Here is a 144,179-nt window from a genome sequence, read left to right on the forward strand (position 1 = left end):
ACATTTGAAAAAAAAATTGGGGGTCAACGGACTATTTAAAGGGCTACAGTGAATTTTCAATAGGCATGTTTTTGCCCATATATAGCCTATAAAGAGAGCTCGCACGCACACGTGCTGCAAACTTTAACGGGTGTTAATTTCGTTATTAATGGTCATAGAAGATTGATCAAGGTATCAAATTGCTCAGAATTATATCATCAATGCAATGATGTAAAAAAACTGTGTTTCTGTGATGCGTTATGGCGTTACGCGCGGAAACGCGCGCGCATACGTGCGTGCGCGCAAATTTTTTGAAATGCTTAAAATGACTTGAAACGTACCCAAAAAAATTTATAGGCCATTTGGAGAATTTTTTTGGCTTTGACGCGCGCGTACGCGCGCGTCTTGACCTTTACATGACCTTTGATGACATTGACAGATGACCTTTGACCTAAAGTTTATGTGATGTAAATATGGTTGATTATTGATGATCCATTATGTTGATATGATCAAATTGAGAATTTTACAAAATGGCGCGTAGATGACGTAATCATGACCAGATGACCTTGAAAAGCTTAGTATGCCGTCTCTATGATAGACTCCATATATGACAGAAAAATCAGCCAAATTGATTCAGCCAATTCGGAGAAAAGTTGGCGACAAACATAGGTGCTAAAAATAAATAATAAAGAAAGAAAATTCTGACGAAATTAAGAGGTGATCTGTCATAGACAGACCACCTAATAAATAGACCTTGCTCCAATGTCACTTTTTTACAGGGGAATTGATCTACCCTGTCTGGACGTAATAAAACCTTATTCAAGTTAATTATGGGCGGGTTTGCAAACGTGACATGCACAAACATAATCAAATACCACCAACTCATATCGGAATAAGAATCCGGCTCTTAATAGTATCTTGAGCTAATGATTAACGATGTAGCATTCCTCTCATATACGACACGCGCCATTTTCTACAACAACATCATGCAATAACAAAACCAAAACAGATACATTATATATACATGTATTCATCTATAACACCGCGAAAGAAGTATTAACGTTGCCAATTCATATATTTCTGATCATATTTTTGCATATGAAACCATTATTCTTGTTTGAACTACGCCCCACTTTAAAACTGTATTATGTATACGCTTATATATGTTCATAGTTTAGAATGTTGCTATTTCGTCGATTTTGTGCTGAGTTTCATATCTAATATGTACATCTGAAATCATCATCTATACTTCACATCTCTTTATTACAATGTGTGCACATAATAAAAAAGGATGCAAGTTTACAGATTTTGTACAGAATTTCATTTACGCATATAAAATCATCATTCAGACTCCATCCCTTTTCAAAATAGTTATGAGCACATAATTCGAATTGGTGCCATTCACACATAGATTCACTGCTGAGATTCACATCTGAAATCTGAGATACATCTGAAAATATCATTAATATCACACCCTCTTTTAAACAATTTACATTATGCACATAATTTAAAAGGTTATCATTTTCATAGTTTTTATAGTTTGATTTCCCTTGTAAAACGATATAAATTATGCACACATAATTCAGAACATTGCCATTTCACAGATTCTGTGCTGAAATCACATCCCAAGCCTTTGTGTAGCTGACATCATCATTTAAACTTCAGCGCTCTTTAAAGGACAAGTCCACCCCAACAAAAGTTGATTTTAATAAAAATAGAAAAATCCAACAAGCGTCACACTGAAAATTTCATCAAAATCGGATGTAAAATAAGAAAGTTATGACATTTTCAATTTTATCACAAAATACTTATATGCACATCCTGGTCGATATGCAAATGATGATCTGATGACATCACTCATTCACTATTTCTTTTGTATATGAAATATGAAATATTCAAATTTTCTCCGCATTGTCATGTAAAACAAAATTTCATTCCTCCCTGAACCATTGTTTAACATTTTATGGTTCAGTCAAGTTGGTCCTTATTGTCAAAATTGAAATATTGTATAATTCAAACAATAAAAAACCAAAGAAGTAGCGAGTGAGGGACATCGCCGATTCTCTCATTTGCATGTGACTAAATTGTACAGATAACTATTTTGTGAAAAATAATGAAATAACTTTCTCAGTTTGCATCCGATTTTGATTAAATTTTCAGCATTATGCTTGTCTGATTTTTCTCCATTGATTTAAATCAACATTTTTCTGAGGTGGAATTAACCTTTAAAACAACATGTATGTACACACGGAGGGTGTGATCCCCTCTAAAGCAATGCGCTGCAATTAGGCAAATTTGTCATTGTTTGGTTGTATTGTTTTTCCGTTATTAGCATGTGGAAGCAATCGATGCCAATTGTGTATGTTAAGAAAAAGGATTGACTTTAAATAAAGACTAATAAAAACTCATTGGACTCTTTCAAACCTAAAATCACCCCAAAACTTAGTAAGTATAAGTAACCTGCTTGCTCGGTGATCTCACGTTCATCAACAAAGTTGGCGGAGTACAGCAAGTCCGCTTATGCCGACTCAACCCAAGACAAGACAAGATTTGATGGTACATATGACTATCAAATTTATATCTGAACCTGAAACTTTTACAAATACAATTATAACTCATGTGTAAGTTGCATCGACGAAGAAGAAATCAATTTTTATATAGCACTTGACTTCAGAAAGAATATTATTTGAAATGTTCTTTCAATGATCGATTTATATTGTAATCATATCAAACTCAATATCAAACACATTTTGTTCATCGATTTATTAGCAAATACAGAAATGTGCACTCTATGTCCACTACAAACACAGATTCCCTTCCTCGTCATTCGGGCAAATTTTATCAAGACAAATTTAAGTTTGAGAGCAAATACAGAAATGTGCACTCTATGTCCACTACAAACACAGATTCCCTTCCTCGTCATTCGGGCAAATTTTATCAAGACAAATTTAAGTTTGAGAATGGCGCGTCAAGTCAAACAGATTGACACCCTACAACAAAGAACCATAAAAAGTTATGATTGGTGTGCTAAAAATATAACTTTGATCATGAAGTAGTTCGTTTTACTCAGAAGGGTCATCATTTTCTTGCTCGTACATTGTTCGACTGGTATAACAAACGTTTCAAGACGTTCTTTTTGGAATCGAATTTCTCCAACGTAAATGCATGGTTTGAATCTTTATAATTATCCAACTAGTGAGAAACGATGTATCGTTAATAATGTTAAACAATTACCATGAACTAATTATTTGCCTGGAACCAATCAAAACAAAACAATACAATACAATACAGACACAAAAAATGAACAGAAATGAAATAAATCAAAAACGATAAAGCAAAACAAAACAAAGGGAATCATAATTCTCATTCTTGAAAATGATAGTAAATTAAAAAAAATCCACTAATAATCCATGTTAATCCTACTTATCTATTTGATATGAATGGGTTATCCGGGGATGATTAAAATGACACGCCCATTTGCGTCAATTCGTCAGATACTGCACGAAAATATAAACACAGCTGCCACCTATACCCCATTTTCCCGCCAATTCTCATCACATGATGTTGATTATATCCACCAATACAGAGATGATTGAAATACATATCACGCTCGCATATGACCTCAAATCGCACTTTCCAGGACCACATAGTAGTATATATGGTCCCTTGAGCATTGCTGAGACTTGAGAAAACTATACAAATCGACTCTTCTGTCCGAAATCATCCCAAAGCAGTATCGTAAATATTGAAATTTCTACCAATACCAATACCGAATATACCAGGATTCTTAGAATCTTATCCAAGCAAAGATTGCGACTTCATGACCATGTCAATTGAGAGAACGTCAATATCATCTTGTCAATTCCTTAATTTATATGTATCCTCAAGATATCGAGAATAAATGTGTGATGATGCTGCAACGATGAATATTTTGAGACGATTGCATGATGAGAGATTGATTATGGTGCGACATTTAATTTGCCGAGATTTTGATAATGGTGACCGATGGGTTGCCCAGTTGTGTCAAGAAATGATAAGATAATGAATGATTGAAACGTTTCTCGTATGATGAGAGTGATAAGTTGGTATCAATGCTGGGGGAGGAGGAATGCATGGGTGAGTGTGTGTGTGTGTGTGTGTGTGTGTGAGGGTGTGTGTGTGGCGTATGTGCGTGTGTGCGTCGAGCTTCTGTTTAAATGTAAGTTATAAAAAAAAACTCAATGCAATATGAGAACCATTTTTTCCTAAAGTTAATTCAAATAAAACCATTCGTTTACCAGATGGAATAAGTTCACAGACTTTTAACACGATCACAACTTTATATTTGAAATTTCGTCAAACAACAATTTTGATCGCACGAATCATGTTCTATCGATAGTTAAACGCCTTTGAACGATAACATTTGGTTGGAATACAGATTTTAGTAATTAAGAAATGCGCAATTCTAGTTTCAACAAACTACTTGCTTATACAAACAATAATTCATTTTCCATAGATTTTTGCCATTTCCTTGATTTTGGTGCTCAAAAAGGGGGTGTTTTTTGTTTAATAAGAATTATATTCATTAAACCTATTGATTGTGATTGGTCATCCTGTGACACTGGATAGACTTTCACCAGTATTCTGGTTATTTAGCAGTTAATTTGTCCAACTTTAGCAATTTATGCATAAATCTAAATTAATATTACTAGTCTGAACAGAGTTATTGAAATCGTTCGACATTGTAGTTGCGATCATGATATAAGCTGTTTGGACTAAGATAACCCTGCTAGAAAGAACACATCAGTGTCATACATTGTGATCACAGTGTGTTCACATAGTTGACTATGTGAAAATATTATTCCCACTGTTTAAATGCTCAAATACAACATTGTAAAGGTAATGTTCACACGGTGGACACCTCGACAGTGTAACTGTTCACAGCGTGTTTACATGGTCTACTGTGTGGATATGTGATTTACACAGTTGGAATGTAGTTCAAATTTAACAGTGTGAAGGTGATTTCACATTGTGTTCCACACTGTGAACACACTGTGGGACACTGTGGTCTCTCCAGTAGCCTTAGGGAAGATTATATTCCTTTTACATACATAGGAAAGATGCCACTTACTCCGGTAAAGAGTTCCGTTTGGCGAGATGCTATATAGACCTGTACCTCGTCACCAAAACTCGTCACCCTTCTGAACTCTTGACTGACCTCTCGATTTTGACATTTCTTTCATTTTCAGGAACATGTTTCCAGAGAACATCGTTGAGGCATGCTTTAGAACGGTAATTATAGAATCTTTATGACATTATTCACTCAATCATGGAGACCTGGACCTGACGTCGCGCTGATTGGACCTAACCAAGCTTTCCAAAGACGGCCAGAAGGAAACTGGATGAACAATTTTTTTTCATCTATTCATATTTTCTATACCCCAAGAAACATGACATGTCTACCAATGACGTGATTTATTGATTGATTTACTGATTGACTGGTGGATTGATCGATTGACTGGATGATTGATGGATTGGTTGATTGATTGATTGATTGATTTGTTGGTTGGTTGATTGATTGACTGACTGATTGATTGATTATTGATTGATTACAAAATTATGGAGAGATGGTTATTTCGTTGTTTCGCATAAGTGAAGTAATGAAGGAATAACTGATTATTTGCTTTATTTATCTGTTATTCGTTTCTTCGATTGAAAGGATGAATTGGAGAATGGACAATTGAAGATTGAATGCGCGTTTTGTCCTAAATATTTCAAACATCAGAACGCGAAGACTTAGTATAGCTTCACTCAGAGTGACGACCATAAATATTTCTCTGAAATATAATATTCTGAAGGTCAAATGTTTCAATATGTTATCATAGCCCAATAAATTATAAGATTGGGCGATTGAAACTGTCAAGAAGGTTTTATCGATTTATTGCAAGTTTTTGTAGATATATTGAGACTAAACCTTCAATTCTTTAACTAATCGGATTGCGTCGTTGTATCTTCATTCAGTTTAAAACAGCGGGCATCAAGACAGTGGTGCCAGTTCCTTCTCTGACCACTGGGGATTTCTTCAACCTAACCTTGATGTCAGGACTGACCATCCACCAATCAATGGGCTTCATCAACGGAACCTTACAGACCATCGGGCAGAAGACCATGGATTTCAGGTCAATGGCGCTTGACGCCCAAACCGTCGCTGATGACATGGACATGTTCCTACAGGATATGGACAGTACCTACATATTCTTGATGGAAGCAATAAACGAAGCCAAAGACAACAATCCTGCATGGGACACGACTACAGCGAATGATCTTCTTGCAGATTTCTTGAACCATATAGAAGATCTAAGAGCCGTTGTGGATGGCCTTCCATCGACGGGACAGCTGGATGAAATGGACATGACACAGCTGGGTAACATGACCGGGATGGTACTGTGGGCAGCGGGTGAAACGGTAACGGACTTGTTATCAAGTCTAAAGACGCTTGATAATGTAGATATACCCACCTTAAACGCAACGTCCCATGCTCTTCACTTGATCATTTCTTCCATGAATGATGTAGTGTACATGGTCGAACCGCTTCATCTAAGTTCGCTTATCCATACAACAAACACAGATGTTGTAAGTTTGGTTGATATCATCGCGATGTTCCAACCTGATGACATAGAACTCACCAGAAAGGTTCACATCATGAATGTCAACTTGATCAACCTTGTCCTAGCCACGATGCAGGACCTTCAGGGCAGTGACCGCCTTGAGCTCACCCACGTCTCCCAATCCATGCAGAAACTGTCCACCAACCTGGTCTACCTGATGGACATGACCGAAGACGTGTATACCTTGGACTTCCTCAACCAGATCAGCACACTCCTGCATGACATGAGTGGCGCCATCAAGCACATGTCCATGGTACTATACTCGCCACGTACGCTCAAGATGGACTCGCTTCTGCAGCTCAACCAGATCATCGCGCAGATGAATGAGGTAGTGAACACCATGTCTGCAGTTCTAGAAGAGAGTACGGATTACACCATCTGGTACAGAGGAAACACCACCGAGATTGTCGAGACTGTCTGGGAAGGAACCTACGTCTACAGTATGAATATCCTTGGGCTCGTTGTCTTCTCCATCGCCTTCGGGGTCGTCGTTGGTCGCATGGGTGACGATGGAAAAGTTGTCATCAGCTTCTTTTCTGCTACCAATGATGCCATCATGAAACTGGTCATGATCATTATGTGGTAAGAAATTGTGAGATTTTTCACTTTTAAGTACGGCAATGTCCTTATTTCATAAATTCATTTTTATAGATCAGATTTCTCATTTTACCCTCAACTCTTTTACCTGTTGTGACTTGCGTTTAGAAACATACACTCTGATATGATCTTACTTCTGTTTTGTCGCATCTTTTTCAAATAAATAGTTGATACCTATTTCAATGCCTGAATGTTCACATTGTCCTGTCCCTATAATCTTGATAATTTCTGGGCCTTCAAAATCAAAAGATAAGTCATTATTCACACTATGTTATTACTGTTAGCACGATCACTCGATCACTGGGGCAACGGACAGAACCGGTCAGTGACGGTTCGATGGCCATCCTTACAAAAATGGAGAATAGCTTTCTTCCGGGCTACTAATATCTAACGGATATTACGATTAACTACGTTTGTATTACGACAGTGCTGCGGTCCCTTAACCACCATTTAGGACTTTTCGCACATTTAGACTCATTTAATGACAAAGTTCGACCAAGAAGTATTTGTATAGAGATATGTTTAATCAAAACAGCAGATTAGTCCCCGACTATGGTCAAACGACATATACAATTTTTCGTCAGCTCCCAAACTTAGGACGAAACTGCTCCTTCGGTTCACCAATTCTCGACAAAAACATCCCAGCCATTCTTTGGCATTTGATGGGCATTTTCAATACATTTAATGTCTTCTTGAACCCCCGGAGTGAAAACTCCCAAAGGACAGTCGATCATGACTATATTTTATTTTTCCGCTACTATAGAATGAAAATAGGCCTGTATAATCTACTGATATTTCCTCTTTTCCTCATTACTATCATGACCATAACTATACCTATTCTCTCTCAGGTATGCTCCTATCGGTATCCTCTTCCTCATCACCGGAAGCATGGTCGGGGTGGAAGACTGGGCCGAGATCTTCACTCAGCTAGGTCTTTACATGGCTACAGTACTATCTGGACTCGCTATCCACGGAATCATCATCCTACCTCTTCTTTACTTTGCCGTCGTCAGGAAAAACCCGTATAAGTTCCTCAGTGGGGTCACCCAAGCTCTCTTTACAGCACTAGGGACATCGTCAAGGTAAGCTAGTCCTACTCATGATTTCATTCTCATATTGATTATGTACCGTCGCATTTGTATGTACCCCCACTTTCCATATATATATTGTCCCATTTACACGATGCATTACACATATTACACACATGTAAAGAAGTGGGTTTTTATTGATATGATTTGAGATTTTTTCATCAGGTAAAATAATGCATTAACATGTCGAGAATAATATTTTTCTGACAAACTTTATCATGACTCGAATCAAAACAGGACCACATGACCGGCTTGGTTGGGGAGAGCTATTGATAGAGACATAAAAACGATGCCAGACATGCTGCATCACTTATGTCACCCTTTATAAGACTATACCTGAACTGCTAGATAAAGATTTAAGATGCATTCCGTGATAGAATTAACGATGATTTATAATGAATATATTTTTCTGTCGTCTATAGTTCGGCAACCCTACCAGTAACAACCCGATGCTTAGAGGAAGGCCTCGGGGTAGATCCCCGTGTTGTTAGGTTTGTTCTTCCGGTCGGTGCGACGATCAACATGGACGGCACAGCTCTTTACGAAGCAGTAGCAGCCATCTTTATTGCCCAAGTAAACAACATTTCACTAAGTTTTGCTGATCTCGTAACAATAAGGTAAGAAAATTGACTTATTTGTTCTTTCATAGTCTTATCAAGATGTTCTCGCGCACAATATCTCACTTTTCTTTAATTTTTATTGATTTGTACATGTCCACCTATTATTCTATTCCTTTTACAATTAAATGACTCTGTAAGCAATATTTTATTTATGTATAAACTTTGGTTTATACTACTTATACTATTTATGTGAATATAGTAGGAGTATGTTGCACTGTACAAGCTCCGCTTTTTATCAGCCTCTTCTATTCCCAACCCGTTTATTATGATTATCTTGATTATAATGTAGCCTACATATACATTTTTTTTTGTTTTATTGCTTAAATAAATATCAAGTTATATGGAACAAAACATATTGTAAATGTTGGAAATGGAAATGAATGAAATAAAAATAAATTGTACGAAAAATCATACTTCATTTCTAGAAAGGAATGTATTTTGGCGTATTTCGAACCATTAGATAATAACATTGTGCTCATTGTCAATCTGTGTAACCCTGTCAAGGTCCGACATACAACCAGCCCATGAAATCGAATAATGCCATCCACCCTTGCTATTTTTTTATTATTTTTTTGCTGATTGTTGCAAGCAAAATTACGTTAGAATATTTTAGATTCTGCGCAACAGTTAAAAAAACAGTTATTGCTTACATAAATATCAAGTTATATGGAACAAAACATATTGTAAATGTTGGAAATGGAAATGAATGAAATGAAATGAATTGTACGAAAAATCGTACTTCATTTCTAGAAAAGAGTGTATTTTGGCGTATTTCGAACCATTAGATAATAACATTGTGCTCATTGTCAATCTGAGTAACCCTGTCAAGGTCCGACATACAACCAGCCCATGAAATCGAATAATGCCATCCACCCTTGCTATTTTTTTGCTGATTGTTGCAAGCAAAATTACGTTAGAATATTTTAGATTCTGCGCAACAGTTAAAAAAATACTGCCACTTTATCCAATCATTTTAACAAAAATATTGTCTCTCTCTCTCCTCTTTCGTTTTATTCTGACATGTCCTAGAACAAAACAGGGCATACGATAGGGCGATAATTATTTGCAATATAAATAATCGATCACTCTAACTATTCATGCTATTACTTCGATCCTAAAATTCTGATTGTGCCTTTTTCGCCAGGTCCGCTTTACAACATGATATAGTATTTTATATCTATCTTTTGATTTAATTTTAACTACGGCTTTAAACATGATAAAAAACAGTTTTATTTCAATATTGCGACTTCGGGTTAATTTAAACTTTACAAAATAAGAAAACGTTATATTTTCTTTCTTCATTTTAGTTTAACTGCGACTTTCGCGAGCATCGGAGCAGCAGGTATTCCCCAAGCCGGACTCGTCACCCTCGTCATCGTCCTAACCGCAGTCGGCCTACCGACAGACGACGTTGCACTCATCCTTGCTGTCGATTTCATCCTGTAAATACACACTCATTCATAATCTCTTGGCCCCTCCCCCCCCCCCGTCTTTGGAACAAACTACCTCCATCTCTCCGAAACCTCTCTTCCCTTGACCTCTTCAAAAAAATCTCAAAACACACTTAAATAACCATAAACCTTAACTTGTCTCATGCCATCAACAGCGCTTTGTATCCTCTGGAAAAAGCGCTATATAAATGCAATTATCATGATTATTATTATAATTATAATAATAATAATTATTATTATTATTAATCTATGTTTTACTTGTTTTGCTTATTTAGCGCTTTATTTGACACTTTGGAAGTCTTCTTCTTCCTCTTCCTCTTCTTCTTCACAATCTCCTCCTCCTTCGTCTTTTTCGTCTTCGTCTTCTCCTTCTTCTTTTCTTCATCTTCTTCTTCCTATTCTTCTTCTTCTTCAGTTTTTGATGAATTTAGAATGGCCACGGAGCTGAGCCTCTCGGAAGATCATAACTGCATTATTTTTTCAACATTTCTTTCATCTATTTTTCTTTATGCTACAGTGATCGATTCCGAACGATGGTCAACGTCGAGGGCGACTCATACGGTGCCGGGATCGTCGCGAAGCTATCGAAGAAAGACCTCAAGAAAACAGACGAGATGGACGCTCTTGAAAATGCCGAAGTCACATTCAACGGAAAGACAAATAAGGACAGAAAAGACAGCGATGTGCATGCCTACACAAACGGTACCTATTCGCATCACGACGAAAGTAATACAGCTCTTTAATTCAGACTTTATTCATTCCAAGATAACTGCTATCCTTCTCTACTGTTGTTGCTGATCAACATTATCAGAGAAGGCCACGCACAATTTATTGGACACATCGCTAGATGATCATTATATTTTTGTGTATCGATAAAGACACTTGATTTGCTTATAATCATATGTTATATTGAAATAATGTATGAATATTATAAAACATAAATTTTGGTTCTTGAGTGTGCACAGCAGTTTCATGTTCTCCGTCAAAGAAATGAGAATTATTATATATTTTTTATTGAAAACATGAATAGAGTCTATGATTGTTCAAACATTGCAATGCAAACACAATGCAGACATAGTCTATGTTGCATCAGCTAGATATTTTGCTAGTATTTTCCAAACAATGTACAGTGGATAGCTGCCAGCCAAAAAATGTAATCAATGTAAAAACAATATTTCATGAGGCTGAATATCCATCATTAGCCTCTTAAAAAAAAATCATTGAATAAAATCAATACCTTCGATATGTCCACTGCAAATTTGAATTAGCAAATAACATAAATATACACTAAAAGTTTGATATTTTGGTTAGTCACTTAACCACAAAGGCATCAATTTTCACCTTTTGTAGCCAACCTGCATAAAAAGATTAAATTTGATTTTTATTCGGGGGATGGCAATCAAAATGTGCGCTAAATCTATGAATGAGGTCTGTCTTGTATATGTAATTCAGCCCGACAGCCGGAGGAAATCAATTAACAATATATATTTTTCCAAAAGTGAGTTCTAATTTCTTCCATATTTTCGATGCATAGCAGTATTGATGAATAGAATTATTGATCAAATGCCGATTTGAAATTTTCAATAAATCAACCAATCAATCGATTAATCAATCGATCCATCGACCAATCGAGCAGTATATCAATCTAAATCTAAATATATCAATCGAACAATTCACATTACAAAAAGTTTCTAAACGAGATAACATCATTTGCCTGGAAACGATATTATGTATTTCATTTCATTTAAAATGTTTTCAACTATATGATATCGATGTAATTTTTACATGGCACGGACCAGTATTGACCAGCTGAAATTATGCTTTCTGTCGAAAAGTTTATTGTCTCCAATTATTATAAAGCACGAAATTGTGACTTTATAAAACACTGTGCGTCGCATCAACAAACATCGAAGTCACCATATTTACTTAAGCTTTGGGTCTACTGTCCTATCTTGAAACTGGGGCTACTTTACGAGATAAGATGACATCGACAATAAATTGACAGTATTAAATTCTGTCCAAGGTTCACCATTGTAATCATGTTAAATTTACTTCTTTACAATGGGTGAGTAATAATAGACAGTATAATATTATCACACAGTAAACGTGTCATGGGATCTTAATGGCTCCCCTTGTACATTTTGATTGCACTGCAAAAAAAAAAAAAAAAAAACTGTATTTGCAGTATGATATTTTTTCCACTGCAAAGTGAGAAATATTTATTTTATATAATTACAGATATAATCTGTACAAAAGATACATTGTACAAAAGATACATTGTGATTATTGCGGTATTCTACTTTCGAGTTATTAATATTATTATTATTCGTTTTAATACAGTACTTGAGGTTTTATTTGGGAAATAAAATGTTGAAGGAGGGATCCGTAGAAGTGGTGACGCGAAATTATATTAAACTCATTTATATTCCAAATTATTGAAGGAGTAAAAATACTTATTTAATTTACCCCCAAAGGTGACAAATTTAACCTACATTAAATCTCATTTAAAATCCTTCCATAAACACTTCATATGCTCATTGATTTGTCCGTGTAGTTCTTTCAATTATTATTGCGGGTAAAGGTACAAAGTAAAAATGTCTGAAAGGGATGAATTTTAAAACATAAAACTACTTCAAATCACTCTGTCTTACAATATTTTTGTAGTTAGGATAAATGGCAACAAATGTGACAATGTGCCGGTTATCTAACATTTTTTGGTGGATTTTTTTTAATAGATACAATATCATGATCACCTGACCCTGCTACTCGACTTGCCTTTTAATTGTTAGTCTCTTATCAAGCATTTATGTCCGATTTTCATTGTGCCCATGTTGGCATATTACAGACCCTTATTGAAACTCGATTGCTTTTCAAACTTGAGTTAAAGGGGAGTGAACTGTTTGTCATCTCTCATTGACTGTGTGTTATAAAAACATATTCTTAAAATATACGTTTTCAGATATCCATAAGACCAATAATAAATTGTATTTGTATAGAAAAACTAAAATGTTTTGATAGGAAAAGCAATTGTTTTGCTACTTGGTAACGTAATTATTGCGGTATAAATATATTGAGTAGTTAATTAGCATGTTATCATTCAAGTGGGTCTATATCACTAGACTACACTAGCATAATGGGTCAGGAAACTAGCCAAGTATGAGTAGTTGAGGACTCGAGATGGCGCTATTTAAACTGTTTGTCAGCAGATGTATAGTGAGTAGTGCGAAAAATAAAAATCAGTTAGCATACACCTCAGTTGATACCTGTTGCAATGACCCTCGACGTGCTGTTGGGGGTCCTTCTTATTTTCTTAGGATTATTTTCTCTTTTTTTTCCATCCCCCAAATAAATATATTTCTGTCAAAGAAACTGCAATATCAACTCGGTTCGCAGAAACATTCTTATATTTTGTTTAAAGTCGTAAAGGCTTGATTTTTTTGTGTGAATGCATCCATATATTTCCTGTAAATATTGTATAGTATCATTCTCTTGTACATAGTAATATATATATCATGACCCACTGCATGTATCCAAATTCTATATATTTTCTTTTCATTCAAGCCCGGTTGATACCATAAAAGGGATGAATAGAAATCTAATTTACCAGCGCAATGCTGGCTCTTCTTTTCTAATCGCTAAATATGTAATGACAGAGTTATTACATATTTTTTTTGTGTGAAACGAAACCCCTGTTTTGCAATATGCCCTTCTATCTCTATATCATCCTATCCTTTTAGGACCAAAATTTTTGTTTCCTATATATGTTGCGTCGTGTCTGCCTTCGAGTATTGTTCTTATGCAGCTAAAATATCATTAAAAGTGTGTAGAGGTCTTGTATCTGTAAGAAAGTGACCAAAATATTTCTTTGCCTTAGCTATACAGTTTTGTCTCGTCGCACTCGTTTTGATAAGCGTTCTTTGGGCCTTTTCACACGTGAATCTTGAATCATCATTGTAATGATGATTGCAATTCGTCTTTAGAATCATCGGACCTTTCACACGCTCATTCGAAAACTGTGATTTGAGTGAAACTTAACTGGAATTCACCTTCGGAGTTAGATTTGAATTCGTGGTATAACGTTCGTGAATCTAATCATGTTCCGGTTTGGTTTCACACGTGCTAAAAAAAAATCGTCATTAGCCTTAATTTTCATCATTCAAATTACGAATTTGTTTTACCGTGTGAAAGAGCGGTTTATCTTGTTGGTGATTCAGTTCCTTTCCCGAAGTTGCTATTATTTTCAGAGCTTTCGGTATGAACACTCTGTAGTTGTAGTTAACAAGAGTTTATTTCTGTTCAACTTTAAGAAGTTTGACTTTATTTGAAGCTCCGAGTTCGCACAAAATGCATGTCTTCTTGTACAAGGAGTCAATTTATTTCTGCATCTATCTGGAGCTGTATATTTTTGGTATTATGTGAATTGTAAAAATGTATAAAATAAAGTAAATAAATAATCGATTGAAAACAAGTTCCATATGGTATACATTTGAGTCCAGTTTTACTTCCCATGAACGATGTACAGTAGTTATATTATAGTGTTGTTGATTGATTGATTGAATGAATGGTTTATTTATTTCAATATTCACTGAAAATAGCAGCCAAAGGCTGAATTATATTCAGTTTACAAATGGTATATACAGACATTTTAAAAATATACAAATTGGAATAAAATAGGCAAATATCAAAATGAAATTGTTCTACAAAATAATTATACATATATGAAATTAATTGAAATACCCTGCATATGAGAAGAAAGCCTCAGAGATAGAATAAAGTACAAGTAGTGAAAACATGTTGGAACGAAAGACAGAATGAAATAAAAGGAAGAGAGGGAGACAGGAACAAAGTTAAAGAGGTTGGGTATTTAACAAAGATGGAAAAAAAAATATCGGTAATAGTAATTATAATGCAACAAATGGAAAACTAAGGAAGAAACAAAATATATTGGGATACATGTTTCTAAGTCAGTGCAACTAAAGTTATTCAGAACAGTTCAACAATTACGGAAAATGACATCTTGAAAAAAATTATTTAGCATTGTTTTGACATTCAAGTACTGTTTATGTAAGAAACAAGTATGAAATTATCCAGGTAGGTATGATTTGTCATAATGAAATAATATTTTGTCATAAAGGAGTATTTGGATTTAAAAAAAGAAGTGCCCGAGTAGTTTTATTAAAAGAGCATATATAAAACAAATGAGATCTTGAAAATAAGTGCTTCTATTTACCTATGTATATATCAAAATAAACAAAATATGAATATCAAATGTACGTTACAATAGACAAATTTGGGAACAGCCAGTGGACATGGTGGAAACATTCAGTTGGGTGTGCAGTGGTATTAAGGATAGAAATGTTCATAACGATTCTAACAATTATGATGATGACGAGGACGAATAAAATGATGATGATGATGAAAATGGGGATGATGATGATAATAGTTATGGTGATAGTGATGGTGATGATGATGATGATGATGATGGTGGTGGTGGTGGTGGTGATGATGATGATGATCGTTGTGATTGAGGATGGTTATGATGGTGATGATGATGATGATGATGATGATGATGATGATGATGATGATGATGATGATAATGAGGAGGAGGGGGACAGTGTTCTGACATCATTAGATGTGTATATTATGACAGATGTAAATTATAAATGATTTAATGAAAACTCCCATTACACAAGCATGTATAATCATATTACACTCTAAACTGCTTTATCGGAAGAGCTATCATAAAACAAACAAAAGTTGGTTAAAACAAATATTTGAAATACAAAGGTCAATTCTTGCGTATAGCAATATGAATAGTTTGCGAGCTGATGAGTATTACAAACATAGTTGGGTGTATGCAGATATCATGGGTACATTTTTTTCAAATCCCCTTTTTCATCAGAAGAAATTGTTACAAGGGGGGAGCGAACTGGCCAACAATAAACGGCTAGTCTTAACATATACCTTTTTATATATAAAACTGTTAGTAAATAAATATAGAGTATTAGCCAAGTTTGTTTTATTTGTATATAGAAACTGAAGTGTTTTGAACAGAAAGGTATCTGCTTTGCTAGTTGTAACATAATTTTTGCGATATATCAATCTATTGAGTAGCGAATTCGTGTGTTATCATTCAAGTGGGCCTGTACTACAAGACTACACTGAGAATGTTGCATTATAGGTAATAAACCTGGTCAGATATGAGTAGTTGATGGCTTCAGGTAGGGCTACTATAGGCTGTTGGTTCGTATGCCATTTAAAACATCTTGCTTTTGGTGCGTTTCAGTCTCACCTCACAATCAAATCTATAGTCAAAACCTTCACGGATAATTCCTTGATAGGCAATATCAATTCCACCTAGGTCCATACCTCTGATAATTTTTTTCCTGAATAAATTAGTGGCAAGAATTCAATTATTATCTTTTACTCCGAAACATTTTATTACTTTAATTATACTGTCCATAAATCTTAGATAAATAGTTTTTATAATAAAAATGATGAGATTGCGTCAAAAGTTGCATAATATCGAAACGAACTATCCCAGGTTCAATCATAATATGGAGCAATATTGAGATTGGGTGGCCCTTTTCAGGACCAACACACTTGCCCAAGAAAGATAAATGGTGTACCGTGAAACCTACTACACTATTCTTCTTCGCCATGGAAACCTTCAGAAGTTATAATATGGAGCAAATAATAGTTAAATTATCTTTTAACATAATTTCAAATACTGCTCAAACATAGGTAAAGAAGATTATCACACGAATCATCTTGTTTCAAAATCATAGCAAATAGATTGCATATGTATATCATTCTGATCAGTTATCAAAATTAATGTGTTTGCTAATGCATGTAAACTATACTTTCGGCTTCATTATCTGCAAATTATCTTTCTAAATTACTTGTTCAACTTATTTATTGAGCAGGCTTATCATAATTTCATAAATGAACTTTGACTCCTCAACAGAAGGAAGAGGAGCGAGTTATTCTAGAACACTAGTTGTTGTCAACAGATTTGGGGAGGGGGAAGGGCCCTGGGAACGATTTTTTTAGCGGGGATGCTGAAGTGAATTTTGACAAGCCCAAAAAATAAGTTTTCACTGCAAAATGGAGGGGCTTTCGGTCCGAAGAAATTCGACAAGCAAAAAAAAAATTCAATCCAAAATGAAATTGGTTTCGGTCAAGAGAAATTTGATAAGCAAAAAAAAAAAGGTTTTCTACATTCCGTTCATTTTCTTTACATTTCTGTCAATTATCATACCTGCCAGATTCCCAGGGGGTGCTGCCTTTGGAAAATAACACACGCAGCACCCCAAGGAAAATTTTGGGTGGGGTGCTTCAGCACCATCGCTTCCCAGGGCCATGCTTTTGGGAGGGGATGACAAAAGTGACTGACGAGATAATGGGATTGGTGAGGGTACATCGTGTACGATCGTGCGAGAAATTGAATCTTATCATGCTTATGGTAACTTTTATTAAGGTTAATTAATTAAGAGAAGAACCATCAGCCATATTTATTTCTGTTATATAAAAAGGGAGGGCAGGAGGAAACAGAGCTTTCTAAAATGTATGACCATTGAAAGTTCCGCTATCCTGGTTATGCCCATTCCCGATTGTAACGATCCCAGGTACTAACATGAATCAAATAATGAAAAGCCATCGAAATATTTCCTGAATTTAGAAAAACAAAATGAAAATGAAATGAAAAATGAAAATGAAAATCCATAATTTATTGTTCGAAATAGACATGAAATGATATACTCCGAAAATTTGCTTTGCCCAATTGATCGTGGGCCCGGCAGCCACTGTGCAGCGCCAGATCGACGAGGCTCTATCCCTTTAATCGTTGAACGCCAAACAGGGTAGCAGCAACTCCCATCTTTTAACGTCTTTTGGTCTGACGCGGCCGGGGTTTGAACCCCCGACCTCCCGGTTGTGAGACGGACGCTCTACCGACTGAGCCAACACACCGGTTGATAATAAATAATAAAGTTAATAAAGAAATAAGACAACTGTCTACAGAAAAGGGAGAAGTGATCACTGGACAAGATGAAATATCCAATGAAATTTTTCGATTTTATTCACGACTTTATGAAAAAAGGAACACTGAAGATATATATTTGGCAATACTGAATTTTCCGGATATTCCTAAGTTAATTCCAACAGTGTCAAACATACTAGAAGGACGTTTAGAAGAAAAGGAAGTGTATGACGTGTTAAAAAGTATGAAAAATAATAAATCTCCTGGGCAAGACGGATTCTCTGTTGAATTCTTTCGCTTTTTTGGAAATATCTAAAACTATTTATGGTCAGATCTTTGAATTTCGCGTATACAACAAGTTCTTTGTCTCAATCACAAAACTTAGGGGTGATTACTTTGATTCCCAAGAAAAATAAGCCAAGACATTTATTACAAAATTGGCGACCCATTTCACTTTTAAATGTTATATATAAAATTGCAACTGTGTTTAGCAAATCGTTTAAAACGTGTATTGCCCCTCTTAATAAATGAAAATCAAAAGGGTTTTTTGAAAGGACGTTTTATTGGAGAAAACATTCGCTTGCTTTATGATATTCTTCTTTACACTGAACTCAATGATACACCTGGTATGTTGTTAGTGATTGATTTTGAAAAAGCATTCGATCGTGTATCGCATAAATTTCTATTCAATGTCCTTGACTTTTTTTCAAGTTGGTCCGTCATTTAAGAAATGGATTCATGTATTTTATTCAAATGCTTCTTCTTGTGTAACAGTGAATGGTTTTTGTACAAAAAGATTTAATATAGGAAGAGAATGTCGCCAAGGAGATCCGTTATCACCCTATCTCTTTTTACTTCCTAGTGAAATATTATGAACTTTAGTTAGATATTCCAATGATATTGTTGGTCTACATGTAGAAGGAAAATATAGTAAACTACAACAATATACTGAAGACACAATTTTTTACACTTAAATGTATTGTTTAACTTTGTGAGCAGCCGATTTAAAAAATTATCAAACCAAGATGAAACATGTGTACAAGTGCATGTATTAGAACTAATAAACCCTGAAAACAACCATTATTGAGAATGAAAAGCTAAAACTACAAGGCAAACCCCGATTTTGTAAATAGGCGTCTTATAGACGCCTAAATAGTACACATAAGTGTATGGGATGAAATTAAGATGGTGTTTTCGGTCACTTTATATTTCAATTTTTGAAGCACTAAATAATTATTTTCGAACGCAATTTTTTCTGGGCTTCATTTTTGTAACATATCACAGACACATGTGACAAGTGTGACCTTCTAGCTCAGATTTTTTTTAAGTCAAACCAATGTTAACCAATCACTTTAACGGTTCAAAAGAAGATTAACTAGGTGCACTGGAAATATTAGGTCATTTTGAAAAAATGTCGGGCCTCAAGGTCAATATATCAAAAACTTATGCAATATGGATAAGGAAAAATAGATTTTGTAAAAAGCAACTTCTTCCTGAGCATAAATTAAATTGGGTATGAGAGGGCTACTCTAGGTACTTGGGTATAGATTTTTCTGTTAATCTAGTAGAAATGGTCGACCATAACTATACTGAAAAAAAAATAAATAAATAAAACGTCAAATTGTCTCATGGTCTAAAAGAACTATAACCGTTCTGGGAAGAATTACTGTAGTAAAATCTTTGTTGGTACCGAAACTAAATTATTTATTGCCTTCACTTCCAGAACCAAGTCAGGCAATAATGAAAGATATAAATCGTTCATTTTATGCATTTATATGGGGAAACAAACCTGATAAAATAAGTAGAAGGCAAATGTGTCAACTGTATGATAAAGGCGGGGTTAAAATGATAGATATTTTCATACATGCTAAATCTCTGAAGATTTCATGGATAAGACGATTTTTAAATGATTCTCAAAACAGTTTTACTTTTCATATGTTCAATGTTTTCTTAAATTAAACACACAACTTTCACTTGTATATGGGCTCACATTATTACAGAACATTGGCAGACACGAATTACAATCCATTTTGGAAAGAAGTTTTACTTGCTTGGTCAGACGTGCTTGAATTTTTAGTTGATGACATAGCCTGTCAGCCTCTCTGGAATAACCCTCGAATAAAAATAAATAACAAACCAATCTATTTCAGGTCTTGGGATTTACGAGGAATACATTTTGTTAATGACATTCTTAGAACAGATGGTACCTTCTTTCCATACTTTGAATTTCAACGTGCTTATGGTATACAAACCAATTTTCTACAGTATTACGGTCTTTGTGACTTAATTAGGTCTGGTTTTCCCACAGATTCACATATAATTACTAAATCTATTGGACCAATCATTCCTGAAGCTTTGCACCTTGTTGTGAAAACACATGTAGGTTGCTCAAATATATTATATCGCTCTTTTTTAACTTTAAAGTTGAAGAATGTAAGGCTCTTGTCAGCTGGAAAGGTCTGTGATGTTTTCGAGATGACCTTTCGGTTGCTTTTTGTTTGATTCCTTTTCAGGCAACAATGGATATAAACATAGGATGGTTTCAAATTAAATTTTAAACAAATATTGTATATGAAAAATTCTCTGTTGAAATTTGGTATAGTAACAAATATGAAATATACTTTTTGTATTGATAATGATGAAACAATTATGCATATATTTTGCCTTTGTACTCAATCTAATGTAATATGGTCGAGAATAGAATCATGGATATTTCAAAATACTCGAGAGGTGATCGTATTAACGAATAAAAACAAATTGTTTGGATTTTGTGGTACAAATAATAATGCTCTTAACTGTGTCATGATGATCGTAAGAAAAGAGATATACTTAGCCAAATTGAGAAAAGAGTTACCTTCATTTACCTCAATTATGTCGGCTTTAAAACTTTATTATGAAATGGAAAAATATATTTATGAAACAAATTTCAGAGCAAATAAGTTCAGAAAGAAATGGTTTTGTTTCAGAAACTTTTTCGAACAAGCTGGCAATCTTTCACATTAACAAACATAATTATTACCAGTGTTTATTTCTTAGATATATGTATCAGATCTCTTATTTTTCTTGCCAAATTTGCTTTGGCTGTGACAACTTGATTGTATAATAAGTCAGTTTGACTACATGTCTATGTATTATGTATATACCATGTTTATTTACTGTTTGTCTGAAAAAATTGTAAATGTTTATATAGTGTAACTATGCTTTTTGAAAATAAAGAACCCTGTGGAAGGGGAAAATATGGAAAAAATAATGAAAATATATCTTCGTTTAATCACTAATCATGTCGATACAAAATAACTAAATAGCTTGCCAGACTCATTTACTGATAGTATAGAAACAAAATAAATATAAGATTGACTTACAGCATTTGTAATGGCTTTGTCGATTTGGGGATGTGTATCAGTTTCAAAATTGAAGAGATAACACACCCGATGGTGGGTTTTCTGGACCCCCCCCCCCCCCTCTTTAACCGGATTTCTTTAAGAGCAACTTCCCCATATAGTGGAGCGGTTATGTGACAAAAAATGGCCAAGATGCTCGGATCTGGCAGAAAGTGTAAAAATTGGCATACAGGGGTATTTTTGGGCGCTGATTTCAAATATTGCCGGCCCCAAGCGATTTGACCATCGGGTCGGCCGCCATTTTGAAATCCAAGATGGCCGCCATGAAAAATCATTAAATGTCATTTTCTTGAGTTTTACATGGCATGTGACACTGACATTTGGCATATAGGGGTATTTTGAGGCACTGATTTCAAATATTGCCGGCCCCCAGCAATTTGACCATTTGGCCGGCGGCTAAATGGCCGCCATCTTAAAATCCAAGATGGCCGCCATGATATATTATTGCAATAATTTTTTCGAGTTTTATATGAACTGCGGTATTGAAATTTGGCATATAGGCTTAATTCGGGTTGCTGATTTCAAATATTGCCGGCCCCAAGTGATTTGACCATCGGATCGGCCGCCATTTTGAAATCCAAGATGGCCGCCATGAAAAATCATTAAATGTCATTTTCTTGAGTTTAACATGGCATGTGACACTGAAATTTGGCATATAGGGGTATTTTGAGGCACTGGTTTCAAATATTGCCAGCCCCCAGCAATTTGACCATTTGGCCTGCGGCCAAATGGCCGCCATCTTGAAATCCAAGATGGCCGCCATGATATATTATTGCAATCATTTTCTCGAATTTTATATGAACTGTGGTATTGAAATTTGGCATATAGGCTTAATTTGGGGTGCTGATTTCAAATATTGCCAGCCCCAAGTGATTTGACCATCGGGTCGGCCGCCATTCTGAAATCCAAGATGGCCGCCATGAGAAATCTTTAATGTCATTTTCATGAGTTTTACATGACGTGTGACACTGAAATTAGGCATATAGGGGTATTTTTTAGGCACTGATTTCAAATATTGCTGGCCCCCAGCAATTTGACAATTTGGTCTGCGGCAAAATGGCCGCCATTTTGAAATCCAAGATGGCCACCATGAAAAATCATTAAATGTCATTTTCTTGAGTTTTACATGATAGGCGACACTGAAATTTGGCATATAGGGGTATTTTGAGGCACTGATGTCAAATATTGCCGGCCCCCAGCAATTTGACCTCCAGGTCAGCAGCAAAACAGCCGCCATCTTAAAATCCAAGATGGCCGCCTTGAAAGATAATTTGCTCAAGTCTTACGTATGGCCTGTAACACTTTAAATTTGGAAAAAAACTTGATCTTTGCATCCTTGATCAATGAAAAGAACATAGTAAATAGATGCTATTTTGAATTCCAATATGGTTACCAAGTTTGAATGATGTTCAACATTATAATGGTGAGTAAACATATGTATCGTCAGTCAAAATAAAAGAAAATAAGCTTTCTTTTGGCGTCCGAGTTGCTTTCTACACGTGTGTTAAGTTCGACGGCATCGCCCACAACTGAGATTTTCCTATGATCTCCATAGACTTCTTTCGAATCCAGTAATGTTCATCCAATTTATGGCAGCCATCTTGAAATCAAAGATGGCTGCCATAAAAAAATCATTAAAAAAAATCAAGTATCATAATTATAATGTAGGTATTATTTTGAAATTTGGCATTTTTGAATAACCATCGTGTGTTCGACAATCTGACAATGGGAGTATGTTCGCCTCACAATCGGGAGATCGGGAGTTCAAGCTCCGACAGCATCAGACCAAAAGATGTTAGAAAAGGGGAGCTGCTTCTAACCTGTTTGGCGGTCAACGAATTAAAGGGGAAGTTCAACCTGACAAAAAGTTTATTGAAACAATAACAGAATAAGTAATGAAAAAAAAATATTGAAGGTTTGAGGAAATTCCATCAAATATTTAAAAAGCTATTGGAATTTCATTTGGTGCATTTGTGACGTCAGATGCAAGCAGTTCCCCCATGTTTCTTATACAGTGCGTCCCAAAAAAAACTATACACTTTTGAAATGGCTGCCAAATAAAAAATGTAGCACTTTGGGGGAAAAGACTTATAGATATGGAAAGCCAATAAAGTCAACTTTCAAATGACACCAAAAACTTGGAAAACTATTCATGCTTGAGCGAGCACTGCCCACTGAAACAAAGGGTATGAAAATTAGGGTGGGCCGGAATTAGCCTTCCAATTTCTTTCAGGTTTTTGTGTTTGGTACTTGCAAAGTTGAGGGTTATTTGGTGAATTAAAGATCAGATGTGATCAGTTTGTTGTTTGTGAAAATTTAATGCGTTATTAAATTGAAATTTAATGCATGAGTGATCATGATTTGCAAATTTTAGTGCAGCATTTTGTCTTTATCATGTGGATCTCAACAATGTATTCATGAGAGTCAGGAGAAGAGGGGGGGGGGTAATATGACTTAGGTAGGTGAAATACGTTGATGGGATAAAGGTCAACAGAACATTTAGCAACCCCTCCCTCCATCTCTACCCCCTCCCCCCACTTCTCTCCTCCTGAGAGACTAAGCTTGGCTAGACTGTACAGGAATTAGCCTTACAGTTTTTTTGAGAGGTTAGTCCTTTGGAACTTACAAAGCAAAGGGTGTTATGCTATTTATGAGTGAGATAAGTTATGATTTCTTAGGCAAATTTCATGAGTTACTAAATTGAAATGTAATGCATGAGTGAACAGGAATTGTAATTTTAGTGTAGCATATTCATCTTGTGGACCTCAGAAGTGTGTTCGTGAGAGTCAGAGTAATGTGATGGTACCTGTTACAAGCAAGAGGGCGAGATATGCTAAGACTTGGTTAAAAGGGCATTCCTCTTCTTTTTGTCCTTTTACAAATTAAAAGTCATATGTACCCTCCCCTCACCACCTCCCAGCCCCCCCCCCCTCTCTCTCTCTGTCTCACTTCCTGGATTGTAGCCTATTCAAAACTTAACTGCCAAGTGACCGGTGGCTGTTTTTTTTTATTGAATGATTACCAAGAAATTTAATTATTATGATGATTAATGAAGTAATTTATTGAAAAAAAACTGAATGTTTGATTGATCACATTACACATTGAATGAGTTGATTTACTGATAAATTGTTGATTAAATGATTGATAGGAAAAAGTTGATGCCCCAATTCAGAATTAATCATTAAATCAACATTCTGCTCTGGACTTCACGCGTACATGACAATAGCCATCAGTCTCTCAACAGGAGGGGAGGGCGGGAAAGAGGGAGGGGGCGGGGGCTGAATGTTCTGTTGACCCTTATTCCATCAACCTACTTCTCCCACTTAAGTCCTATCTCCCGACTCCCATGAACACATGAACACCATGAACACATTGCTGAGATCGACATGATAAAGTTGAAATGCTGCCCAAAAAGAGATCCAAATGATAAAGTGGAAATGCTGCCCAAAAAGTGTAATTTATGTTCACTCATGCATTAAAGTTCAATTTAATAATTAAAAAAATTGCTTAAGTAACCAAAACTGGTAACGGTTGATCATTAATTTATCACGACGCCCTTAACTTTGCAAGTTCGAAAGGATTTGCCTCTCAAAAACTGACATACATTGGAAGGCTAATTCCAGCCCACCCTAATTTTCATACCCTTTGTTTCAGTGGGCAGTGCTCGCTCATGCATGAATACTTTTCCAACTTTTTGGTGTCATTTGAAAGTTGACTTTATTGGCTTTCCATATATGTAAGTCTTTTTCCCCAAAGTGCTACATTTTTTATTTGGCAGCCATTTCAAAAGTGTATAGTTTTTTTTGGGACGCACTGTAGTACAAAAATCAATGAAATGTAGCCTCCTCAAAAAATGATTTTTTTTTTATTGGACCCTCAGTATATCAACAAACTAATGATTTCACACCCGCTCCAGAAAGAAAAAAAAATACCCACGATGAACCATTTATGCATTTTATATCACACAACATAATGGGAAAGCTGCTCGTACAGTAGCCTATATGACGTCACAAATCAAAAACTTAAAATTCTAATATCTTTGATGGATCTTTTTCTTTTGTTTTTCTGGGGTGAACTCCCTTTTTAAAGGATAGAGCAACGTCCGATGTCGCGCTGCTAAGTTGCTGCCGGGCTCATGATCTACAGGGTATGGGCAAAATAAATTTTCGGAGCATTTCTGTTACTATATTCTATTTTGAACAATAAAATATGTATTATTATCATCCATTATTAATATTAATTTCATTTCATCATCATCATCATTATCATACTACTATATAACCATCAGTACTTCAAGTCTGGAGCAGTTTTCTTCATGTTGATTTGTAATAAAATATTGCAATTATTGGAGCAATATTCTAAAACCAGAGGGCCAAAATTCTGCCTGTATTTCTAAAATGCAGTGCCTCAAATTATTTAAAACCAAGAAAATGATTTTAATGAATTTTCATGACAGTCTACCCTCTCTAGATTTCAAGATGGTGGCCATTTTGCAGCATATCTGTTGGACAGATTACTGGGGGCAATTTCAATATCCATAGATGCCAAACTTTAAAATAATACGTTACGTGATACTAGATAAAGTGATTTTTTTTTTCAATTATCTTTTTTCATGGCAGCCATCTTGGATTTCAAGATGGCTGACATTTTGCCTCTGACTCGGGATCAGATCGCTGAGGGCCAGCAATATTTGAAATAAGCACCCCACACTCCGTCGATTTGTCAAAGTGCAATAATGCAGATCATATAAAACTCAAATAAATAATTTAAAGCCTCTCAACAGAAAATGATTGTTCTGGATGGTTATTATTCAACCAAAGCCACTTCAAATGTGTAACTGCAGAAGAAGCTAGCTGGTTTGTGTATTTATGGTGCTTCATACTTACGTAACATCTATATCAGCAATTAAGGATGCCAAATTCCTTGCAACGGACAAAGATGTGGTTGTGTTGGATTTGTTTTCAGTGCCAATGCAATGGGTTTTACTCACCATTATAATGTTGAACATCATTCAAACTTGGTAACCATATTGGAATTCAAAATAGCATCTATTTACTATGTTCTTTTCATTGATCAAGGATGCAAAGATCAAGTTTTTTTCCAAATTTAAAGTGTTACAGGCCATACGTAAGACTTGAACAAATTATCTTTCATGGCGGCCATCTTGGATTTTAAGATGGCGGCCGTTTTGCTGCTGACTTGGAGGTCAAATTGCTGGGGGCCGGCAATATTTGACATCAGTGCCTCAAAATACCCCTATATGCCAAATTTCAGTGTCGCCTATCATGTAAAACTCAAGAAAATGACATTTAATGATTTTTCATGGCGGCCATCTTGGATTTCAAAATGGCGGCCATTTTGCCACCGACCAAATTGTCAAATTGCTGGGGGCCGGCAATATTTGAAATCAGTGCCTAAAAATACCCCTATATGCCAAATTTCAGTGTAACACGTCATGTAAAACTCGTGAAAATGACATTAAAGATTTCTCATGGCGGCCATCTTGGATTTCAAAATGGCGGCCGAACCGATGGTCAAATCACTTTGGGCCGGCAATATTTGAAATCAGCACCCCAAATTAAGCCTATATGCCAAATTTCAATACCGCAGTTCATATAAAACTCGAGAAAATGATTGCAATAATATATCATGGCGGCCATCTTGGATTCCAAGATGGCGGCCATTTAGCCGCCGGCCAAATGATCAAATTGCTGGGGGCCGGCAATATTTAAAATCAGTGCCTCAAAATACCCCTAAATGCCAAATTTCAGTGTCACATGCCATGTAAAACTCAAGAAAATGACATTTATTGATTTTTCATGGCGGCCATCTTGGATTTCAAAATGGCGGCCGACCCGATGGTCAAATCGCTTGGGGCCGGCAATTTTTGAAATCAGCGCCCAAAAATACCCCTGTGTGCCAAATTTCACACTTTCTGCCAGATTCGAGCATCTTTTTCACATATCTACTGGACTAATACTTATTTATCTGCATTACACGAATCATGTGAATTTGTGAACATCAGAAAATCGATGACATCATGCCATGAATATAAAGTTAAAGTGAATCCTGTGACATTAAGCATGAGCTATATCGAATGCAGATCGATATCAAAGGTTAATGTTCTGTCTTTGTGTTAATGAGGTTTGAACTGATATTATACTGAACGAGATAAATCTAATTTGTGATATTTGGATGAGGCAAAAGGAGGTCTTTGATCTCTTACAAGGTGAGAAGAAAACATCGTTTATCACGGGAAGGGAACAGATGAAGAAGTTGACATTTCAGGGGGGGGGGCTGTCAGAGGGGGCAGGGAGGATCTCGTGGGGTCCGTCCTCTTTCAATACGGAAAAAGAGTCTTGATCAGATCGGTTCAAAAGGAGAGACAAATGAAGAGCCATCGACAGGATGGATCAGTTAAATTGCATAATGAGCCAATGAAAAAATAAAGGGCCCAATGTGGCGAATGGAAAAAAAAGTCTCGCGCGAGCAACTTTTTTGTCAAAATTTCCCCCTTCTTTCCTTTTCCCCTCCGCCGCTTGGTGGTGGGGCAGGGAGGCAATGCCCCCCACCCCCCCCCCCCCCCATCTTTACGCCAGTGATGGAGTGTAAATCCTTATTATGTGCTGCCACTCATTATAATTCTCACGCTATGAATGCGAGCGAACGAGTCAATTTAATTGGCATTAAGTAAGACACACAAAAAATCGGTTAACACGGGGGTCGGGGGGGGGGGGTAAAGACAGTGGAACGCTCACGAAGGTAGGGGTGCGGTGGGATGATGGGCGGGTAGGGTGACTCCCTGTACCGGTGACACGACATATAATGCTCCTGCGACATTTGCTCCTGTCTTGATATCTCAGAAGGTATAGTTAGGATTGTAATAGAGTTTCTGGTTCAGAATAATGCAAAGATAATAATAAGTATAATAATATGCAACATTTATGGGTCGAGAGTGGCAAATGTAGATAAACGCCTTGCCAAAGGACGCTAGTGCTGCGGTGGGATTTGAACCCCGGACCTTGTGGTTCCAAGTCCGAAGATTTATACACTGAGCCACAACACCTCTACGATGATTGGGGTTTATTTAGTTCTGGAGGTTAGGTTGTATGTTTGGCTTAACGTGCTGCTTATTGTCGGAGCAAGCGTCATCTGTGTAAGCATTCATAGACCTAGATAATAGGACACCTAGAGAATCCATCGACACACGATGGATTCAAGAACATAGAAAGTCTATTGTCAAATGGCCTTTATTACAAAGAACAACCAACGAGTCTTTTTCGAAAATTGGTGAATCAAAACCGCAGTGTCGTCCTGGTGGGTGTTTCATAAAGCTGTTCGTAAGTTAAGAGCGACTTTAAGAACGATTGGTGAACCTTTCTTACGCGCTAAATAAGCACCAATGAGCGTATAATGGTGAACATCATTTATCACAAGAAAGGATCACCAGTCGTTCTTAAAGTCGCTCTTAACTTACTAACAGCTTTATGTAACGGTCCCTGGACTTTGGACAAACGACATTTGCAGTTTTTCGTCCGCTCCGAATCTGAGGATGAAACTGGTGTTCTGATTCGCCAATTTTCGACAAAAACCTCCCAACTGTCCTCTGTCATTTAACGGTATTTTCAATACATTTACTGTATTCTTGACTCTGCCGTGCGTTGTTGAAGCAAATACTCCCTATTGAAATATTTACCTTATCAAAGAGAAATTAAACAACGATGTTTACTATGTGAATCGCACGGTAGTTGTTTAAAAAGTTTAAACAATTTTTCAAAATCTGTGAGATTGTGAGATTCACATAGTGAACAGCGTTGATTGAATTATTTTTAACAGTGTATATAGGACCTATCAATGGGATTTCAGGTCAACAATATAAATCGCCCTCTACGTTTCGAAATAAACCCTTTTTTATTGCAAGAAAACCTTTTCTCCTCTTTTCACATACATTTATCACCTGTTCTTGTGCCCCCCTCCTTCTATCTATCTCTCTGTCTCTCTCTCTCTTTCTTCCCTAGTTTAACACTCGTCTATCTTCATTATTTTCATTTTTACCATTTCCATTAAATTTCAAACAGGATATGTTGATGAACCTGCAACTCTCACCCCCCCCCCCCCCCCCTGTGTAACAGAGAAATTGTTCACCTTTCAGTGTCATTGTTAAAAAAACAATCAAACAAAAGTTTTGCAAAACTTTTTTTTTTAGTCGGGTAACATTTTATTGCATTTGTGAAGGCTTCGCGAAACGGTGCTATAATTCTGGGGTGTAAAGCGTTGTTTTGGTAATTACTACAGTAGTTGCGTTAGTTCATTTTTATAAATAAATATGTCACAATGTTTAATACAAAGTTGCCTTCTCGATCTCCCGCTCTTATTTTGTAATCCATATGCCTTCGGAATTATCACGGGGCACACCATTGTTTAATCTGAAGGCTTGCAATTGTGCCTAGTATTAAAAATAAACTTTCCTGATATCCTGGGGAGCGTTTCATGAAAGTACTTTTCGGACGTTTTATCTGAGAAGTCCTATTTAATCCGACAGTTACCATAGTAACCGTGCTTCTCAGCCAATCACATACAAGGAAACTTGTCAGATCTGACAACCTGTCAACTTATTCTCCTCTATGCGAGCATAATGATGCACGGTCGATTGGTTGAGAATTGGCGCTTGTCTTTCTTAGTCTGTCCTCATCTGAATCGCGTTTTAGAGACGAGTTTTTTGTTTTGTTAAAGCTTTCATTTTCACGAGACAATGCCCGAGACATCAATATTGGACAGGTCAATGGAAGTCTGTATAAGGCTTGCAGGAGTGATGAACTGATTTCATATGCGTAAGTTTTGTTCATTGATCTTAGATATAACTCTTATTCCGTTGGCAACTCTAGTACTGCCTGTCAGTGCTGTATCCCTAGATTAACCAGTTCAGAATTATAATTATAATTGATTCAGTCGATATTTGAATTGACATGTTACTGTCCGTCTTTCTTTCAGAGTTGTTACAACGACCATTCACTGCAGAGTGTGTAGGTGATAGAAAATTGAGTCGGTGCATGCAGGGATAAGTGTACCCCCTATCTCATGTCGTACATGGCTCGGTTTTGCTTGACCTGCAAACAAAATCAGAATAGTGAGTAATAATTTCGATTATTTAAAATGTATAGGTTCCACACTCTGAAATGTATAGCATTATTGTGGGGATGGGTAATTTTTCAATAAAAAATGTTCTTGACAAACCAACACTGTCGAACAGTCTCTGAGATAGCCATATGCATTATGTATTTGAATGTAAAGAATTTGAGAATAGCTTACCATTTTGAAAGTATTTTTAGCTTCTTATTCCCTTCATCATGGTGGGGGTTTAAATGATGGATTAACAAAACTCCCTATGTCAAAGATACAGTTTAGGCTGAATTCATCCGGATATGGTCATTATCGCCATAGATAAAACCATTGGTTTTTATCTACTTCAGAAGAATGACGTAGCTCTGTAGCTGATGTCTTGCTCACGTTTCTTTCTTTCTTTTTTGCTCCTACAAACCAAAAGAGTAATAAGAAGGATTGTTCGTGTTGTTGATGCAATGATTCAACTTTGATTACAATCCAATATATTGCACAATTGAACTACCATACGGCCAACGACAAATTATAGACATCGAACTCAGCTGTAATATTGTTCAATGAATCGGGATGCTTACCTGTCCGGTAGTTATTCGAGAGCAAGAATGAAGTTGATCGTGTTGGCAGGTAAGACGAAAATGGCACCAGGTTTTAAACCAAGGTCCTCATTATACAAGGCCAATGTTTTTAGACCGTGTATAGCATCCCACAAGCGAATTGTCCCTCTCCAAGTGCTCTGGGAAAAATCTTAAAGACATAATCAAAATGGAAAAGTAAGATAAGCATAAGTTCAAGATTTTTATATTCCATTTTCTAAAAATTCCTTTTACCATAGGCAAACTTAGGCTGAAAGGGGGGGGGGGGGGGTTAATTTAATAATGTTTCTGATACTGGTATGCAAAGCCTGATAAATTCCATTAGCATTGGCTCGTACAATTTCCTCTCATAGATTTAATATTTGTCAACATACAAGTAGGTGTTTTTATTGTTATCATAAAAAGAAATAACATCAGGAGCATGTATACCAAAGACTTAAACGTCCACCGACTCTATGATCAATTACATTTATTTTGTTTTCCTGTATGGAGTTACGAACCTTTGAAATAGGTTCGTCTGGTTCTCAGATGACCATTCTAACCACAGTAGTTATTGGTGCCCTCCTCATAATCCCCCTTCTATCTCTCTCCTCCTCCTCATCCTCTTCCGTCATCTTCCTTCTCCTCATTTCTGCTCCACTAACTGAATACTCCTCCTTTCTCCCCTCCAACTTCATATGCGCTCCTTCCTCCCCCTTCTCCATCTGCCTCCTGCTTCTCTTCCTCTACGCATCCCCCTTCTCCTCCTTCTTCTCCCTCTTCTTCTCCCTCTTCTCTAAGGGGACGCCTGTGAGCATGCAGTTGATGACTTCCCAGAGATCAGGGTGACCTAACAGAAAAAAAGCCAAACTTAAAATAACGACATATAAAGTATGATAATGACATCGTTTAGACTTTACACCATGGAAATATTCATCAGCTCTGAGATTTTCTTTTCTTCTGATAAGAAGCCAGCATAATATTATAAAAAACAATAAAATATTGTAAGGGGCAGCCACACCCTGCGAATTTTCAGGTATAGGGGGAAAAGGAAGAAACAAAACGAAAAGGAAAATAACAAGAAATAGAAGTACAGAAGAGAAAGATTCCGGTCGTGCTACTTTATACCTCTTTATTTCATTAAAAATGACACAATTTTGGTGTCATCTTCCCCCACCTATTAAAATACCACGGCGCCGTCCCCCATTACCTATAGAGTACCTACAACCTATGACAGATTATGCATTGTTTATTTATGTTATTAGTTTCTGATTGTATTAATTACAATATTACACACATTATGGCAAATATTTATTGAGAGGTTTTAATCATTTTAGAATAAATTTACTGAAAATAATGTATAATAATCTAAACACATCAAAGCTTAGACGTGGGATGTGTTCTGTTCACAATCGTTGACCAACCTGATGAAGTATTATCTTCCGTTTCTTCATCATCGATCACGGTGCGTCCATCACCGATGCCCATCTCATTCTTTTGTTCTCCCTTTACGATGCCCTGTACGATCTGGAGTCCTGTTTGGTAGATGTTGCCACATGCATTCCAAATGTCATCCAGGATATTAAATTGGAAGTCGTGATACTTATCTGGATGTGCGATTAAAAAACGAAGAAAATAAATTAAATCAATAACGACTGGATCTTACTGTATAGATACAATGTTAGAAAATGTATCCTTAAAATAAAAGAAGTTCCTGCAGCAGAGTCTCGAGAACACCTGTAATCTTACCAGATTGCGTAATCTGTAATCAGGAAATTGGTATTTGGTGTACGGAACCTTACAAATTTCCTTTAATAAAACACCCTTTCCCCTTTTAAAACAGACCTGTTCTGTTAAATTGCAGAAAAATTCCTGTTTTATGAATTTATAGAATGATTCTGTTATTGCTTTCTGCAAAATCTACTTTTTTCCGTAAAATCACGGGTTTTTTAACAGTGTATATTTCAGTGAATTAATATTTCAACACTATTTTGATTAAAAAGATAACCTTTATACAAATACTTTTATAATAAGTATCATTGTTATTTTTATTTTTTAATGTGGACAAGTGCTGTCCTTCAAATGATTTCAGAATATTTTAATTTCTCTACTTTTGAATTCATCTTTCTACTTATCCTCTTTCTTCTTCTTTTTTCTATTTCTTTTTTTCTTCTTCTTCTTCTTCTTCTTCTTCTCCTCCTTCTTCTCCTTCTCCTTGCCCTTCTCCTTATCCTCCTCCATTTCATCATACTTCTCCTGTCCTTTTCCATTATCCAATTCTCCCCCCCCCCCCTTTTGGTCCTATCTTTCAATCATTCAGATAGACAAACCTAAGAGAATACGATCTCCGATCTCTCCAGGGACACCAACACCTTTCTCCTTGTCGACGTCCTTATCATCCTCACTTGTGACGTCATGTCCCTCTGATGTGCTCGAGGGATAGATGGTGTCTTCATCTAATTGAAAAAAAATGACAAAACTAACTTAATTTTGAAACTTTTCCTCAGAGTGACAAGTTATGTTTATAATGAAACCTGTGGTTTTCAATAATTTCACACTTAAAATTGTAAAAAATATAGAAATTATCAAGAAAAAAAAACACATTAACATTTCAACACATACATGTAGAGAGAAGAAAAAACGAAGAAGCAGGAGAGATAGAAAAAGAAGCGATGTAGGCAGCTGAGAAAGAGAAAATGCAAAAAGAAACACAGAGACGTAGGGCGAATATACGAGAGAGAAGAGTAGCTCACCTGACCAATCAGCGTCCTTGGTATTTGTAATCTGGTCAGGGACACACCCATTGACCATCACCGACTCTGAGCTGGTCATATTTCCACTGGACCTATCGTCCGTTTCCTCGTCAAGGTTCTCGAACTCCTTATGAACGTTGACGATGTCTTGTTAAAGTTAAGAAATATTTAAAATGATACTTCACAACTACATGTTTGATAAAGAAATGTTATAATTGTCATCTCTTCTGAATAAAGTACCCAAAGAAGGTAGACATCTCTAGTATCATCGAATTCATCATCGCATCATTATCAATGTAACTCTTCGTTTGATCAATTTTATCAAAAAAATGTTAATTTCTTTGATTTTAATCATTTGCGTCTGGACATGGAATCAATAAAATAAACTTGTAACTTGTGATTCATCATCCCCCCCCCCCCTCCCTCCGTCCGTCCCTCCCGCAGTACCCCTTTAAATTACCCCTCTTCCATTCTTTGGATCTCACCAAGGAGATAAAATGTACCTCATAATTTCGCCCTTACCGGCGCTCTTGTCCTCATCCAATTGTATAAAACCCTTTCTTAATTTTACCCATTAATCTTGCTCCTCACTTATAATATGACAGATATAGCTACTGAAATTTCGACCATGTTGTCTTTTTTCTTTATACTTACACATATCTTTTGAATACTCAAATGCGGATATTGAGGTCTTGTCATCATCGATGTTAGATTCAACATCAGCCTCGCGATGCTCATCACTGTATTCGACGTCAGATAAAACCGATACGTCATCGTCGTCCTTATCGTTGATGAATCGATCTTTTTGAGAGGAAACAAAAGAAATTCAAATTAAAAAAAAATAATATTAATAACAACCATGACTACATCGAAATACCCCTTTTTTAACATATTGTATACTATTGCTCTTCTTATGATTTACCTCTATGTTTCATCAACATCTTTGCTAGTGTTTTCTTCTTCCTCATCCTCTTTCTGCTCTTCTTCGTCTTTCTTTTTCTTTCTTATTTTTCTTCTTCTTCTTCCCCTCCTCCTTCTTCTACTTCTTCTTCTTCTTCCTTTGTCTTCTTTTCTTTTCCCCTCCTTTTTTCATCTTCTATCTTCTTATCTGTCTTCCTCCTCTTCTTGTTCTGCTGCTTTTCCTCAGCTTAATCTTATTCGTCTTTTTTTCTATTAGGCCTGCTTTAATCATTAACTTCTTTTTATTTCTCGGTTTTCTTCCTCTGTCTCTTTTTCTGTTATTCACATGTAATACTCCAAATCCGATTATCTATATTTTATTTGACACTCCAATTGAAATCACCAAACGAATAGCCTATCCAACTTACGGTAGGACAAGAAGTCTTGTGCAGAGACCCTCACGTCCCTCGGATAGGACGTAGAGGGCGGCTCATCCTCAGTTCTGATGCTCATTTCGCATGTTTCGGGTACCAAGGTCTGGCGGCTGTCTCGGCTATTAAAGAATAGCTGGAGCAGACCAAGACTGTCGGAGCACCGTTGATTCGATGGTAGTGACTGAGTGGATGGATGTGACAGAGTGGATGGAGGTAACTGATGACTGATCAAAGTTGATGCGGAAGCTGCCATCAGTGTCGCCATCACTGCAGATATCTTCCTCCAAAATCTGCAATTCCTTCGAAGTTGAATTTGGTAATAACATTTTGTTTAACTTTGTTATAAATTCCTTATCACTTTTTAGGGTAGCGAAAAACAAAGCCATGAAAGCAATCCTTGGTTGAAAGTAACTGTTTCTAAATCAATGCTGGAATAATTTTTCTCATAATCATTTCCTCATAAAGTGGTATTGAAGAGCATTTCATTCTCTTGAAGAATATTTGACATACATTATTATCATTTTCATGCACCCTCATCATTCTGTTCTAAATAAACAAAGCTTACCATCTTGTTCTTAGAGAAGAATGATCTAATTCCTGTCAAACAACAGGTCTCGTTCTTCTCTAAATCATCTTTGTTTTCTCCCTTGAAAGACAAAGATCGGGGTCTGGATTTTGCACAACCCATCTTGAAATTTTATTTTAAAAATCAGAAAGAATTTGAGAAAAATTACTCAATAACTCTATGTAAGCAAGCTGAAATAGATAAATGATAATAATGATGAAAGTACGGGCGTGGCCGTGGTTACCTGAACCACACGCATGCGCATTGTGGGTTTAGATTCGCGCGTTTGCCAATGACGTCAACAATACGTATGCGCACGCATCAGAAAGTTTGGAAAGTTTTGCCATGACCTTTTGCATAATGCTCATGCCTTTTATTTTCTTCATTCTCGAGATTATGTTTAGTAGGACATATGCGTAGCATGCCTAAACACTTTTATCCCGGGGTGGGTGGGGGGGGGGGGGTCACCTCCATTGACGAGTGGATACCATGTTTAGGGGTGCATTTTCAGAACATGGAAAATGCTTGTTTAGGGCGCTTTTCGAAACCCCATGGTCACGCAAGACTTTTATGTATCCATGGATTAGCCTACGACTCCCTCTCCGACTCCCCCTACTTCCTATAAGACTACGAGCTCAAGACATTGGTAAATACATATCCCAATTCTACCCTCTCTTCTTTTACTGTATTTTATCTTCTATAAAACTTCTCTCCTTCTTTTTCTTCATATCTCTATAGCTTTGATCAGTATAAAAATAATGGAGGGGGCAAAAATGGCGCATGCAGACATTTTTATATAGTTGCAAGCGGGCGGAGAGAGCAATTTTGTTTCCATAACAATACAAAAATCTCAATCTGGAATAGATTTTTACATAAATCCAGAGCAAGATATAAACCCTTTTAGTTTCCTTTTGTTCAATTTCTCCCTCTTTTTTTTTTTTTTTGGAGGGGGGGGTGGGTCCATCCCCCTATCTGTGCGCAAGCATCTCCTGTCAATTTATCCCTCTTTGTTTTTTGCCACTCATTCGTGTGCATAACCATTCTTATCTCTCTTATCACCATTTTCTCTCCTTTCTCACATTCTTTCCAGTCTTTATTTTCCCCTTTTTACTTGTCTCTCTCTATCCTCTCCTATTTTCTCCCCCATTCTCTTTTGCTGTGTTGACATCATCCCCCTTCTCTCTCCCTCTCCATTCATTTCTCTTCTCCTCCCAATCTCAGTGTATTTACACCCTCTATTTCCTGTACATTGTCCTTTCCACATGTTATCTTCTCATTGTGATACAATCCTCTTTATATTGCTTACCTATATTTTTTCCATCCTTTTCTCCTGTCTTGACAACACCCCCCTCATTTATCTCTCTCTCTCTCTCCTCTATCTTTCCATCATCTCCATCCCCCTCACCCTATCTGGTTATCATGACGTCACCACCCCTTTCATTCTACCTTTCTGTCTCTATCTCTGTCTCTCTCTCATCTTAATATGGCATCAACCTGGTACACTTGTATTCTAAAGGGGGGGGGGGTATCAAACGTTTCCAACGCTTGCCTTTAAAATATTCAAAACGTATGTATATGCTTGTGGTCTCCTGGACAAGTAAATATGTTGAACACATGTTTAAACTGAAACATTTTATAATTAAATTTCTTTCCTGACACAAGGGCACTTTTGTGGAACAGTTTTATGCTGAAGAGGCTTCTCTGGGATAAATAAAGCAGAATAAATGAATAACAAATGAACATCCATACAAACAAATAAATACCCAATTGAATAAATGAATAATAAATGAATTAATAAATAAAATAGACAAATAAATGAATAAATAAATATCATCCTTTTATCATCTTCTTTCTCTTTTTTTTCTATTGTTCCATCTTCTACTACTCTATAAATCAAACCTAAAACAAGATATAAACAGCTCAAATTATTTCATAGACATTTCTTTAATTTTCATATAATGCACATTGCTTAAGTTCAAAATCAGTTCATAAATGTTTACAACACACATTATTGCAATAAACATTCAACATGAAAAATTCACTTACTACACAATGTGCATATAGTATAATAATTTCATTTGTAATACAAAATACAATTATGATGAATTGAGATAACTTTCTGCTTTTTGTGCAACATAATGTGCAGATTGGAATTAAATAAAATAACAGAGCAGAATATACCTCATCATTATATAAACATATAATCATCCTTGAACCCATCCTAATATTATATAAAGATATTTCTTTTTAAATGCACATAAATGCACATCAGAAATCACAATGTGCTGCACTTGACCCAGGTGAGGTGAATGGGTACCTGGTATGAATTTCTTGAAATGCAGAGCGCGTAACAGCTGCTCTGCTAAAGCCAAGGTAATTATGCTGCATTACTGTATAGCGCTGAGAGACTTCTGATAAAGTGTTAAGCGCTATATAAGCAAGTATAATTATTATTATCTTTATATTCGAGCCAGGAAAAAGAGTAAACTTTGGGGAATATTTTGCTGTTATAACTTGTATCCCATGAATGATTTCAAATTGGATTACTTCATAGACAGAGGAATAATGAGGGGGTTGATATTCCTGAGAAAGTTAATGATCAGATTTGATTATTTACATCTTCAGACAGGCTTTCCACATCAGGGGAGCGTTTCATAAAAAGGGCTTGTCAGACGTTTTATCCGACAAGTCCCATTTTATCCATTACCATAGAACAGTGCCTCTCAGCCAATCAAAATCAAGGTAAGTTGTCAGATCTCATATTTTTCCTAGAATTTGATTGGTTGAGAAGCACTGTTACTATGGTAACTGTTGGATAAAACAGGACTTGTTGGATAAAAGGTCGGACAAGTCCTTTCATGAAATGCTCTCCAGTATTGCATCAAAACCAGGTGGGTGTTTCATAAAGCTGTTCTTTAGTTACGAGCGACTTTAAGAACGACCGGTAATCCTTTCTTGTCGTAAATTTTGCACAACAAGTTTTCATTTGTTGAGTTTGTTGATTTAGTTCCTTTGTTGATTTAGTTCCTAAGAATGGATCACCAGTCATTCGTAAAGTTGTTTTTTAAGTCACTAGTAAGTTAAAAGAGCCTTATGAAATACCCACCTGGGTCTGCAGCGATCAATTTATAACTTTCTCTGTTCACTGGATTACAGGTACCTCTTACAATGCCCAGTTAGGATGGCAAGTTGGATTAAGTAAGGTAATAGACGATACAAACTTTACAGTTAAGTAATTAAGATCAATATAATTTTTTACTACAGCAATAGCATTCACACATCCATTATACATTCCCATTATTGAATATGACACATGTTTTTAACTTGGCAAACTTAAAAGGCAATGTTAAAAATGTAATGTACATGTATTTTAATTGGTATCAATTTATACAGGAAATACATAACCAAATTCATTACACATGTATGAAAGTCTGACTGTTGTATTTATCAAAGCAGAAGGTACATCCAAGTTTAATTTGATAGTATTTAATAATACACCACTGTGTGGTAAGAATAAAGGACATATTATGATAGAAGTGCATTTTCAATTTTACTTCAGAGCAAAAGAATGTCATATTAAATGGAAAAGTCATGATGGAGTTACAATTTAAAATGTATGAAAACTTTAGGATGAAAATTTTTTATATGATGATATAAACACTCCGAGAGCTATTTATTCATATATCTATTTGACCGTTTATTTACAAAGGTTGGCTTCATCAATGTAAACAGTACACTGTTTTAAAAGACAATCCTATTGATGGATTGATAGAAGCAGTGGGTTTATAAAGGGTCTTATCTCTTGATACAAAACTGGTTGAACAAAACACAGATCCTATTTGGTGTTAAAGTTTACTCTCAGTCAAGAGAGTTCAGGGCCACCTTCATTGCTCAATCTCAATCTCGCATCAATTCACATCAATCATATAGAACAGTCTTCAATGAAAGAATTTCCCCTCTTGGTAGATTTAAAATCTCACGATAACTTGATTATCTCTCATCCTGTTTTCTCTTCTTTTTGTTATGTTTCTTTTTCCAATCTTTTCTGCCTCATAAGCATCTAATCATGATGCATAGTAGATGGAACATTACACATGTCCAAATTATTATCATCAAATAATGGATGACTGATAGTAAATGCAACATAATTTTGATTTATTTAATGGCATGCACCACATGATAAAATGACACTTAATGATGAAAAGTGAATTAAATTACAATGGAGTCCTTCAACGGAATTCCTTCAGGTCGATGGCCATCTCAGATTGTAAAAGCTGGAAATATTCTCCACTGGGTGCTCAAACCCATATTACCCCAATTCTGATTTCGGGGTCAATAATCATAAAAGCAGTATGTTGAAAACTGCAATACATTTTAAACAGACGTCCCATAGCTGGATGGATGAATGGACCAGCAATGGAAGGAATGGTGATCTCAGGAGGGGGATTGAACCCTGATCTCTATAACTTAGCCTTTGGTGTTGGTGGTTTGAGTTGCTGTAGCTTCATGGCCAATCCCATGTTTCCACTGATCTTGAGCTTCCCAGAGAAGAAGGCCTGAGAGGGGAAATCAAAACCAGAGATTGGTTCATTCATATGTGGTAATAATCAGTGTATAGTACAAAATATAGACTGCCTGCTTTGAGGTGGATAGTTTTGGATATGACCCAGTATTCATGTATCCTCAGACATACTGGCCTTTATTCTCGAAAGAGGTTCAATTGTTCCATGGTAAAATACCATGGACTATGTAGATTTTGCACATAATGAAGTTTATTTCATCATGTACACTAAGAAATATCCAATCAAATGCATGCTTGTGGCAAAGGGAGCTAAAAGGGATGCGCGATAATACAAGAAATCTGTATAATCCATGGTTTTGTACCACGATACAATTAAAACCTTCTTTCGAGAATATGGACCACTAATGCCCAAATTCACAAAGGAATTTTCGAAAACCATCGGTTGTTAAGTTAAGCTTAATTTACCACGTATATAAAAAAAATATCCAATGTTGATGCACGCTTTTGTCACAGTGTGCCAAATTAACGCCTGCTGCTGTGTTTATACACGCTTTTTTTTTCATTCATGAGTTCAATGCTTTGAATCAATGAGTCCACTCTTCAAGACAGTGGACTCATAAATAAAATAGCGTGCTTAACCATGGCAACAGGCATCAATTAAGCGCAATGTGACAAAAGCGCACATCAGTATTGGATACTTTTCAGTATATGCAGTAAATTAAGCATAATTTCTGCAGGAAATCTGCATAAAACCATGAGTTAAATTGGGGGTTTTCAAATCCAACTTTATGAATTCGGGCCAATGTCTCATGCATTATACATGAGACTTCTGCATTGTGTGCCATCAAATATTAGATGTGCGATAACAACCAGAGTATAGTACAGCTATTGACTGTCTGCTTAGAGGTGGATAGTTCTGGGGCCCGTTTCATAAAGGACCTGCAACTGCTGTAACTTTTCCATTATGGCAACTACCATGGTAACCTTGATTTTGGTTGGCTGCTGAGCCCTGTTACCGTGGTAGATGCCATTATGGCAAAGTTACAACAGTTGTAAGTCCTTTATGAAACGGGCCCCAGAAGTATGTTCCAAGTAGCAAACAATAATAGGCATGAGACTCTCACACTAAAGGGCTACTGCTCATCCCAAAAATCTTGGCCTTTAGAAACTGCACATGTCTTAGTGTAGTAGGTTTCACGGTACACCATGTATTTTTCTTCTGTGGCAATTGATACATGGTGTACCGCGAGACCTACTACACTATTCTTCATCACCATGGAAACCTGCAGAAGTTGCACATGTCTTCATGGTATAAAGATGAAATGGGTTGATACTCACATTCTGAGGATTCAGTTTTCCAGTCATCAGATCAACCAAGTCGGCATCATTCAATTTAAATGTGCAATCGGCTTTCTCTGTAACAAAAAAAAGATTTTCAGTGAACATCTTTAAAAAAAAAATAGGACAACCATATTCAGAGTCATGTTATGTACAAATTAGTAAGCTCTAAAAACGGACATACTTCGGTTTTCGACTTGCACTCATCAGTCTGTCCATTTAAAGGCTATTTTACAATTTTGAGGTTCCAAACATTTATTTAGACTAGTAAGCAAATGATTGTTATTTTTACATTGAATTTCATCACACAATCACTCTCTAAATATTTTTGTTCAATACCAAACATTTATTTATATTAGTAAGCAAATGATTGTTATTTTGATGTTGAATTTTATCACAATCACTATCAAAAGATTTTTGCTAATTTCCTGAATTTTTAATCAATGCAAAGAAGCTTAATTCCATATTCATTTGCCCTTTACTGCTCAAATGTAAATCAAGATGGAAATAAACACAACAGATTTACACATGAAATTACACATAGGGTGATGAGTTTAAATAAAATTCAAAGCAAGAAAAGATATGGCATTACAAATGCTCATGTAAAAAGTGTCATGACCTATTTTGAATTTCTTTATAAGAGCAATTGGCACATGTATATTAGTTCCTGAATTCTGTAATATATGCAACTAAACATTTAAGCCTTACAGCGAAACTTACACTCAATAAAATCAAAGTATCTACAAATGCTGTAAACATTTTTTACACAACCAGTCATACAAAATTATAATTACTAGTTGGTTTGGTTCTTAGTTTGAAGGAGAATAGTTGAAACCTAAAACATACTTGATGAGTTCTTCTCGACAGATCCATTTCCATTTTTGACATCTACAATCCATGAAGCCGACTTTCCTCCCGGTCCTCCTGACACCTTGAAACCATACACGCCTTTGATTTTATCCACCATCTCCGCCCCTTTCTGAAAAAAAAAAAATATATATTGCAACAGGTTATAAAATCTTTTACAACCATAATGTGGTTGTGACCATAATTCTAAAGTGTTCTTGGGTCATGCAACTTACTTGCTTGAAAATGTCCACGTCGTGGAAGCAATAAAAGTATACCACTAGTGGAAATGACAGTGTCACAGTATCGCATATTCAAATTTTCAATATTAAACGAATTTGTGCGGAGTTTATCAAATACATTTAACATTCAGTTACATATAAAATCAATTTTACAAAATATCATTGAATAGTCCTAAAGAAATTGCACTTATTCTGTTGTATATTCAATATACCATTGATGTGTCTGATAAACTCGTCATGAACTAGGTATCCGAGCTAATAGCAGGGCCCACTGGGAGACCCAAGGTACATATACCATAATCATTATCATCATTATTATAATAACTATTTGAATACAGGAAATTTCAAAGAATAATGCTTGAAACTCTCTGAAGTGATGTCTGTTTATGTAGAATTACCCATAACATGAATTATTGTCTGTCATCATTCTATCCATTGTTCTTGTATTATCCGTCCTGCAGTAGGCCTACATGTATATTGCAAATATTGTTATTATGTTTTTATGAATGTGGAAGTATATGAAAATACTCGAAGTAAGGGATAATTGATATTGTACCTCTTGGAGAACATTCTCAATTTCTCTAAAGATAGCTTCACATTTGAATTCCTCTGCAGAGGTTAGATTGGCCTGGAGGTTATACCTGCATAAAAGAAAATGATATGAAAACAAATATACTTTTATATTTAGCCTTCCTTTGTCTATGATACTAACAACCCATCTTCTTATATATTTCTTTTATTTCAGTCCCACATATAGATTTTGATGTTTTTAATTCAACATGAGTTTTAGCTTGTCTTGCTATATAGAAAGCCCATTCTATATTTGAAGCACACAAGCTAGCATTTCTCAAAGGTAGCTTTCAGTGCCACAAACAGGATTGCATGATGCACAAACTACCTCTAAAATATCTTATTGCAGTCCCACATATATATTTTAATGCTGGTGAATCAGTCCGACTAGTAGCTTCATTTCAGTCCCACATATTGAATATCACGTTGGGGAGCTTACCTCGGTCTGTCTCCTTGTGGGAATCCCATCCTGTATAATCCACACACTACTGCTCCTCCGAGTCCGATGTTGTGTTGCAGAGCTAGTTTAGCGCCCTCTACCTGTCTCTTGCCTGCTAGACCTCGTAACTGCCAACAAAGCTCAGCGCACTGTGCTAGACCTGGAAAGAATATTGGCAGAGAAAGAGAGAGAGAGAGAAGGTGAGACAGAAGAAGACAGGGAGAGAGTTATAGAAAGAGAAAGAGAGAAACAGCAAAAGACAGAGAACAAGAAAGAGAGGGGGAAAAAAGACAGCAAGCGGTATAATTTGTGGGGGCATCGTGGTCTGGTGGTTATGACTCTCGTCTTTCAATATGAAGGATGTGGGTTCGATTCCAAGCCATGGCGTGTTTTCCTTCAGCAAGAAATTTACCGCATTGTGCTGCACTTAACCAGGTGAGGTGAACGGGTACCCAGTATGATAAATTCCTTGAATGCTTCAGTTCCTACATGGCAGCACAGCAAAAGCCGAGGTAATAGTAGCAGCGCTTTGTATCCTCAGGCAAAAAGCGCTTAATAAATCCAGCTATTATTATTATTGTAATACTTTCGAATAAAATTGACGCAGAAAGCGAGGTGCTTAGTACAGAGCAATACAATGAATAGGACTTAAATGATCATAATCACTAGAGAATCAGAAGAGGAAAAGTGATACAGATGTTAATGATGGTGTTAACGTGGAGCGTTGTGGCCCAGTGGATTAGTCTTCGGACTTTGAAACAGAGGGTCGTGGGTTCGAATCCCAGCCATGGCGTAATTTCCTTCAGCAAGAAATTTATCCACACTGTGCTGCACTCAACCCAGGTGAGATGAATGGGTACCCGGTAGGAAGAAATTCCTTGAATGCTTTGAGCGCCTAGGCAGCCCAGCTAAAGCCGGGGTAATAATAATAGCAGGGCCCGCTGGGAGAACAGTTTTCGGAACTGAAGCGGCTTCCCTGGGTAAATATACCTGTATTATTATTATTATTATTATAATGATCAAATACATTTAGTAACAGTGCCGTTTAGATGGTCTAAAATTAGGATAACAGAAACCATCATAAGTACTGGTATCCAATAGTCATATGAATCAAAATATCAATAATGTATTACATGGTAAATAAAATGTAAATCAAACTAATGATTAATGCACTCACCAAATGATCAACTAAAGGTATGAATATCACTAACACTACAGATACCTAGAGGTACACTATGCAGCTTTTATCATAGAGCGTAACATGTATGTACATAGAGTAGATACTCCAGGCTTATCTCTATTAATTGGGTTAAACTCAATCAATGCAACCTTTGACCCTGGATTCCATATCTGCTACATGCAGTGATTGTACTAAGATGAACCACACAAGTGATTTAGCCAAGGATGTACATGTAGATGATTATTAAATATGGTGAATATGTCAGTAAAATCACTCCATATTTCTTTTGAGGGACAGTGGGGGAGGGGGCAAAGGGCTGGGGAATTGACAGTACTAATCAAACCTGAACACCCTATATATTAAAGATCCAACAGACTGCAAGATATCGGTAATTAAATGGGCTTTCTTTTGGTTTATACATGGAGACAATGCAAAGAGAGAGTGGAATGACAAGAGGAGTGAGAGCAGAGTGACAGGGAGGGGGGGGCAAAGGAAAGGGGAATTAACAATTATCAAACTTAATTACCCTATATAAGATTCAATAGTACACAATAATTGGTAATTAAAAAATGAAATAAAAAGTACCCTTTCTTTCTGTTTATACATGGAGACAATGCAAAGAGAGAGTGGAATGGCGAGAAGAGTGAGGGTAGTGTGGCAGGGCAGGAGGGTTGGGGAATTGACAATAATATAGCCTTAACACTCTGAAGTATAGCCAATCAACAGGTACACAATAATTGACAAGCTTGCCAATTTCTCTTATCATATGATAGGGGCTCGGCAATCAGAGCATGGTTTAATGATTAACCTTTGTTACAAAGTTCAAGAAGTGAGATACGTACACGAAGAGGTGGGTGGATATGGAGGAGAGGACACTCTGTGGCCTGTATTCTGAACTCTGGTTTAACTTAAACTCTGGGGGCCGTTCCATACAGCTGTTCATAAGTTAAGAGCGACTTTAAGAATGACTGGTGAACCTTTCTTGCGCGCTAAGTAATCACCAATGAACATATCACTCACCACAGGAAAGGATCACCAGTTGTTCTTAAAGTCGCTCTTAGCTTACGAACAGCTTAATGAAACGGCCCCCTGGGAAGCATTTCATGAAAGACTTGTCAGATATTTTATCCAACAAGTCCCATTTTATCCGACAATTACCATAGTAACACTGCTTCTCAGTCAATCAAAATGAGGAAAAGATGTCAGATCTGACAACTTGTCGGACGAAAATGTTAAAGAAACGCTCCCCAGGTCTAATTTTTTGTTTTTTAACTATGGATAGCAAATTTTTACAGGTATCTTTAACAGTACAAGTTCAATTTATCAACTAATTTTACATTCAAATCATTCATAACTGAAAAAGAATTCTCCATCGTTAAAACATGAGGAAGGAGCCAAGTAAAGAAAGGAAACATAGGCCTACAATGTAAATAAAATTTTGACATGTTTGGCTTCTCATAATTTTAGTAAAGAGTTAGACCACGGTCTAATTCAACCCTGAGTTCAGAATACAGGCCTGTAAATCTACACTTTTATAAGCAGTTCCAAACTGTAAAGCCCAATGCAAACTCTACGGTAGGACTACTAAAATCAAAATAAAGTCTAGTTCGAGCCTCCCTGTAGGTACAAAATCAAATTCAATTCCAGATTCTAATGACATCATCGGCAACGACTTGGAAGCCAATTTGGACTTTACTTTGACCACAGGGCTTGACGCAAAGCAAAAATATATTTTTATTATTCCTAACATTATGCTGGACATCAAATAAAATAATTTCAAATTTAATGCAAAATGTGATTTATTTAAAAAATGTGTCACATAGGATTGCATAGTATGCGTTGGGCTTTATATTTTTCATAAGCAGTTACAAACTGTTGATGAAAGTTACATGCATATCTCTTCATTTCAAAGAGAATGATGGTTATCAAGGTTGGATTTGGATTATTACTTACCCCAAACTTTGATTTCAGGATAATGCAATATTTTGCCCAACATAAGCTGATAAACAATGTGATAATTTATTTATATTGGTATTAATATCATCATTTCCATATATTCAAATTAACTAAATCAAAGCCATCAACAGTAGTATACAAAAAAGCAATATGATGTTGCAATCATCAATATGTTTTTCTTTAGTCTCACCTGTGGCTCCGAGAGGATGGCCCTTAGAAATGAGACCTCCACTTGGGTTGACGACAAACTTTCCTCCATACGTATTATCACCACTGTCTATGAACTCCCCAGCTTTACCTGAAAATACAAAATAAATTTACTTTTAACTTGAGCTTTTTAGAGACTGCATGGTTAGAAAAATTTTCACAGTAGTTTACATCAATATTATTTGTCACGTACAAGTCTTCTAGAACAGCAGTTTCACAGGTATCATGTTGGCAGTAATAATTGTCTTCTTTTGTGTCCATCATCTAGAACTTAAAGTAAATGTCAGATATATGGCCAGAACTTGGCACATTGTATGCCATTCCTATTAGCAGCTTTCAAAACTTCTTGGCCATATTGCAGTAACAATAATATTAGGAATATTTTGCTTTTCTCATCTAAGATTCACTTTATCAAAAGTCTTTAAGTGTTTCAAAAATGCAGAATAGTAACCTTGGCTTAAGCATTACAGATCTTCTCTTTAACTTTTCTCCAAGCTCAATATTGCTGGCAGTGAATTCAGTAAATCTAAAATCTAACATTTTATACCCTTTTCTCACAGGCGAAATGTTCCTTTACCCTGAAATGCAGGTGGGGCTAAATGGCCTGCAAAATAGCAGGGTTAGCCAGTCAATTGCGGTGTTAAACATGAAAATCCGGGGATAATAGTTATTGTGAGAAAAGAAACCCGGCACAGCCAAGGACCGGTGTTCCATGTACATGCATGCCCTAGCAGCAACATAACCAGCGCTGTTGTCCAATCAGAGATAAGCGCTCATGAATGGCTACCACTAGTCTGGGACGAGTTTTGTGTGAGAAAGGCAAGTATTTCCTGAAACGGGGATAGGCAGAAAATTTGGCCCTTGCGAAAAGGAAAAAATATAGTACAGGACTCACGATAGTCCGGGGTTAAGAAAACGTCGTGAGAAAAGGGTACCAGATACATGTATGTCCACACTGACAGGAAATTCTCGATTTAGTTCACACCCCCAGTGACCATCTACCAATCCTTCATCTCTGACCTATCCCTTCTGGCTCTCCTAAAACTCTCATTTCATTCTAAATATTATGAATTCTGAATGGAAGTGTTACATGTAAGCAATGGTATACTTTATTCATAAATGAAGTCAAAATAAAATTGCAACAAACTGTCTAGCAAAATGTCCAAGGGGGGAGGGGGAAGTGAATAAAAAATGTCACTTTGTTATCTGCCCCCAGCCCCCCCCCCAAAAAAAAAAAAAAAAAAAACATTGTCCTTTTTTGTACAAGCTTAAATTTTCAGCTGCATTTACAGTTTACTGAAGAACTTACCTTCATCACAGAGTCCCAGTGCTTCGTATGTGATAAGTTCATTGGCTGCGAAACAGTCGTGTAGTTCCACCACATCTACGTCACTAACACTAGCTCCTGTCTTGCTGAATAGGGTCTCTGCTGCTCGCCTTGTCATGTCATAACCAACCTACATAAAACATGAGTCAGTCAGTCACTGAAGTAAATTATAATTTACATACATGTATACACTTTTCAAGTGCCTTGTCTGTTTCTAGAAAATTGCTATAAAAGTGGTTTGTGATATTCCGCACATTTGCGCGTAGTTACTCAAATGGCTTTGTTTTTATTTAATGTGCAGCATTGGATATACTAAGAGAGCAAATTTCATACCAATGTTTTTTGTAAAATTATAAAATGACACATTTGATCAAAATCTCACAAAGGGTATCATTCATTATTTATTTAATTTGACAATATTTAAAAAAATTGTTTGGGGGGGGGGTAAGTAACCCCGGCAGGATTTATTCCTTGAATGCATGAGCGCTGAAAGGCAGCTCGAGCTAAAGCCGGGGTAATAATAATGATAACATCGCGCCTCGGAATAGAATATTTCTAGATAGATGGCGCTATATAAATGCCTATTATTATTATTATTACTTTACAATATTGTGCATACAGTGTAATAAAAAAGTTAATATTCCACCCCCTCCCCCCATCCCTCTGGTCCACGAGATGGGTCCATATAATCAGACTCTAATCACAGATCACTCTTTATGTATGAATCCCACAACCAGCTGCTGGTTACCACAGGGGAATTCCCTTCAACGATAAATATTTCACCACACCACAACAGCCTACATTCAATTCATTCCAGTAGGCTTTATGGGATATTATTATGCACTAGGGGCACATTCTTTAAAAAAAACATCCAGTGGTGACTTTTAACAAAAAATACAACTACATAACATAGATATGGCAAAATCTAAGTTCATTTTTGTCACCACCTCAAGGATTTGGGCATTTCTAGCACATTTTTGTTCACCATTTAAATGAATTTAAAGGCTTACCTTTCAAAGTGATTGCTGAAATTACTATTCAAAATCAAGCTATTTTACATTATACTCAAAATTTCTGCAGAACATATGTTGACTTTAATACACAATTTCACAATTTTTTAAAATTGTTTTCGCAGATATCTAGGCACCATGTAAAAGAACATATATTCCCCTAATCACAGCACACATTCTTACTAATATTACATGTGTACTACTAATAGTAATAATAGCAATATGCAAAATTTACAGTTTATAGCACTTCCTAAAATGTTTCTCGGCTACCCTGATCAGGTGCTTGAGCACATAAGGAAGTCCTTCCTACCGGGTAAATCATTTATAAATACACCTGGGTGGAGAGTGGCAAATGTAGATAAACGCCTAGTACTAGTACTTACTAGCTTCATAGAGCTCTTATCTTCAAATGTGTTTGGTTTATCTGTTTTCATTGTCATGCCAGCGATCTCGACAGCCTGATCCTGCAAGCCATGATTGATTACAAAGTCTTCGTTGCACAAGATGGCCGCCGCTGCTCCATCAGATGTAGGACTAGAGGAAATAAGAATTTTGAAACTTTGTCAATTTGAATCTTAAAGATGGCTGCCGCTGCTTCATCAGATGTAGGACTAAGGGAAATACGAATTTAGAAACTTTGTCAATTTAAATTTGAAAGATGGCCACCGCTGCTATATCAGATGGAAGATTAAGGAAATAAGATTTTAGAAACTTGTTCAGTTTATATTTCAAAGATGGCTGCCACTGCTACATCAGATGAAAGATTAAGGAAATAAGATTTTAGAAGCTTGTTAAGTTTAAATTTCAAAGATGGCCGCTGCTGCTACATCGGATGGAAGACGGAAGAAATAAGAATTTGGGAACTTCTTCAATTCAACTTTGAAAGTAAATGGTAATGGATAGCCAATTGTGATAGGTATCAGAACAGTACAAATTCAATTCATCACCTCATTTTGTACTCAAATGATTAACACCTGACTAGGAATAATTTCTTAAATAGTTATCTTCATCATTAAAACATGAGTAAAGATCCAAGTAAAAACAGGAAGCACAAGTTAGACCATCCCCTGAATTGAACCAAACTTTAAAAAAACAGGCCTCTGTGTCTTCTATGACCCCCCTGCCAAAAAATAACAGGTGATGTGAAAAACACATATATTTATGAACTGTCTTGAAAACTAGCACATGAATCTTACCAGCATTCCAATTTTGTAAGTGGTTCATAGACTTTTGGCGAGTTCCTTATCTCTTCCATAGAGTATTCCTTTTGAAATTGAGAATTCCTACATAAAAATTACATATTATATTCATTAGCAGGATTTACTTTGTGTTTTATTTATACTAAGGATAGAGGCCCTAGATAATTACTAAACAATCATGTCAAAAGTCAATTTACTGACAGAGAGATATCTTTGAATTCGGTGTTCACAAAGGTTATCTGATTGATTAAACTTGCATGTAACCATACATTTAGTTCCATTCAAATAAATTTCATTCATATCCATATTGTACATACTGTATGTTTAGAGATAAAAAAATAATGTCAGTTTTCCTAAATGGCAGTTTTCATAAATTTAATTGTCTGATTTTAGAAAATGTAAATATAATTATTTAACACTGAAAGTAACATCATAGAATACATCACGTGATCAATTCACTTCAAATACGAGCATGACTATATCATCTACATAAATGAGAAAATGAATCAATTAGCTAGCCTAAAATCTAAAGAAACTTGCATACATCATTTCATTTCATCGACACTTCAGGACAAGGGTAAACTTTGTATACAAGATGCTTTAAAGTACAATACTTAGCCTTACATGAAACCTTGTAACACCAACTGCAAATTCTAAAGTGAAGCTAATCACTGACCCTATTACTTACGGGTTGTTAGTTGAGTGCTTGTGGTTCTTGTAAGCGATCTTGGCCAAATGTTCTGGTGTGGTTCCTAGTTATAGTGTAAAAAGAAACATTAACTTTAAAAAATAAATAAATCATAAAACGGCATCATTTATATCTTAAACTACCAACATCTGAAACAAGGAGATGCTTAAAAGCACCTATATGAAACAGTATCATTACCCAGATTTTTCTATGTTTGTAGCAAGACAGGGTTTATTTTCTACCATATGATACCCATATAATTAACCCGAGTGGAGAGAGGCATTCAAAGATAAATGCTTTGAACAAAAATTGCTCCACCAAGGCAGGATTTGCACCACAACAATGGCATATGTTAATAACCATGGGAGGTTTTCATGAAGGCAATACTAGTAAGTTTCCATGACAACATTGTTCTTAACCACTCAGATGCAAGGATTCAGTACATTATGTAGGTCAGAAGGTAATAGAAGCCAGTGAAAAAAATTACAAGACAAAATAAAACTTCCCCTAACAACCATATACTGTACATGTACCAGAATTTTACAGAATTCAAATTTCTTAGATGAGAGTGATTACTGTAACAAACACCTATAGATGTCAAGATGTACAATTTCTTGATCCACAAATTATTGGTTAACTATGAGGCATGAAAACAATACTTCAATTTCATCTGGAAGAGCGCATTTGATATTCGTAGGATGCATGATGTAGTATTAATTACATGTACAATGGATGGATAATAGGTGCATTCTTTATTTTCTTCAAAGTTTGCACTTTTCTGTTGAAAATGACTGTAAACTGTCAACATGTAAACCTACAAGTACAAGTATGAAGAAGTGAGATAGCTAAAAATTGAACACTGAACCTACTATCAAACTGAGATAAAGTTTTCGAGATAATATAACTTGAACAAGAGATACAGGCACCAGGGGTCACAAAAATAGCCATTAAAGGACAATCATAAAGAAAAAAGATAAAGAAATCTGATAATCGTTTTTTTTTTTCATTAGAGATTCTATTGAGTAAACACTTGCAGAGAATTCAAAATCTGTGAATATAATTCCAACAAGTTTGAGTCTGTCTGACATTATTTTACAATACATGTAGAATAATGGAATTAAATCAATCAACCAATAAACCAAAAAACAAATTGTAAGGCTTTGTCCCACTGCACTTACGGATGCAAAGAGGATGTAGAACGTAAAAAAAAAATCTTGCCATTCGCTGGAAAACGTTATGCATCCGATGTGTACTCTTTGCATATGTGTTTCATACACTCTGTATCCATTGAGCATCCGTTGACTGTGATTTCATTTTTAGCCAATTTTGTCAATTTCTGGAGCGGATGAAAACGGATGGAGCCACCCCGAAATTTTGATCGTCCACTTTATCCTTTATGCATACGCTTTGTGTCCTCAAGCCAGTGGGACTGGACCTTTACTCACTCCTCTATTACTCTCTTTATCCTTTATTTTCTTCTTTCTACCTTTTCAAAACCATTTGAAAAAAAAAAACAAGAAAAGAAAAGTAATAATTACCATATTTCTGCATGTGCTCTCTTCCAGCATTACCAAACAGCTGAGCAGCCATCGGAGATGGAGTAATATCATGAAGTTCAGACATCACTTCAACAAACTTCTCCATAGGATTAGCACGATCTTGGAACTACAAGAAAAAAATGAAATGGTTTAGAGTCAACAATAAGATATCAAGATTGAGAACATTTGTGACCAGCCCCCCCCCCCAAAAAAAAAATATATAATTATGCTAAGGTAAAATTGATCTTGTACCCGTACTTTGATTTGTATCTGTATTTGATTTATATTTGTCATGGAAATGAAAATAAACTTCTTGAAAAAAATAAAAAATAAAAATAAGTTGTAGAGGTGTTTTGGCTCAGTGGATGAGTCTCCGGACTTTGAACCAAAGGGTCCTGGGTTTGAATCCCATGACCACAGCACTTGCATCCTTTGGCAAGGTGAGTCTCCAGACTTTGAACCAAAGGGTCCTGGGTTTGAATCCCACCACAGCACTTGCATCCTTTGGCAAGGTGTTTATCTTCCTTTGCCACTCTCCATCCAGGTGTACTACCTGGTAGGAAGAAATTCCTTGAATGCTCAAGCATCCGATAAGAGTAGCCGTGCTTAAGTCGGGGTAATAGTATGCAGCGCTTTTAATAACAAGTGGAACGCCTCTGGCAGTCTCGCCTGCATTACGCAATTTAATATAGCAGCAGTGCTAACTTTGAAAACTAGTACCGGTACTATAAAATAATCATTCACAAAAACATCATTCATATAATGACATAATACCACGTTCATTGACCATAAATGACATTTGAACGGAGACTTAAGACTGTCAACTACACCCATGTCCACATTTCATTCACTCTATCCATAAACTTTCAAAGTTATGATGGCACTTCAACAATTACCCCAACATGGCCTAAGTTTATTGACCTTAACTGACCTTTGACTTGGTTTTGTGACCTGAAACTCACAGGGGATGTTCAGTGATGCTTGATTACTCTTATATCCCAAGTTTTATGAACTAGATCCATAAACTTCAGAGTTAGGATGGTAATTCAACAAATACCCCCAACACGGCCAAAGTTCATTGACCTTTAATGACCTTTGACCATGGTCATGTGACCTGAAACTCGTACAGGATGTTCAGTGATACTTGATTACTCTTATGTCCAAGTTTTATGAACTAGATCCATAAACTTTCAGAGTTAGGATGGTAATTTAACATATACCCCCAACACCACCAAAGTTCATTGACCTTAAATGACCATTGACCATGGTCATGTGACCTGAAACTCGCACAGGATATTCAGTGGTACTTGATTAACCTAATGTCCAAGTTTCATGAACTAAATCCATAAATTTTCAAAGTTATGATGGTAATTCAACAAATACCCCCAACTTGGCCAAAGTTCATTGACCCTAAATGACCTTTGACCTTGGTCATGTAACCTGAAACTCAGGCAGGATGTTCACTAATACTTGATTAACCTTATGTTTAAGTTTCATGGACTAGATCCATAAATTTTCAAAGTTATGATAGTAATTCAACAAATACCCCCAACTTGACCAAAGTACATTGACCCTAAATGACCTTTGACCTTGGTCACGTGACCTGAAACTCGAGCAGGATGTTCAGTAATACTTGAATAACCTTATGTCCAAGTTTCATGAACTAGGTCCATATACTTTCTCATTTCAAAAACTTAACCTTAGGTTAAGATTTGATGTTGACGCCGCCGCCGTCGGAAAAGCGGCGCCTATAGTCTCGCTCTGCTATGCAGGCGAGACAAAAACATTTTAACACAATCTCTGTTGCTTATTATTATTATTATTATTAATAAACTCACCACGGTGGGTTCTCTGTAAATAGCCACAATACTAATTTGGTATTCAAAAGGCAAAAATTAGAAAACAATTGGCTTACAAATCTGAAAGATTAATTCTTCTTCTTCACACTGTGAAAATTTGAAGTTGTCAAGTTGAATTTTAAAAAAAGATACAAGAGTTTCTTTATCACAAATTTTTGCAGTCTCACCGCGATTACACAGCATGCACATCTCATGCTTGAGTGTACCCCAAACTTCAAACCTTGTTTCCTCCTTATTCTTTTTTAAGCTCTCACAGAATTCCTTAGAACTGCATTCAATCAAGTACTTGTGAGATTTATTGTTAATCGATTATGACAATTTATATATATCATTTTAGGCTTAGTAGAACATGCTTTTTCAAGGTTCATAATTCACTTTGGGGGACTTATTTCACAGATTAAATTCCTAGTTGTATGCGGTACAGAAAGCACTATCGCATTGTTCAAATTACATGTATACATATAAACGCTAGGACGTGCGCTAAATGCCGCTAATTAAATTAATTAACAGATTGAACATGACATATCATATGCGCATTGGCATTTATTAAAGCATGACTCACTGAACTCTCCCCCTGAAGTTATTAAACACATTTATAGGGGCTTGGGTCTTAGGTGTGAGGTAGCGGTATTCTTTTACAAAATATGTGATGTATTACTCCATTCATAATCGATTCATAAAATCATCCTAACAGTTTGAGAATTCAGACTAAAAATTTCATGTTTTACCTGGTGTGAAAAAATCAGCATATCAACCATCTGGCTTTAAACAGTATAATCATTACCATTACTTTCATGAAGCTGAATCTTAATGCATACTGTATGGTGAATAATGATGAAATACAATTTCTCTTCATTCTGAATAAATTTCTGTATGGATCACGAACTGGCAACCTATCCTGATAAATTCAGAAAATAACATCTTCCCTGTATACATTGGTTTTAAATTATATGAATAAGTTTGGTTTTATGAGACCCTCAAATTTCACAAAACCTTCTAGATGTGGAGATTCATGTAAACAGGTTGCATGTGAGATATTTGACATAATTATACAAATGAGATGTTCTGAACACAGTCTACAGTATTACCTGACTTTTGCTTACTTTCCAGAGCCCAAAACATCTTGTTTTTCTTTTTGCCTAATTGATTCTGTTGAATGTATGGTAACTTAAATTTCTGCACTAATGTGCACACTGATATAGATTAGTAACCAACAGTAATGTAATCAAATACATTTGCAAAAAGACATGCAGGGCAATTCCATAGGTTGGTGGACATGAGCTCAATGTGTCTTTGTACATATAGCCCATCTGAACCGTAACGTGAGTAACCACTTTATCTGCACCCCTAGTAAAAACCATGTGTTCTTTATTTTTTTAATTATACACAAATTTGTCTCCCTAATATACTTCTTTGAAATGGATATAATCAACTTTTATAAAAGCCTTGTATGAGGACACTTTTCACTTATGTCCACTTTTCATTATATGCATGTCCAAATCATGTAGCATGAGTAACCGACACATTTCAAAGATTTGCCAGGAGCGTAATGAAATTTCCCAAGTTTTGTTTTTATACAAAGGATAGTCAGACTGCGTACTATGTTGTGATAAAGAGATGTTTAGTTCCTATCAATAATAATGGAGTTACAGCTCCAAGTATGAGTCAAGGTGTCTCCAAATGTAACGTGGGTAACCATGGAATAGCCCTGCACATCTTTTGAACATTTTTTTTAACTCCCCATCCCCCCAAAAAATGCAAATGGGTTTATGACATACCTGTGTAGTTAAAGAGCCTCGCTGCATCTTTTCAAAACCCAGCGCCATGACGCAGTTTGCTCTACCGCCCTCTACCAGCTGCTTGGCCAGGAACAGTGCAGTGGATCCTGTGGCACAGGCATTGTTAACCTGAAAAATATCAAAAACAATGATTAAGAAACAGTCGACCCTACTGACATAAAAGTCAGCTTTTCATGAGTCAGATGATATCCTACATGTAAGTCAACAAATAGGCCCTTTTTCAGACCAGAATATGCAAATATGTGTTATCCAAATTTTTTTGCCTGTTACTCAAAAAGATTTCTGTCATCCCAAAAGATTTGACTATGTGCATTGTTTGTGTATACTTTATTACTGGAAAGATTTTGTACTTGTACATCATCAAACAAAACAAATATGTTCACAAATTTATACAGACAGCGCTTTAAATGAATATAACTAGTATCACTATTTTTTTATGATTATCAATGTTTCAATAATAATTACAATCATTATTAGTAATATTATCATTATTTGTTTATCCTCATATTAACAAACAAGATTGTCTTTCGTTTCACCAGTTATTTGTACAAACATGGTTCAAGGAAATGAAGACAAGGGCCCCCGTCTTACAAAGTGGTATGATTGATGCAATCTACCTCAAGTATAGTTTGGAAATCCATCAATGTCATAATTTTTTTTCTTTAGGAATTTTGCACAAGGTCTTTGAAAACAAAGAGAAGCATACTGAATCGTCCAGAAAACAGTGACTGTATGAACATACATCATTTCTAGAATATATGTTGAACAAAAAGGTATTTCAGATGTTGACGTTGCTGGCTTTCCATAGTTGTGGTTAATTGGATAATTCTTAACTCTTTGTAAGACGGGCCCCAGAGTTTGCAATGTCAGGAATACTCACATTGTAAATGGGGATTCCAGTCATACCAATCTCATACACTGCCCTCTGTCCACATGTAGTATCCCCATAGACATATCCGCAGACGGCCTGTTCCACTGCATCGAAGGGGAGTTTGGCATCCTCTAGCGCTGCCTGGCCCGCTTGCTTGGCGAGGTCATGGAAGTCCCCAAAAGCTTTGCCAGGCTTGAAGAACTTGGAAAGAAATAACAAATGAAAAGTACAGTGTAGTTTTTTTTTCTACTTCTAAACTAATGTACTTTAAGTAGATAGTCTTTGTCAAGGTTTTTTATTGTCTTACTAAAGGGAAAGTTAACCCTGAAAAATGTTAGTTGTAAAAATAGCAGTAAAAATAATGAAATAGACTGGTGAAGGTTTACGGAAAATCTATTAAAGATTAAGAAAACGATTATGAAAGTTCATCTGTGTTGGTAAAAGATAACGATTTTGTTGAACTTTGGTTCACAACACAAAAAACAGAAAATAACGAAGAGTTACCTCGAAATTTTCGGCTGCTAACTGCAACCTTCGTCAGCGATGTGACCCGATTTGACCTTAGTGACGTAATGATCGATGATCGGGTCGTAGACATTCGGAAGCTTATAACTGTGCCAAGCATCTTGCCTACATTCTGTCACCTTTAGTTGGTCAGACTTGTCACCATGTAACTGATTCTCAATCTTTTGCTGAATGTATTAAGAATGCGCGTGTTGAGGAAGACGAGGAACTGAGATCATATGACGTGACAGCTCTTTTCACTTCAGTTCCTATTGACAAGGCCCTGAAGATTATCCAATCCAAACTTCAGAGCGTGAACACTTGGAAAGATAGGACTCGCCTATCAGTGGACCACATTGTGAAACTGTTGGATGTTTGCCTGCGATGTACTTATTTTGTTCACAATGGCATATATTATCAGCAGATCCATGGAGCAGCGATGGGATCGCCAATTTCCCCCATTGTTTGTAATCTGTACATGGAACATTTTGAACAATTAGCTCTTGAGTCAGCACCTCATCCTCCAATATGGTGGTTTCGATATGTTGATGATACACACACTAAACTCAAGAAAGAATTCTCGCAGGAATTTACTGATCATCTGAACTTGATTGATCCGGACATTCAATTCACCACTGAAGGTGAGGAAGGACGGTCGCTGGCATTTCTTGACACTTTGACGGTTATTCAACCAGACTGCAACTTGGATATCAAAGTTTACCGTAAACCTACGCACACCGACCAATACCTGAACTTTTCCTCTAATCACCCACTTGAACATAAGCTTGGTGTGATCAAGACTCTTTTCCATCGAGCGGAAGCGGTTATCACAGATCCAGTCACCGTTTCTGAGGAAAAAGCACACGTTAAACGGGCTCTCTCCAAGTGCGGCTATCCTAGTTGGGTCTTCAACAAGATCGATAACTCAGCTAAAGGAAAGTCTCCGCCTAGAAAGGACAACCCCAAGCCACCCAAAGGACAGATTGTACTTCCGTACGTTAAAGGATTATCGGAAGCCCTTCGTAGGAATTTCAGTCAATTTGGCATTAGGGTGTGTTACAAACCAACAAGGACCCTTAGACAGTACTTGGTTGCGCCGAAAGATAAGACAGAGAAGAAGGATATCACCGGTCCTATTTATTTGATTCCTTGTCAAGGACAGACGACTAAGGGTCTATGTCAGGAATCTTATATAGGAGAAACAGAACGTTCCCTTAGGACAAGATTCCTTGAACACCGACGCCCTAGCTCCACTTCCTCCGAGGTATCTCAGCACATCCACATCGAATCCCCTGGCCATTGTGTTGACATCAACAAGGTACAAGTGCTGGACAGGGAGCCGCGGTACTTCGAGAGAGGTGTGAAAGAGGCCATCTACATCCGGGCGTTCAGACCTTCTCTCAACAGAGACGGGGGGCGATACAAGCTTCCGAATGTCTACGACCCGATCATCGATCATTACGTCACTAAGGTCAAATCGGGTCACATCGCTGACGAAGGTTGCAGTTAGCAGCCGAAAATTTCGAGGTAACTCTTCGTTATTTTCTGTTTTTTGTGTTGTGAACCAAAGTTCAACAAAATCGTTAAAGATTAAGAAAGTTATTAGAATTTAAAGTTTTGGATTTGGATGTCATAAACGAGCAGCTGCCCCATATGTTAAATGTAATAAAATGCATAACATTTATTTCAATTTTTTAATGGTTCGTAATGACTTATTTTTGTTTACTTTTTAGAAACCAGTGTGAAATGATTTGTGTATTGATATACTGAAGGTACAGTAAAAACCATTTTCAATTTTCAGAGAAAATGACATTTCATTGATATTTTACCATATGGTATGTAGGAAAGCTGCTCGCATATGGCGTTACAAATCAAATAATTAAACATCTGAGAACTTTTTTTTAATTCTTTGATAGATTTTTCTCAAACCTTCTGCAATATTTTTTTTGCTATTTTTACAATCAACTTTTTGTCAGGGTGAACATTCCATCTAAGGGGTAAAAACTATGCTGAAAAAATAATATCTGGGCCCCGTAACACAAAGGTTCTCGCTAAATGAAATGGCCTAGATCCAGATCATTGTTGCAGGCGCATTTTGCTCCGTAGACTGACCAGGAACCAATCAGACTTTTTTTTTCAAATTAGTGAATAGGATCGCTAACCCTTCTGCTACGGGGCACAGGTGCGAAATGGCTTAATCATTTGATTTGAGCAAGGGTATTTCCTTTAAAGGAGAATGAAACTCTTGGAGCAAGTTAGCTTTTGTGAAAGCAGAAAAATCAAAGAATAAGATCAACAAAAGTTTGAGTGAAATAGGACTAGCAATAGAAGAGTTATGAGCATTTGAATGTCGAGATCACTAATGCTATGGAGATCCTCCAATTGGCAATGCGACCAAGATCTATGATGTCACAGATGAACAACTCTCCCCTTTTGGACACTGAAAATATACCCCAAACCATATCTTTTTGCTCATTCTAATCATATGACAAACGATTCATCAATGATATAATGTTGTGAAACCTCTGTACTTGTCCTCTCAGTCTCATAAAGAGAACACCTCACCTTGTGATAGACTTTATAAAAGTGAGAATATAAGTGAAATAAGTACTAAGTAATGAGGGAGTTGTACGTGTGTGACATCACAGATCTTGGTCGCATTGCCAATGGGAGGATCTACATGGCATTAGTGATCTCGACATTCAAATGCTCATAACTTTCTTATTATTCATTCAATCTTCCTCAAACTTTCAACAATATGTTTCTTTGATTTTTCTCTTTGATATGGATTCAGCTGGTTTCAAGGGTTTCATTCACCTTTAAGAAAGTTCATCAGTTGGCCATTCTGCAATGAATACAGACCGGGAAATGGTTTTCAATACTATCTACAACTGATATAATTACCATTAAAAATGCCAAAGAAATATCTGAGAAAATGATTGTTGGAATCATATCTTCCATCATTTAATGCTGCACTGGGTTTGCACTAAAATGACATGTACTTATGCTAGAAGAAACAGCAGCTTCTAGTTTTCATTGAAAGCTGCATGGTAATTCATCAAACTTTTAATGAACCACAAAAAATGTAATTCATGGAATTCATGATTAATACTCCACTGGACAGCAGAATGTGTGACTGCACAAAATCAAAGATTTGAAAAGTCATAACTTTATCAGCTTTGAGAGATAAAATAAAATGTGCATGGACCATGGTTGGAATTATAATTGTGTCCTGAGCGATGTCAGCTCTGTGTAGACCTAGTAATACTCAATTTGATAATTAATAATGATAATGAAAAATAGTCTCAGAAATTTTGAGAGATGCAGACCCAGGACCAAAATCCAGTTAAAACCAATTAGGGCAAAACCAATTGAAACCAGTTGGCCAACTGGTTTCAATAGGGAAATTGGAACAACTGGTTCCAATTGAAAACCAGTTGCCAATTGGTTCCAGTTATAACCAATTGGTTCCAATTGAAAACCAGTTGCCAATTGGTTCCAGTTAAAACCAATTGGGCAACTGGAACCAGTTGGCAATTGGTGTAAATTGGTTCCAGTTGTTCAAATTTCCCTATTAAAACCAATTGAATCCAATTGGAGGCAACTGGTTTCAATTGGTTCCAGATGAAACCAATTGGAGGCAACTGGTTTCAACTGGAACCAGTTGAAACCAATTGGTTTCCAACTGGATCCAATTGGAACTTCCAGTTGAAATGAACTTAATTAGTTACAAATTAATTAGCATTTGCACGAACTATTGCTCATGCCAACATAGAAGCAGTGTTATATGTCTATTAATACCAATGTAAAGGGCATTGATAAAATACAGACTTTCATATGTATATATTTATATGGAAGATCTTCAAATATATGTATTTTTATTTGATGTAATTTGGTAACAGTTAGTGGTGTACTAATTATCCTTTAATCTGTTTTAATTATAATCTATAACATTTATGAACATGGTTTTCACTGCTAAGTATTCTAAATACTTATCTTTAAAAAGTGTGGTACTTGAAATTGAAAAGAATTAGATAGATACATTGTTAATGATGATGAATCTCATAAAACATTAATATGTGCACACTGGCAGATAATATGCAAATTAACTGGTTTCAATTGGATCCAGTTGGGTAACTGGAAAATTTCCAATTGGAAACCAATTGGAAATCATTTCCAGTTACCCAACTGGTTCCAGTTTTATTTCCAGTTACCCAACTGGTTCCAATTAGAATTCATTTCCAGTTACCCATCTTTCCAGTTAGAAGTCATCTCCAGTTACCCAAATTCAACCAATTGGTACCAGTTACTGAGTTAGGATTTCCAGTTACACACTGCATGGTTCAAGTTAGGATTTCCAGTTACCCAACTGGTTCCAGTTAGAAATCATTTCCAGTTGGAAGTCATTTCCAGTTACCCAACTGGTTCCAGTTACCCAACTGGTTCCAGTTAGGACTTCCAGTTGCCCAACTGGTTCCAGTTGGGATTTCCAGTTACCCAACTGGTTCCAGTTAGAAATCATTTCCAGTTGGAAGTCATTTCCAGTTACCCAACTGGTTCCAGTTGGGATTTCCAGTTACTCAACTGGTTCCAGTTAGAAATCATTTCCAGTTGGAAGACATTTCCAGTTACCCAACTGGTTCCAGTTAGGATTTCCAGTTGCCCAACTGGTTCCAGTTGGGATTTCCAGTTACCCAACTGGTTCCAGTTAGAAATCATTTCCAGTTGGAAGTCATTTCCAGTTACCCAACTGGTTCCAGTTGGGATTTCCAGTTACTCAACTGGTTCCAGTTAGAAATCATTTCCAATTGGAAGTCATTTCCAGTTACCCAACTGGTTCCAGTTAGGATTTCCAGTTGCCCAACTGGTTTCAATTGGTTTCAACTGGAAATTGTTAAATTCCAGTTAAAACCAATTGAAACCAGTTAAAACCAATTGAAACCAATTGAAACCAGTTGGAAATCCAACTGGTTTCAATTGGATTTTGGTCCTGGGGATCTAACAACTGAACATTAGATTTTCAAACATGCCGGTAAGCCAATTTTTTACATCTACCTTAATTCTTCATCTCCTCCTCCGCCTCCACCACCTCCTCCTCCTTCCCGTTGTTTTATTGAAGTTATTAATGTTCTTCTTCTTTTCTTTCTTCTCCTTGAAGTCCTTCTTCATGAAATTATAGGTTTTATCAATCATGTTCATTTCGAGAAGTTATGATACATTACAGATATGAATTTATGAAACCACAAATATAACTTGGTTCTAAGTAAAGGGCATGCAAGGACGGACATGGACAGTCAATATCATCATGGACCTTAGACAGGAATAACCGTCGTTTCTGGGGATTTATTCAACAATTTCTGACATTTTACTGTAATCCCCATTTATGTATGGTGAGTGGAGCCAACGTAGTTCAGCGGAACAACCAAAATACAGAGACTGAAGCTTTTGGTCTACATGGACCTATACTAGTATTTCATGCACCTGCACCGCAAATAAAAAGAAGAGTCAAACTCAAGACTGGTACAAAAAATATATTTTAAACATAATCACTTACCTTCGTCATACCTACTCCAACAACAAATACTCGCTGAAGATTCGACATCACTGCTGCAATATTCTGTAACAATTAAAATGAAGAAATTCAGGAAAATCCAACTTGGTGTGAGAAAACAAACAGTCGTTTGTTTGCTGTTGCAGCAGAAAGATCCAGATCGGCACTTAGCTACGGTACGGTACGGCTACGCGGCTGGAGCTGGCTGACCTGGCCGGCGGAATTACTGACGTGACCCGAGCAACTCAGCAAGAGAGAACAATATTGGCACTGGTACTATTTCGCAGCAGCTTGGGGCCCTGTATGTTGTCACGTGATACAGGGGGGGGGGGGCGGGGCGGGGTGGCCTGAAATATGGGGCGGGGCCGGGGGCGAAATTATTTTTCCCACCGAGTTCTGGACCAACATATGAATATTCATGACTTGAGTCTTCGGATTGAGAGTACGCATGCGCGTGGACTTGGCCTCGACCTAGTCTGCAGGCACAGACCCTGATTGGAACTATGATCAACAAGTGTGCCTCCACGCAAAGACTAGCACATACAAAACTTGCTGTTCCAATACAGGCACAGACCCTGATTGGAACTATGATCAACAAGTGTGCCTCCACGCAAAGACTAGCACATACAAAACTTGCTGTTCCAATACAGGGTCTGCATAATCTTCCAAAAATCATTTCTCACGCTCCAAATCTGGACCCACCTCCTTCTTTCAGAGTCACTTTCCATTGGCTAGTAAACATTGTCAATCAGCCTCCCAGGGGAACTGCTACCAGTGCCCAGTGAGAAGATAATTGATAACTCAGATACGATTTAACCAGTAGTTAATCCAACATAAACAATGTCCCATGCCCAGAAAACCCTCCAGGGATCTTGTGGTCTACATCCAAATGCAGAAGTGGTCATTATAATCATGGACCTAGGTCCATGTTATAATTATAGGGCCTACTGTAGGCCATACCATAGGAAATAGTCACATATCCCTGCTAGAACAACATCTTCCAGTCCTAAGAAGGGAAGTACACGTAAGCTATACAAATGTCTATTTCTTGTATTGGCTCATTATAGTTTGTTCCAATACCAATATTCTTCAAACAGTTTCTTTATATCTTTCTGTCGGGTCATTTTTTCACTTTATATAGGTTGGAACTTCCTTCATGTATTTTATTAGCCCTATAATAGATTATGAATATAACTAAGGATCAAGGACAAGTTCACCCAACAAAGAAGTTGATTTGAATAAAAAAAGGAAAATCCAACATTTTATAACACTGAAAATGTCCTCAAAATCGAATGTTAAATAAGAAAGTTTAATCACATTTTAAAGTTTCGGTTAATTTCACATACAGTTTTCCACATCCTGGTCCGATTTGCAAATGAGGAGACTATCCACTTTTTTGCATTTGATTATGTGAAATATTCTAATTTTCTCCTCATGTCAAATGAAACAACGACCAATTCCTCCCTGAACATGTTGAATCAGCTTTTTTATTACTATGGTTCAGTTAACTTGGTCCTTATTGCACAATTCAAACAATAACAAACAAATTAAATAGTGAGTTAGGGTTATAAACTGTCTCGTTTGCATCCCAGGTGTGCATGTCACATCACTGTTTTGTGAAAAAGAAGCGAAACTTTAAAATATCATACATTTCTTATTTTACGTCCGATTTTGATGAAATTTTCAGCCTAGCTAGTTTGATTTTCCTCTATTTATTCAAATAAAAAAGTATAGGGTGGACTTGACCTTTAAGATTTCATATAATTTGCACGAAGTCCATTTCTCTTTGGCTCTCATTTTTCTTTCATATTCTCCACATTTATTTGATTCTATCTCATTACTCCTTAATCACTTTTCTTTTTTCTAGTTAAATATTATTACATCTTTAATTCCAATCTGTCATCACTACAGCCAGGGCTGTTGGCAACAGAAAACTGTGTGCAGGTTATTAATGGTAAAATTAAATTCAAATACTTAAAAAAAAACAGTGAAGACTTTATATTCACAACTTAAAATGGCATGTAAAATGAGAAAGACAATGATGTCCCTCATTTTATACTTTTTCTTTCTTCTTCTTTCATTAAAAAATAGTTTTAACGATATTTCAATGTTTACAGATTTGACATAAAAGACCAACTTGACTGAACATATTAAATGTTAGTACCATGGCAATGCCACATGTTTAGAAGAGAAAATTTTGCTTCACGTGACGATGAGGAGAAATTTGAAACATCAATATTCAATATATTAAAATACCAAAAAAATAGTGAGTGATGTCGTCATAGTCCCCTCATTTGCATACCGACCAGCAGTGGCGTACTGTGGGTCACGGCATGGGGGGGGGGGGCACCAGCAAAAATTCTGAGCCATTTAGTGAGCGCGCTTCGTATGTATCTAACTGATCAAATAATGCGAGCGCGAAGCGCGAACTGAAAATATTGGATATTCAGACCTAAAAAGGGACTCAAATTTTTGTAATCATTATACGTAACTGTCTCACTAAACAATGCAAGCGCGAAGCGCGAGCTGAAATTTTTGTATATATTGTATATATTGACCTCAAACAGGGAGATTTTAAGGACTATCTCACCATAGTCATCTAATGCGAGTGCCAAGCTCTTGCTGATTTTGTTAGTATTGCATCTAAACGCATTAAGCACTTGTCATGCTTGTAGTAATTGTAATCATCATTATACGCATCTCACTAATCAAATATTGCGAGCGCGAAGCGCGAACTGAACATTTTGGATATTCAGACCTAAAAATGGACATTATAATCAAATTTGTGTAATCATTATCCGAAGAGCGAGCTGAATTTTTTTTACATTCAGATCAGAAAAAGGGACATTTTAAGGACTGATTCTATAAGAACTCATGGAGAGTTATACCTCACCAATCCACTAATTGCGAACGTAAGCACGGACAGGAAATGTTTTATATTAAGACCTTAAAATTGGGCAATCGCTTTAAGTAGTCATGAAAAAGAAGCATACTATTGTGCATAAAACAATATCTCGAAGTGCGAAAAAATATATTTGGTGTATATTGACTTGAAAACGGGAGGTTTTAGTACAACAGGATTAGATATCTTCTTAAACAGACAATGCGAGCACCAAGAACAATGAAGACATAGGCCCTGAGTTAATGTTTCATAAAGTTATGAAAAAGATATTTCTTATGTAATATAACATAACATAATTATAATTTAACAAAACATCATAATGAACAATGATTTCTTCTTTCCCAGTACGTTTCTCTTCCTTTCTCCCTCTTTTTCTCCTTTTCCCCGTTTTTTTTTTTTTTTTTTTTTTTTTTTTTTTTTTTTTTGGGGGGGGGTCAGCCGATTGGGGGGCACGTGCCCCCCCCCCTCCCGTAGTTACGCCACTGCCGACCAGGATGTTCACATAATTGTTATGAAATACATCACAACTCCCTGGTGAAATGAAGCAAACATGTAAATTGTTATCACTTTCTTTTTTTCAGCGTTATGCTTGTGGGATTTTTCTCTTTTTACTCAAATCAACTTTGCTTATAATAAAAAATTGCACATGCACATCGATTAGGATGAAAATAAGGTACCAGTAATACAGAAAATAAAAAATAAAGTTATAATGTAGGCAGTGGAAGCATGGGCGGGGCATAAGAATGAGTCTACACTAAATTTCTGGTGGGGACATCCCTCCCAAACAAAAAGGAAACCTAAATGAATTAGAAAAAATGGGGGAAAGTCACGGGTGAAAAAAAAGGGAAAGGAGCCCCTGGTGAAGAAAGGATGTAAAAGACGGTTAACATTATAACTCTCCCCGCCTTGCCGGGGGGGGGGGGCAGTCAAATGTACTGCTGTACACATGACCAAATTATTTCCAACCCCCCTATAAACGAGTTTTCCTCTGTGTTGAAAATAACCCGCTAAACAAGGCTTCATTTTGCACATTTTGGCCCCTAAACGAGTTGTCGCCAGAATATGACACCTAAACAAGTTTTGTCTCAGGCCCAAACACTTTTCAGAAAGGAGGAGGAAAAGCCCCGAGGAAAAACATACCCTAAACGCGTTTGCCTAGTCTAAAAAAAACTTTGGAAAAAACATACCCTACATAGACTCTACGTTTGACCCCGCGATTGACCATTGACCAGTCTTTCAAAACCACCCCTTTTTTGAAAATTGGTATTTTTGATACCCTAAACAAGTGCATGCGCGGTCCGCGTCCAAAACTTAAAAAATGCACCCCTTTAAACTATTTTCTTTTTTTGGTTACGCATGTGTACAGCAATATATTTCACTGCACCCCCCCCCCTGCCACCTTGGCGCTACGCGCTCGCGATGCATGCCCAATTATTCACACAATTATAATGATTTGTATAAAGAAGACTATAGGCCAAAACTACAATTGCTGTATTTCCCTGTAACGATAATTATGTGGATCCAGATAGCCGGAGCGGCTCCGCACCCCCCCCCCCCCCCTTCTGCCGAAAATAGGGGAAAAGGGTAAATAAAAAAGGAAGGAACAGACAAAAATACGAAGAAAGAAATGAAGAGAAAAATGTGAAGATGATATAAGGAGTGGAATAATTGGAAACAGAGAAACTGTCAGGTCATTAAAGGTCAAGTCCACCCCAGAAAAATGTTTATTTGAATAAATAGAGAAAAATCAAACTAGCAAAACGCTGAAAATTTCATCAAAATCGGATGAAAAATAAGAAAGTTATGACACTTTAAAGTTTTCCTAATTTTTCACAAAACAGTGATATGCACAACTCAAATGAGAAAGTTGATGATGTCCCTCACTCACTATTTCTTTTGTTTTTTATTGTTTGAATTATACAATATTTCATTTATTATAGATTTGAAAATGAGGACCAACTTGACTGAATCATATAGTATTAAACAATGCTCATTCCACATGTTCAGGGGAGAATTAATCGTTGTTTCACTTGACAAGGAGAAAAATAGAATATTCCCTATTTCATATAATAAAATACAAAAGAAATAGTGAGTGGATGACGTCATCAGTCTACTCATTTGCATACCCACCAGGATGTGCATATAACTATTTTGTGAAATTAAGCAAAACTTTAAAATGTCATAGCTTTCTTATTTTACATCCGATTTTGATGAAATTTTCAGTGTTATGTTTGTTGGATTTTTCTCTTTTTATTCAAATCAACTTTTCGTTGGGATGGACTTGTCCTTTAAAGAACAAGTCCACCCCAACAATAACTTGATTTGAATAAAAAGAGAAAAATCCAACAAGCATAATGCTGAAAATTTCATCAAAATCGGACGTAAAATATGACATTTTAAAGTTTCACTTCATTTCACAAAACAGTTATATGCACATCTCGGTTGGCATGCAAATGAGGGAACTGATGACATCACTCACTCACTATTTCTTTTGTATTTTATTATATGAAATATGAAATATTTTTATTTTCTCTTCATTGTCATATGAAACGAAGTTTCATTCCTCCCTGAACATGTGGAATTCCATTATTTGAACATTTTGTGGTTCAGGCAAGGAGGTCCTAATTGTCAAATTTGTAAAAATTGAAATATTGTATGATTCAAACAATAAAAAACTATTTTGTGGAAAAATAGGGAAACTTTAAAATGTCATAACTTTCTTATTTTACATCCGATTTTGATGAAATTTTCAGCATTGTGCTTGTTTGATTTTTCTCTATTGATTCAAGTCAACATTTTTCTGAGGTGGACTTGACCTAAAATTATGCTGGATTTGCCTATTGAACGAGATAGCACGGAAGATAACATGGAACATTAAATATTCTCATGATTCTGTTTTAAGTCAATATGCACAAGTGATTCGAGTTTTCATTATTGTTATATGAGAGATACATCATCCTGTTCATGATTACAAAAAGTGTTCAATATCAAGTTTCCAGTTTGCTCTATCGCTTTCGTATACTTCTCTTTAAAATGCCCGGTGTTTGAAATACCAAAACCTTTCAGCTCGCACTTCACGCTCGCATCAATTATTGTTGATTTAGATACCTATCCTGTTCATGATTCCAAAAGGTGCTTATTCCTTCGAATTTTCGTTTTTTAAAGTTTTATAAATTGCAGCTCCCGCTTCACGCTCTCATTTTGATTGGTGAGATAATTTTGATTGGTGATTGGTGCTAATTTTGATTGGTGAGATAATTCGGAAGTCACTGCAACACTAAGCAATCCTCAATGGGGTACTTCGGGCAAAAATTATCATCTAAACAAATAAATAAGAATAAAATTCACTGAACACAATGCTTAAAGTATAATCACAGTATGATTTAAAAAATAGCAAAGTTATTGAATTCTAAAGGTAAGCAATATTTTGTGAAATAATGCATGTTAATTGTCAGGAATATTCATTATATGGGCTGATGATGTCACATCCCCGCTTTATAGTTCTTCTTATGTCATGTAGAAATCATGATTATTCCAAAATTTTCATTTTCATACGTTTGATATGCCTCCCTTATGATAAGTTAACTTGCTGTACACGGTAAGAAATAATGATGCATTAAATGAGTTGATGATCTTACTTTTATTCATTGGAACACAATATTCAAATAAACATAATATCAATGATTAATTAACATTAAATACTTCAAGAACACATATATGTAATGTATGTTTTTGTTTTTAAAATAAGAAAGATATAATATTGACATAAACAATTCAAGAGGTGTCTTCATTAACATTTTTAGGTGAACTGTTGATAAGAAGCTTATTTGGGGTGAACATGATGGTGTCATCTGTAATAAGATTGCAAAAAAATGTTGGTGTATACAATAGGCATGCAGCTTTCATAGAGGAATTTTAATTTTATACCAAGTCTGGGGAAATTTTTGTAAATTTCATATCAACAGATTACCCCTTTTACACACAAAAATAGCAGGAAGAATAATAAATCACGCCCCATTCCTTGTTCATACTGAACCAACATTTTCAAATATTATAGTACTAAAAGTCGAAGCTATGATTATAATTTTAACATGGCAATTTTCATGTATTCTTGCCACAATAATGTTTTACCAAGGACATTTTTGCAATATTTGTGTGTTAATAGTTCAATACATATATATATATGATAACGAATGCAACAAACTTTCACTTGTCATCTTTTTGTATTATTCACAATGCAGTATTTTATCAAGGCCCTGCCATTTGGAATTAAATTCCAACTGAAATTCGTAAAAGCAAATCACTTAAAGGACAAGTCTACCCCAACAAATAGTTGATTTCAAAACAGGAGAAACATCCAACAAGCAAAACACTGAAAATTTCATCAAAATCGGATGTAAATTAAGAAAGTTATGACATTTTAAAGTTTCGCTTAATTTCACCAAACAGTTATATGCACATCCTGGTCGGTATGCAAATTGGCAGACTGATGACGTCACCCACTCACTATTTCTTTTGTATTTTATTATATGAAATATGAAATATTCTAATTTTCTCCTCCTTGTCAAGGGAAACAAAGTTTTATTTCTCCCTGAACATGTGGAATTACTATTATTTTAACAGTTTATGGTTAAGTTAAGTTGGTCCTTATTGTCAAACTGTAAAAATTGAAATATTGTATTATTCAAACAATAAAAAACAAAGGAAATAATGAGTGATGGACATCACAGACTCTCATTTGCAAATCGCTGAATTGTGCATTTAACTGTTTTGTGAAATATTAAGCGATACTTAAACATTTCATAACTTTCTTATTTTACATCCAATTTCGATGAAATTTGCAGCGTTATGTTTGTTTGATTTTTCTCTATTGATTCAAATCAACAATTGTCTGGGGTGGACTTGACCTTTAATGTTTTCATTTTTTTTTTCGATCAGTACTTCAATTGATATATAGGTTTTAGTAGTTTTGTATTTTCCAGGGTTTGTTCGGCTTTTTGCTGTCTCATTTTTAGTGTAATTTCTATAAAATGTTATTTCTTTCTTTTACCATTTTAAGTAATTGAGTTGGTGTTTAAGGTAAGAATGTTATGACATTAATTTTTCACAAAACATTGAGTTTAATGTTTATGCATTTGTACATGAAGGCCTACCTCCTGATCATCATGCAAATGAGAGAATTACCCATGTCACACACCATTTTCATTTGCATTATCTTATGATGTGAAATATTTCAATTCCTTCTGTTTGTAATCATATATTATGAAAAATTATTAATATGACTGAGCAAATTTGTACATGTGGAACCACAAAAGGCATATTGTAGATGAATATGAATTATTCGAGAGTATCTTTGATATCAAATTTAGTGAGTGTAAATTGATAAATGCTTAGCTGTTTTCCAATAATCATATAGGGGAAAACAAACCCATATAAGCCTACAAACTAAACCTTGATAATTAAGATAATATCAACAAAATCGATATATATGATGTTGCAGTTTTGGAGAATATTTCCCGAACTTTCTTTGCCTTCTAATGCCTATACATGTAGGATAAAATGTTATGCCTGCGCTGTCAAAGATTATTTTTGTTTGATAAAACTTTGCTGTACAGTGTTAATTATAAGCAACGAAAAGGGCTTTGTTTAAAAAAAAACACTGTGTGATCCAAAAGAATAAACATACCAACATGCACAATTAAAAAACTATCAAGATTCAAAAAGAGAGAAAGCAACATTCAGGGACCATGGCAAGACATATTTTGCCATATACGTTTGCCACTATGCTATTGCATAATGCTAGACTGGAGTTTCAATCAGGAGTATAAGTGCGATGCAGCGTGTAATTAAACAAACACCAGTTGATCTCCTGCCCAGCAGGTGACTGGCCCAACTGACCAGCTAGTGGGAGGAGAGTTCAGAGAGGGAATGTCATGGTAACAAACTCACAATGATTGACATAGCAAAATTTGTGCCCAACTTCATAAGATGAAGCAGACCCTTCGCGAGAGAGCCTTCAGTACACAAGGCATGAGTAGGCTGCACATTCAGACCCTTAACTCGAGCGAAGGGTTTGCCCAGCAGACTAGCCTCGACCAGTGCCGATCATAAGCAAGCATTCACGTTGCTCAGAATGAATTAGCATCGTCAGATTACCGGTACCCTTACATAGTTACATAGGTCTTATAAGCTTAGATCTCTATATATATATATCAAATTCTTAAACACTTAATAAACTAGCTGCCATTAATGGCAAGACATGTGCTAGGGTAGGGCTAGCTTAGGCTAGCGCATTAACTTTACCTCAAATCTGGACCTGTCTAATGCCTAATACTAATAGGAATAGCCGACTAATGCCATGGTTAACTTCGAACTTGTTAATTCCGAACTTTACGTTTGATTAGGTTTGGACCAATATTATCTTATTTACCATGGTTTAATATGTCTAGTCCGTATACAGAACCAGTCCTAGATCTAAAATAAATATCTTAGTTCTAGTCTAGTCTCTGGATCTAGACTCTGATCTACGCGCTATCAGCATGGAACCACTAGTGACGAGTCACAACTGATCCAGGGGACGTGCCCCCCTTGAGAAGCCAAATTAATAATTTGTAATGTCAAAATGCAACGAAAAAAGACGTATGTCCCCTCTTTTGAACGTGAAGATCTTTTTTTTTTTCTTGTCAAATTTTTTTTCAGCTACGAAATCCTTAATTTTGGGTGAAGACGGGGATCAAGATCACTGACGTTAATTTGTGCCTGACGTTAGAATACGTTCCATGCACGCACTGGTGTACCTATATAGGATTTTCCAAAAGGGGGGCAATTTTTTTAGAGGATATTTCGTCCGCGAAAAAATGTGACAAGCCCCCCCCCTCCCCCCCAAAAAAGGGTCTTCACCCCAAATTATGGATTTCTTAGCTGAAAAAAAAATTGACAAGCAAAAAAAAAAAAAAAGATCTTCACGTTCAAAAAAGGGGACATACGTCTTTTTCATTGCATTTTTACATTACAAATTATTAATTTGGCTTCTCAAAGGGGGCACGTCCCCTGAATCAGTTAGAGGGACAGTCTTCCCCCCCCCCTTGGTACACTAGTGGTTCCATGCTGATACAGCGTAGATCAGAGTCTAGATATAGAGACTAGACTAGAACTAAGATAAAAAAATTTTAGATCTAGGACTGGTTTTGTAAACGGACTAGACATATTAAACCATGGCAAATAAGCTAATATTTGTCTAAACCTACTTAAACGTGAAGTTCGGAATTAACCAGTTCGAAGTTAACCATGGCATTAGTCGGCTATTCAGTGTTTTAGTCAAGGCTCAAACCTCCAAGGCCAAGGCTTTGATACCCAAGGCCAAGGCTTCAATACCAAAGGCCAAGGCCAAGGCATTTCAAACTTACGATATACAGAACAATGAACTAACAATACTTAGGCGGCAGACATCACACATGGTAAAATATATGTGAGCGAGGGGACTGAGCGAGAAAAAAAATTAACCTTTGTACATTTAAAACAAAAATAATTTCATGATAGAGACATATTAAAATAATGATATAGTTACCTGTGTACACATAATCCATAATTTTTCTATAGGCGATTTACATTGCAATAATTATTATTACCACGGTCATCTGATCCTGGCATTCTCAACGTATGTTTTTCTCCACTCCCTGGGACAGGGGCAGCAGAAAATTATTATGGGGGGGGGGGGGGTCAACGCCAAAAAGGCACCCATTTATCAAAATGAGTTTTTTGTGCAAACAGATACATGTATTTTCAAAATGAGATTATGAACTGCGTGAAGTAATTGTGTGTTTTATAGAAAGTTGAGCAAAGGCTTTCTAAAGTGATTTTTAATTATAAGATAGATATTTTGCTTTAGGTTTTACTTCTCAGCGAGAAAGCATAGCGAGCAAGCGGTTTTGAAAAAAAAAATCAATTCTGATGTTGTAAAACTTGATTTATGGTCAATTATGGGGCTAATCATTGTTGAAATTTCCTTGCACGATGTTGCCAGCGCGAATCACCAGCTCAAACTTCTTGACATGTCGTGTAATAAGACATGGAAATTATTTTATTCTGAGCTGGTTTTGTAATCATGAAAAAGATGTGTATCTAACTAAAAAAATAACTTTGTGCTCGCTAATTCTTTTTATATACTGACCAGTAAAGGAAGCATTTAATTAAGCAGTTAATTACTGCATTTTAAATAAGATACATAACTCACCAATAAAAAATAATGCGAGCGCAAAGCGCGAGCTCAAAAATTTGTGATATTCCAACCTGAAACTGGACATTCTAAGCATTTTTTTGTGAACGGGAAGAGAACGAGTACAATAATTGATGCGAGTGCAGGAAGCGAGCCAAATATTTGTGATATTTCAACCATAAAGCAACATTCTATACATTTTTGTAACCATTAGCAGTAGGCCTACTGTACTAAACAATAATTGATGCAAGCACGATTCAAAATCTGTGATTTTCGAACCTAAAATATATTATGTTTTATTATTAAAGAAGGTATTTCTTTTTTAAAAAGGGCATATTTCATTTGGGAAAAAAAAATCCTACAGGGATTTTTTTTTTGGGGGGGGGGGGCAAGAGAGCACAAAGCGCAAGCTAAAATTGTCAAATGCTTAAACTGAAAATGAGTCATTTTTGGACTCTTGTCAGTTTTCATATTTTTTTCTGCTTGCAACCACTTTTATTAAACAGTTAATTAATCATTAATTATTAATACTTATTGATAATATTAATAATTATTAATTATTAAATTATTTTTTGTTAATTATTATTTCTTGAAACCATATTGACACAAAAACAAATACGTTGTTTATTTCCTTGAAACTGTAGAGAAATGAGATTCAATGTTGAACGATATTTGTTTTGCTTTTAGTATTTGTCCTGTCTTGTCCAAGTGATTGTCTGTTCACACACTCCTGAACTCATGTATTTTTTTTTATACAGCAGGGGTATATATGATATAATATTTTTTGTTAATTGTAACATAGTAGGCATAAAAAACTTGACCCCACTAGTATTCTTTTTCATTGTACAAACCTTTTTAATTTACGATTTGAATTTCATTGATCAAAGATATACTTTAAAGGTTTTCTGACATTGTCACCTCAAAAAAATTTATTATGATGTAGTATATGCAATTTTTCATGCTGAATACGAATCTGGCAATTGTTTCCCGTAATTTTGTCTCAATTCGACACAAATCAGGAAAAAGACCACGGTTAGGGAACGCCCACTAAAATTGTTCAAAAGTCTACCGATTACGTAATCGTTGTGTGACGTCATCAAGGGAATATCAAGCAGTGGGATCGCTCGGCCAAGCGCGCGTATCCATTGAATTTTCACAACAAGTTCTCGCGAAACATTTTAAATTCAAGCACAAATCATGAGTGATCTTTCAGGATCAGAGAGTGAATATGATCCTGCCCACTTGTCATCTGATCAAGATTCTCCATGGTCGAATTCAGAGAGTGAGCAAGAAGAAGAATTTGCCAGAGAAAATCAAGTAGAGGCCGGTCCTGATATTCCTGCTGGCATGCAAGCAGCGGGTATTTTGCCGTACCAATTCGAGCCCGAGTTCCAACCAGGGGAAGAAATTCAGAATGTTGGTGCCATCCAAGAAAATGACATTGAGGGTAGACTTGGAAACAACAATTGGTAAGATTATCTCATACATAATCGTATTATTAATACTCCGTAACTAGTACCCTGAGTGTCTGAAAAAGATGTCTCATCTGAGAAGGTCGGATTGGAAGTGACGGAGCACTAGCGTGCGCTGCAGCCGCTGCTACCCGACGCTTCCGGCTGGAAACACAGCTCAGTTACGTTGCTATTAAAAGCCGAAACGAGGCTGGTGAACGGATCTGAGCTGTGGCTGCTGCCCGATGCTTTGACCTGAGCTGAGGCGCTTCGAATTCGATGGAGTGAACTAGGAATCATTTTACTTGACCTAACACTTGGTATCTTGCAGTCTAATAAATGTTTTCATTTTGTTTTTCAAATTTCTGTTGTTCATGCAGGTGTTCATGCAGCGGAGGATGCCAAGCGATGCCTCGAGTTGTCGAGTCGTACTGCTGCAAAGAAGTGGCTCAGGTAGTGGCGATGATGGACCAGTACACTGCTGCAGAACTGAACTGCATCACAGAGCACCCTGGCTTTGAAGGGGTTTGTTTAAATCCGTGGGTTTTAGACACTGCATACTTAGGGTATCGTCAGCAATATGGTGACAGAGCACGGCATGATGCAACTGAAAATGAGTGAGTGTTTTTTCATGAACAATTGCACTTATTTTCTGCAATCTAATATTGGAATAAGAAAAAAATTATAAAAAAAAACATGATTTTTATCAACTCAAAATACTCAATTGTCCTGAATGGTATCATGTTTTATATCATTTAAAATTATGAAAATATGTATCATAAGACATAAGGTAAGTGTTGTAATGAGCTACGGTGATATATATTTTTGAATGGTTATTTCCATTAGCAGTCTTCAATTTTATTCTTTTTTGACTCAGAGGTGTTAACTACAACCCCCTCCTTACTTATGAATCACCTAAAATATATGCACATGTAGTAGTCAGCATAGGCGGGGGGGGGGGAGGGAACGTGTCCCCACCCCCTAAATTTGAGGTGGGGGGACGATCCCCCCTAAATTTTTATTTGATCACCTTTTTTTTGCTTGTCAAAAGATTTTCTTGTCCCCCCCCCCTAAAATTTTGGTTGATAACTTTTTTTATTGGGGGGGGGGGGGTTGCTTGTCAAAAAATGTTGGTAATCCCCCTAGATTTTTTGACTTCCGCCGCTAATGGTAGTCAGTAGGATTTAGGGGAAATTTTAATGATGTAGATTTAGAAATCATGTGATGTTCTGTATCTGATTTACTTATTTTTAATTTCTATTTATTTTTTGTAGGAAACACAGGCACGTTGGCTATCGGCAGCTCGCAAGATGGTGTTGGGGATTTCTAGGGAGATCTGTGCGCGTCCCCCTACCTTCCTGTGCGGTGACTCACATCCGAGCTACTTATCCATCGGACATTTACAGAGGTTTTGAAGATGCGTAGACCTTTTTTATGTTGATTTCAATGAAGGCGCCTCTGAATCAACAGAGACATACATGATTGATTCCATGACAAGGACTGGATGTACTTAAGTCTTAAACATTTTATCGAGTGCCATTATTTTGTGATCTCTCAACTAGAAGTACATGTAATTTGAAAGAAATTTTTTGCCAAGTATACCTGGTGTGTAGAAGAAAATTTCTTTTTGTCACATTTTTGACTGATAAAAAGTCATAAAGATTCTGATGTTTTTATCACTGTGCTAAAGACAAGCACTCAGAGTTGTTTTATTATTGTATGTTTTGATGAAATAACAGGGAAGTGCTGATTGTATTTATTTCTGTTTTCTTTAAATAAAGGTGTTCAAACCAACTTAATTTTCTTGCGTTCTTTTCCAAAGTCAGTTTAGGCAGTCTTACTACAGTCCACTTCTGTTATAATCTTAATATTTATGGCAGCACTCATGCAGTACATATGAAATTGGTACTGGAAAACTGCCTGTCATTATAAATTACTTTATCTGATTATCATTATAACAAGAGTGAACTAATGAAACCAAACATTTTGGGTATGTTTGGCCTATAATCTAGGCAGCGGCTGGTGCTATTGTCTTTTGCTGCCAACTGTTAATGTAAACAAACAACGATTTGCAGCCCACAGCTTATACTACAGTTAGCGTTGGTCAATTTTTTTAAATTATGGTCAACAAATAGGTGTGGAAGTTTCATACTAAAATTATGTGTTGTCTGTTGTTGATAAACAACGGCAACTATTAATGCAGGACCGGAGTGTATAGGCTGTGCTACTTTGTAGCCCACTGTTAACAGTTGAACGCAAAAGACAATGGCAGTAGCCCCGGGCAAGACTACAGGCTAGGAAATGTTGGATGATAGATGAATGATTGAATGTTGCAAAATTGCTTTGACTTAGATGAATATAAGGTAGACTTAGGCAGAGTTATCTGTATTTAAATTCAGAGGTAAGAGCATTGTACAATGTAGATTTGATGGAAGTGGAGAACATGTGAAAGAGGGACAAAAGAGCGATAGTGGAATCTGGGGCCCGTTTCATAAAGAACTGTGACTGTTGTAACTTTGCCATTATGGAAATTACCATGGTAACATTGCTCAGCAGCCAATCAAAATCAAGGTTACCATGGTAGTTGCCATAATGACAAAACTACCAACTGTTGTTACTCTTTATGAAACAGGCCCAAGGGGCAAGAGTGCATGTAAAGAGGAATCCAACCAAGATAAAAAGTTGTTAAAAGAGGGGAAAGAAAAATAATACAATAGGTGAAAGTGTATTATATCGGAGTAACAAGAAAGTTATGAATTTCTGAAAGTTGTAAAAATTTGTAATTTGTATACCATTAACTATCATGGAGGCTTCACCGTATTGATGCTGTCATCTTGATGGAGGGAATATTTTCCATTTGCCCAATATACACAAATGTGTATTGCATAAAAAGTTATTTTTATTCACATTTTTACTTAAAATTATATATGGTATTTTTGCTCAGGAACATAAAAGATGCTGATATTTCAAGTACTACCGGGAGGGGGCCCTACTTATGGGTAATACACAATTCCCTGAGAACTGAGTATACAGCCCATTGGAAAGTTGTCCCTACCACTTGTTATAATTTACTTTCCAAATTGCCAACTTGCAATGTACAGTCTCGGTGATCTCATTTTTAAAACCTACATATAAAAATCCTTTATGGTTGTCAACAATATTCAGTCTAAAATTACAATAGTCCACTCCCATTATAATAAGACTTTCCAGGCCAAATCAATTACCTCTAAATAAATGCGGCATTGATTTTACACTTTATACTTGCATAAAAAATATGCCAATGCACAGTTTAGACATTTGGAGCATTGCAACAAGAGCGTCCTTCCAGTGCACATATAATGGTAGTGGACTGTATTACCATAAACTATGCAGTAGCTGTAGAAAGACAAGAGACAGAATGCTTTTTTTTTTGTTAAAAAATCCTGCAAACTATTATATTCTCAGAGAAGCATTGATTTGCAAGTAGAAATGAGTGCAAGAGACATAAATATGAATAAATATAAGCTGGTCAATAGACATGTTATGGCTTAACTCGTTCAGGACAATCGACCTTAAGTGGTTAAGGTAAATCATTTTTGTTTCAGAGCTCTAAAAATTACACCAGGTACATTAGTAAAAGAGAGAAAAAAAAACTATGCATACATTGCACTCATTGTTGAGTGACCATACTGCCAGGAATTTTATGAGGATAATCTTTAAACTCCTCAAATTGGCAACACATTGGAAGAATTGAAGACCAGAGTTTTTCATCGAAATTGGCGTTTAAAAAATATTATCCAAGTTCCAAACCATGTATGTTGGTTTCAAAGACATCACATTCAATTGGAAGCATGTAGCATTAAAATAAATATTGCTGTTGCCCATTTGAGGAACGAAATGTGATCACTTTAGTTGTTAATTAATTCCTGTCCTGAATGGGTCAAGATAAGTATAACCATGGAGGTAGTTTACAGAGTTGCTTGTACAAATGCTTGAAAAAATTGGGGGGAAAAAAATGTTTTCCAATTTTAGTAGATGTTACATCAGGGAAGATTTTGGAAGCTACCTGAATCATCAAATTCAGCTGTTTAAAACATGGAACACTTTGAAATGCATTTCAAATGTATTTCTACCACTTCACCTACATTTATAAACACAATAACATTCATACAAAGAAATATCTATGTAATACATGCTATATAACTTCTTACAGAGTTGCTTGTAAAAATGCTTTAAAAAAATGTTTTCTGATTTTAGTAGCCGTTGCTTCAGGTCATGCAAGATTTTTTTTAAGCTACACGACACATATCCGAGTCATCAAATTCAGCTGGCTAAAACGTGAAATACTTTGACATGCATATCAAATGTACTTCAACTACTTCATCTACATTTATAAATACAATCACATTTATGTAAAGAAATATCTACTTATTACATGCAAATAACACAGTAGAGAAAACATTCTGATAATGCTCTTAAATCTTCAAAATTTTATACAATTATTGCAGTTACTAGTATTCCGAAATTGTATAGACCATGAAAGTTTTCTTTTGGAAACCACTGTTGGAGCTACAGTGGTCGTAACCGGCCAGCATGAGAGATTTTGAACCACAACTCATCATGATAATCATTGACCAACGTTTCAAATGAATAGTATTTCTAACAAAACTCCTTGCAAAGAAGAATTGTACATGTGTTACTGTTGAACAAATCTTTCCCAACAATATTTCCTTAAAATTATGTAACTGATCACTCACAAGTATGTGGTCGACTTTACTGTTGAACAAAACTTAAACAAATATAATTCCATAATAGATATGATTCTTTTTGTTTAATAATTTTGAAGCAAAGGTATCAAATTGCTCAGTCATCTGTTTTGCCTTCACAATGTTATTTGTACAACTACATGTACATCAGAGATGTATGTCTTCATATAAAATTCGCTAAAAAATATAGTTCATCAGATGAAAATGGCATGTTTAATCATAAGGAATCTTTTCTTCAATAGAGTAACTAAATTTTCTCTTAAATGAACTTATGTGTTCAATCTTTCATTCGTTCCAATTTATCATGAAGCTGTATACGATATTAGCATGATAGGGTTTACAGTTCGCTTATTTTAATTAAAACGACTTCGGTGATCCTGAACAAGTTCCTCCTTGGGAGGAAAGGTATATTCACTGCATAAAGATGGCGGGGCTTCCTTCCTCTCTGGCAGTTGAGATGATCCTGTGCACAATCGTCTGACCTCATCCATCAGATCATCAACAAATTCTGAGATACAAAAAGGTTAAAAAGTGAGGTTCAACATGTACAGGTCAGCTAGACCAGCTAATGGATATACAAATATGTTGGATGGTATTGATTTACCAGTGTTTTTCTTATGCCATGTTAGTATGCTATAAAATGTACCACCAATGGGCATCAAGGAAAAAAAAAAGCTCTTTAATCTTTATAGATTATATTGTTGAGAACAGTTATAGTGATCAACATAACACATGAGAAAAGTAGGATTTAACTGATGTTACTCTAGTAATGAATCATTGCCATGGAATCATCCTTTTTCATAATATGTTTCTGATATGATGATGAACCTATAGTCGATAACACACAGAACAAAATAAACTCACTGAATGTTTTTGCTTCCTTAACAGCTTTCACTGATGCCTTCCCTGGCTTGTACTTTGGTTTGCTGACCATGTACCGCTTGTCCCCTTTCAACGTTTTTGCCTGCTGTCGGTTGCCATTTTCATTGAAGTCCATAGCAGCAAGTCTGAGCCTGAATGATAACCAGAAAATAAATGCACATAGTAAAAGCATGTCTAATACAGTGCGTAAACACAATGCAACATGCAAATTGCTTTTATTTTTCACCCGGTTTAACTCAGAAGATTTTTCATTCTTGCACAAGAAAAACAGTTCAAAGAAAGGATACCAAAAAGTCACTTATCAGGGCTATCTGAATTTTAAACATAAAACTGTCTGCTCTTTCATTTGATACCCATACCACATGGAATGATCACGAAATACCAAAGTTAAGTTTATTCAAACTAATGCTTGAATTTTAATTTTATAAAATGAATGTGGCCTCTTACCACTAGCGTACCTACGGGGGGGACGAGCAACAACCCATACAAAATACATATCACTGCCCCCCCCCCCTGACGAGCTTGAAAGACCTTTTATGCCCCCCCCCCCCTGACGAACTTGAATACCTTTATTGCCCCCCCTGACGAGCTTGAAGACCTTTTTTTTTTTTTTTTGCTTTTTCAATTTTTTTTCAATAACCTTTATTTTTTATTGAAGACCTTTTTTTTCTTTCTTTTTTTCTGGTACAATAACCTTTTATTTTTCATTGAAGACCTTTTTTTTCTTTTTTTTTTCTGGTACAATAACCTTTTATTTTTTATTGAAGACCTTTTTTTTTTTTTTTTTTTGGCGGCCGATTTTGCCCCCCCCCCCCCCCTGTGGAAAATCCTAGGTACGCCACTGCCTCTTACTATCTGTCAGACTTTTTTTGGGGGGGGGGGTTATAAAACCATTTGCATTATTCCATATGGGTTTTAATCCAAACATTAGATCTACCCTTTTTAATAGAGTCCTATAAATATCCACTTTTGCTTGGAATTACCCACATTATTTTGTGTGTATGCTAAATAAAGAAACATGGTCCAATGTAACTCTTCTCATAGAATATATAGTGCATTTACCTGCTAGTCATTCCTTCATACGAATAGGACTTCAGCTTGGGCGCATACCGGTTCACCAGACTGTGATATGACTCCAGGGAAGATGTCTGTTGGTCTCCAGACAACTTTTTCACATCGTTCAACAACATGGTGCTTTGCACGATACCTGTTAGTTTTTCACAGACTTTTGTGCCTGAAAAATGGATACAAAAGGAGCGGAATCATTAAACAATTGTTGCCTTAGGTAACCAGTGTATCATGCTTAATGAGCAGGTAACGTCATAATTACAGTTTTCAAAATGGAAAAAATGCAATAAAATTGAATCAACATACTTTATGAGAGTAATGGCATAAATTGATAATGAATGGTATTGGTAGGTAAGGAAAATACAATATTCATAAGGTTTGATTTTTCTTGTTTCATATGATACAGATCTAACATTAAACAAATGAATCTTATTCATGAATTTACCTGGTGTGAGCCATTTTTTCTTGCGACCTTGAGCTTGCAAGTCACCATGAAGACACTTGGGAAAGACTTCAGAATGACCTTCATGGATCCCTTGGATGTGGTTCATAAGAGACTTCCACTTGGCCACCCTCAGATCGTCTTCATCCTCTTCACAAGTTGCAGCCACCCAATACATGTGGTTGGTGATGCTTGGTTCCCATTGCACAAGTTCTTCACAATCCTTTTGCTTCGCCAAGGCATGCACCTTCTTTCCAACACCTAATATAGGTAATAAAAAATATACCAAAACTAAAAACAAAAACAACAAAAATGCCTTAATTGATGACATCATGCGAAATGTTTATCATAGATAACTGCCTCACGTATTTATATGAAAAACCAAATGCAAGCATGATGCAAAAGAGAAACAAGGAGATGGAATGTGAAATAGAAGCATTAATTTTTGGACTAAATCACTACTCGCTTCACATGAAATGACATCACAGAATTCAGGCCTTTGACAAGTGAGATACTGCTGTTTTTTGAAGCTCGCTAATTTGAGTGCTTGTAAAGCAAAAAACTCACTTGGTAAGCAATTAAATTAGATAAAACTCACATTGTTTTCTGAGTACTTGCAGCATTCTAGCAGTGTATAGTTGCTTTTGCTTAGGACCAGGAGTTTAAGCACTAAATATTTAATCATAAACAAGTCGAATTAATATTTCATTTTAAATATATTTTGCAAGACACAAATGTATGATAATTACTCACCTTTGGATACATGCCAGACATCATACACATGAATAATGTGTGGAAGTGTGATTCTGATGTATTTGGCAAGTTGTCTATGTCGGTCCGTTACCAACTTCCTGATTACTAGTCCCTTGTCATCAAGAAAGTTGACAACTCTCTTGAAACCTTCCAACTCCATGTGGTACGAACCCTTCACCTCATTACTCTATGAAAAAACAAAATACAAAATATAAATCAACATTGCATAACACACAATAGTGATAACATGAAATAACAGTTTGGGGCTGGAACATCAAAATAGCCTTTAAATTTAATCAATTTAAATTGGCAGACATGAATATAATAAGTAACCAAGACAAGAGGAATTGTGTTTCAACTTAACCCGTCTTGGCAAAAATGCAGATTCTTTATATTTACTTTCTATTTCATGAAATAAAACTAGGCACTTGTGGTCATATGTATCATGGGAACATGAACTAAGGACAGAAAATCAGACCCACCTGAACCAGCTGAAAATCAACAATCTTGTTGACATTCAATTCTAGGGCAGTGTATACCCCAAACTTTGCAGAATGTCCTGGACTGTCCGCTCTCCCATCTCCCCCAATGGTGAGTGGCAGACCCCGTTCACACAGTTCAGTGAGCAGATGGTTCTGTTGCTTCTGCCATTGATTGGTGATAGCTGGATGCAAAACTTTCTGCTGGTGTCGGAAGAAAGTCCTGCGTGTGTGCGTTGCTACGTTAAAATGCTTCAGCACTCGCAGCGACTCACTGGGGCTCCCGCCAGCAAACAGGATTGCCGCTGACAGCTGGAGGTTGCCAGCAGGATAGGGGCCTATCCATGGCTGGCTCTCCCATGTTGTCGACTTCTGGTCACAAGACAGGCACTCCCTTGTCACAGAAAGGAGGCTTCCAACTTCCCTCTTTACAAGGGACACATTTGCAGACTTGCAGGATGGGCAAAACTGCAACAGCTCCAAAAGCTTAGACTCGTATACAATGTATTTTTTTTCCTTGTGTGGAGGAATACCTTGGGCTGGGGCTTCCCATGTGGCCTTTTTGCTTGATCGCCTTTTCCTGTATTTGAAATAAAAGACAAAAAATAAAATTGTTTAGAAATACAAAAAAAATCCTAAAAGACGATGTAAGAATTTCATCAGCCTGCTGTTGCTGTAATATATAAGAAAAATTATCTAAAATGCTTTATTTATTAAATCACTATGATATGTGTCTGAGGTTTTTCTCAAAAGAATTTACAGTACTAGTATTGATTTTGAACAGGATAATGAAAGAACTAACCGTTTTCTCTGTCTTTTTTGTGGCTTGGCAATAACACGCTCATCTGATGATGAAGATGAAGATGATGGTGGTTTGTATCCAGGTGAGGAGGGTTCTGCGGCGTCACTTTCTGGAGATGATAACCTTTCTTCCTCCGCTTCCTTCGCATCAACTTTCTCTTCTGGTATATCCCCTTTGTCAAAAGAGGTCCCTCTTGAAATAAAGGCTGGAATATCGGGTGGTATCTGTGAACCTGTGTTCTGCAGAAGTACAACCCTTTGGGACCCTGAAAATGTCCATGTATATTTTACTTTTACTTTGGTTGTGAAACAAATTTTCAGACATAGGGGAACACAACATATCTGCAATCCAGGGTGTAAGTTATCTGTGGCCCGGACTACTGCGTAGGACTTATTCTTCAAGTGGAATTGCAACATTTACACCTTCAAATTGGTACCCGTAACTTATCTTTCTAGCAACATTGTGAATAATATGTGACATACTGAGCATGACTCCTGTTAATGGTTTTGGTACTGCGCATATGCAAATCAGCAAAATCGCTTGCAAGTATCCAAAAATATACAAGGAACACAGAATGATGCAGTATTCTATTAAATGTAAATGTATAATAGCTATAGATGTTCATGACTATCATAGCCAAGTTAATTAAACTACATGACACTGATTCTGTCAGATTGGGAATGAATATCAGTAATTCAATATTTATAGCCTCAATAAATATATTATCTAGAGCATATGTTTACAAAAACTTTCCACAACTTAGCAGCACCAGCCTCAAAAGGAAAATTGACAATATAGATAAACAGATGAAAAATAAACTTACGTTTAACTCTTGTTGCTACAGAGACCTGTATCCCAACAGAGGTTGTATGGCCATGCTGCTGAAATTCCATAGCTGGATCTTTGAACGGCTGTTAATTGGATATCAATACAGTAGCCAAAATATGCTGAATACATGTACATACCACTACCAGTGACATGCAAAAAAATTATATACATAAATAAAGTATGGTTTCCAGCACAAATACTAATCAAAACTACACCTGAATCAATTTTGGGATAAACTGTAATTTCAGTCACAGCCAGGTATGTTAAGACTTGGAAGACAAGTATTATGAGTTTTTCATGAACCATATGTCTTGTTTGAATCACATGCATAAAGGTTTTGGTTTCTTTGGAAAGAAAAAAATGTCAATATAATTTACATGTATCCTAAATTCTGCTAAATTCATTGTGGTTGATAATTTACTCAATATTATCCCTTATTTGCTGCTAAATTACCTTTTATGTTTGTTTGCTTTCATGTCTTTTCACGGGGAGGGGGTGCACAATTTGAAAACAAATTTATACCTGTTCATCAAAGGATTCTTCAGACTCAGATGAATGTTCATCTGTCCATTGGCTGCATCCTGGCTCATCAGTGTCTGATGGACTTTCCATTGATGCAGGCTCCACTGCTGACCCTTGCTCCTCAGCATCCCTAGCTTCAACAGATGTTGACAGCAATTCATCCAGCATCTGTGAGAATAATTTAAATAAAAAATGAGAGAAAAATATACACAATAGCCATGTGTTCTTATTTCTAAAATAATAAACTTAAGGAATTAATAACATATTAACATGCTAATTTCAGCCTTAAGTTTGGGCTGTGTAACATGTATTTTTTTTAATATGAAATAAACCATGATTGAATTGAATGGAATTAGAAATCATCTTCCTTCAGATCTATTTTTCATTCAGACCTCAGTTAGATTTCACTACCTACTTTATGATGTATGGCAGTGAGTACAAACTGTTGCAAAGTCACCCTACATAATTTCATATATGCATTGTATGGAGTAATCATTGGTGGGATAAGAAAGTCCAAATATTACATTTTAAATTTTCAGTACGAGAAATTAGATGTATGCATATTTATGCAAATTGGAGCACCTAATTTGCTTAATTGGTAAAATGAGCATTAAGTATTTATTACAATTATTAAAAATCATAGAAAATAAAAAAAGTGAGAAATTAAACATTGGTGGGACATGGAACCTCTAACGCTCTAACATTTTATTATTGAGGGCTATCTATATTAATATGCAAATTAAGTAATGTCAAAAGACAAAATGATCTATATGTAATACTTTGGGGACATTTTAAAACTTATTTCCCGGAGTACAATACTTGCATTATTGCATCTTTAGGCAGACTTTCTGACTTATCAAGTATAAAAATGTAATACCACGAAAATAATCAAAAATACAAATTCGTTTTTTTTTCAAATAAAATTGTCAATTCATTCATTCCACTGTATCTTCAACCATGACAATTGAGATGTTTCATTGTATTTATATCTCATTCAACCAAATAACTTAATTTAATTATATTTTGCACATTGTATCTCTACATTAATCCCTGTATTGTAATTATTAAATCAATTCAGTTATGTTGTATTTGCTATCACAAAGATAATTTTCATGCCTTATTGTATATCCAAATCAATTCTTATAGAGCCCAATAGTTCATCCCATTTTCATTATTTCTGTACACTCTTTAAAAAAATTTTATTTCTATCAAAAAAAATTTCTTCTAAAAAATATAGATCTACATGTATAGCTCCATGGTATAAACTATTTCTACAATCATTATTGTGAATCTTTTAACTCTGTATATTATTGCATGAACAATTTTGTCCAAACTTATAATATCATGTTGTTTAGAAGGTTCCTTTCATGCAGATTTGTTTACCCTTCTCATGACTTTGTAAAACAAACACTGAATTGAATTCATTTCTTTTCCATTAAAATATACAAAATCAAGACAAAGAAACATTACAAAACATAAAAATGAGACAATATACAATATGATATTAGGCCTGGAATCTGGATCTGGAATAAAAAAAAAAACTTTTTGGCTTTTTAAAAAAAAGGTAAAAATAATCTAACGTTTTAATTCCCAGGGTAGCCACTTCAGTTAGGAAACTGTTCTACCACCGGGCCCTGCATAACATAATAATTAATACCTGAATGTAATTGTAATTATTATCCTTCTCCAATCTAAATGCTGAGTGCCTAGTATTTTAGTAAGGCAGGAGGTCCCTTTTTTAATGACTCGGTCGGGTATCGAACCCAAGACCTCCCGTTCATGAGGCAGGCGCTTTACCACTAGAGCCACCATACCCCCAAAAGAGTTTGTATATTTCCTTACTTGAGAAATGAACCACAATGGCACAAACAACTGAAACAAGAAAACTTTTAGACCTAACGTTGGGCCTACTGTACCTCTTCACAGCACTAGCCACGTACTACAATGTAGATCCTGTCTTGAAATACAACTCACAATTAATAGGATTTCTAATTCGCAACAGAAATTTAGAATTCGTAGACCTGTTTCCAATGTCATGAATGTGGAGCCTGGACTCTTGAGGAAAGTTTGAGGATCACTTCAATTTCCTTTTTTATTTTCGAGGCGTATCCTATGGCAAGTTCCCCCAAGTCTACGCACACGCGTATCAGCGCAATTCTAGTAAAAGAAGATACGCAACGAGCACGAGCTCTACACATGCAATACCTAGCCATAGCCTAGGTCTACAGGCTGACAGGTATTTAAAAAAAAATCTGACTCAAAATGATGGATTTAGGGCATTTCATGTGACGGCATCAAAATGCAGCCTTTCTCATCAAAATCCCCGAATCGTGTGCAAAGATTGAGTGCGCAGACATGGGCTCGGGGTAGGCCTACCATTTTTTGACAAATCTGAAAATTACAGTAGGCCTACGAGGTTTTTCCAAGAAAATCCTATAGGCCTATTTTCTTTCATTTTTTTAATGAGAAATTTAGTACAATTACTAAAATACTAATAATAATATAAGGAACATTATTAACGGAAAGATTTTGTTAATAAATAATAAGAAGAAATTCATGTTAATCTAAACTCAAATTGTTTGATGCGCAGACTTGGGGCCCACCATCATAAACACCTTCAAAATAAAAAATAAATAAAATAAGGAAATTGACGTGATCCTCACACTTTCCGTCGTTGAACTTGAACTGACTGACCACAACAATTGCAAAGATAAACTTTAAACAAAGTCTATTACTAATAGATAATATGCTCACCCTCATTTTCTTTCGTTTGTCCGCTGCTGTCCGTGACCCACTCCTCTTTACTTGCATTGATGACCCACTCTTTATTTTAGGCACAGCGTCGGGCTTCAGCCGCCGGGTCCTCTTCATGCCAAAAGCAGCATGCAACCCGTCATCAAAATCCGCATCTTCGAAGTGGCTACTGCACACCACGCTCCAGTCACTGGGGCCGCTCCAATTTGCTCGGGTCAACTTCACTTTCGAGACCCATATTCTGCGTAAATTTGCATCTTTGGGAAACAAATGCAAGCTGGCACCATCCTTCGTAGTGTTGCTGCAACCTCCGACGATGCATCTCGCCGGCATCTTGATATTATCGCAAATATCACAAATGTACAAAACTTTTCCAAAAAGAACTCGGTAAACTTTCTCAACAATACAGCGCTACAATACGTAAACATAATAGACGAAAACTTTTTACGTGCGCGATGATCGAGTTTGCAGAGCTGCCAGATTCCCTTGATGACGTATAGTCACGTGACTAGCGAGCTCGAGAGTTTTCGATCTTTTTCTGGAGGCGGGGCTTATGAGCGTGAGAAACTATGAAATTAACTTCTAAAACCAGCAATATCTTATTAATCCTAGATAAATAAATCATATTAATAATGTTAAAATTCTTAGAAAAACAATTGAAAACTAATAAGAGCAAAATATAGTTGCATGACTCAGAACCTTTAATTAACTATTTATTGCAGGGAACCCATACTAACAAGCTTTGCTTTCCAGTGGGTTCCCTTTTTTTCATTTCTGTATATTATACTTTTGTGTTTTGCTATACATTGTAACTTTTGTTAAATTTTGGAATGAAAAAGAATAAATGCAATCAATCAATATATGATTAAAAAGAAGTAAACATTTTTTCCCCTTTGTTTTGTCAATCTGACCCAAAACAAATATAAAATTTAGAAGAGAGATAGAGAGAAGAAGAAGTCCCACCACCAAGAATAAACTTAGACAAGGGGGGAAGGGAAAGGAAAAGATGGAGTAAATGTGATATTATTTTTTAAACAATCTATTGCAAAATTAGCTTTTCTTATAGAAAGAGGGGGACAAATTTTGTTCACTCGCTCGCTTCAATCGCTTTCTTCTTTTTTTTGACAGAAATTTTGCTCTATATATGCCATGCTTGGCCCCTCAAAGTTTCTGGCTCATCATGCCATTGACATAACCCATTTGGATATGACAAAATTGGAGACTGTGTTCAAGTTTACCAAATCTTTTCAGAATATCGTTAAGACTTAAACATTCTTGTTGGCCAAAGAAAATAATACAAGGAAAATCCTAATGGAATAGAAATCAACCTTGTTATTTAGAGTTAGCTATGTTTAAAGTATGAAAATTGTTGTCAAAATTGCAGTCAGATGTAAAAATTATTCTTGTCATCAAAGCACTATTATCTTGATCACGACCATTATTATTTACTGTCATTATCATCATATGATTACAACACATTACCAATACATAATGCTATTTTTCATAACTGATGTATTCTTTGTTTGAATTTCTTGATAATGGTGACAATTACAATTGATGACACTGCTAGTACACTTACTACTGCTGCTGCTACTGTTACTGGTGATTGGTAGTATTGACCATTATTGTTATTAAATATATATAAATAAAAAAACAATTGAAACATTTATAATTACTTATTTAAAACAAATGAAAGTACAAAATACAAAATGCCTTGAAAAAGCCTTGAAAATGCCTTGAAAATGCCTTAAAATTTCAAGGCTCAAAATCCTCAAGGCCAAGGCCCTCTCAAAGCCAATGCTTTGAAAAAGTAGCTAGGCATTAAGGCGCCTTTAAAGAAGGCCAAGGCCGAGCATCAAGGCACTACAACACTGATTAGTACTAGGCATTAATTAGACAGGTCCAGATTTGAGGTAAAGTTAATGCGCTAGCCTAAGCTAGCCCTACCCTAGCACATGTCTTGCCATTAATGGCAGCTAGTTTATTAAGTGTTTAAGAATTTGATATATATATATAGAGATCTAAGCTTATAAGACCTATGTAACTATGTAAGGGTACCGGTAATCTGACGATGCTAATTCATTCTGAGCAACGTGAATGCTTGCTTATGATCGGCACTGGTACTTGGTCGAGGCCAAGTCCACGCGCATGCGTACTCTCAATCCGAAGACTCAAGTCATGAATATTCATATGTTGGTCCAGAACTCGGTGGGAAAAATAATTTCGCGGGCCGGGGCGGGGCCAGGGCTGGGACTTGTTTTGTTGTTTTCTATAGGCCATCAGACTTTGAGGAAGTATACAAGGAATTTATGTACATTGAATAAAAAAAGTCATGACACGTACACAGAATTAAACTCATACGATCAAAAAGAACATCGCAATAAAGCTTTGTTTTGTACCGTACGTTGTCATGATCTCCCGCTAGATCTACATCAATCTCCAGAAACAATATCGGAAAATCTTGCCACTTTTTAAAGACTTAGGCCTAAAGTTAATCATTGCATTATTCTCTTAAGCTGCTCGATGTCGGAAAAGTTAACTTGTATTCTACCCAATCCTTATTTTCATCAATAATATAGGCTTCCGTTTATAGTTCAAAAAATAAATCCAGATCGTTCAATTTATTAATAAGTTTTTGTTTTACTGTGAAATTTGAGAAGAAAAAAATACCAGAGTGGTCTAATTAAATTAACATTTCCATGCAGAAATTGTGTGTGAATATGATTCAGAAAGAAATAATAGAGATTAGAATCAACTACTAGTAAATTTATTCTATAATATGTTGAAATATTCAGTCGTTTTAAAACGGCAATCACTGACGCTTAAATAAGTATTACTATAATTATATCTTTCAATTCGTTATAACAATGATGATGATGAGGAGGATAATTATTATGATGATACTCTATACACGATTACCCAACGGGACAACGTAACTGTTACCACCTACCCCCAACGTACATAGCAAACAACCCTTTTGTCTTTTTTTGGACCGGTGTATACTATTGGAATTCCAGACCCAACGACTTTAAAGAATCTCCAAGCATTAAACACAACCTTAAAAAGATGCTTAATTTATTCAATACTGCACCAAACAAGTCAAACCAACATATAATCAAAACTCAGTAAAAGTATCAATGTTTAATTTACTATTAATAAATTTGTCAAATATTATTCTAGATAATGATACTTACATATGCCTAACGACCTGTCGGCACCTGTCGGCACCTGCCTTGTTCCTCTTTTCATTTTCAGTTTTACTTTCACCACACTCCCCTCCCTCTTTCCTTCATTTGCTTCCCTTTTTCTCCTTACTATAATTTTATAAATACTATTGCCTTTTCTTTACTTTTTTCATATTTATCATTATTATTGTTGTTGTTGTTTTTATCATTATAATTACTATTCAAATTACTTTCTCTCAATTTTATAGTCGCTTTATTCGCCTTTCTTTAGTTTTAAGTCCGTCTCCGTTATATATTGTTTTGTTAATCAGGTATTGAAACTTAGTTATAAAGGCTTGCCTCTCACAAGCTTTGCTTTTCTTGGCAAGTCCCTCCGTTTTGTTCCATATACTCTTTATAGCCAAAATAATTGCAGCTCACTTTATTTCCTGTTTAATTTATCTTAAATACGTGTATGTAATATCATTGAACTATATCTGTTATTTTGCATTGTAACTTTGATTGCATTTTCTTTATTTTGTTGAACGGAAAAGAATACAAAACTAAATCTAATATAAATGAGGATGATGATGATGGTGATGGTGATTGTGATTTTGATGATGATGATGATGGTGAAGTGATGATGGTGATGATGATGATGATAATAATAACTAGGCATATTTAAGTGCGACTCTAATAGTCACACTAAATCTTTGTGAAACACCCCGAGGTATAAAAGGGAACTTGCACCCACCCCCTGATGAAAAATTTGTAGTAAAAATACTCGAAGAATACTACTACTACTACTACTACTACTACTACTACTTCTACTACTACTTCTACTTCTACTTCTACTTCTACTACTACTATACTACAAATACTACTACTAGGGGTGGGGTGGCTGCACGGCTCCAATCTTAGTTTAGCCCCCCCCCCTCTTTATAAGCCATGCCATCTATAAAATTATCTTTCTTTCTTTCTCTCTCTCTCTCTCTCTCTTTCTATCTATTTATGTATCTCTTCCTTCTTACATCTGATAGGCAATAGCCCTAGTAAGATTTTGATATAATAGGTGAAATGCAAATGTACTAAAGTAATATGTTCTCATTCTTTTATTGTTTCCTCATTTAATCTCATGTATATCTGGTAATTATGTTTGGGGCAGTTCTGGTATCCTGATATCTACACAAAATTTACATACACCTTTATATTACAAGGAGAATATGGGCCTATAATGTCATTGCATTCACTGTTGGGCTATATATAATACAGGTAGGATATGCTGTATACATCCATATAGTGAATTATGAGTAACATTGAAATGGGTCACTGCATAGAAAATAGGAATTTTTAATGCATTTCTTTGTGCTAGTGTGAGTGTAGAGATATAAAAGAAAAGCAAAGTAGCTATTAAAAAAAATAAAATTCATATAGGTCATATGATATAGGTGCCACGAGCCTAATTACATCAGGAGGGCTAAAGATATTCGTTCGACCCAACCCATTCGATTTTTTTTCAATTTATATTGCTGATTGACAAAAGTATATGAATATGATTCAAAATCTATCACTGATTCTAGAAATGGTAACTACTGAACTTCCTTTGCCCAAATTGGGAAGATATATCAATGATTTGGAACTATTTTTTGACTGGCGGAAGAATTGGGGCTATTTTACTGTTTCAGTTGATGAATTTGATCCATAGAGATGTATACTAATATATATCTCTATGATTTGATCCCATCATAGTTATCTTCATAAATGGCGATTTATTTTTAAAATGAGCTGGCTACGATACCCTTCTCTGGTCAGATATGGAATGTCAGATATAATCCTATCCAAAGGTAGTAAACATTCGACCCTCTAATTTCACATTTATTTTTATGAATTTTTATTAAGTGCCATTTTAACACACAAGTCTATGGGGAATGTTTTACGCGCGTGACCCCCAAGCCCCCAAGCCAAGCGCAGCATGCATAGACAAATAAATACGTCCCTCTTCGGCGAACTCGTTTAGTTTCAAGATGGCGCTGCCCATGAAGCATTTTGTCTGTCAGTTTCATAAGATTTTACCAGTTATTATACGCTCGTTGTACACAAAACCAGCGAATATAACTCACTTTCAATCGATCAGAAGCAATAGCCACTCGAAGATCACCCGTTCTGTGGTTGGTTCACGACATATCCATGCTTCTATTGGTACGTATTTCTGCCTTTTTTGTATGAAAGTTCGATCATGTCCCAACCATAGGAATTGGTGTTGGGTTTAGTACGAACTTTCACCTTTTTATTCCAGTGCATAGATTATCGTGAAATAATGAGCGAAAGGTCAAATACCCATCAAATGTTATCATGTCATTTTAACTGAGAATATTATAAGTAGACTAGTATGACAGTAACTAAAAGAAAAGTCATGCTTCATTTAAAAAACATTGTTGTTGAATGTTGTTTTTCTTTTTGTGTTTTTGTAATTTAATAGCTGGTGGACTAAGGCACGGCGATTATGAGTATCAAGACCCAAAGTCTCCTGAGGATATGTAAGTTTACCCAAATAAGTATTTATTTATTTACTTCCTTAGGCTTTTTACAGAAATCATCCCATTCCAGCAGACTAATGCCATTCCTTGGCATGGGATGGGTTGATAAAATCATCTATTTCTTATATAAAATTCTAAATGAGAGATTCATGTACCGGGTACATTTAATAATAAAAATGATAGAATAATGACAGATTGTCTATACTTTAGTTTAAGGACAAGAACTCTACAGCTAACTCATGATTAAGAATAAGAGGCATATTGTTCAATAAGTTAGCCCATCACATAAAAATAAGAGCCTTGCCCTTGAACTAGTTATCTTTTCTTTACCAAAACAAAACACATTAAGCAAAGGCAACAAATTAACTTTACAGCATGAAGATCAGTAACAAAAGCAACAACAATTAAAAAAGTATATGATACACTTGCTCACTGCAACCATCCTGCCTGTGGGGAATCTACATGGTGACTTCCAGACTTTAGTCTTCCAGTCTGAATTTAGACTTTTTAAACTTCTTTTCAGTCATAGAAAAAATGGGGTCATCATTATAGATGATTTTCAGACATTTTCATCACTTTCAAGTGGCATCATTTCACAGATGAATATGAATAGCCTATTAACTCCCAAGACCGATTGCATCATTATTTTTAGTATGAACAAATTCATTTTACTCATTTTTTTAAACATTTCTTTTGCAAGAGAAATGTCTAGATGAAAATTTTGATTGCTGCAACTGTTTCCAATTATTATAAACAAAATCAAAATGTCAATATGTGACATGGTATTTTTATGTTCAAATGATTATTAATCAAATAATGAATAGTGAATATGAACAAACATGTAATTGTAAGTATGAATTTTAATTTATCAACACACTCCATTCACTTGACATGAACATTTTGTTTTACAATATATACAGTGAGAACATAGAATGTAATGTTAGATGCTTAGAATAATATAAAATATAATGTTTTCTCTATCCTTGTAGAGTGAATATCACCTATGTGACAAAAGACGATGAGAGGATAGAAGTGAAAGGAAAGGTTGGAGACAATGTCATGTATTTGGCACACAGATATGGTATTGAAATAGAAGGTGAGATTTTGATGCTTTTTTTAAGGGGAAGTACATCCTGATGATAGGTTGGTTTTAATAAAAGCAGAAAAAAATAAGAAAATAGTGGTTAGGGTTGATGGAAATCCATCAAGAAATAAAAGAGTTATGAAGTTTTTAAGCTTTTGATTTATGAATTCATATGCGAGCAGATCTCCCATAATTTGTGTCTATTTTTTAATGGGTTATGATGAGTAAAAATATATTTTTTAAGGGTTATATGAAATGATGATATATCCATTGCAAAAATAAAATCCCCTTCAATTTTTTGTTTAGAAAATGGCATTTTGGGATATTTATATCACATGACATATGGAGTAGCTGCTTGTTTGTGACTTCACAAAAATAATTTTTTTTTCTACTTTTATTAAAACCAACTAATTGACAGGGTTTAGTTCCCCTTTAATTAAAATATAGAGATGAGATTGTATTTCTGTTTATGCAGGGCTTGCCTATCATTGTAATTGTAAATTTGATAGAAAATTTATCCTTTAGGAGTTTGAATATTTCCAGTAACTCATTTGAACCATTAATGATGAGAGTGTGCCATCATAAATGTATCATATAAGAGTCAAATTGATGAAATATTGCAGGAAATTCGTTATGAGACTATGAAATACAATAATTTTTTTTTTCAAAAGAACACAATTGATTTTTTTTCTATGGGTAGGACTTGGACCTAAATATAAATGTCAGTTGTGGTAACGATCTCTAAATGACTTTTTATAGAATCCAATTTTAATGACCACCAAAGTGTCTGTTTGTATGAATAAAAAATTTGTGCCAAAGGATTCTAGAAGAAATTGTGTAATTGCTGAGAAATAAGCAAAATAAGCGCGGATTCTTACACTTCTGTCGGGTCTTTATTCCAGCAATAATAATATACACTGTCCCACGTGTGCCTATCTGTGTTGACGATCTTCAGTGTGATCGTTTTTCAGCTTAGATTTTATGATTTCACAAAGTTCAGTTTATGTTACTGTACCAGATCTAGATCCATGATGATATAGTAATACTTAACCTTGGTTTTAAAGACTTTCTCACAAAATCAGTGTTTTACTGCAACTACTTTCATTTAGCTTTAAGGGCTAAACCCTCTCCTACTTGCAGAATGTCAGTTTAATTTTCCCTTTGACCTTTCTATCAGGTGCCTGTGAAGCTTCTCTTGCTTGCTGTACGTGTCATGTTATCTTACCAGATTCATATTATGATATGCTACCTGAATCAACGGAAGAGTAAGTTGACAATATTCTAACCTCGCTCTTCCATACATTAGTATTAATGAATTTATATTATAAATGGATATAGTTTCGGGGTACCCAAGAGTTCTTTTTAATCTTTTGTGTTCAATAGATCTGTGTGATCTGATATTTCTTGCTTACTTTTTGAATAGTAATTATTTATGACAACCTAAAAGTTTACAAGAAATGACGACTTTTCATAAAATCAGATATAGCATCAAAGCAAGAGGTATTACATGCAAACTTGTGTACTTCAGCACTGCGATTTGCAAGTATAGGGTTACCTATACTAAATAGAAATATTCATATCTCTAAAGGCCACTTCATGCTTTCTTAATGTAATTCCTGCAATGGCCAGTATTTTGTATCAGCTTGATATATATATATATATATATATATATGTATATATATATATATATACAAAATACTACTGGTAATGATTTTTTTTTTCTCTGTCAAGGAAAGAAAAATAATTTATGAAATAATTGAAGAGTGGAATTTGTGTATGTTCATCATATTTCATTTTCTGAAGAATAAATCAAAACTAGTTTAAGTGAAATTTTCTTTGAATTTTCTTCAATTATTTTATTCATCATATATTAGCTGTTTTGCAGACACAATATAATTACTACTGGCAAGGTTAGTAGATATATACAAAATATAGCTAATTAGCTATTATATTCATGTTATGTTATTTTTTTTTTCAGGGAGGAAGACATGTTGGATCTGGCCCCTTTTCTAACATCAACATCAAGATTAAGTAAGTTGCCAACAATCACCTTTAGTAGTATAGTATAGAAAAATGAGTCTTCAAAGTTTGAAAGGCAGAAATTAACCATGATTTGTTTTTAAAAAGATCAGGGCTACAAGGTCCTACTTGTCACCTGTGTCTGTGATATATTATAAGAATTAAGCCCAGGAAAAAAATTGCACCCAAAAATCATTCTTAAGTGATTGAAAAAATACACTAATATGTGTTGTATTAATATCTCAAGGAGATCTAGTAAATTATGTTTTTTTTTCAGTCACAGCTATCTTGAAAGTGTCTGCATGAAGTTTATTTTTCCTGGGTGTTTTTTCATCATAAATGAAAAATCATTATTTGTTTTAAATAAGACCCTTGATATTAGATATATTTTCAATTTATTGGTACAAGATACTAGTATTTAAAGGACAAGTCCACCCCACCATAAAGTTAATTTTAATAAAAGGAGAAAAATCCAACAAGCAAAACACTGAAAATTTCATCAAAATTGGATGTAAAATAAGGAAGTTATGACATTTTAAAGTTTTGCTTTATTTCACAAAAAACAGTTATATACACATCCTGGACGGTATGCAAATTGACAGACTGGTGACGTCTCCCACTCACTATTTCTTTTGTATTTTATTATATGAAATATGAAAAATTCTAATTTTCTCCCCATTGTCTTGTGAAACAAAATTTTATTACTCCCTGAACATGTGGAATTACCATTATTTTAACAGTTTATAGTTAAGTCAAGTTGGTCATTATTGTAAAATCTGTAAAAATTGAAATATTGTATAGTTCAAACAATAAAAAACAAAAGAAATAGTGAGTGATGGACATCATCGACTCTCTCATTTGCATATCGCCGAGTTGTGCGTTTAACTGTTTTGTGAAAAATAAGCGAAACTTAACAACGTCATAACTTTCTTATTTTTCATCCGATTTTGATGAAATTTGCTGCGTTATGTTTGTTTTATTTTTCTCTATCGATTCAAATCAACAATTTTCTGGGGTGGACTTGGCCTTTAAGTGTGGCCTTATATTTTCTGACCATTTTCTTATTCTTTCCTATTTCATTATCATATAAATGACAATTTGTCCACGACCTGAGTGCTTGAGTTTGAAGAAAGCAGTATTATGTGGGAGATATCATTATCAGAAGTTCTTAGTCAAAGTGAATTGAATTGAAAATATTTATTGTCCACTAAGGAAGTTCATTTCACATTACAAAAGCACATTATAAATACATAGTGCTGCAAAAATTACAATTTTCGTTCAGAATACAAACATATTTATCACTTTTGAAATGAAATTTTCCCTTGAAAACATTTTTGTATGTTGCTAATTCTTTCTTTCTTTTTTTCTTTTTTTCTTTCTTTCTTTCGTTATTTCATTCTTCCTTTCTTTCTTTCACCACCACAGGCTGTCAAATTATTCTAAGCAAAGAGCTGGAGGGGATGGAGGTCCAGCTTCCGAAAGCAACAAGGAATTTCTATGTTGATGGTCATGTACCCCAGCCTCATTGACCTTGACTTCTTGTGTGACCTTGAGGCTGATGTTTAAAGGTCGTTCAGGGTTCATGTAAACAGGGCAGGATGCAAAGGGTACTCCTTTTTTAACACATTGACTTTTACACTGATAGTGTCCTGGTGTATCTGGGTGTATTAAGAACAATTCCCCAAACATGCACACATTCTGGTTTTTAACAGTGTTGGACCTCATCTATGGGATCATTGATGGAGTATTTTTCTCTGTTCTGCTAAAATTGTTTTGATGGCTCCATCCTGCATTTTGTCCTTCATGCACAATATTCTCAATGGCAATATCTATGTGGATGGCATCACAGCAAAAAGGCAGAAAGTGCATCTTGAGCGATTATGATACCGGTACCTAAATTTTTACCAGAAATGGCGTGATTAAGTTACAATTTATTATAACATGCCTGCCAGCTGCTCTCTTTGATCAGAATGATCTGAGTTTTATACCTGAAAAAGAAGCACTCTTCTTTGAATGGATGGATAAATGAACAAATGAATGGATGGATGAATGTAAAAATGAATGAGTGATTAAATGAATAGATGAATGAATGTGTTATTGGTTTTGTTTATATCTCTTAATGAAGGTTTAAGTGTCGTATTGGTCAGACATGTACCCTCGTTCATTTCAGATTTAATGGTCAGCAAGTGTAATGATAGAAGAATACATATATTTTCAAATTTATTTTAAAAGTTCAACCATAAAGATGATATGGCATTTTAGTAATGATAGTGATCCTGATTTTAATATCCATAGTATTGATACTCAGGGAAAACAATCTGGTAAATCTCTTCTCAAATATTTCGTAAAAAGCCTTTCTTAATACATGTATTCCCATGATATACTTTGCCATCCTACAGGAATTTGATGATCTCTGTATTAAGGACGTTCCACAGTTATGTTTGTGCGCATTATGATCTGCGCATAGTTTACACTCTGCGCGCTGACGTCACAATGGATGAACAGGTGATTAATTAGCTGCGGGTATGAGCTGATTTTTCTCTTCTTCTGCACTTAAACTGCAGAACCGATGTGTTATTTCATGAAGCTAAAAAGTGGAATTATTCCACGGACGATTAAAAAAAAATTCTCTACAATTTCAAAATACTTTACTCTGCAGTGCTGCCAAGAATCACGAATATTACCCCGAGTTTGAATAAATGGTAGAGTGGTTTTGATTTTTTCTTCACATAGATACAAAGTATTCGGTGCATTTTTGGTGTTTTAAAAAGCACATTTGCTCTAATAAAAATGCTGATAGTTTAAAAACAAGCACATGAACCCCTATTTTTTAATGTTTGTACCTCTTAGGTATACCTTCCTTTACAACTCTGCAAATTTTGGTGAAAATGACATGGATTTTGAATAAAGTGCAGCATTTATTGTACATTTGTAGTTTGTTACTGAAATTTCACATTTTTTAGATTGGGATTTTGTTATCTTTTACGCCATTTTTAAGAACTGGCAGTGCTGTTAAACTTAAAATTGCAAACAAATAGCACTATAGATAAATTCTCCATTCTAACGATACAATTATTAACTCTCTTGCAAAATTTGATGACTTTTTCATGTATTTTGACTGAGTAATAAAGGTTTAAACTCATTGTAGTAATCTTGGGCGGTCTAAAAATGCAAAATTCTTTTGAATGCGCAATTTTTAAGAACATCAATTTAGGTGAACTTTGAAGCTCTATAGCATAAAATCAAGCACATGGACCTATGTTAATTTTTGCATATTTCGAATATTAAGGTTCTAAAGTATCTATGTGCAAAGTTTGGTGAAAATGACATGGATTTCACTTTAACTGTGGAACATCCTTAAAGGGATGGTCTGGGCTGAAAATATTACTATCTAAATAAATAGAGTAAAATTCACAGAGCAAAATGCTGAAAATTTCATCAAACTCGGATAACAAATAACGAAGTTATTGAATTTTAAAGTTTGACAATATTTTGTGAAAACAGTTATATGCACATCGTCATGAATATTCATTAGGTGGGCTGATGATGTCACATCACCACTTTCCCTTTTCTTATGTTATAACATGTAATCATAAATGTTTCATTCTTTTATATATGTTTAAATAATCTGTCTCCATTATGATGAAATAAGTTGCGGCAATAAATAACAAATTCACTTAATCAGTTTTCAATCCAATTGTTTTAGTTCTTGGTAGAAAAAATTTTGAATAAACCTAATTTTGTATAATAAAATACAAAAGAACAAGTGGGGATATGACATCATTAGCCCACCTAATGAATATTCATAAAGGCATGCCTAGAACTGTTTCACCGGAATAATGCAAATCATTAAAATTCAATAACTTTGTTATTTGTTATCCAATTTTGATCAAATTTGTAGCATTTTGCTTTGTGAATTTTACTCTATTTATTGAAATATAAATATCTCCAGCCTGGACCATCCCTTTAAGCATATGATAATCTAAATTCAGTAGTCAACAGGTCATGTTTTATTTCATATACATTATCAAAGAATTGATTACTTGACTGTGTGCTACTGGGAAGAGTGTATAGTTTTCAAAAAATGTTTGCAGGTTTGTCTAAAGAACATAGGAGAATGCATACACATTGTTAGATATAATTCTTAGATTTGTCTAAGTGTCCATTATTTCCCCAATAAAGGAATATAAGGAATAATATGAGTATTGGAAACCTTGACAAAAATCATGTATCTTGGTTCACATAATCTGGTTTCAAAGTTTGCTTTGACTCGATCAATAATGACTACAGAAAAGTACGGTATGTATCTGGTTAATTACCAAGGAACACATCATCTCAGATAAAAGTATGACTAGAATTGGCCAAGTATTAGACTTACGGAAGGTCAACCCGTCAAGGTTGACTTTAAACAGAATAAGATTAAATCTCAAGCAGTATCTCTCACCAATTAAAAAGCATTTAATGAATTATGAAATTCCAAAGAAAGAATAATTGTTTAAATCTTGCTCAGAAATAGTGAATCTGGATGTATCCCTTAATGCTTTTTTATCTTTTCCTGAAAATCTGATTGAACTGCCTAGAATATCTTGGTACTTGATTATCATCAACTTACACTCTAAATACAGATAAATTTGCATGAGTCTGCATCCTGTAAGTCAAATAACTGCCTTAGTTGAAGCAATTTTAGACCAGAATGTATGTAGCGTGTTTATTTACATCTTCTAAGTTGAACAGATTCTGTGACTTCAAGAGATTCAATTGCTAATGGCATATTCATGTAAAGCAGTTATCATGGTAAAGTACAGAAGTACAGGGAAAAGGTTGAGGCTGGAGAAATAGGCGAATTAGGCAATCATTTTTGGGTTTTTTTGTGTTTTTTGGGAAAATATAATACTGTACAAATGTACATAATTAATTGGAATACAACTTAATATAACATTGACTGAGCCTCTCCCCTCCCTATTAACAAGATAAAGGATAATGTTTAGGTTTAATAACTTCCCTTTGCTGATTTTATACTTGTATGATCCTCTTTTGTCTAAGATGTATCAACAAGTTATATTTCTTTACATTTTTTTTTTAGAGATGATATACCATGTCATTATCGATCCTATTGCAATTTCTTCATTGAATTTTTAAGAGTTGTGTTAGTGTAATATTATTGGGATAATGTGAAACCCTATTCCTGAATCAGAAGAGCATTTCACCAATAATTGTTGTTTGACAACTTGTCATATCTGACTAACTTTCCTTGATTTTGATTGGCTTAGAAGCACAGTTACTATGGTAACAGTTGCCAAGCCATTTCATGAAACACATCCCTGAAGCTATAGATGGAGCATTACATATATTCTTATGTCTTTCAAGGTTCTGTGTTGCTTCCAACCTACCAGTGAACATACAAGTAGATGATTTTTAACTTGGTCAGAAATGTATTTTTAATCTAGAGCGCATTGCCATTTTAATGCATCAAAAATTGTTATTGATTGTTGACAAATAATCAAATTGAATACCATAGTTTACTATCAGTATTAATTTAGTGACATCACCTCCCATTGATCTTATGTGATCTTGTATCCATTCATTGAAGACACTAATTGATCAATATGAAGTTATGGGCACCGTAATATAAGAATTGTGATCAGCTGCACTTTTCAAACAATACTGGTTGGTTACTGATCTAATTTGTGAATGAAATATGCATGCAACAATGATCATAATACAGAAGCGGATCTAGAGGGGGGGTTGGGGGGGTTGCAACCCCCCCAAAAAAAAAAATCCGGGGACCATTTTTTTAAATCTTATCTTTTTTTTAAAACTTGTAAAAAGAGTGGTGTTTTAGATGCAAGAAAACGCCATTTTCACACACAGATTTTCACAAATTTTCCCTACTGTGGGAGGGGGGACACCCCCCTCCCACACTCTCCCCCCTCGCTCGCTCCGCTCGCTTGGACTCGGTCGCTACGCTCCCTCGCATACCACCCCAACCCCCCCTTTATAAAAAGCTGGATCCGCCCCTGATAATAGGGTGTGATTGATCACTACTTTTTTTTTCTAAAAGTGCCCTGATTGTGCAATCACTTAGGAGTAGATAGTTTGAAATTATCATAGAAAAGTATGCGGGATTTAAGAAGGTTCTTTCATTATGAATACACATGAACTTGTTCTTGTACTAGTACTAAACTAAATTTGAAACGCACAAATAATATTCTTGTGAAATTACATTTTTAATCATGATTTGTTTAAGAGGAGATTTTAATTCATATTAAATTCTAAATGTGGGATTTTCTAGACATGTACTCCAATGGATGAATTTGGTTATATGTGTATTTTGTTCATTAAACACTCAAGCTGTGAATCTGATATGATATATTTTGAATGTTGGAAAATTGAAACTACAACATATTAGAGGATAGCAAATCAAATAGGGTTTATTTCATGATGAATAGTATTCTTAGAAAATTGAGAATATAAATAATGTATGAAATAGACCTATGATGTTGACAATATTATACTTTTTCCATATCAAGACAATTTCCATTTTTGTTCCCTATAAAGTTAAACCATTGTTTTGATTAATGTGTGGCCATAGACAGGGGCCGCGGAACCGGGGGGGGGGGGGGGGGCTGGGGGGGCTTCAGCTCCCCCACTTTTTTCCAAAACCGTGTACAAAAATGTGAAAATGACCATATGATTGTGATTTTTAGCATGGTCAGCCCCCCCACTTTGAAAACCGTTCCGCAGCCCCTGATAGATAAATCCCACATAAGAATGGGCAAAACATCAGTGACTCAAATTAGGCTTTTATTCAAAATTCTATTTATTTTTAATAAATTCCCTGGTATTTGAAAGTCTGTGATCAAATTTATTTTTGTGAAAGGCATTATAAAAAAGGTGCTATTTATCAGATGGTCAATAAAAAACAGGGAATATCCATGCAAGTTACATGTATAAGCTTTCTGTTACTACAAAAGAATTAAATTAAAAATTATATTGGTTCTGATGTCCTAGTGTTCATCAGCTTTTAAAACATTTTTTAATGAATGTGTCTTATGCAATGTATCATAAATATATATGTGAAAGAATAAAATATGAGCAAGGATTTAGTACTGTGACAGTTGCACTGGTGTCATTTCTGTCTTGGATGTTATAATTTTTTCCTAAAATTCTTCTGTACCCGCAAATTGATAAAAGTGATTGATTGATGTTATTGATAAAATATTTTATACAGTAACAGGCAAATCATTAGGCTTAAACAGGATAACCCACAAAAGCTTGAAAGCTTATTTCCAGTGGGCTCCTCTACATGTATGGAATTGTAATAACAATAAAATGTAACATCTTACTTTTTACAGGATTGTCAAATGGTAAAACACTTTTTCACAACTGGTACGAGAGAAAAAAAGAGGGAAGGGAGAGGAGAGACAGAGAAGTGACGAGAGAGAGAAAAAATGAAGATGGTATAAAAAAAGAGTAGGCCTAAGGGGAGAGAAAAACTAGGGGCAAAGGGGTAAATTGATAAGGTGTAATTAAGGTAGAAATATCTATGAGATTTGGTTAAAAGGGTAGAAAAAGTTAGAAATGGTTAGTTAGAAAGGGCGTATATTTGCATATTATTTTTTCTAATTACTCTTCTTTCATTCCTTTATAATTACTAAAAGAATTAAATTATAAATTATACTGGTTCTGATGTCCTAGTGTCCTTTCATTCCTTTTTAATTACTAGGCAGCAGGCACATAGTTCTATTTGTTTCTCAGTTTCAATTCTTTTATTCCTAAGAATATATATAGCCATTAGAAGTGAAAAATCGGTTTCAAGGTCTTCAAAGTTCAAAATTTGCAAAATAGTTGCAAATATCCATGGGTAAAGCTTTCATTTATCTGTTTAAAAATTACCTGCAAAATTGTGTGGGCCGAAACCATAATTTATCTACGGTAGATGTCTTTTTCTCTCTCTCTCTGCATCTGAGATATCAGCTGCTTGCGTGCGCTGACGTCGTCACTGCAGAGGTGCACGCACGATCGAAGCAAGATAGGAGGCTGAGCTGATTTTAATTAATTTGTCTCTAAGCAGACACTTATTTCTAGCTTTTTCTTTCTGAGAAATTAAAAATTTTCAGACCAAAAAGCAAAATTGTGGCTTCCTTTACGGGATTTCATCGACCATTTATTTCAAAACGCCCTAGTTCCGTCGCAGAATAGAGAATGGTGCGGGTGATTTTCTTGCATCCCGATTTAGGAATTGGAGGAGCGGAACGCTTGGTCGTTGATGCAGCTCTAGCGCTGCAGACCCGGCGACATTCGGTGAAGATTTACACTGCCCACCATGACCCTTCCCATTGCTTTAAGGAGACAGGAGATGGTACACTTGAGGTAATTAATGAGTATAAAAACTTTTATGATTTTGAAAGAGAGTGTGTTGAGAATAATTGTAAAAGGCGAACAATATTGGAATCAGTAATTTTCAATTGCTCAGTCCCAGATACTGATTTTTATGTATGCTCAGTGCCCCTGCCCTTGTTTCAGTTTGTCTGCGATGCACAGACTAAGTTAGGGATTCTAACTTTTATTTTGGTTCTTAGTCATAGACAAAAAAATAGAGGAAAACTAAAGAAGACACATATTGACCTCAAAGTTTGATTTACACCTGCAATTACTGTAAGGCCTAGATCAAGATAAGTTCATCAGAGCCAAAATTATGAAATTATTGAATTTTACAATTTTTAGCATGTGTAGCGCAGTTCATGTAACTTTGTTAGACTACCGTAAGTAACGGTGTATTAACCGCACCTTTTTCTCGGCGGGATATAAGCAAAAGTCGGGGGTGCGGTTTATCCACGGTGACGGGTCTGAGCCCACCCGCGTAAACCCTCCCGAACATGTAAGAAGTCTGCCAGTTCACAACACATCGAGTGGCCGGGCGTAGCCGCCCAGGGCAATGTCGTTTAGAGGGGTATGAGCCGCGGGTAATGGGAAGCAAATCAAATAGTGTCCATAACAGATGCACCCTCCTTCATGACACTAATTTCGACTTTATTCTCGATTCAAAGCAGCGAAGTTCCCTGGCTAAGTTCAAAGAGACGCAAAGCATTCTCGGTAATAATTTGTCACAGCTGAGCAAGAGCCGAGAGCTAGCTTGCGTTGTATTGTGGTTTTAGTGCGACTTAAGCTGGCGCTATTCATTTTAACCCCTCAAAGTCCCGTTTCGCGCCAGCTTATTTTTTTCTTTCCTGTTTGCTTTTCATAAGATACCATGTACATCGTGCACCACGTATGAGAGAGACGGCACGAAGCCGTAAAACAACTGGAAAAAATGCAAATTTCTTTATTTTGTAGATGAATTGATCAAGAACAGCAGATTTCCGCATACCGGTAATCTCTTTGAATACTTTGAAATCTTTAACTTAGTTTTTGTTTCCTCGTACCTCAAATATGCAAGTAAATGTGAGAAGGATTTTTTTTTTTTTTTTTTTTTTTTTAGTCCAAAGTTGGGGGTGCGGTTAATACACGGGTGCGGTTAATACACCGTTACTTACGGTACTAACTGCAGCTTATTCTCCAATTACCCTGAATCGTGTGTAAAGTGAATAGGTGCACAGACAAGTGGCACCATTTTTGTTCAATCTGAAATGACTGGCCATGTTATTTTAATCAATATTTTGGTCACAGTTGGGATTTAGGAAACATTATCACTGAGCCTGGGCCTGAGGTTAAAATGGCTCATTTTAAAAGGAGAAACTAATTGAATATGAACACGGATATATCATTCCAATGGTGATGAAATTGTTGAAAGTGATTGAAATAAGTTGAAAATTCACAAGGGAAAATGTGTGCATTCTGTGTTACTGTGAGTACAGAGTCAGAAATCATTAATTTATCCGCAACTACATGTATGCTACTGTTTCCCATTTACTGTGCACATATTAACATAACGATACTGTAAATTAACTTTTCCAGATACATTTGAATTCTCCTTTCAGGTAGTGACAGCAGGTGACTGGCTTCCAAGAAGTCTTTTTGGATCCTGTTATGCGCTTTGTGCTTATATCCGGATGATATATGTCGCCCTCTATCTGCTCCTATTTAGCCGTGAGCCGTACGACGTCATCATCTGTGATCAGATTTCTGCCTGTATTCCGTTCCTGAAGTTGGGTAGATCCAAAGTAAGTGCACTTTCAAAAGATTATTATAGATACCGGTAACCCTTGGATTACAAAATTTTCTTTTCAAATTTACAGAATAAGAGTTCAAAACAATTGAAATTGGCCCTCAGAAATGATTTAGGACATTTAAGGTATAAGTGGACCTTTCATAAATAAAAATATTGTCTATGTCAAAAAGTTTATGTGGCCCCAAAAGATATGAGGTAGGCAAAGTTACCAGTGGGCAGTGTTTGTTCATTTGTTTGCTCTTTTGTTATTGCTACAAATCAATTATGTTTGAAACTTATTTTTCATAATCTTGGCATTGATATGATTTACTTGAAGAATGATAATAAAAGCTGCGTTTATTTAACACTTTTCCAGAGGATACAAAGAGCAATTCTTATAAATTTATGGTAACTACTTACAAAATCTTGAGATGTTGATGTTTGTTGTTGATATTATACAGTGCGTCCCACAAAAAACGAAACCGAGATTTATCGATGATTTATCATAACTTAATCACAAATACAATAAACAAATGACCTACCATTGTAAAGCTTAGAATCTCCTCTTTCATCTGAAATTACTAAGATTCTTTCTCATTCACGCATGAGTGAGCAAAAACAATTCGAAGAGGGGATACCAAAAAGTCATTTGGCGGGCTGTATCTTGGTTTCAAAAAGAAAACAAAATTTTTTTAAAGTTCAATGTCTGCTCTGTAATTTGATACCTCAATTACAGAAAATGGTCAAGAAATAACAAAGTTCTGGTTATTTGAATTAAGGCTTGAATTTAATTAATTTCATAAAATTAAGAGGTTCGACAGGCTAGCGTTCAAACTCGCTTGACACTCCGTTTTGTTGACAATCAGCCATGCATTAAGTCTTTTGTTAACCATGCGATAGCTTCTGTGGGAAACCGGTGAAAACACGTTTATTTAATGAAATTATGGAAATACAAGCATGGTTTCGAGGGTACATAACTTTTTTACTTCTAGACCATTTTTTGTGATTAAGGTATCAAATAAAAGAGCAGATATTGAACTTTTTAGGCATGTGATTTTCTTTTTGAAATTCAGATACCCCCCGCCAAATGAGTTTTTGGTATCCTTTCTTCAAATTGTTTTGCTCACTCATGCGTGAATGGGGAATAATCTAAGTAATATCAGATGAAAGAGGAGATTCTAAGCTTTACATTGGTAGGTCATTTGTCTATTGTATTTGTGATTAAGTTATGATAAATCATCGCTTAATCTCGGTTTCGTTTTTTCTGGGACGCACTGTATATAATTACTGAAGAAAGGATATGAAATGATATTTTTGGATTAGGTGCTGTTCTATTGTCACTTTCCGGATCTGTTGTTGACGAAGAGACAGAGTTTCCTCAAGAAACTGTACCGCACCCCTATAGACTGGTTAGAGGAGAAAACTACTGGCATGGCTGATTGCATTGTTGTCAACAGTAACTTCACTGGTAAGTCAAGGATATCAGTTTTCCAAGTAATGCCTGAAAATTTCATGCACAAGAATTTGTTGAATTAGACTTTTTGTGTATGAAATAGATGCATACTTGTTGTTTTTTAATCTATTTTATCAACTAGTGACTTTGGTTGAATGTGTGTGTGGGGATAAATGAAATTTAGAGAAAGAAATTTTGTTGTGGTATTTGAGGATTTGGTCTCTAGTTACTGGGATACATCGTAAAACAACATATTTATCCATTTTCAAAGCAATACATTTGCAAAAGCCTTCTGCAGAGAGTGACTGATATAAATTGACTATTGTTGAGGCTAGGGTAGAAAATGTTAAAAGAAAAAGTTAATGGATGAATTATCTATTCATGTCACTTACTGCCAACTGGTATAGCAGGAGTACCAGCATAAATCTTTTTTTTTTAAAGGATATTGATGAGAAATCTGGATTTATAGTGTCTTTCATAAACAGGCCTTGAAAGAACAGTGTATGTACTATAGTACATTTGTGTATGTGCCATAGACACTGCGGAACTTTCTCATCACAATTATTAACATTCTGTTCAGTAATTATATTTTGGCAAGTAAAAGCCTGTTATTACAAACAATCTTTGAATTGATCTTTTTCATCTCATTCAGAGCATATTTCTATACTTTATGATGTTGGTCTTTGTTTTGATGATGCCCTCCAATGAATGCCAAATCTTAGTTGACAATTGCTCATATGAAAAATCTGCACAATAATCCAACAAACACTAACATCAAACTTAACCCTAACCATAATCTTAATTCTCACAGATATTCTGAAGACCCCCCCCCCCTTCCCTGTATCACAACCCGTATTCTATCCCTAGAACTCCAGAGAAATGATAAGGGGAGGTGCATCTGTTACAGGAGCCTATGTGATTGATCCAATCAATCTCAACTATAGAAAGCTAGCATCTGATCAAAATGTATTCTACACACTTGCATGCATCATTGTCTTGACTAATCAGTGTGCTCCCCTTGTTTCCAAAGGAGTGTTGTGTACATTCCCTACTTGCAGAATTATGACATTGATGAGTTTCCATGGTCGAGCTTGAATGCATCAATCAAAGCCCTTTGTTAGACGGATCCCTGGGGGGTGTTTCACAAAGATTTAAGTATGACTTAGTCTTAGAGTCGCTCCTAAATGCTGACTTGTACATTGTACTTATTGATTATTAAGCAATAGTGCACGTCCTCTTGGCATGATCTAACCAATGCTTTCATGCCTTAATACCACATGCAACTAGTCATATAAGTGCGATTCTAAGTCATACTTAAATCTCTTTGAAACACCTCCCTGGTCACCCAATACAGCAATGATCTTAAACCTTAATCACTTCACCTATGTTGAAATTTGACCCCTTCAGCGGATACATTCAAGCAGACCTTTACCACCCTAAAGGACATCCAGCCCGACGTCCTCTACCCATCCCTCAACTTCAGCGCCTTCAATGCCAGCGTGGAGCCTGCAGGTGACCTCATACCATCAGGGGTCAAGACTCTCTTCCTGTCTATCAATCGCTATGAAAGGAAGAAGAACCTTGTACTGGCAATAGAAGCTATGGGTAAGTGTTATGGTTTATATTCACTTTGTCTACAGCATGAGCTACGGAACCAAGCCCCCCCCCCCCCACCAATTTTTTTCTTCAAAAACTGTACGAAAAAAAATGACCATCGGATTGTGATTGTGTGCATGGTCAGCCCCCGTTCCACTTTCCGCTCAGCCCCCCCCCCCCCCACTTTCAAAACCATTACGCGGCCCCTGTACAAGCAGTTGGTCGCCTCATTTAGTCTATTACCACATGGTTTAAACCCATTTGGCCTAATAAATTTGGGTCTTATTGGCATTAGGTCTACAGTACACTTAGTCTCGTACCCAATTAGTCTATTTCTCATACCCAGTTGGTCTAATTTTGACTTTGTCTACTTATTTTTTCCCCTGTCAAATGAAATTTGGTTCATAAACAGTGCATGTGACCATAATGGACTAAGTGGGGTTAGACCAAATGGATATCATTAAATGATATGTGTTATTATTATTTATTCGACCAATATGATAAGTGCATACACATTACATCAGAAAAAACAATTACAGTATATATGCAAAGAAATGCGGGAACGGCATGTGGGTCAGGGGGCACAAAAGCGAAATTTAGCTCTGTTGCCCGAAGGCATGTACCCCCACACATGCCGCTCCCAATACATAAATCAAATACTCTTATACAAAATATTGCACGTTGGAAAAAGGGAATGGAAAAGAAGGAGGGAAAAAAACCTAGACATGCATTAAAGCCTAACTAGAAATTAGAAAAAATGGTGAATGGGCATTAGACCAAACAGTTAGCAGACAAACGGGGCCATTTCATGAAGCTGTTCGTAAGTTAAGAGCGACTTTAAGAACGACTGGTGATCCTTTCTTGTAGTAAATGGTATACACCAAAATTTTCATTGGCGATGGTTTAGGGCATAAGAAATGTTCATCAGTCATTCTTTAGTTGCTGTTATATTACGAACAGCTTTATGAAACATCCACGTGGTTGAAGACAAAGTAGGTTTAGCCCATGTGTGATTAGATGAAATGAAAAGTAGACAAAGTGGGTGTAGACCAATCAGCAATGTAGCAGTGTTATTCTGTAATATTGATTGTATTAGTTATGGTTGATTTTCCGCTAGTATCTGAGTATGATGTGTCTTTTTACATCGCTAAGTATCATTGTGTAGGTGTGTAAGGTTTGGATCAATTGGGAAACTAAAGGTCGTAATTTTAGAGCTTGCTTATTAAAGCCAGAAATATGTGCACATTAATTATCAACATATCATAGTATTTGATGCATTTATTCTGCAATTAATGGAGATTTATTTGTTTTTGTTTAGCGTAGAACACATTGAAAGAGAACTCAAGAACATTTCTAATAAGTGGATTTTATTTTGTTCTCATTGATGCAGGATAACCAGGGTATCCAATCATGAATATTGTCATCCACTGATGATTTCAGTGAAATTATTAGATTGATTGATTGGTGGTGAAGCACTGTTACAATGGACTCATTGATAACTGCCTTCATGAAACAATACATCTGTTTCAGATCCAATGGGTTAAAATCCTGGAAATGCTCCATTTTTAAATGATTTTATGGTGAACAGTTAAAAATACATGATATTCTGAAATATCAAATTTATATAAATACCCAGATTTGTACCTTTTCAGATACATGTTCTCTTTCACAATTAGGTGAATTGAAAGCCAGACTCTCGGAGGACGAATGGGAGAATGTACACCTTGTGATGGCGGGAGGCTACGATGAACGCGTTACCGAAAACCGGGAGCACTACGAAGAGCTTGTACAACGTGCCGAGGAACACAAGCTGGCCGATCACGTGACCTTTATCCGTTCCTTCACCGACGCGCAGAAACTCACACTCCTTGATAGCTGCACGTGTCTTCTCTATACCCCATCAAATGAACATTTTGGTATCGTCCCTATAGAGGCCATGTACATGTACCGACCAGTCATTGCGGTGAACAGTGGGGGACCACTGGAAACCATCGCTCATAAACAGACAGGGTTCCTTTGCGAGCCATCGGCAGCCAGCTTTGCCCCAGCGATGGAGCGTTTTGTGCGGGAGCCAGATTTAAAGAATAGACTAGGAAAAGCAGGGAGGGATAGAGTTATCAATAATTTCTCTTTTAGAGCGTTTGGGAATAAGTTAGAGAAGTTGGTTAAAAGGGTTCACAGATTGTAGATAGGTATGATAGTATATGACAATTAACTTATAAATTTAAAATGCTAAATTTAAGCTTCTATTCACATTGAATGCTATTTGCGAGTGCTTTGATTATTAAATTTCAATGCAAAGAGAAATATGTCCAAAGGTGAAAATAGATGCAAATTTAATTATTGTGAAGTTCATAATATAAACATTCCAAAAACAAAAGCCTTAATGCACAAGAGTTACTGTAGCATGAAAAAAATCATGAAATAATTAGTGTAGTAAAAATGTGATGTCATAGTACATAGAGTGGTGTATTGTGGTAAGAATTAGTACTTTTTCTGGGGTCTTCCCCCATTACTTAAACAGTTTTTTTTTTTAATGAAATGACGCAATATGCCAGTGTCACTCTTTCAGTCTTGGGAGATAGATGTTTTCATGTAAATCTATATTAATTAACAAATTATTATTTTTCATCATGATCAGCTGGTGCTCAAAACATGGTAGTAATTTATTTTAGATATAATGCATTTTGACAATTTTATGCCATTATGAGTGATATTCTGTTAATCTTGAAAATGGCAAAGAAAAGGAAGAACCGTGAATGACTTGCATGTGGAAGGGATAACTTTGATTTCTCCTTGTTCATTTCCCCCAATAAATTGAGATATACAATTCACATGGTCATTTTGAAATCTTTGTTAAAATTGGAAATGTTTGGTACATTTATTGAAAAAAAAATGCTATTCTTCATTTCAAGGTCTTCAATGAAACCTTTTACTCAAAACAGATATAGCTTCACATTCACTGTATTTTATAGCAAGATAAATAGATTTAAAATAGAAAAGGAAATGCAAAGGGATAGTTTGACACAAGAACAGAATCACATCTGAATTTCTCCTTGATGATTCCTTTTATGCTTTTGAATTTGTAATTTTTTTTTCTTCCAGTCTCCACCCATCTTTTAATTTGGCAAAGTCATTAACAATAGATTATCTTTAATATTTAAACCTCTTCCATGTCTTTGCTCTGCTATTAAATGTATTATTGGCCAGCTTTGGAAAGCTTGATTTTTAGAGTATGGCAAAAGTGAAAACCTTTTTTGTTTTGCTTAGAAAGAGTTTTCGACAGAAATTAGGAAAGCGTTATCAGACAATATGAGGTTGCCACAAATATCATATTCCTAAAATACAACTTTTTCTGAGTTGCCCTCAAAATCTATACATTTTGAGATATGAGGTTTGAACAGCCCAGCAACAATATATCTTAAAGCAAAGCTGGCAATGGAAATGATTTGTATATGTTCTTTATTTATGATGGAATTATTTTTATAATTTAAATTATGTGTACTAAACGTGATATCCTATATATACTTATTTTTTTATGGTGAGGATACATGGGTTTTGAAACAAAGTAATTTGAAGCTTTTTTTTTTACTTTGGGACTATGAGATCTTTTAATATTTTTAGTAAATTGAACAATAACTTTTTTTTCAATACAGAATAAATGACTACTGATCGAGGCCCTACGCAAGTGAGCAACAAAATAATGTGGTCACAATTTCATAAATGCCTAATAATGATAATAATGGTATATTTACCCAGGGTAGCCATTTCATTTCTAAAAACTGGTCTCCCAGGAGGCCTTGCTATTATTAATACATGTCATTATTAAGAGACTTGTTGGTCAACCACTTTACAAATGGGCTTTTAATCACTCTGAAAGAGAAACACTGATTAATGCATGGTGCTGAGTACGCTGTTGTTGTCGACCAATCTCTCAGGATTAACGCAAATCAGTGACGACAAAATAAGGGTGCACGTTGTGTACATGTATTAGGATACACACAAATTGCCACAGACAGTTAAGTAGAGAGAAGCTAAGCATATAAATCATTCAGCAGTTGAAAAATACATAGAATTAAATCTGTCTTAGTCAATCTTCTACATGTATATAAGAAATATTGGGCTAATATTTAACCCTAAGAAGACGGGGGGGGGGGGGCTGATTCCCTCTCGGCATTTTTCGCGATAAATCCGCCGCGCAAATTTGTTTGACTGCGTCACTCGCTGTCTTTTTACTTTCAAGTCTCGCACAACTTTTGAGACCAAAATTGTGATCCCCGGGTACGCGATTACGAAATTACGCAACATTTCGTAAGTGCATGCTGACCCAAAATTGCTCAAAATGCAATGCAAATAGTGTTTTTAGCCAAAATTCATGAAATATATCATATTTTTCCTTTCACTGCTTAAAATCAATTAATTTTATCTTGTTTATGGTCAAAATAAAGTCTCCGACAATTTCCAATGAAAAAACAATAAAAAATAAAAAATAAGAAAATAAAATACTTAAGAAATTTAGAAAACAATAAAACACATTAAAAAATGTGATGTTGACATTTTTTTTAAATAAATTTAATCAGATGCCTATAAAGAGTATGTGAAACAAAAAATTAGCATTTTAGAGGCATTATTTTGTTAATTAGAGCAAACTTATGATTTTACGCATAAATTAACATAATTAATGAGCAATGAGATTTTTCGCAGAATGTGATATTATAGTTTTGTAGATAATGCCATGAGTAATGCGTGTCAATTTTTGTCGCGATCGACAGCCGAGATCATAAGGGGGGGCTGAATCAGCCCCCCCCCCCCAGTCTTCTTAGGCGTCGAAATAGCCCAGTCTCTTTAGGGTTAAGAAGCAATCTTTTTCAGACTTCGGATGTGTTTTATTAAGCTGTTCGTAAAGTTACAGAGGACTTTACGCACAACTGGATCCTGTTCTTAAGTGCTTAGTCAGTATAGGGATGTATCACTTGGCACAAGAAAGGGTCACCAGTAGTGCGTAAAGTCATTTGTAACTTATGAACAGCCTTATGAAACGGGCCCCAGAACATGCAAAGCATGCATCATTTATTTGTTCTTAGTTTAATTTAGCCCAAATCAAACCGATTTCTGTGGCCCGAAGCAGATTCAACTTTATATATTTCATTCTTTCTCTTACTTGGTGGGTGTTTCATAAAGCTGTTCATAAGTTACAAATAACTGGTGAACCTTTCTTAGACACTAAATCAGTGCAAATAAAAATCTGGTGTGTATCACTTACCACAAGAAAGGATCACTAGTCGTTTGTACAGTCGCTCGTAACTTGCGAACAGCTTTATGAAACACCCACCAGAATTGCCAGTTGCAATATATCACTAAATTTTATCCTTCAATTTAAACAGATTGTTTCAACCTTTACCGAAGTATTCTGTTTGGTCCCTTCTCATTGATTATCAATAACAAGTGCTTTAATTCTATCACAAGTTTTCCAGTAGCAATCAAACTACACTATTTTAGTAGCCGTTAAGTCATTTGTAACCAAACATTGATAACATGCTTTATGAAACATGACTCAAACTTTTGTCATTCTTGTTGGAGTTGTCAGGGTTGTTTACTTTTTGTTTATAGTGTATTTGTGAAGCGATGCAAAAAAAGGCACAAACTGCTTAAAAGTCATGTTTATTTCATGCAATGTTGAGGGAAGATAGGTTAAGATGCAAACTTGCTTGTCAGTATTGTGTAGAGTCAATGGTGATCTTTATGTGCAATGTAATGCTAATGAAATTGTCCCTGATGCATTATCAAAGAAGAGCTAAATTAAATTGATAAGTACACATACTGTACATGTATGTATGTACTGTTGTTCAAACACAGATGATCCATTGTTATTGTTCACTCATTGAATGGTCTGTGTGTATTAGTGGAAGAGTGCGATTATCGTTAGTCATAACCATCGTCATTATCACTGTCATCATCATCACTTTATCACAACCATCATCATCACTTTATCACAACCATCATCATCACCAGGCATTGCCAATCATCACCATCGTCGTCGTCGTCATCACCACCACCACCATAGTCATTACCATCGTAAATCATTACATCTTCATCATCATCATTAAAATCGTTATCACAATCATCACAATCATTACAATCATCATCACCACCACCATTATTATCCCTGATTACCATCATCAATAACATTGTCATCATTCCCAGCCATGGCGTAATTTCCTTCAGCAAGAAATTTATCCACATTGTGCTGCACTCAACCCAGGTGAGGTGAATGGGTACCAGGCAGGATTAATTCCTTGAATGCATGAGCGCTGAAAGGCAGCTCGAGCTAAAGCCGGGGTAATAATAATAATAACGCGCCTCGGAATAGAATATTTCTAGATAGATGGCGCTATATAAATGCCTATTATTATTGTCACCATCATCACCACCATCATCACAATCATCACCATCATCACCGTCACTACCATCACAATCATCATCACTATCATCCTTGATTACCACCATCAATAACATAATCATATCATCAGTTAGCAACCTCCCCATCCTCATCAATTTTGTGGTCTAATGTATGAATCCCAACTTAGAATCATCAATGAACTCTGTCCAATTCTGGTTTAGTCTAATCCCACCAGGAAAATGCTTTAAAAAACTGGTCGAAAAACGTTGCATGACCAAATTACATGTACAACGCAACAAAGATGCCCAAAGTTTCAGATGTTAGAACAAAGTATTTCAAGTAGGCCTAGTTATAGTTTAGGGAGATATAAACTTTGCATCAAAAAATAATACTTGGATCATACAGGTTACTAATCCTAAGGCAAATCGATTGGGACCAGAGAAATCTGACTTGGAAGCAATTCCACCTCGAAGAAATGGTTACATAATATGGTCTAAATAATGCTTTGACTTGGTTTTGTTAAAGAGGGACTATTAACAGGAGGGGGTTGGGGACGTTGCCCACAGGACAGAAGAAAAGATAATATTTGCATCATCGATTTTGATTTTAAAGGGAAATGGATGCAGATAGTGAAGGGTGAAAAAAAATTAAATAGAGAAAAAAAAAACTGAGTACACAGGTACGGAGACAAGGGGCATAAACTTTAAAAGAACAAAAAAATAAACAAATTCATTCATATCTATCATTCATATAAAATAATTTTATTGCAAAAATATTTACATGATATAAATACAAGTAGGTCAAACAAAATTGAATGAAACTGAAGATTAAATAAGTATGACAAAGCACATTGCTATTCCAATTATTACTTGGCAACAGTTGTGTATTTGTCATCATAATCAATTTTTGAGAAACTCTTTCCTAAAATATATATACTGGCCCATATTCTGACCTCCAGCAGATGTGAAAAAAAAATTGTTGACACTGCTCATGTTTTGTGAATTTACCCGGTACTGTAATCTTTCCTCTGTTTTAATGTAGAAGAAAACTGTTGTATTACCTAATCATCTCAATATGGTTGGTCATGCTTTGAGTCCCAAATGCAATGATAATTTTTTTCATCTAGTCAAGGATATTTCCATCACATTTGACAACATATAATTACCGGTATACCCCACCTTCAGACAAAGGTTCAATTTGACCAGAATCCAGAATATGGGCCATTACGATTTTGTTGTTGTTGATGATACCCAAAGTGTTACTTACTAATCACTGCCCAAAAGTTTTTATGAAGGATCAACATGATTGCAACCCTCAGGTCTCTTATCCTAAATATAATTTTTGAGGATTGCAGGTTGTTCCTAGCATTATATGGCAAGTTCCCCCAAGTCTGCGCAGTCCCCCTTGACTGCGCACTCGCGTATCTGCGCGATTCTATTAAAAGAAGAAACAAACACAGACTTTACACATGCAATACATAGACAGGTATTCATAAAAAAATTGACTCAAAATAGTGGAAAAATAATGAATTTAGGGCATTTCATGTGACGGCCTCAAAATGCAGCCTTTCTCATCAAAATCCCTGAATCGTGTGCAAAGTGAATGAGTGCGCAGACATGGGGTACCATTTTTTTTCAATCTGAAAATGACTGCCCGAGGTTTTTTCAAGAAAATCCTATATTTTCTTTCATATTTAAATGAAAAATTTGGTACACTTACTCATGATAATATAAGGAACATTATTAACTGAAAGATTTTGTGAAATAAGAAGAAATTCATGTTAAATCTTAACTCAAATTGTTAGGTGCACAGACTTGGGGACCACCATTAGACTGAGGTTTCCCACTGACTTCCACACTTGGACATTTCAACAACTAACAGACATGGAGGAGGGAGTTATACCACGATGCACTGAACTCATATAAAAAAAAAACCTATATGGTTGAAAAATAACTCCCAAAATCTCACAATCTACTATAAAGTAGAGGCAAAGGCAAGAGGCAGACTCGAGATCCTGCTGTATAAACACAGGTGCATGGTACCCATCCCATTCATGGCAAAGGTACAAGAACTTATAAATGTACATTACATGTAGTAACCAGAAATTAGCCTTAGGAATGAACCAATCTGTGAAAAAAATCAAAAGAAGCTAATTTCAACTGATATGAGTAGGTATGGGGAACTCTTTTTCATTCGAGGTCAAAGGTCAATGACCTTTTTTCTAAACCACTCTAATATGTGTATATTGACAATAAAATATATGTGGATGATTTCGTGTCAAAATGCACAGAATTACCATAGAAGTAGTTACAGACCATCATGACCAAATTCCAGCCTCTGAAAATTAGGTCAAAGGTCATTGTCAAGGTCATTGCCCTTGTTTATACCACTAAAAATTTTATTTCAGCAACAAAACATGGTATGTCGCTTGTTTTGGTGTCAAAATGTACAGAACTAGAAACAAAAATTGATAAGTGATAAGACTTTCAGTACCAAATTCTGACCTACATGTAAAGGTTATTGACCACTGCTTATGCCATTTAAGTTTGTTTCTTGGCAATAAAATTGGTATGTAGTTGATTTGGGTGTCATTTTGCACCTGTAGAAGTACAAAAGAAGATGATATTAAGTAATAGTTACAAACCATCAGGACCAAATTCTGACCTCTGAAAAATGAGGAAAAATGTCATTGTCCTTGTTTATACCACTAAAAATGACCTCTGAAAAATGAGGAAAAGGTCATTGTCCTTGTTTATACCACTAAAAATTGAACGTCTGCAACAAAACATGGTACATTTATGACTATGGTTTTGGTGTCAAAATGCACAGAATGACATAGGAAGTTGATACAGAATGATTACTGACCATCAGGACAAGATTCTGACCCACAAATATGAGGTCAAAAGTCAACAGACTCATTTTAATTTGAACGAATTAACAGTGGGGAATATGTATCAAATCTATACAAAATGAGTATCAAAATACTCATATTTTTACTAAAAGTAGAAATGTATTATTTTTTCTGATAAGTCTATATGATAACAAATTGATATTAAAATGGTCAAGGTCATTGTTCTGATCCCACATTGAAACAATATGAAAGGGGCCTTTGTTTCAGGAGTGAAAAGGTGGGTAATAAATCCATATTAAACAATTAAAATAAAAGAGGCCTAATAGTTCAACAGTAAAGGTCATAACATGAATGGATTCTCTGTTTGAGGAGCAATTAATTAAAAAAAGAGATGTACATTGAAAAGACCCTTCTTTTCAACAGACTGATCAATCATGGCAGAGCAAGATGAAAGGATTTGAAGACATTTTCAAATTTGGACTGACGCCTGTACCAACAGCTCTCTTTACAATTGATTGCATGATGAGAAATTCCCAGAAGCATGAATTGGGCAAGATGCTCAAGGAAGCAGCTTCAAAAATAGACAAGAACATTCAAAACACCAAGATCCATGTTGTTGACCCGAGGATTGCTACTTCATCAGGTACACTGGTGCAATCATTAAAGGGGAATCCACCCTGGCATTTCTTTATCATTTTCAAATGGAGAGTTTGATTCTGATTAATTTGATACCAAATTTATCCGAATTGGTTAAGCGAAACTGGAGTTATTGAAAGATTACGATCCCTCAAAGTAGGTCTTTCAATTATCGTCTGCTCATGCAAGTCGCCATTTCTAGTAGACCCCCAGCGAAGGTATGACGTAGGCCACGGACAACTTTGATCGCGAGCGCTGGCCTGGAAAGATCCGTCGCGCGCTAGCAGACCCTATTTCCATAGGTTCAGTGTGCAATTTACCGAGCAACATGGTGTTTTGCCAGGCCTACAGATGCAACAACAGAACTGGGAAAAAGAGTGGAGGGAAATCTTTTCACCGATTTCCAAATGCCAAAACAAGACAGGAGGCATTCAAGAAATGGGCAGCAGCAGTTAAAGTGGAGAAATTCCTGCAAAAAAGCTACAAATGGACTCCAAATGATCAGATATGTAGCGACCATTTTGTGGAGTCCGACTACGAAGTCGATCTTCGTGCAAAATCGATGGGCACCAAACCGCGGGTTCTTCTGAAAGAAGACGCTGTTCCGTCTTTATTTTCCTTTTCATCGGGACCTAATTCTGCTACATCATCTAGAGAAGAGCGATCAGCTCAGGCTAGATGTAAAGAGGTATGTTTGTTCTCGTCTTTATTCTAAAAAGTACATGTTTTGTAGCTTGTTAGTGAAAAGTGAGTGCCACTGCCACGTGAGTTTGCTTTGATTGCGTGTGTACAAATACGAGTTGTGGCGTAGTCTCTGCATATGCAGACCGCTGTTTGTTGATGTGAATGTCTCGCGCTAAACATCTATTTGATTTCACTTGTAAATTATGATAGTAGAAAAGGGTTACTGATCATGTAGATGCCCCGACTTCTTTATTCAAATCAGTATGTTTCTTTAGATCTAGACCGCAAATTCCTTGCTGCATAGCCCTACTCCCTAGTACATAGTAGCAGCCTTAGCTGCCTCGAATGTTCAGTGCTGTGCTCTTCCCCGACAGTATGGCCATGATGCAGGGGCGGATCCAGGATTATAGCTGATACATAATGTATGTCAAGAATGTTAGTAACAAATTCAAGGATGCTGCTGTAGTGTTGACGGCTATGGAGGAGAATCATCAGCAAAAGATTATGAACACATGCGCCGGATGGTTGGAAAGAAGGTTTCTCCAGACATGAATGTAACACCGAAATTGACCATATCATGTGACAGAGAAGTCTTTATGGCAAATGACAAGAACAAAGGAACCTTGATTAAGGTCAGATCTTCAGAGATGTCAAGCCATATAATATCACTGTACACCAAGCAAGAGATGATGGTAACACGCTGATTGTCAAATCTGCAACAGACTTGGTTGCAGGTGTTGACTCCCAATTTGATGTTTTTGCTCAGGACATTGATATTTTTATATTGCTCTGTTATCATAGGCCTGTCCGATGTAATAACTTGTACTTACAAGTAGACTTTGATGGACTTCCGACATCTCTGTAGCATAGACAGAGATGAGTTCCTCTTCAAGTAAGGCTGGTCAGGAAATGACACTGTCTCATGCATTCATGGGCATACCAAATGTGCTCTCTAGAAATGCAGATTTCTGACCAGTGACATCACTTCATTCACAAAAAAACTTCAACTGAGTCCAAAATTCTATCAGCTGGATTAAAAGTGATGCAGATCACATATGGCTGTGAAGACACTATCATAGAAAGGTCTCGCAAGATACTTCCTACAATGTTGGAGATTGTTTCTGTTTCATAGAAATTCCGGAGGTTGCAACTGTTGAAGAAGTAAAGTCTAAGCAGCGGTCTGCAGAGTAGGGGTGTGGATATGGTGGTCAAGGAGAGGCGGCAGTCAGATCAAAGTGCCTATATTGGGACTTCAGGGGATATTGCTCCTGTGTCATCAGTGGGACAGAGAAATCCAGGTTGCAAAGAAATTCCAGAGGTTGCAACCGAAAGGGAATTGTCCCTGTTGCAAAGAAATTCCAGAGGTTGTAACTGAAGGGGAAGTGTCTATGCTGCAAAGAAATCTCAGAGGTTGTGAAAGAAGGGGAAGCAAGTGGCATGGAGTGCGTCACACAAGCTTTTTAATGATTGCTTACTGTGAAATTTTACCAACATTCAATGTTGGAGACTGTCTCTGCTGCAGGGACATTCCAGAGGTTGTAACAGAAGGGTAAATTGTCTCTGTTGCAGAGAAATTTCAGAGGTTGCAACTGAAGGGGAATTGTCCCTGTTGCAAAGAAATCCCAGAGGTTGCAAAAGAAGAAGAAGCAGGTAACATGGATTGGTCACTCAAGCTTTTTTAATGATTGCTTACTTTCACAAGTGCCAGTGTGGTCATTGTGAAATTTTACCAACATTCAATGTTGGAGATTGTCTCTGCTGCAGAGACATTCCAGAGGTTGTAACAGATGGGGAAATTGTCTCTGTTGCAGAGAAATTTCAGAGGTTGCAACTGAAAGGGAATTGTCCCTGTTGCAAAGAAATCCAAGAGGTTGCAACAGAAGGGGAAGTGTCTATGTTGCAACGAAATCCCAGAGGATGCGTCTGAAGGGGAATTGTCTCTTTTGCAGAGAAATTTCAGAGGTTGCAACTGAAGGGGAATTGTCTATGTTGAAGAGAAATTACAGATGTTGCAACTGAAGGGGAATTGTCTCTGTTGCAAAGAAATCCCAAAAGTTGTAACTGAAGGGAAATTGTCTATGTTGAAGAGAAATTCTAGAGGTTGCAACTGAAGGGGGAGTGTCTATGTTGCAAAGAAATCCCAGAGGTGGTGAAAGAAGGGGAAGCAAGTGGCATGGAGAGGGTTACTAAAACTTTTTTTAATGTTTGCTTACTTTAGACGGGTGCCAGTGTGGTCATTATGAAATTCTACCAACATTCAATGTTAGAAATTGTCTCTGCTGCAGAGACATTCCGGAGGTCGTAACTTAAGGGGAATTGTCTATGTTGAAGAGAAATTTCAGAGGTTGCAACTGAAGAGGAAGTGTCTATGCTGCAAAGAAATCCCAGAGGTTGCAACGAAATCCCAGAGGTTGCATCTGAAGGGGAATTGTCTCTTTTGCAGAGAAATTTCAAAGGTTGTAACAGAAGGGTAAGTGTCTATGTTGCAAAGAAATCCCAGAGGTTGCATCTGAAGGGGAATTGTCTCTCTTGCAGAGAAATTTCAGAGGTTGCAACTGAAGGGGAAGTGTCTATGTTGCAAAGAAATCCCAGAGGTTGCAACTGAAGGGGAATTGTCCCTGTTGCAAAGAAATCCCAGAGGTTGCGAAAGAAGAAGAAGCAGGTGACATGGAGTGCATCAGTCAAGCTTTTTTAATGTTTGCTTACTTAAACGGGTGCCAGTGTGGTCATTGTGAAATTCTACCAACATTCAATATTAGAGATTGTCTCTGTAGCAGAGAAATCCCAGAGGTTGCGAAAGAAGGGGAAACAAGTGGCATGGAGAGCATCATTCAAGCTCTGGATTTTGCATCATTCAAGCTCTGCTGTACTCAACCCTGCAACACTGTATATTGCTTGGCAATATTTCACAGAAAAGTGGCCAAGGTAGGCAAGAGCATTGGTGATCAAATCAATGAGTAATTCAATAAATTGTAGAAAAATTGTAGAGGTTGGAGAATGTTCAAACACTGCAAATTATTAACGACTTTGCTTGTTGATGAAGGGTGGAAGAAGCCATCTTAAAAAAAGCATGTTCAAGAAGCCACAAAAGGGCGAATGCATACGCCACAAATCGTACGAAGACTGGAGGTGGATGGTTTAAAGTGAATCCAAGGCAAAACATGAGGTCCGTGGCCAGGAAACAAAGACTGGGGCATCTGAACAACCGCTCTCACAGAACACGGCGACTTGTGCCATGCTGACTGAAATGGGTAAACCCGAGGAGGCATCGAGGGAAGAGGGGGTCCTGGAGATCATGCAGGACGCCAAGACGTCCAGCATAAGAGAAGGTGTCCTGTCCGCTACGACCGGCACAGGAACACAGCAGGCTATGCTGCAAACATTTAATAACATACATGATGTTTTTAAAGATATTAGAAATTGTTTGCACCAGTTTGTTAATGGATATCAGGGCCCCGTTGCATAAAACTCTAACCAGAGTTTTTTCAGGTAAAAATCTCCGGTTAGAGTGAAAACTCTGGTAAAAAGTAATTAACCGTAGTTTGTCTGTTGCATAAAAAATAACCGGATTTTTTCCGGTAACTTCCGGTTCATTTCCATAGAAACTCTGGTTAATTTTACCTTAGCTCTGAACTTGGTGTTTAGTTAACCAGAGAATTTATGAGCACACATTTCAAGATGGCTGCTGTATTGCATGCTCTGCAAATTGCTGCATTGAGAAGGGAAAAGGTTTTCCGTGATAGGCACCATCCACTTGACGTTTACGATGACCAGCAAATGTTTAAGCTATACAGATTTACAAGGCAGGGTTGTTTGCATGTCATTGATCTGATAAGTGAAAGGCTGGAATACAGAACGAGGAGGAATCATGCTCTTTCCCCATCCCTGCAAGTTTTTCTAACTCTTCGCTACTACGCGACAGGAAGTGTCATGGATGACACACGATGCATCCATGGGGTACAACTGAGCACAGCATCCCGAACCATTCGGAGAGTTACCCAAGCCCTTTGCGAACTGAAAGATGAGGTAATTAATCAATAGAGTGATAACAATCCTTTCTTAAATTTAATACAATCAACGTATTACCATTGCATTGCCCACGTACTCCCATTTATAGCTACAGTTAACTATGGCCTGTATTCTGAGCTACTCTTGTGGAATTCTACAGCAGGCATCAACAAAATCATCACCCTTTATCTACTTAAGCTATCCAGTAAGCCGTAGCAGGGCAGGCTATCGTACATTTACAGTTACTGCAGCAAGAGAATGGAATAATGCACAACCGACAAGACCCATAGCCCTTGCGAATTAGACGAAGGTGAACATCAATGCTACATGTATATAAAGTGTAAGCCATTGTCTGCCTCTGATGAAAGGGAGAGGTTCTGCTTCGACTGCGGTCTCTAATAGTGCCCATCAAAAACGAAAAAAATCATTTTTTTTAAAGTTTGTTTGACATGAAAGAAAGGTGGAAATGATGAAACAGAAGAGGATACTATGGAAGAAAGACCATTTGAAAGGCCTGTTTGTAAAAGATGAAGGTAAATATCAATGCTGACGATGTTAAGTGTAAGCCATCGTCTGCCTCTCATGAAACAGAGAGGTTCTGCTTCTACTGCAGTCTCTAATAGTGCCCTTCGAATACGAAAAACTATGAAGTATGATTTTAAAATTTAATAAATCAATATGTATTTACATGTACATATCAAAGTTTCTTTATTCATTTTTTAAATAGTTTGTAAATATGTTAAATTGCCAAAATGATGATGTGAAATATTGTTTTAATAGTGTCCCAATATCCGAATAAGAGTGACAAGAGTCCAATACAATCGTTGTTAATGTCATTGTAATTGTCGCCATAATTGACTATTATTTATTTTCATGCACACCAAAAAATCATTATCTGTCATGAGGCATTGAGTTCTTTTCCACCATGGACGCACAGGTAAGAAGAACTTTAGCATAGAGGAAGTAATAGTGTTGGTGTCTGAGGTGGTGGCCAGAAAGGACGTAAATGTTGGACCAATTTCATAAAGGCACAGCGTCAAGTCCCAAAACAGCGTCAAATTCTCACTTGCAGCATCAACTTTTTACTGGAGCATCAAGTATGGTTACTGGAGCATCAAATATGGTTAAATATTTGATGCTGGTCATGAGGGAGCATCAAGTTGACACTGTAAAGGGTTTTTCAATGTCAAGTTCATTGTTAAGAATGGCGTACGTCATGCTCATGCATGCCCAAAGGGCTCTTAGAAGAGGACGGATATTTAGAGACTGAAGTCAGCCACTTGACATGAATGATGATATTGACATGTTCAAGAAATACAGATTCAATCGCAATGGAGTGGTTTTTCTTATAAATCATCTCAGCCAGCAATTGGAACACCCAACGAGGAGAAACAATGCCATTCCACCGAGCCTTCAAGCGTTCATTGCACTTAGGTTCTACGCCACGGGCTCGGAGCTAGACAACAGTGCTTTACATCACAGTGTTAGCATTCAGACGGCATGCAGGGTAGTGAGATCTGTCAGTCATGCTCTTTCACAACTCTAAAATGAGGTAATTACTTAATCAATGTTAGGCTTCGGTTTGTATTTTTAAATAAATGACTCAACTCAAGACTACTGGACATAACCCACCGGCAGGAATACGAACGAACACAAGATCTGCACTCACCACTACGGCACTACTAGAGTACATACACACGCAATCACAAGCAGACTCTCAGCCCCCGGACGTAGCGGACCTGTAGTTACGAGTGAGCTTTGCCTGATTATATGAGTGAATAAGGTAGGACCTTTTCCCGGTTTATAATGTATGTGAGTTAGTGAGTGTATGACTGTTTATTTATACCGGCCCCTCCACAATACTGGATTGGAGCTGCAATTTTCCTCATTTCTTTCTCTGTCATCTCCATCCTACTTGCATACTAGTAGGCCTATATAACATATTTCCAGTAAAAGCCCTGGTTTTAAATTGTGAGACACACCTACTCGACTTTAAATCCTAGTAGATATCCTAATATAAAAAAAAAAGAAAAGAGAGAAAGAAGAAGAAAAAAAAGACATAGAAAAGAAAAAGAAAAAAGAAAGGAAAAAGAAATAAATATTTGAATTTTACTTTATTCAATTACTTTTTTTCAAAGAAAACAAACGTTAATAATATAATATTTATGATGGCAAAAATAGTCAAATTGACTGGTTGCCAAATAAAAATAAGAACCCCCCCTCTCATGGTCTCAGACTAAAATCGTACGTCGTGCTCATGCATGCCCAAAGGGCTCTTAGAAGAGAACGGATATTTAGAGACCGAAGTCAGCCACTTGACATGTACGATGATATCGACATGTTCAAGAAATACAGATTCAATCGCGATGGAGTGGTTTTTCTTATAAATCGTCTCAGCCAGCAATTGGAACACCCAACGAGGAGAAACAATGCCATTCCACCGTGCTTTCAAGCGTTCATTGCACTTAGGTTCTACGCCACGGGCTCGGAGCTACGTAGACAACAGTGCTTTACATCACGGTGTTAGCATTCAGAAGGCATGCAGGGTAGTGAGATCTGTAGGCTTTGGTTTGAATTTTAAAATAATGACTCAACTTTAGACTACTGGACGTAACTCCTCTCATGGTCTCAGACTAAAATCTGCATATGGTGGGGCTGGGATAGCTTAAACTCCGGCTAGATTCACAGCAACTGAAGTTAAAAACAAATAGATCTTACATTAGGCCTAACAATTAAATCAAGGATAATTTTGGTAAAATTATGTTTGAAAATCTAAAATTCAATCAAAGTTTTAAAAAAGTCACACTGACAATTCACATTTCCAGATATAGATATCTAGATCTATTCTAGGCCTATCTATTTAAAGTCGAGCCTTGAGCCTTCATTTATTTATATCAAATTATTCAATAAAAAAAGAAAAGTCGTGACAAATGTATCTAACTTATATGTCGATGAGTTTATCATAAATTCACTCGTCGAGCTTGATCGCTGTGACATTTCTTTACTCTCTTTCCTTCATTATGGAAGAACCACACTTCTTGACATGGATGTGCACTATATGATTATCAATCCTCTGTGTAAGTGAAGTGCAGAGAGGGCATTTTAAAAGTTTCCTTGATCTTTTGCTGCCCTTTGCCCTCAGAAATGGTATTCTGGTCAAAACATTTTGCTATTGCTATCAGAGGGCAGAAAAGGAAATATTTCTTGCAGCTAGGAGCTTTCAGCAGCACCACACTCGTCTAAGAACCTCTTTATTACCAGAAGGTGGAAATTGATAAATTTATCTCAGCTGTTGGCCATATTATTTTTCTAATTCCCTATCTATCTTTATGCAAATATAGGGTTGCTCTGGTTTTTTGCTAAAGGCATATATTATAAAATTGGGATTGTCTCCAATGACAAGTAAAATGAAATCCTGGAGTTTGATTGGCTACAGAAAAACTGCCTCCATACATCTTTAGCAGAAAGAAAATAAAAAAATGAAAATGTCACATTTTATTGATCAAGTATTTACACAACTTTTTGTGGGAGGTATGCCTATTTAGAGGCTTCATGACACAGATTATTCAACCTTTTCAGGTATGCCTCTAGGGTACTTGCAAAGGATATAAAAATAAATAACAAGTGGAATGCCTCTGGCCGTCTCACCTGCATCACGCGATTCAATATAGCAGCAGTGCTGATTTTGAAAACTACTATAACTCGCACAAGATGTTCAGTGATACTTGGTTACTCTTATTTCCACGTTTTATGAACTAGACCAATACACTAATATAGAGATATGATGGCAATTCAACAAATACCCCCAACGTGGCCAAAGTTCTTTGACCTTACATGACATTTGACCTTGATCATGTGACCTGAAACTCGCACAGGATATTCAGTGATACTTGATTACTATTATGTCCAAGTTTTATGAACTAGACCAACACACTTTCAAATTTATGGCTGTAATTCAACAAATACCCCAATTTGGCCAAAGTTCATTGACCCTAAATGACCTTTGACCTTGATCATGTGACCTGAAACTTGCACAGGATGTTCAGTAATACTTGATTACTATTATGTCCAAGTTTCATGAATCAGATCCATAAACTTTCAAAGTTATGATGGTAATTCAACAGATACCCCCAATTCGGCCAAAGTTCATTGACCCTAAATGACCTTTGACCTTGGTCATGTGATGTGAAACTCATGCAGGATGTTCAGTGATACTTGATTAACCTTATGTATAAGTTTCATGAACTAGGTCCATATATTTTCTAAGTTATGATGACATTTCAAAAACTTAACCTTAGGTTAAGATTTTGATGTTGATTCCCCCAACATGGTCTAAGTTCATTGACCCTAAATGACCTTTGACCTTGGTCATGTGACATGAAACTCAGGCAGGATGTTCAGTAATACTTGATTAACCTTATGGCCAAGTTTCATGAACTAGGTCCATATACTTTCTAAGTTATGCTGTCATTTCAAAAACTTAACCTCAGGTTAAGATTTGGTGTTGACGCCGCCGCCGCCGTCGGAAAAGCGGCGCCTATAGTCTCACTCTGCTATGCAGGTGAGACAAAAACTGTATTTGGAAATATGAAAAAAATCACACAAGTACTGTGTACAAACGTGTATCACATACACAGGTATTATCTATCGTCGCTTCTCTCTCACGTCCGCTGCATACTCCTCATATCTACACAGTGTAAAAAAATAGCTCCTTATCAGTCTCAATCTTAATCATGCCCAAAGAAAAAGCAAACAAAATGAGTAAGAGAAGTGAGCATTTCTCACAAGATGAAATAGACATCTTGATCTGAGAATGCATAACAAGGAAAGGGAGTTTGGGTGATCCAATGTGATCCAATAAGTGCAACATTGACCCACGGCATGAAGATGCAGGCATGGAAAAATATCTCAGAGGCAGTAAGTTTTGTTGCCGGGAATCAGCGGTCTGTGGAAGAACTAAGGGTCAAATTGTATAACCTTAAATCAACGGTTAAAAAAGCTTACAAGTAATAGAAGCAGCTAATGGGAGGAACAAGATGTGGACCACCACAACCTGCTCTTCTCCTCCCATGGCAGGAGCTTCTGATAGACTTCATAGGTCAAGAAGCACTTGACGGTGTCCAAGGCGGAATGGAGACACCAACAGGATTCTCAGCCGACACTTCAAAGGCATGCGAATAAGATAACGCCCTAACTACTCTAGCCAGCTTAGCCACGGGCAGGAAGAAGATGTCATATGGTACACAACTCAACTGTGTTAGGACATGCATATATTTTTATATCAATCATAATTATAGAATGGATGGGAAAATCCCTGCAATCTGATTGGTTGAGAGCAATGCAAGAATTTTTACTGGGCTGCATGAACGATATCCCGATAATCAAAACGATATCCACTGTAAACAAGCTATCGTCCGAAAAGGTCATTGTGATGTCATCGCGCATGTACTGTTACGCTTGTTTACGTCAAAATTTTGAATTTTCGATCAAGGCAGAATGAATCAAATAAAGGATGCAAAATGATCTGTAAGTACAAATACGTTACCGTAATTCATAGGGATTAAAACTGCCTGCATACTCGTTAGTTGAGAAGTCCAGACATACGATCTAACGTTTATAGATCTACTGGCACTGCCCTGGGCTGGCTGTGCACAGCCAAATCTCCAGTGCGGGCCCAGGCAGCCGTAGGCACTGGCCACCGGAGCGGCCCGGGCATACACACACAGCTATGGCTGCCTCATAGATCTTGTCAATGCAAAGCTGTATCTGGCATTTTGGGTATAATGATGCCTTTGTGCCAACATATTATCAAGTTAGGCATACATATTTATGTTTTCCAGGGTTATCAAAGGGTCTGCATTACATTTTGGAATTTTCATGCATCCGGTAAAAAATCATGCGTCCAGTAAAAAAAATCAAAGTCCAGTAAATATTTTCATGCGTCCAGTAAATTGAATTTACTGGACGCATGAAATTATCATGCATCCGGTAAATCATTAATTTTGTGGTTTATTCAATAAAATTTTTCCATTCTATAAAACAGATGATGCATGGGTTTCTTTCGTGGGTCAGTGGAACTGTGTGCACGCGGTAACTTTGGCATTATGGGCTAAACCCACTCGGCTGCGCCTCGTGGGTTAAACCATGCCAAAGTTACCTTGTGCACACAGTTCCTACTGACCCACTCTAACCCATGCATCATTTGTATATTGTTGCATGGGTATGAAAAATATGTACATTACAAAACTCATCATTCGCAATGGTGTCTAAAGTAGTTTCCCGATTATCAGTCTTTTTTTTTTAAAGAGCGATAGGGAAAATAATGAGAATGGAAGGATATACATGTAGACCTAAGTGAGTCCATGGCACCCGACCGGCCTAACGATCTTGACAAGACTGCTTATTCATCTGCATCTACATGTACATTTACATCTACAACTCCAAAGAAATCATCAAAAAAGAAGACACCATGCAAGTAAAAGATAAAAGGAGAAGCAATCATAAACCCTCGAAGAGTTGTTGACAATGCTTTTGGCATTTTAGCGAACAGGTTCAGAGTCCTTCTAACAACGTAGCACTTGAACCTAAGAAAGTTACTACAATAGTTCTGTGCACCTGTGCATTACATAACTTCCTAAGCTTACACAAGACGGCAGCTGAGGTATATATAATTAAAAGTCATCTTGTTCTATTTGTTGTTCTTGTTTACGGAGGAAGGCGATTAAACACAGAAGATTGAATAAGTACAGTACCCCCCCATGATTTTTCTTTTTTGCAACAACCCCACTTCAAGCATTAGGCTAAAAAAGTTTTTTTTTAATTTAAATTTGACTAGGAAAAAGGTGATGACCGACTCTAATTTCATTGCTTTCCCTACATCTCTCTTCTTTTCTCATTTTTTTACTGGCACATTGTGCAATAGAACACCACTATCTGGAAAGAAACCTCGATCTCTATTTGACTATATTGTTCGATTGCGTATGTTTATGCGTCTGCGTAAATGTGAGGAGTCCCTGATGCATGCAAAAACTCTGTCCAAGTGGGAGAAGTCAGTGGGTTTCCCCCTATATTTAAAGGAATGCTTCAGAGGGTTGTGTCTAAGAAAAGGGAGTACATAGATTCTGAATTTGACATCCTATCCATGGGACTTTTCAACATAACCTGTGTCTACGAAACAACTAATTAGTCAGTGGGTATCCCCTTAAATACAAATGAATATTAAAGAGAACTCTTATGGTATAAGGAAGTTACTTTCTCCTTCAAAGGATTTTCTTTTAACATCCTATCCGTGGGACAGAGTGCTGTCCATTGTAACCTACCCTGAAACAATGCAAAGACATGTTAACAAATGTTCGCCTAAGTCATCCACCTGGATCGGATTCGAACCACTTATCTTTTAGTTCTTCTTCACATCTTAAGGCAGACATTTATAAAATGAGCTAACTGAACTTATCTGCTAACTCTTAGGGTTAACATGTATCTGTCGTTTTGTCCTCCGTCCTAGTCCTAGCTAGAAATCAGTTGTGTCATTTCTTGGAAGCGGAGTCCAGTTTTGCCTTCTTGGACCAGCTGGGTCCCCCCTCCTCCTCCTCTTCTTCTTCATCTGATTCATGGAAGATGGGGTTGGGCTGAGTACTGTAAAAAAAAAAAAGATAAAAAAATCGAAGTGTGATAAAGCAGTACAGTGTATTTGTGTATTTATGTCAAATTTCAAACTAAGAAAGAATTTTCCCTTTCCATCTCCTAGAGACTCAGACTATTGCATTATAACTTGAATCCTGGACTAGACTCAAGCCCTAGACTACTGAGTATGCGTACAAGTCCTGCATCCAAGTCTCAAGTCCTGGACTTGAATTTATGGGTCTGATTGCATGACCGAGCCCAGACTCAAGCCCAACTCTTACTGAATGGACTCCCATCTCCTTCACGCACTCATGCTGAGTGTCACATGACATCTACGAACCAATAGAAACCTATATTGAATATCACTCACTGTTTATAGGCTGGTGCAATCCACAACGGATTCTCCTCCGCATCCTTGGCATGTCTCAAGATGGCGTCCCGAGCACTGATGTTAGGATCGACCTTCTTCGTGAGGGCGATATTGATGGCAACGTAGCGTGAAAGGGTGCTACCTCCAGCCGCGATACGACCTCCTTGACCTGACGAGGGTTGAGAATAAGAGAAACATTGTAGACAGTTCAACGAACCTGGCTTAATCTATAGAGCTCTCCAAAAGTTACCCACAACTTTACGACTGGAACATGTTCTTATGTATAATTCGGCTACATATGGATATATAATTTAGCCAAGAACAGATCACCAGTCGTGCATGAAGTCATTTGTAATTATGAACACCTTCATGAAATACCACCCATCATTTGTGGCACTTCTGTGAGATTTTCCCCTTGCATTTCGTTTGACTACAATTCCTGAAGTTTTATGTCCTAACATGAGTGTGATACACGTATATCAATGACATATTCATGTAGACAGCACCTAAAATGACCTGACATGTCTTAATCATCACTTCCCTATGCACATGCTAATATGCTACAGTCAGGGGTGTGAGTGGTCACAAATAAAAAGATGAAGAGTGTTGAAAAAGTCTGAAATAGAAAGAGCTCCCATACTTTTTGAACAGAGGAAGGCCAAAAATAAGCTGAAATTAAGCTGAAAATCAAAACAAAAAAAATCTGAAATCAGATAAAAATCTGAACTCTCACACCCCTGTACAGTGTACACACAAACCTGAGTTTAGATTTGTTTATGTGCTTTTATTTCTGTATTCAAAGTAATTCAATTTATAATATAAAATGTGTTTACATACACAATATACAGAAAAATGCACAATATAATTTATGAGCTGCAAAAGGGAATTCATATTTATGGTGCCAGCTCCCTTCCAACAAACCACCAACTAGATTGACTCATGGTAATTTAAACAACGGCTTCATCAAATACATGGAGCTTGCAGAAAGGCGTTAGATGTGCATATGCTGTAATTTTCAATACATGTGTAGCTGGTATAAGGGTACTGGCTGAAGCATGTGCTAGGTCATATGTACAGTGCTGGCAACAGTTAAAGGTCAAGTCCACCCTACAAATATTCTTATTTGAATCAATATAAGAAAATCAATCAAGCAAAATGGTGAAAATTTAATCAATAAGAAAGTTGTGACATTTTACAATTTCGCTTATTTTTCACAAAATAGTTACATGCACAACTCAGTGATATGCAAATGAGAGTTGATAGTATCCCTCAATCAGTATTTCTTTTGTTTTTTATTGTTCAAATTATACAACTTTTACAGATTTTACAATAAGGACCAACTTGACTGAACCATAAAATGTTGAAATAAATGGTAAATTCCATATTTTGGGAGGAATTAAACTCTTCTTCACAAGACAATAAGAATTTTTTTCTTTTCATATTTCATATAATAAGATACAAAAGATATAGTGAGTGTGTAACATCATCAATCCCCTTATTTGCAAACTGACCAGGATGTGCAAATAACTGCTTTGTGAAATTAACAAAAACTTCTAAATGTCACAACTTTTTTACTTTACATCCGATTATTATAAGTGTTATGCTTGTTAGATTTTTAAAATCATTTAATCAAAATCAAAGTTTTATTCGGGTGAACTTGTACTTTAATGACCTCTTCCCTGACCTACAGGAATGGAAATTGATATAAGCATAAATACTATAGCCCTTCTGCCAACCAGGCAGAGACATCTCCTATGACTTTCCAGGACATACCTTGTTTGATGGGTAGATCAGGCTTCCTTGACTTCACAGGATCTTGTCTGTCTTTCATCTGCTTCTTATAAGCCATAATCTCCTGAGGCTCCTCCCTGTTACGATGTCTCCCTCTTCTTGACATGACAGCTGAAGGGAGATATAAGAATAATATCATTAATTAGAACATCTGTTTCTTATAAGCCATAATCTCCTGAGGTTCCTCCGTCACAATGTCTCCCTCTCCTCGACATGACAGCTACAGGGAGATACAAAGAATAATTGTTTAAATCAGAACATCTGTTTCTTATAAGCCATAATCTCCTGAGGCTCCTCCCTGTTACGATGTCTCCCTCTCCTCGACATGACAACTACAGAGAGATACAAAGAATAATATTATTCATTAGAACATCTGTTTCTTATAAGCCATAATCTCCTGAGGCTCCTCCCTATTACAATGTCTCCCTCCTCGACGTGACAGCTACAGGGAGATACATAGAATAATAGTTTAAATCAGAACAGAACCCTGAGGTAAAAAAAATAAATTTCCTATTGGGTTTGTGTTCATGGTACGGTAAGATCCAAGCCTGAGCTGCCTTGAGTTCTGTGCGATTGAACCGTCGATATCCTTACGCTGGATGGAGCTCATTGTGCGCTGCTGCATGCATGACCTTGAGGCAAAGGAAAAGTACTCCAAGTACACAATTAACAGTATATACAGGGCCATACCAAAGCGTAAAGTACTCTATGCGCAATGCACAGAAACGCACACATAATTTTAAAAAGTGTGCAACTCCGTGCATCTTTTGACCTTTTGGACTACTTTTTTTTTTACTAAAATGAGCACGTTGTGGCTCTATTCACCTACTGATATCGATGGATTGAACAGACTGGGATCTGACAAACATATTTCTTATGTAAATTGGACTCGAACAGTGGAACACCGTCTTAGATTTGTGGTACATTCGTTTTATCTAGCGATACTCAACGAAGACGATTAGAAAACCTGTAAAGCAATGATTATAAAATCGTAAATCTTGATTCCAATCAAATTCCGAACAAAAAGTGATGCAAAATCACCTCAAATGAATGAAATAATATTGATCAACAAGACCATCAACAGCAATGTTAGTCTGGATCATTTCACAACAAAGAGTGCTTAGAGACCTGTGATATGATTGTCGATTAAGATGTCAATATGCAGGACTTTCCTCAAATGTAATGATCATCTCTAATTCGTGCTTCATGACAAGGTGGAATGCCTATCATGGCTTGAGTAGTGCATGAAGTGAATTAAGAATACAGAAAACTTGGGCGCGGACATACAGAAAGGTTGGTTATATTATTAAATTGCATATGTCATTACAATTTTTTTTTTCTGACTTATGATTTTTCATTAAAGATCGAGCGTGCAATCTTAAACACATAGGAGTAATGCCGAAACTTTGTTTTCAAATCTTTTTCCTGTTTCATTTTAACTTACGAGCAACGATGTGTTCGCTCTTGACAATGTCAGGCTCCACCCTCTTTCTCCTCTTCTTGACCATACATAGTTTGGCTCCTCTGCAAAAAGCAGTAATAATAGTAAAGACAGTGAGATATTCAAATATATCAATCAGTTTACACATGTTTTAACATTATTTTCATATCAAATAACTACCATAAGCATTAATTCTAAAGATAACTACCAAAATTAAAACTATGTGGTGTATTAAGCAACACAGTATATTCCCTACCTCTAACTTAAAGCAAAGGCTAACATTACAATGGTCTTATTTTTCAAAAAAATCCTGAACTTTTATTCATGTTGTATTTAATATTGTTCATATGGATGAAAACACAGCCAGGAAAAAAAATTATGAAATCACAGCAGGTTTCAAGATGTCTGTGACTGAAATATCATTATTCAATAAATCTCTGCATCAGATGATATTAAGATGGTGTTTCCGATCACTTTATATAATTCACCTTTTTTAAAGCACTAAATAAGGATCTTGGGGTGCCATTTTTTTTATGTGCTTCGTTTTTATAACATATCACATACACAGGTGACAAGTGGGACCTTACAGCTCAGATTTTAAAAAGTAACATCAATATCAAGCTTTGCCTTTAACTCACTGACTACTACTTTGTGTAATTCCTATATGGTAATTCCACAAAATAATCAACCTTTTTGTACGTCAGACCCCCATTTTTCTTGAGTTTTACCTCACTTCATAAACTGACCAAGGCATGGTCATTTGAGAGCATTAGAGACTGTCAAAAGAACAAGAAATCAGAGACCGAGAATTTAATAAAAGTCCCACAAATAGGGGGTCGGACGTACATATTTTATGGAATTCGCCTATAGGATTTTAACAGGAACCAGTTTGTTACATTATAAGTACAATGGTGCATTAATTTCATGCCAACCGACTGAAATGAGAAACTGATCAGAATTGTACTATTGAAAGAGAGCACCTTGGTATTATATAAGAAGAGAAAACAAAACCAATACTGCTTGTTTTGAGGATAATACATTTTTCCCTGTAACATTATCAGAACAAATCAATCTTAAAAGGTTTCATAAGATAATAACAATGTAAAGGTATTCACATACCTGTGACTTCTGTTGGGATCATAGAAGACCTTTGCGAGTCCACTGCCAGAGCCAATGATGATCTGATTTAACTTTGGATGCCACATACATCGCACTACACTCTGTAATCATAGACAATGTTTGTTAATTTATCAACAAAGATCATGTGCTGTGATTACAAGATAGTGGTGCTGTTTGAATGTACTGAATCATGTTGTCCCAATGTACATAATTGATTTCATTAAGTAAAGTAGACTAATATTCAATATTATACTGCATACGATATCTAATCATCAATCACATAATGATTCTGCAGAATCTTTCAGATCATTTTTGCCAATTCTGAGAGAAAAGTGAAGGAATATTCTTTAAAATATGGAGAACGGACAAATATGAATTAAATGTTGAATGCAAAAATACACTACACTAGAAATATGAAACCACACTTTCATGATATTCTCTTTGAACATGCACCCGATGGATGGCCAGTTCGACATGAATATGCATATCACTACACAATAAAAATTTTCCTTTTCACTTTTTTTTTATTTCGACTTTCACATCCTCAAACCTATCCCTAACATCACAACATGACTGATCAATATATTAACCAAGACTTCAACCATATTTCATAAAGCTTTATTTAATAACAGATTATTAACAAATCATTGCCACAATTTAAATATATCTTAAAAGTAGCTTATAACTTATTTATTTAAAAAAAATTCATTACTAATGGCCTTGGAACTGAGATAGCAAAGTAATGTAATTCTTACTCCTTGTCCACATTCTAATTCTGTGATTTTCTTGAAGGTGTGTCTGTCATAGAACATTAGTTTTCCTTCTTGCTCTCTCCTCACCGACTGACCAGCTAAAATCATCTGATCATCTGGACTAAAGCAACATTCAGCTCTGTGAACAAAAAGAAGTACATTTTATAATAGAACATATGCATAATAATACAATACATTGCTGGGGAAATTTAGCATGTGGAAATTGACAGTTTCAAAACACCACACTTTAACCCTATCTTAACTGGGCTATTTCAGACCAGTATATACGGGGGGGGGGGGGGGGGGGGTAAATTTGACCCCCCCCTCAGATCTCGGCCGCTGATCACGCGGTTGCCGCGAAAATTTGCATGCGTGTAGAGCCTGATGTAAACTACAAGACTGTATGGTAAAATTTAAACAAAATTAATTCTTTATATTTTTAATTAATTAATTATGCAAATAAGCGTATGAAATTTGCCCCCAATTTTTTTTTTGTATGTTTTTGCCTTTAACTCAATTTATATAGCTAGTAGAATGCTAATTTTTGGTTGGAGTATCAATTATTACATTTCTAACAAATATCTACAAAAAAATTGCAAAAATATAATTCATTTCTTATGTATTTTATTGTCTTTTTAATTCTTATGTATTTCTTTGTTTGTTCAAACCTTTGTTTTTTATTGTTTTTTCCAATGAACTTTGTCAGGGACCCTTCTGCGATCATAAATAGCATAAAATATATCCATTCAAACCAACAAAAGTAAAAATAATCATACATCTATGATTTTTGGTTCAAAAACACAATATGCATTGACTTTGTACACGGAATCACGTTTTTGAGCAATTTCGGGTCTGACATGCACTTACAAAATGTTGCGTAATTTCAGAACCGCGTCCCCGGGAGTCGCAATTTTGGTCTCAAAAGATGCGCAAGACTTGAAAGTAAAAAGTCAGTGAGCGCCGCGATAAAAAAATCTTTGCGCGACGGCGTAGTGATGAAATTTGTCGAGGGGGGGGTCAATTTGACCCCCCAGTTTAATAAGGGTTAAAATTTATATCATTCAAACAGTTCTTGATGAATTTATCACACACATATAACACTCATTGTCTGTGATCGTAAATCATATAATAACAAAAGTAAAACAAAAACATGCATTTATAGATTCCATTATAAAAAAACATACTTGTGTTAGATTGGTAAAAATATTATTATTTTGAGCAATGATGGGTTATCACAAGTTTGAGCAAGTGACTCAAAACAATAACATTATTTAACGTTGCAGTAATATCTTTTCACAATAAAGATTTCTGATAAAATTATTGAAGGTTTTTTTTTTTAGACCCCAGTCCAAAGTATTTGTTAGGATTATGCATTTTGCAGAGTGAACAGAACAAATTTAATTATCATAAAATGTGTTAAGAATTGATTTAAAACTCACACTGGATAGAAGCTTTCAAGGCCAGTCACAACATTAACCGGTCTCTTGAAGTTTCTAAGATCCCAGGATTTCATTGTGTCATCACCTGTAGAGAATTTGATAAAAAGACAAGAATATATGTAACTTGTGAAGGTTTCCATGGCGAAGAAGAAGAGTGTAGTGGTTTCATGGTACACATTGTATTCTTTTGTGGGCAATTGGTGGTCCTGGGGTCCTGAAAAGGACCAGCCAAACTCGACGTTTCAACAAGCGTGTTCTTGTCGTCTTCAGGAGAATGGGGCGAGTTTGGGTGGTCCTTTTCACAACAAACAGTTGCCCAAGGAAGAATACATGGTGTACCGATAGACAAGAACATACTTTTCCAGGGTACAATATATGATTTGTATAAGGCATCATTTACTTAAATTATTAATAATTGAAGTTAAAGCAAAATGTTAAAGCAAAATGTTGATTTGAATTGATAGAGAAATATCAAACAAGCTTAATGCTGGAAATTTCATCAATATCAGAAAAAAATACTTTCAAATCCTGAATGAATTTAACAACCCTTTAATCGGTTGTCTATACTACTTACCACCTCTTGTAACAAAGATCAGATTATCATATGAGAATGTGATGCAGGATGTATCCGTACCCATGCCATGAGCGTTCTTTTGTTGATAGGTCGGTCTTACCTGTCACAAAAAAAAATGATTAGACATGAAGCCAGGTTTAACACTATCTAGGGTTCATGAACTTGTATAGATCATGAAAGTCATAGTAACTGATCAAACAATCTGAAATATTTTAGCATGACCACATCAATTAAATATCAGAAAGACTAATATTCATGATTCATTTCTGTTAATTTAAAAAAAAAAAAATTTTTGTCTATGTCCAGTGAGGATTTTTGATCAGTTTTCATTCATTTTGGGCACTTACGGGTGGAATTCTAGGATACAATTACACGCAAGATACAGTAGGCTCATAGCAACAATTTCCAATCATTCTTATATTTACATATTCATTGGTCATTATTGTCCCCTCAAACATAAAATCAGCAAGCATAAAGTGCCTCACCAATGAGTACTTCATATCCCAGAGTTGTACACTTGTAAACTTAGCATCTCTGCTGTATAGGCAGCATGTCGGATTGATCTTCTATTTATCATTACCCCTTCAAACAAGAATTTAACAAATGTCTTACCAAAGGTCTCTTCATATCCCAGAGTTGTATACTGCCATCCTGACACCCTGCTCCGATAAGCTTAGCATCTCTGCTGTATACGCAGCAGGTCGGATTGGTCTTCTGACCCCCTTGACCTCTGAACTTGATGACCTGCTGCTGCTTCCACGCCTGATTTACATCCCATAACCTCACCGTGCTGGAAGGTTGAATTGATAGAGTAAATACAATGATGATTAAAAGTACCAATAAGAAACAGGATACTTCTTTCATCACATTCTGCTTTGTAAACAGAAAAGACTTTGTCCCTTACCCGACTCTCTGTCTAAGCAGAACGTTATGGCACCATTCCCCCAGGCGACATACTACACAGGAGTGAAAAAGATTCCATGACATTTGCTCTGGCGATGATTACTCCGATGGAAAATATGCATGTAAAGTCAGGCATACAACCTAACCTCCAAAAGTAAATAAACCCTTATCATAATCTCTACTTTACTCTGAACCAAAAACTCTATTAAAATCCTATGCCCTCTGAGATATTAAGACCAGGGCAAATGTCGCAGGAGCATATGTTGTGTCACAGTGAAAACATGGTAGCCTACATGCATTGTATGAAATCAATGTAAAAGAAAATCAAACAAAACATAGGCACGTTTGTCTTACCCATCATTTGCACAAGTGATGAATTCTTCTTTTACTTTCGGATTCCAGCAGCCTCCGTTTAACATTGCAGTATGTCCCTGAAAAGAAAAACAAAAAATACTCTTACATCAATAAATAATAATACACAATAGTATAGTATTAGTAAAGACATTAGGTTTTAATGGGTTTCCAATGAAACTTTGATGCTCACTGGGTGATAATTTAATAAGAGGAAGGAAAAATAATTTACAACATTAGTAACCTTGTTTCAAGTGCTTGACACAAGATTAATTGTTCATAATTTAGCTGTCATATCATTATTTTTTTACATCTTTAACAAACAAATAATCAATACATTACTTGGATATTTGGTACACAAGAAACTTGTTATAATTTGCAACACTTCATTTTCCCGCAACTGTAAGTCATCCTAAAAGCTGGCCAAAAGAAATTGGTTGTATTCAAAACCTACATAGCCCGGGCTGTTTTAAAATTGCAATGGGGGGGGGGGGCCTTTGTTGCCCCCCTCTTATCTCAGTCGTTGATAATGCATTTGCAATGAAGACTGGCACGCACGTCACTCATGACATAATCCCCACACTGGATAATTAATAGTACCAAACTTAATCAAATTAATTTCTAATTAATTAATTATGCTAATTTAAACATAAAATCATAATATGGCTGTAATTCTTTAAAGGTAGCATACCTTAGTCTTGGCCATGTCAACGATGTACTGGTCACCTTTGACACACTCCATGACCTCAAAGCCATCCCGGTCAACGACCTTTGCCTGAGGTTTTGCTGCCACCATGAGTATCCTGTCTCCCGTGATGCTGTACTGTAAGGTTCGAATCTGATGGCTAAGGTGGATAAAAAATGATAATTATAGTTACAGTTATATAGCGCTTATTGTACAACGCCTACTTAGCTTGTTGTACGCGAGCAAATGGGAGGCTGAATGTCAAACATTCGTACCGTTGCACAAAAGACGTACCATCCAAAATGTACCGTTGCACGGCTTTAGGAGGTGACGTCACAATACGATTTAATTCATTGCGCTCGGTAAAAATGAACAATACGCGTATAAGCCAGCTGGCTAAATGCGCAAGGCTGCCCAAGGTCTTGTGCGCTTGTGGGATTTTGCTTTCTGCTTTCGGTATTTTTGCTCCCTTTTCATAGATTACTATAGGGATAAACTCTTTGTTTTTTCATATTTTCGCTAAATTCCGAGGCGTTGTACAACACAAATAGCGAATATTCTTATTCGTGCAATGGTGCGAGATTTTGCATTCGGTGAAAGAAAGAAACGCTCTATTCAACTCGGCTCACGCCTCGTTGAATAGAGCATCTTTCTTTCACCTCATGCGAAATCTCGCACTCATGCCTATTCGCTATTTGTATATTACATTCTGTTACCAACTGTTTTACATTGCAATTATTATTATCTTGGTCATCAGACCCTGGCATGCCCGCAAAGACAATGTATGCAGTTCCATGAATTTTCTCCAGTTTCTCCAGTGGAAAGTCTGCATGTTCCGCCAAACCTAAAACTTAACCTCCCGAGTCTAAATAAACCCTAATCCTTATCTTTATTATTATGAATCAACAACTCTATTGCAATGCTAACTCTCACCCTATGCCCTCTGAGATAA

At 36.0% G+C, this 144,179-nt stretch overlaps 8 protein-coding genes across 9 annotated transcripts in view; 4 read left to right on the top strand and 4 right to left on the bottom strand.

Annotated features, from left to right (window-relative positions):
• Nucleotides 1-5,180: 5,180 nt before the first annotated feature.
• On the top strand, nt 5,181-14,894 carry LOC129270998 (excitatory amino acid transporter 2-like). Its single transcript, XM_054908342.2, has 6 exons — nt 5,181-5,250; nt 5,980-7,208; nt 8,072-8,305; nt 8,734-8,928; nt 10,239-10,373; nt 10,900-14,894. Exons 1-6 carry the CDS (start codon nt 5,212-5,214, stop codon nt 11,123-11,125), a joined length of 2,058 nt encoding a protein of 685 aa, XP_054764317.2. The 5' UTR covers nt 5,181-5,211; the 3' UTR covers nt 11,126-14,894.
• A 15,012-nt stretch (nt 14,895-29,906) lies between these two features.
• LOC135155920 (uncharacterized) lies at nt 29,907-36,547 on the bottom strand. Its single transcript, XM_064106416.1, has 8 exons — nt 35,538-36,547; nt 34,864-35,010; nt 34,210-34,356; nt 33,787-33,912; nt 32,881-33,063; nt 31,978-32,306; nt 31,460-31,628; nt 29,907-30,871 (listed from the first exon to the last, which is right to left on the bottom strand). Exons 1-6 carry the CDS (start codon nt 35,806-35,808, stop codon nt 32,203-32,205), a joined length of 978 nt encoding a protein of 325 aa, XP_063962486.1. The 5' UTR covers nt 35,809-36,547; the 3' UTR covers nt 29,907-30,871; nt 31,460-31,628; nt 31,978-32,202.
• Nucleotides 36,548-38,485: 1,938 nt separating this feature from the next.
• On the bottom strand, nt 38,486-64,198 carry LOC129270999 (sterol carrier protein 2-like). Its single transcript, XM_064107103.1, has 14 exons — nt 63,758-64,198; nt 57,709-57,900; nt 56,808-56,936; nt 53,171-53,297; nt 51,633-51,696; nt 50,942-51,028; nt 50,129-50,279; nt 48,718-48,865; nt 47,392-47,499; nt 44,066-44,225; nt 43,613-43,697; nt 42,815-42,947; nt 41,969-42,045; nt 38,486-40,664 (listed from the first exon to the last, which is right to left on the bottom strand). The coding sequence occupies exons 1-14, from the start codon at nt 63,803-63,805 to the stop codon at nt 40,569-40,571; spliced, it is 1,605 nt and encodes a 534-aa protein (XP_063963173.1). The 5' UTR covers nt 63,806-64,198; the 3' UTR covers nt 38,486-40,568.
• Nucleotides 64,199-75,973: 11,775 nt separating this feature from the next.
• LOC129269815 (uncharacterized) lies at nt 75,974-78,116 on the top strand. The gene is made up of 3 exons (XM_054907295.2): nt 75,974-76,340; nt 76,703-76,939; nt 77,597-78,116. Exons 1-3 carry the CDS (start codon nt 76,069-76,071, stop codon nt 77,745-77,747), a joined length of 660 nt encoding a protein of 219 aa, XP_054763270.2. The 5' UTR covers nt 75,974-76,068; the 3' UTR covers nt 77,748-78,116.
• A 1,617-nt stretch (nt 78,117-79,733) lies between these two features.
• On the bottom strand, nt 79,734-90,032 carry LOC135156058 (uncharacterized). 2 transcript variants are annotated; one of them, XM_064107106.1, is made up of 10 exons: nt 89,598-90,032; nt 86,844-87,011; nt 86,317-86,404; nt 85,494-85,698; nt 84,695-85,271; nt 84,213-84,399; nt 83,463-83,720; nt 83,012-83,183; nt 81,932-82,080; nt 79,734-81,575 (listed from the first exon to the last, which is right to left on the bottom strand). In XM_064107106.1, exons 1-10 carry the CDS (start codon nt 89,928-89,930, stop codon nt 81,421-81,423), a joined length of 2,292 nt encoding a protein of 763 aa, XP_063963176.1. In that variant the 5' UTR covers nt 89,931-90,032; the 3' UTR covers nt 79,734-81,420. The 2 variants fall into 2 exon arrangements, with proteins under 2 accessions (XP_063963176.1, XP_063963175.1); XM_064107105.1 differs by having other exon boundaries at nt 85,494-85,758; nt 89,598-90,017.
• A 4,728-nt stretch (nt 90,033-94,760) lies between these two features.
• On the top strand, nt 94,761-101,549 carry LOC129271003 (adrenodoxin-like protein 1, mitochondrial). Its single transcript, XM_064107107.1, has 6 exons — nt 94,761-94,960; nt 95,241-95,298; nt 96,288-96,394; nt 97,560-97,647; nt 98,361-98,413; nt 99,827-101,549. Exons 1-6 carry the CDS (start codon nt 94,786-94,788, stop codon nt 99,928-99,930), a joined length of 585 nt encoding a protein of 194 aa, XP_063963177.1. The 5' UTR covers nt 94,761-94,785; the 3' UTR covers nt 99,931-101,549.
• Nucleotides 101,550-106,401: 4,852 nt separating this feature from the next.
• LOC129271004 (alpha-1,3/1,6-mannosyltransferase ALG2-like) lies at nt 106,402-114,134 on the top strand. Its single transcript, XM_064107108.1, has 5 exons — nt 106,402-106,774; nt 108,382-108,564; nt 109,875-110,019; nt 111,412-111,609; nt 113,277-114,134. Exons 1-5 carry the CDS (start codon nt 106,607-106,609, stop codon nt 113,786-113,788), a joined length of 1,206 nt encoding a protein of 401 aa, XP_063963178.1. The 5' UTR covers nt 106,402-106,606; the 3' UTR covers nt 113,789-114,134.
• Nucleotides 114,135-132,953: 18,819 nt separating this feature from the next.
• LOC129271005 (WD repeat-containing protein 70-like) overlaps nt 132,954-144,179 on the bottom strand; it is an 18,536-nt gene continuing 7,310 nt past the window's right edge. Inside the window, exons 6-16 of the mRNA XM_064107109.1 lie at nt 143,234-143,387; nt 142,546-142,622; nt 141,901-142,078; nt 141,289-141,388; nt 140,715-140,799; nt 139,279-139,414; nt 138,524-138,624; nt 137,408-137,487; nt 135,946-136,074; nt 134,173-134,341; nt 132,954-133,814 (exon numbers count right to left, since the gene is read on the bottom strand). Of these exons, the coding sequence (XP_063963179.1) occupies nt 133,706-133,814; nt 134,173-134,341; nt 135,946-136,074; nt 137,408-137,487; nt 138,524-138,624; nt 139,279-139,414; nt 140,715-140,799; nt 141,289-141,388; nt 141,901-142,078; nt 142,546-142,622; nt 143,234-143,387 (1,318 nt within the window). The 3' untranslated portion in view covers nt 132,954-133,705. The remainder of the gene's footprint in view (nt 133,815-134,172; nt 134,342-135,945; nt 136,075-137,407; nt 137,488-138,523; nt 138,625-139,278; nt 139,415-140,714; nt 140,800-141,288; nt 141,389-141,900; nt 142,079-142,545; nt 142,623-143,233; nt 143,388-144,179) is intronic.

This window comes from Lytechinus pictus, chromosome 11 (assembly GCF_037042905.1).
Source record: "Lytechinus pictus isolate F3 Inbred chromosome 11, Lp3.0, whole genome shotgun sequence".
In the NCBI taxonomy this organism is placed as follows: domain Eukaryota; kingdom Metazoa; phylum Echinodermata; class Echinoidea; order Temnopleuroida; family Toxopneustidae; genus Lytechinus; species Lytechinus pictus.

Bases quoted from the DNA above. Each gene is read 5' to 3' on its own strand.
- LOC129270998 (XM_054908342.2), top strand. From the start codon at position 5,212: ATGTTTCCAGAGAACATCGTTGAGGCATGCTTTAGAACG. The intron at 7,209-8,071 runs GTAAGAAATTGT...ATTCTCTCTCAG, and splicing joins CTGGTCATGATCATTATGTG to GTATGCTCCTATCGGTATCC. The intron at 8,929-10,238 runs GTAAGAAAATTG...TCTTCATTTTAG, and splicing joins GCTGATCTCGTAACAATAAG to TTTAACTGCGACTTTCGCGA.
- LOC135155920 (XM_064106416.1), bottom strand. From the start codon at position 35,808: ATGGCGACACTGATGGCAGCTTCCGCATCAACTTTGATCAGTCATCAG. The intron at 34,357-34,863 runs GTAAGTATAAAG...AACTTTAACAAG, and splicing joins TGAGTATTCAAAAGATATGT to ACATCGTCAACGTTCATAAG. The intron at 33,913-34,209 runs GTGAGCTACTCT...TTTTTCAATTAG, and splicing joins CAAGGACGCTGATTGGTCAG to ATGAAGACACCATCTATCCC.
- LOC129270999 (XM_064107103.1), bottom strand. From the start codon at position 63,805: ATGTCGAATCTTCAGCGAGTATTTGTTGTTGGAGTAGGTATGACGAAG. The intron at 44,226-47,391 runs GTGAGACTAAAG...TATTCTTTCCAG, and splicing joins CCATCCTCTCGGAGCCACAG to GTCTAGCACAGTGCGCTGAG. The intron at 42,948-43,612 runs GTACAATATCAA...TTTTTTTTTCAG, and splicing joins TTGAGAATGTTCTCCAAGAG to AAAGGGGCGGAGATGGTGGA.
- LOC129269815 (XM_054907295.2), top strand. From the start codon at position 76,069: ATGAGTGATCTTTCAGGATCAGAGAGTGAATATGATCCTGCCCACTTG. The intron at 76,341-76,702 runs GTAAGATTATCT...TTGTTCATGCAG, and splicing joins AGACTTGGAAACAACAATTG to GTGTTCATGCAGCGGAGGAT. The intron at 76,940-77,596 runs GTGAGTGTTTTT...TATTTTTTGTAG, and splicing joins CATGATGCAACTGAAAATGA to GAAACACAGGCACGTTGGCT.
- LOC135156058 (XM_064107105.1), bottom strand. From the start codon at position 89,930: ATGCCGGCGAGATGCATCGTCGGAGGTTGCAGCAACACTACGAAGGAT. The intron at 85,759-86,316 runs GTAAGTTTATTT...GGACATTTTCAG, and splicing joins TGTAGCAACAAGAGTTAAAC to GGTCCCAAAGGGTTGTACTT. The intron at 82,081-83,011 runs GTAAATGCACTA...GTTATCATTCAG, and splicing joins TATGAAGGAATGACTAGCAG to GCTCAGACTTGCTGCTATGG.
- LOC129271003 (XM_064107107.1), top strand. From the start codon at position 94,786: ATGGCGCTGCCCATGAAGCATTTTGTCTGTCAGTTTCATAAGATTTTA. The intron at 94,961-95,240 runs GTACGTATTTCT...GTAATTTAATAG, and splicing joins ACATATCCATGCTTCTATTG to CTGGTGGACTAAGGCACGGC. The intron at 98,414-99,826 runs GTAAGTTGCCAA...TCACCACCACAG, and splicing joins AACATCAACATCAAGATTAA to GCTGTCAAATTATTCTAAGC.
- LOC129271004 (XM_064107108.1), top strand. From the start codon at position 106,607: ATGGTGCGGGTGATTTTCTTGCATCCCGATTTAGGAATTGGAGGAGCG. The intron at 108,565-109,874 runs GTAAGTGCACTT...TTTTTGGATTAG, and splicing joins TGAAGTTGGGTAGATCCAAA to GTGCTGTTCTATTGTCACTT. The intron at 110,020-111,411 runs GTAAGTCAAGGA...TGACCCCTTCAG, and splicing joins TGTCAACAGTAACTTCACTG to CGGATACATTCAAGCAGACC.